The following is a 144,179-nucleotide window of genomic DNA, read 5'->3' as shown; positions in this document are numbered from 1 at the left end:
TATCCCCTTTTCTCAGGTGTGCCACACATGTTCAGCCATGGAAACACATCCCGTGTTCAGAACACACAGCACATGGAACTGTTTCTGCTATTTGTGGAAGTACGGGAACTGGCTCAAAAACAGAGATAGGAAATATAGAGGTTTGCTTTGTTCAAACATCCTCTAAAACTGTTATGGTCAAAAAAAAATTAAAGATTGCCACTGCCACCTCCCCTGCAAACTTCCAGTGACTCACCAGAGGCCCCATTGCTGGAGGCTCCCCTACCCCATGAGCCACCCCACCACGGGAGAGCTCCCTGCTGCATGAGCCACACAAGCTGCGACACTGCCAGAGGCCCCCAGCCATGCAAGCTGCTCCACCTCTGCCAGAGCTCCCCTCTCCCCTGATGGAGCCACTGCTTCACAAGCTGCTCTGCAGCTGGAGCTGGCACTGGGCTTGGGTTCGTGCTACCGGAGGAGCCGCCTCCGTCAAGACCACCACATTCTTGTTCCACCAAGTGCGGGGGCACATGCACAGAGCAGGTGGAGGGTGATGAATGTGTGTGGCTCTGATGAGCCACTTCACACCACGGTATCCAGTTCTCCACATGTGGCAGAAGAACAGCACATTGGACACTGCAGCTCTAAAAGACTTTGGGAATTTTATGCAAAATTTCACTTATAAACACACGGAAGTTCCACCACAACCCCATCCCCTTCCCAGTAGTCACAAGCCAGTCACTATCGTCATCCCTTCCACTTGGATAGAAGCATAGACCATCTATTTTTATTTCCTCCTACTGCAGGATCGTTCCCTACCATCCGTACATTTAAAAGTGTCATACCCGATTCGGTTTTAATTGTGCCAACTGCTAGATGTTCTGCCTCTTCCAGTGGGAGATTATTTTACATAGCAATTTTTTTCCTGGTAGCTTAGCCTAGGTGTTATCTTTCTTACTTTGACCCTGTTACCTTTATTTATACCCCTGTTAGTTACGCCAGTTCTTGTTTCTCGATGATATTTTCACCTTGCAGATATCTGTAGCCTCTTATCGGGCCCTTAAAATATTACAGTGGCAATGAAGTAGCTCATAGCTGTAAAAGATGGATGACTCAAGGAGGAGAAATATTCCAAAACACATTTTCCTTTGCTATATTCATGCCTCGTTTCTAGCTACTTTTCATGAACGGTCACCTGAGCTAAGATTTGTTTAAATGAGCTGACCTAGACATAGAAATAGAAATTATTTTGGAGCTTATGAGTCAGACTCTTTTCAGGTGGCTAAGGTTGCCAGATAACCATTTTAGCATTTAGTTTGTGGGACTGGTATCAGAGGAACATAAGCAGCAGTTCAGAAAGAGGGGAAAGAGAGAGACACCATGAAGGATAATAAATAAAAAAGAAGGTGGCGTAAGAGGAGAGGAGACAGAGATGGGCCGATGACACTCAACTAGGTGAGTTCACAAAGGCTGCTGAGGCAAATCACCCTCTGTAGGCCTCCTCTAAGCCTCATCTGCCCTGCCAATATGCCAACGAAGAGAGATTGGGTCCATGAGCACCCTAGACTTACTATTGTCTTTCACCCGTTTTTCTATTTCACAGCGAGGGAGTTGGCAGACAGCATAAATCACAGAACACGGCCACAACCATATATGGCATTGGTACCACCACATCTGCACAGACTTGTTGCCAGGGCTCCATTTACTTTCTAGTGAGTGAGGATGGCATACCAACATCAATGAACTCCCTACTCCCAACCACTTTGCTCAATCGAGGCTAGAAAACAGATTTGCTGGTCCATTGCATGTCTCCCCAGTCTCTGATGGCAGCTTGGAGAGGCACCAGCTAAGGACTTAGGAGAATGAAAAAGAGCCATTACCAATACTTGGAAGAAGGCAGAGAATGGGCAGCAAGGACAGGTGAGCTGATTGTGCCAGAAATTAAGGCTTTTTTCTGCCTGCCAGTGCTTCTTCTCCAAACTCCAGCTGGCACTTGGTCATTGGAAATTGCTTCCAGAACCATTGCCCCACCCTGCCACCCTGAGTGCAGAATGATGTCCAGAAGCCACAGTCTAGCACTTAATTAATAGCACATAACCCAGAAGGTCAAAAAAGGGACGCTATTTGCTTAATTTCAAGTTTTGTGGTATTGTCGAAAGGAAAAGAGCAATCCATCCAATAGAGAACCATAAGCTTAGCTAGTTTAGCAATCAGAAAAAATTAAATAAATGCTGAATTAACAAGTGCAAATGCCCATTCACTTTGAATTCATCTTGTTCTTAAATTTGGGAAGAAGAGACTGGAGGGAGTTAATCCAAGCCTATGACTTCACTAAAACTACCTCCCGTGTGAATGTCTAGGTTTTTACACAGACGTACCATCTAGGAAGCAAAAGTCTGCATTTGACTCTTAGAAAAAAATAATTCTGAACAGTGCAATGGAAAAGGGTTTCTGTGCAGAATGTGCAAGCCAAAGCACCTGCCTGGTGAGCTGATCCTTGCCCAAGAGAGAATTATGAGCCCTTTATTTGCTCCAGGCCTTTAATTAACGCACGGTTCTGGCTGAAAAGTAGAACTGAAAGCTAATTAAATGTCACCTTTAAACTGAGTTTACATTAAAAGCAGTGAGCAATATCAAGAGTAATGCAGTGTGTGTTACCCTTGCAGGATACTTAAGCTGTGGGTAAATGGGCAAAATGAACAACTTGGGTTCTGTTCACCTTGCAGAATAGCTCTTGCATCCTTACTACAGAAGGCCAGGGAAAGAGGAGCATTCAGGCTTAGGGGCAACCTTCACTATAAGCTTATTTCCCCCTCAGCTACATGCCCATGCAGCTTCTCATTCAGCTCCACACAGGGACTTGGCTGCAGCAGGAACTGATCTCTCTCTCGAACCCCTGAAGCTGCTGTAGTACCCAGAGGCACTGAGACCTCATCCTAGGGTGTGCGAAGTATCTGGCCTACAGCCTTAGCTGAGACCTAACTGGCCTTTAGCTCATGTGGTAGAGCACAGGGCTTTAGCCCCTATGATTGTTGGTTCAGTCCCTCATGTGGGCAACCTGGGTCTGTCAGCCAAAGGCAGCTGGAAGGAGATCACCCCTTCCTGCCCTGGCAGAGAGCTGCCATGGTCAGTAGAGGGAGCCCCTCCCTGCTGCCTTGGCTCAGAGAAAGAGGCCCCTGCTTGCTCTCTTCATGAGGGAGCTGCCCACATAAGCATGAGCCCCTCCAGCAACCCTGACCACCCTTCTGCACCACAGAGCTCTGATCCCTGTCCCCACCTCAGAGCCCCCAACCCAGAACCTGTTCCCCCTCCTGCACCCCAGCCCTGAGCCTCTCCTCAAAGTTGAAGACCCCAACCTGTACCCCAAATCCTTCTTTTCTAGCCCCTTTCTAGAGCTTGTACCTGCCCAGACAGAATCCTTTTGTCCCAGACCTGAGCTCTCTCCCACGCTCAGAACCCCTTGGCCCACTCCCACCACAGGCATTTCGTTATGTGTGTCAATACGAAACTGACACATCACACATTGGCTATGTCTACACTAGGCCATGAAGCACTGAAGTACATATTCAGCGCCTCATTAGAATGCAGGCGGCCATGGCACTTCGACATTGCCGCAGCTCGCCGCCGTGCGGCTCATCCAGACAAGGGTCCTTTTTGAAAGGACCCTGCCTACTTTGAAATCCCCTTATTCCCATCTGCAGATAGGAATCACATCCATGTTGCACATTAGCTCCGTGTTGGAGTACATCAGAACATTCATTCCACTCAGGATGGAAAAAATGACAGGGAGTACTGGTAATAAGCATGGCCCTGGTTTTATAATGAGATAGTAGCATGCTCCACCTGACTTGAGATTTTAACCATGGCTGAATTATATCTTCACAGCTGATTTTTTTAATGCACCTGTACATTGAGGGACAATTTGGGAGGCTATTTGTTACTGATCACATGGGGTTAAAAGTTGTAGCATAGCTCAGTCTCAGATCAGTCTGCTTCCCATTGCTTTTATCACTGCTTATTATTTGTATCACTGCAGGGCCTAGGAGCCGTAGTTATCGACCAGACCCCAGTGTGCAAGGTGCCGTACAAACACAGAACAAAAAGTACTTCCAGTTAGAAACACTGGGACCCAGAAAACTCTTTGGAAGTTCCTGGTAACGAAAGGTACCAGAGCTGTGGCAGCATCTGCATCTGAGGATTACAAGCTGAAGTGGTGGCATGTGTGTTTAGCTCTGGAGGATGGGCTCGGTGTTCGGGGTGTTGCAGGGCTGAAGAGGAAGGAGGAAAGGGGAAAAAGCACGGGCAAGAGCTTGAGCAGCTGTTGTGCAGGGGACATAGAGCTGCAATACGTTGGAGGAAGAGTGGAGGTAGGAAACTAACTTTCGCTGTCTGTCCCCAAGGAATAGAGGCTGCAGGCCTAGCACAGTGTCTTGGTGACAGAGGGTAAACATGACTCAGCTGTTATACATAAGAAGACAAGGCGCAACTGGTCAAGATCCTGCAGTCCTCTCTGTAGCTCATTAGCTAACTCCTCCCAATGCTACCTATTGGAACCTCACAGAGCCTCTCTGACTCCCAGCCTGAACCAGGTAGTCATAGAAGGTGCTACTGATTATGCTACACATAGAAGAGAAACAAATATTTTTCCTCTTCTCCAAAGGCAAAACAAGGAAGGGCTGATGGGACACTGCTTGAGCAGGAGCGCGTATCACAACCAGACTAGCTCTGTTCATTGCATTCTTGACAAACTTATAATTCAGTTCTGTCCTAGTTGAAGTCAATGGCAAAACACCAACCCATCTTCAATGGGAGGGGGATCAGGGCTTCAAGCAATCTCACGGTAACTGTTAGGGAAAGGAAAAGGAAACTGGAACACATGACAAAGACAGAAGGTCCAAATTGTAAAAGGTGAACATAGATAGCAACATGTAATAATGAACTTCAAAATACACAGGATATATTTGTCCAATAGGAAAAAAAATTCCAGATTGTTTCCCATGGTAACATATACAGACATTAGCACAAAGTTTTCCATGCATCGGATTGTTTTACTTCTAACTGGAAAAGTACCCCCTGGAATGAGATCTTTATTTGCAGCAATACACTTCCTGTAATAAGTATCTTAAGTCCTCACCAACAGAAAGCATTTTCGTTACATCATTTGCACGTTAAGATTGCTGGGTTTGGAGCTGTTTATTTCTCCAAAGCATTTACAGTGTTATGTGAAGCAATAGGATAACAACAGATGCAGACGTGTCGGTGATAACAGTCTCTATTACATGGCTGCAACTTCCACTCCACCCCTGGCACACAAGCACACCTTTTAAATCTTCTTGGAAAAATCTGGAGCTCTCATGCTTTGGGGTAGCAAATCTTCCAAAAATAATACTTTCCCAACACCCAAAGCTGGCTGGGGGATGACAATTCACTTTCATGACAACTGTCAAGGTTTCAAAATTTGTTTTCATTCCCCACTGGAATTAAACTAAAACCTTTCCAATGTTCTCATGAAATTGAACTGCGTCAAAACAGCAGATTTCTGAGCAGAGTTTTGATTCAGGTAGCTCTTGCATCTCTCTAGTCAGAAGGGATGGGAGAACCCAGGATCTCAGATACCTTTCCATCGAAAACTTCATCAAAATTGATACTTCTCCATAAAACATTTTGGGTTCAGTGAAACAGCACAATCTGCTGTCAACGTATTTTACTGAAAGTATTCCGACCAGCTCTCTAGCCAACATAAACAAGCAGAACAAAAAAGCAGTCGAGTAGCACTTTAAAGACTAACAAAATAATTTATTAGGTGGTGAGCTTTCACGGGATAGACCCACTTCTTCAGACCATAGCCAGACCAGAACAGACTCAATATTTAAGGCACAGAGAACCAAAAACAGTTATCAAGGTTGCCTTAAATATTGAGTCTGTTCTGGTCTGGCTATGGTCTGAAGAAGTGGATCTATCCCACGAAAGCTCATCACCGAATAAATTATTTTGTTAGTCTTCAAAGTGCTACTGGACTGCTTTTCTGTGTTAGTAGAATATAGACTAACACGGCTATCTCTGTTACAAACAAGCAGAAGAGACACTTTCATTCACACATAAGCAAGATATGCTTGGTCAATGATGTAAGATTAAGGAGATCTAAGCTGTGTCTACATGTGCACGCTACTTCGAAGTAGCGGCACTAACTTCGAAATAGCGCCCGTCGCGGCTACACGCGTCGGGCGCTATTTCGAAGTTAACTTCGACGTTAGGCAGCGAGACGTCGAAGTCGCTAACCTCATGAGGGGATCGGAATAGCGCCCTACTTCGACGTTCAACGTCGAAGTAGGGACCGTGTAGACGATCTGCGTCCCGCAACGTCGAAATTGCTGGGTCCTCCATGGCGGCCATCAGCTGGGGGGTTGAGAGACGCTGTCTCTCCAGCCCCTGCGGGGCTCTATGGTCACCGTGGGCAGCAGCCCTTAGCCCAGGGCTTCTGGCTGCTGCTGCGGCAGCTGGGGATCCATGCTGCAGTCACAGGGTCTGCAACCAGTTGTCGGCTCTGTGTATCTTGTGTTGTTTAGTGCAACTGTGTCTGGGAGGGGCCCTTTAAGGGAGCGGCTTGCTGTTGAGTCCGCCCTGTGACCCTGTCTGCAGCTGTGCCTGGCACCCTTATTTCGATGTGTGCTACTTTGGCGTGTAGACGTTCCCTCGCAGCGCCTATTTCGATGTGGTGCTGCGCAACGTCGAAGTTGAACGTCGACGTTGCCAGCCCTGGAGGACGTGTAGACGTTATTCATCGAAATAGCCTATTTCGATGTTGCTACATCGAAATAAGCTATTTCGATGTTGGCTTCACGTGTAGACGTAGCCCTGGTGTTCAACTTCCAACCTTGCTCCCAGACTTCTTATATGCCCTAGGCTCTGAGTTTTGAAAGGTACTTCATTGTTGTGCTATTTATTGTTGCCCACCATAAGACTATCCATGACCTTAGGCTCCTTGTTCATTTAAATCACTGAGGCCTTGCAGTCTTGAGGAAAGCAATGGCTAAATACATTTAAACATCTTTGCCTTGATTTGTCTGTGCCCGAATTCCTGATCTGTGAAATGGGAATATTAACACCTCTTCTTCTGCCTATTTAAACTCAAGCTCCTTGGGATAAGGGCTGTTTCTAACTATCTGTACACACAGCCTTAACACAAAGGTGCCATGATATTGGCTGGGCCTCTGGCACAGACAAAATACAAATAATATCCATCTGTTTTTTTTTTTGCCCACTCTTTCCCCATGCTCCCACACCACGTACTCTTCTCAGACACAGAGAAGGAGATGCTGCGTGGGACTGCAGCTATCAAAGCTTTCATGATTTCATACTGAGTGGCATAGAAGCCCTGTGAATCTCTTCTGGAAACACAGATGTATTGACAATGCATCTTTACCCAGCCACCCTGTTCCAATCACACTATAATATTTATTTATTTATAACAGTAGAACAGGGAAAATGTCAAGACATTATCTAATACACAGATGGTGCCGCAACAGCTTTTCATCTTGGCATGGGAACCATTAAGATAGTTTGCTACATAAATTACACAGTGGATTAAATATTTGCCTTGTATCAGCACCATATGTTAATAACCAATTTCTTTTTAATGTTTATTTTAATAGCTTAAAAAGGTGTGTTCTAATAGATAAGTTGTACATGAAAGAGTATTAGAAATACTTTAGAAACTTTATCAGAAGGGCCTTTAATATATGGGACACAACGTTGGTAAAAAATCCTCTTCAAAAAGTTATAAATAAAATATAACATCTCTAAAGCTTGGACATGCATAAAATGTATTTGAATGTCTAAATAATTTTACTGGGTATGTGAATTGATCGATCTCTCCAAAGATTAGGAATTGAATATCATTCTAAGACAAACAATAAATGCCAGACTGTATTATTATTCAGTGGTCTTCCATCATTAAATAAAAACCTTCTGTATTACAGTGAGCTGCAACTTGACATTTACAAGTTTCTGTATGATGAGTAAGGGAGGCCATAAATACACTTAATAATGGAAGTTGCTCTAACTGCAAATTAGACTAGTAAATCAAAAGTAAATATGCAAGCATTCATTTTGAGGAAAACCAGCAAATAAGCATGTTATTTATGCAACTTCACATTTCTCAGAGAGATGTGAAATTTAGATTAATTTCTTCTTGCTTTTCTGTATGATAGAAGTGTTTCTATGAGCATTAGTGATGATGGGTCATGAGATCATTAAGCAACTCATTGGGCATTTCTGAAACAGACATCAAAACAGGTCAATCGTACATTTATGTTCATTGTTTTCTTCAAAATAGTTCTCTGCATTAGATTTGATGGGTATTGAGTCATTTAGGGAAAGAATCTGAGGCCTTCAACATCTCAGAAAAATGATTTTGTGTCTGGACCCAGCATGTTCATCTACAGAAAAGTTGGCTGTGGGTGTGACAGGGACCTATTTTCAGGTGTTTTTTGTTTTGTTTTGTTTTGTTTTAAATGGGCTAGACATTAATAGAACCTAGAGAGTCAATTCATCTGACTTTTTGATTGAATGTAAACTAGAAAAGTGTAATAAGCTCTGACAAACAACCCCCTACCGGTAGTTACATAGTACTTGACATATCCAACCTTTTCCTTCTGCTCACCCCTTGCAGGATTTTGGGCCTTCTTGGTTGGCAACTTCCCCACCTGCTCTCATTTTTGGTCTGAATATTTAGTAAGATCTTTGAGTATGGCCTCTTGTTGGATGACCATTTAAAGTCCAAGTATTTGATTGGACATTTGTGGGTCAGTTCCTGAATTTTTTGAATCATGTGCAGCTTGCGGACTGCCACAATACGTTTTGTGGGCTTGTTCAATCACTGACTTTCAAGAAATGTCACTCAGAAGTATCTTCAATGATGGCAATTAAGTTTTACCAGTGTAAAACTAGACCAAATCAGAGGACACCCAGGCTAAGGTGACCATCCATCTCGTTTTCACTGGGACAGTTCCATGTTTTAGGCAGGTGTCTTGCCTTTTAACAAAAAAGCTAATTGTCCTGTATATTTTCGCCCTCTGCTGAGCTGCCTTTCCCGCAAGTCAGGGCAGCTGCAGGTAAAATCAATCAGGAACTGGCTGGACAGCAGGTGCAGCATGTATTAACTGACCAGTACAGGCAGCAGCTGGAAAGGGAGCCAGGGCCCCTGCCATAGACATAAGGCAGGGTATGGTGGGGAGGTAGGATAGTGTGTTTTGTCTCTCCTTCTAAGATTTTAAGGGGGATCTGGTGCCCCAGCAGTGCTGGGCAGCTTCTCCATGAGGCAGCTGCTCCTGCAGCTGGGGAGACCACTGCAGGGAGGTAGCTCAATCCCAGCTGTAGGACAGCCTCCCTCCTGTGTAGCTGCCTCCCCACCCCCTGTGAGGCAGCCGCCTCTGCCGTTAGGGAGCCCCGATAGCTGGGAAGCTCTCTTGTGGGGCGGCAGCACCACTGCCAGTGCCCCAAGGCAGGGGACAGCCATGGAGCTCTCCTGTGGGATGGCAGCCCCATTGCTGGAGCCTGGCAGCAGGGGGCAGCTGGGGACTCCCACCCTTCTGCGGGGCAACTGTCCCTGCAACGGGGGAGCTCACCCTTGGGGTGGCAGCCCTGTTCCGGAGCGCTGTGGCAGGGGACAGCCAGGGAGCTGCACTTGCTTGGCAGCCACAGCCAGGGAGTCACCCGCCGCTCTCGAAGGAATGGGGCACAGAAATCAAAACCTGAACCCCAGTCCTCTGTCAGGAAGATCATCCCCTTTCAAAACACTAAATCGAAAGAGCCCACATGTAGATGCTCCACGTCCCGCTCTTTTGAAGGAGAGGTCCCCCCCAGTGCAGAGAGCAGGGCTCTCTGATCCTTGCGTGTGGTCACCTTAAAGCAGCCCAGACACAGGACCCTACGGCAAGAAGCTGAGAGCATGCTAGGACCAGCCCCAGCATGAGCTCCAGCAGCACGCCCTCTGCACAGGCCAGGAGCAGCAGCAGGCAATGGTGGCCGGCAGCCAACCCCCATGAGAGCCCCAGGGTTCTGGGGGTGAGAAAAGTAAACGGGCCCCTCGTGGACTGAGAGGGAGCTGAGGGGCATCCCATGGTTGCGGAAGGAGGAGGAGGTCCTCCGTGAAATGGGCATTAAGTAGCAAAAGACAGGAGTATTTGCGCGCCTCGCCCAGGGCCTCCTGATGAGGGGCCACCCATAGCATACTGCAGAGCAAGTACACTTAAAAGTAAAAACTCCACCAGGGCTATGCCCAGACCTGGGAGCAGGCCGGCTGCTCTGGGACAGCCCCACCAACCTGCCCCTGCTACTGGAACCTCCAGGGCATCCTAGGGCCCCGGGATAGCTCCCCACCTCTGGTAATCCTTGACACCTTGATGCATGAGCTGCAGCTGGAGGTGGACGAGCAGCCTGGACCAGGGACCCAAGAGGGCTGAGGGCACCACCAAGTACTCAAGTGAGGGTGCCCCGGGGAAGGGGGGCAGTCCACATCCAGAACCCCCAGGCCATAGTACTTTACTGACATGCTGTCCCTTTTGCCATACAGCTGCACCATCCAGGGGCCGGGAGAGCCCTTGCACCATCCCCGGTCCCTCAGAGCTCCCCGGTAGATGTTGAGGGCAGCCAGGGCCCACCCCATGCAGCATACCTTCAAGGCCACACCTGGAGAGCCCCCTCCCCCCCCGCCCGCCCCAGGCAGGCAGACGACGATCCAACCAGCCTCTGCCAGGCCAAAGTATCTGAGCAGCACCTGCGGCTCATGGAGGCTGATGTGGAATGGCAGAGGTCAGTGTAGGATAGGCTGCTGACCACCCTGGAGGACGTCAGCACCACACTCCAGGAGCACGCAGCCAAAATGGCCTGCCTCCTGGCCTCCCCAGCTGTCCACCCCCAAGAACCCTCTCCCAGCCTTACCTTCCAGAGCTCCCTGCCCCACTGAGAACCCTGCACCTGGTGAATCACGGGAGGCCGGGGCCGATGGGGCTCACGACCCATCACCCGGGCCCTGGACTAAGCCCCCCCCCGGCTCCCTCCAGGTTAAGTTCTCCACCACACCATCTTTTCCCCCCATACACAGTTGTAAGCAGTGTTTAGTTGTTGAAAAATGTTTATTTGCCATACACCCCCATGTGTGCTGCCCCTTGGGGAGATGGCGGGTGGCAGATGTGTGGGGGTGGTGCTGGTGGCGGGGACAGCAGGTGGCAGATGTGCATGCAAGATGGGTGTGAGTCACAGATGGCCATCTGGGAAGGCCTGCCTGAGGCCCTCCCTAATGTGGAGGCCATCCTGGTGGGCCTGGCAGATGGGGCCAGCGCCCAGCTGCTCATACACGGCACCGACTCCGTTCCCCTCGCCCCGGACATAAGCATCTTCATTTCCCTCCACAATGTAGTGGAGGATACAACAGGAGCTGACCACCTGGGGCACGCTGAGGACCCTGACCTCCAACCTCATGTGGAGGCACCTCCACTGCCCCTTAAGGTGCCTGAAGCCCTGCTCCATGACATTGCAAGCTTGATTGAGGTGCTGTTGGACACCTCGCGGGTGGGGTGTTCCATGTACAGCCTCAGGATCCATGGCTGGAGGGGGTAGGCCACAGCTGCCACCATGCAGATCTGTATGGTGACATCCCCCGAACCACAGGGGAACAAATGTGCTGGCCCCCATGTGCCAGCCTAGCCCAGAGTTCCGGAAGACCCATGCATTGTGGGTGCAGCCAGCCCAGGCCAAGTAGATGTCCATGAACCAGCCCCTCATGTCCACCAGGGCCTGGAGTACCAACGACTGGGTATCTGTTTTGGTTCACATCTTGGCTGGCCCTGCGTGCCAGTGTGCAGATGGGGATGTGCATGTCAGCTGGGGTGCTGAAGCAGTTCAGGAAGCCCACATCCTCAAAACCTGTGACAGTGCCATCCGGATCTCCCAGGCGGACCACCTTGTGTGGCACCATCAAACTGATGGCTCTGATGACCTGCATGAGGGGGAGGGGGGCATGTGCTTCTGCTTGTGGAGGGAGGGGCCTTTAAGGTAGTGGCTGGCTGTGGCCACAGAAGGGCTTGTTGGCCACAGGACCCCGTCAGCAGTGTTTTCTGCCTCCTTTCTTTTGAAGGAGAGCTTGGAGCCATGTGAATGCACCTTTCCGAGAGACTGTGGTGGCCCTTTGAAAGGGCAGATCGACCTGTCAATCTACTTTTAGTGTGAGGTCGCTCCCTTTCGATGGCTGCTATTTCAGCCTCTCCGCATCTGTAATTATTGTGGGAATACAGGGAAGAATGATTGTGCTTAACCTGGTTTAAAGGAGAAAGACAGTCTTAGTCTGAAGAATAAACCTCTGGGGCTATGGCTACACTACAGCAGTCTGTCAACAGAAGGCACTGTCTAAAAATATCTTCCAGCAAAACTTCTATCCACAGACATGAAAGCAGAAAGCTCTGTCTACTTGCCCTGTCATCAGAGAGTGACCCAACTGGCTAGCTACTCTCTCGACAGAACAGCCAACTAGAAGCAGAGCAGATAGAGCTGCCTGGTGACCTGGAAACCCTGGCTGTTGACAGAGGGGCTGCAGACCATCCACATGGCTTTTCTGTCGACAGATTCTCTCAAGAAAGGCTATCTGCCTCATGGAGAGAGGCAGAGTTCTGTAGACAAAAGTGACAAGTTCTATTGACAGTTTGTCAACAGAACACATTTTTAGCATGGATGCACCATGCGTTTTTCAACAAAATACCAGTTTTGTTAACAAAACCCTCTAGTGTAGATACAGCCTGAGTGTATGCATATATGCTCCTGTTCACTTAGATTTGCGACATTTATCAGAATTTTCCAGCTCTGAAGAAGTGGGTCTGCCCCACAAAAGCTCATCATCTAATAAAGTATTTTGTTAGTCTTTAAGGTGTTACAGGTCTGATTCTTTGTTTTGTGAAGATACAGACTAACATGGGCACCTCTCTGTGACTTAGATTTGCTACATATTCAGCTGATGGAGTCATTTTTCACTCATTTTAATCAATTGGGTTGTTCTGGGGTTACACATTATGTGAATATTAAATGCAGAAGTTGTGAAATATGAACACCACTGCTTGCAATGACTGTGGGAATACACAAAAAACTAACTGTATTTAACCCCTCTCGAAAGGAAAGAGACACAGAAAAAAGGACTCAGGTAGACAAGAGCTCCATTTCCTCACCCCTGTGAGGGACAGGGGAGAGCAGGAATGTCAGTCAGTGGGCTATATGCCCTCCAGCATTGGCTGTAAGACTGGTCCAAACCTTTTTCCCCCAACTGTCTCAATGGTAGAGCTACAGTAGGTTTCATAAGGTCTCTCTTTTGTTATTTTAAATTATTCCAGCACCTGCTGAAATTTTTTACACACACACACACCCCTCACAGAGCTGGAAGGGACACTGGGAGGTTTGCTGTCTTGACAGGACTGAGCACCATTCTCCCCCCCCCGCCCCTTTTTTTTTTTTTTTTAAAAAGAATCTATTTGCCCCACTAAATTTCTTGTGGGGGGACTGTGCTTTGGGCCAAAAGCTGAACTCACTGGCTCACAGTCCTCTCAGGCTTAGAAATGACATTGGTCTTGTTTTCCATTACTTGATTTGGAAAATGGGACCATGTATATCCGACAGCTTAACAAACCACAAGAAGTCCTGGGCCACCTTATCGACTAACATGTTTTGGAGCATAAACTTTTGTGGGCACTCCTGCTTCTGATGAACTGGGTCTTTGCCCATGACATCTTATGTTCCAAAATATCTGTTAGCCTATAGATGCCACAGGACTTCTTGTTGTTTTTGACTAACTTGGCCACTCCTCTGATACTTGAACGCTTCATGAGACTGAAGCAAGTCCAAACTGTACCTGGGCAACTCCTTCGAAAGCCGAGTTTATTCTAATCCCAGCCATAAAATAGGCTAGATTAATATTTTCCCACTCTATGGTTGGAAGAGGAGTCACGCTGCCTGCCTCACGCAGCCTGCCACTTTTTAATCATCCACCGCAACGTGAGATATTTCTTTGATTAGTACAAAAAGGCACCCTGAAAACATTATTAACAAAACAGAATGTTACTTCACCCGAAGGGCTGCAATAATGGCCTCAGCTCGTAAATTTGAAAAGACAAAAGGGATGCAACTTTTTGCTTTTGAGTGCTTGCTTCGGTGTGCAAGGAATGGGCATTAGCAGGGCCGTCCCTTGGCATATGCAGAGTACACAGCTTTGTCCCAAATTAAGGAGTGCCCTATGCTGCACCTGTGTGTACCCAGTGCTGCCAACGGCCAGTGCTGCCACAAGCAGACCCAGTTGCCCATCCCCTCCCTCCCGCCTTTTAGCCCCTGCAGCTGGATAGCTCAGCCCCTAACACCATGCTCTGATGGCCCCTCAGTCTTTGGTTCCCTGCCCCACCTTCCAACTCACAGCACTAATCGGCAGCACTGCTTCCCCTTCCATCTGTTCCCTCAGCAGCTTCCCTGCCCTGCTTCTGACCCCATCGTCCTGAGCATGGCCCCCTCACCCTGCAGAGGTGCTGTTCAGCTCCCCAGTGGGGAGGGACGGTACAGGTGCTTGGGCTGCATAGGGCTTCTGAAGTCATAAAGAGATTACGTAGAATGAGGAACATGGTAGAGCAACAAACACAATGGATCTATGAACCGTCCAGTCTATGTTATGTGGAAATATTGAAAGATTAAATAATCTTCATTTGTTACTCTTCATAAAACCTACAGGACAATACTTCCTCCTCATAAATTCCTAGTTATCCGGACATTTTTCTTTAGTCCTTTTTCTCCCTCTCTTTTAAAATTCCTTTTTCCAGTAATTGTTGGTATTTGGTAACACACAAACTAGCAAATGACCTCGTCGCTTGATTTTGGCTTCCCTATGTATTCGTGCTTGAGACAAGAACCAAGTGAACAACCTGACTAATTTATCATCAAGTCACAGTAAAGTTAGGAGTTCGAAGAATAGGAAAAAAACCCTATCCAATGTCCTCTATTTTTCATGAAAGCAGTATGCTCCATTGGCTTGTTTCTTTTCTGCAGTTACAGACTAAAATATCTGACTTGCTCAGCCCCACTCTCAAGCTTCCCATTGCACCATAGACCTAATGGTATGGTGCTACTGCCCACATTTCTTCAGTAAAGTGTTAATAATTCCAGTAATTACAAGACGGATTAAAACATTCATTGTGGGTGACATAAGTTAATTCAACACTGAAATATTTTAATGTCTTAGAAAACTTTGCAACTACTTGAAAACCATCATCTCTCCAAAGAAATGGGGTAGGTATTTTCACCAAGAATACTGGCTTACTCTGTGAATTCTGGTTTTAAGGTTAAGTGAACCACCAATACTCCAAAATATTGCTTTTCATGACAGATTCCTTTACACAATTTCTTTCCAGCTTTCCCGTCCTCAGCAAAAGAAAAATCCTGACAATTAAAACGTGGACACAGGAAGTCTTTTTCGGTTGACATGAGAGAGGCAGAGCAGTAAAGATTTGTTGAAAAAGCTTATGGAACAGATTAACACCCTTTATGACAGAGGATAATATGTTCAACAGCATCCAAGTGATTTAGGGTCTTAAATACCATTGACTGTCACTTAGATTCAGGCTTCAAAGTGGCTTAGTTGCTTCTGAAAATGCAAATTAGAGATAAAATTTGAGAGAATCAAAGTGTTTTAGTAACTTAAATCCTACCAGTGACAGGTAAACCCCTTTTTCCCCACTCCTTCCTCCACCCCAACATCCTCCCCTCCATATAAACCCTGGATTCTATTTGTTTACTCTAATCATCTGAAGAGTTGGGCCTTCCCCATGAAAATTCAGGCTTTAGTAAATTTGTTAGTCTGTAAGGTGCTACAGGATGGGTTGATATTTGTTAAGTAATTTTGAAAAACAAATGATTTAGGTACCTGAATTCCTCAAATATTGAGGCTACATCTACATGACAGGAGCTACTTGAGGATACTGCGGTATCCCAAAACAGCTGCCTGCATCTACGCAACATGAAAACTGTTTCAAAACAATGGGCAAGGTAACGGGCCTGCTATTCTGGCATCCCTGTACCTCTCTTTGCAGGAGGAGTACAGGGATGTCTCGAAATAGCTCTTTATTTTGGTATGCGTGGGGCTTAGACAGCACCATATGTCAAAATAGACTACTTCAAAAGCTGCTCAAGATAAGCTACTCACTTTGCATGGAACAAATTGTGTAGCTTTAGTCGGAGGTTAAGGTGCTGTGTAGGCATAGTCTTACAGCAATTTTTTTCAACACTTATAGGGGCTAGAATCTTTTTAAATCCCAGCAGGGCCATCTTCATTTTTAGGTGCCTAAATCCTTTTAAAGACCTAGCCCTAGCAGCTCAGGAACTTTGGGTAGATTTTTCACAAGTGTCTAAATTCCTAAGCCACATAGGCATTCTGAAAATTTCACTCAGCTATTTAGGGAAGCCAATTGATTCAAATAAAAGTCTTATGTCGCACCTATCTGATGTGCGAAACATTAAAGGCAACATGAACTTTGAAAGCTCATTTAATTTATGCAGTTTCTTATAGGTCATAATATTGTATCATAACACTGACTTTTCCAAAATAGCCTGCATACATTATACCTAACAAATGTATTTTCAAGGGTCTTCACACAATTCTCACATGGTTAGAGTCAGATCTGTAGGCAGCGAAGGATACATGATTGAAGGTTGTGTGGGTTTTTAACTAGAAATGGAGAAGCCAATGTTGTGAATCAAGATTGCAGTGCTGTCCATGAACTAAATTAAACACAGATCTGTCAGATTGTGAGTTTTCATAATTTTGAAAAAGGCAAATATGAGAATTTTTCTTTCTTTCTTTCAATAACAAATTTTGGGGCTGTTCATATATATATTAGTGTTTCATTTTTGGTTTGGTTTTTAGGGAGAAGTAAGAAAATAGAGGTGATTTTTCTCCAAGGACAGACTCTCTCCTTTCCATTCCAGATGTCACCTTGTAGACCCTTACTCTGACTTTCCTTCCCCTTTTTAAAAAAAATGGGAACATATTGGCTATAAGTTAATAGAATGTTAAGCTATGAGTTAGGTCTTATTTTGTGCCTCCTCTTAGCTTGTGAAAAACAATGAAATTCTACCTACTGCTTTACAATGGCAGAAGCAGACATTTCATTCACAGACATGAAATAAAAGGCCTTTTGACTTATGGCTCATATTGTGGGAAACCTCCCAAAAATCAAACCTTTGTGGTCTCAGGGCATGTCTGCATTAGAAACTTATGTCAGCCTATGTTAGTTTCAGTTTATAAATGGAGATATGCATCTCCTAGAACTGGGGGGACCTCAGGAGATCATCTAGTCCAGTTCCCTACCCCCTTGGTAGAGACCAAGTACCATCCCGGATGCCTATTTTCCCCAAGTAGCTGCCACAAGGATTGAACTCACAACCCTGGGTCTAGCAGGCCAAACACTCAAGCCGTTGAGCTATCCCTCGCTCTCTTACCCTCAAAAAAAAGGTATTTACAAATTATCTCTAAGTGAATAACTAAACAGTGAAAATTTTTTTCATTTTTATATGCATTTATATTTTTGGGATGCAAAAAAAGGTACTGAAAACAAATGGGTCCCAACTGTATAAAGTTTGGGCCACTCTGCCTTATATATTTGCTGTTCATACTGTTATCATGGAGCATGGAGTACTAGCTTCCTGCATGCTGCATGAAAGCTTTGTAGTGATATGTTGAGTTCCTGGGAATGGAGATATCTCTTCATTCCTGGGAATGAAGGTTTTCTTACTACCCCATTGGTTCACATCCACATTATCCTCCTTTGGCTGGTGGTGCACATCCTCATGAGCAGCAGTGCTACTCACTTTAGAGGAGCAGGTGCAGGAGGCTGAGAACCCATGGTCTCAACACTGCTTGCAGCTCCCTGCTGCCGGAATCCCAGCTGCCATCCTGGACTCCTGGTGGGGACTCCATGCCTGGGTTCCAGGCAGTCCTAATTCTAGCAGGAAGCCAGGAGCATTGGTGCAACTACAGGACTCCTCACAGGTGATTCTCTGAGAAGTTGCCAAGCTCCCAGTGAGGAATCTGAAGCTCAGGACAGAGCATGGCTGGGAGTGGAGAGCAGGGAGCTAGAAAACTGCAGCCCAGCTCAGAGCTGGGACCAGGGAAACCAGGTAACACCCGAGCTGAGAGATCTGGAATCAGGTAGCAGCTGCGGTGGAGAGGGCTGGGAGTTGAGAGCCCAAGGGTCAGCTGGACAGTCACTGGAGTCCCCCACTCTGGGTGAACAGCACAGCTTTTAGGTCAGTTTCACAGCTCCAGTACAGAGCCATGAACTTGACAAGAATGACAGCCAGCAGCCAATGTGAGTAATGCATAGGGTAACGATCAGTCCATTTTTGGTGGGACATCCCCATTTCATGTGCCAGGAAGGCATCCTGACTTATTTTAACAAGGGGGCTAATTGCCCCAGATTTGGCCCCCTGCTGGCGTGCAGGCGCAGCTGGTGGCTGGACATCACGTGGAGCACATGTATGTAATCATGCACTCTGACCACACCAGAGGGAGCCAGCAGGGGGCCCTGCAGAAGGAGAGGAATATTGGGGCACAGGGGGTGGCTGCCTCATCCTTCCTGGTTTCCCAAGGTGTGGGGAAGCTGAAAGCCGACCCCTGTATAACTGTATAACCAATGTGGTTTCTCTATAGCCATATTAAGAGGCCTAAAGCTCTTATGCAGCCAGAATAAAGAGCAACAGCCATTAACTGTGAAGCTACAGGTCACATACAGTAGTCCCCCAAGATAAACAACAGTTACATTCCACCCAACCCTCATGTACCTGAGATTTCATGTAAGTTGGCAGGGGGGCTTGGGCATTGGTTTGGAGTGCAGGATGAGGACAAGGGGTTAGGGCTCCAGCGGGGGTAGGGGGGTGGAGTTGAGAGAGGATGTGGTGGGGTTGGAGCTGGGTTATGGGGAATTGGGCAGGGTGTTGAGCCAGCAGAGGGTTGGAGCAGGGTCCGGGGGATGTGGTGGGTATAGGAACTGAACCCCACACACTGGTTGGAGCTGCAGCCCCCAACACAGGAGAGAGTGAGCTGGGGCTTCCGGGGTGAGGTTGAGCCTGTTGGAGGGAAGGAAGGGGGTTTTAGCCCCCATAGCTGCCTGCAGCAGGGGGCAGCTAGGGGAGCTAAAAGCCTTCTCCCTACCTTCCCAGTGTGGTGCCACTCTCAGCTTGACAGCAATGCCATTCTAGGAAGGGGATTTTAGCCTCAGGTTTTAGCCCTCATGGCTGCCCACGGTGGAAGGCAGCTAGGCGAGCTAAAAGCCTCCCCCAGCTTCCCAGAGTGGCACCTACCGCCTCTTTCGGAAGGCATGGGGAAGAGGGTCTTAGCCTGCCTGGTTGCCCACTGCTGTGGAAAGCTAGGTAGGCTCACAACCCAGCAGCTTCACATTGTGTGAAACTCGCATTAAAGTGAGTTTCATGCACTGTGAAGATGCGTAAAGTGAGGGTTTACTGTACTCACATTCCATCTACATTTCAATACAACAGGGTCACATCGGGCTGTTAAGATGACAACCACATCCTAATGCCACTCTCTGTTACCAGATACAGAAACATATCTCAAGATGGGAAAAGAAAAAACTTAGTGAATATCATTTCATTTGGCAAGCAATGACTTATCAGTCGCTAAGATTGTGGAATCACCATTCTATGATGATTGTTCTCACTTTTCTACTGTTTTCTGTACAATCTGTCTCATTTGTAATTGTTCCCCTCTGCTGTATAATTAATTTTGCTAGATGTAAATCAGTTAAGCTGGCGGGTCATGATTGGTTAGGTAATTCTCTTAAAGTATGTTATGATTGGTTAGTAAAATTATACTAAAATAAATAATTGGTCAAGGCATAGCTAAGCAAGACTCAAGATTCACTACTTAAACTGAGGTCCAAGGAAGAAAAAGCAGGAAGGAAAGCACATCAAACAGGAAAGGAAGGGAAGAAGCAAGGCAGGAAGGGAAGAAGGAACACCTTAAGGAGGACTCACCCCCCAAGACCTGCACTGCTAGGCCCTGAGGTGCAACAACCAGCATCCACAGAGTGACTTTGTCTGTGCCCACAGAGGAAGTCTGCCTACCTGCCTGCCTTATCAGGATTGGTAAGCAGGATGCTGTGTGCTTAGCATGTATTCTGCTTGCATGACAGTTGTAAATAAACAGAAAATAAGGCTATTACTGTGCAAGGCTTTTTCAGTGGCACAGATCCTGCACACCCACAGGGAATTACACCCTGAGCCCTACGAAGTGGGAAAGGGGGATTGGTGGTGGGGAATACACACCGTGAGCCCTAGGGGTTGGGTAAAGGTGCGTGTGTGTCCCTGAAGGTGGAAGGGATAAAGAATTTGTGCAGGTAACACCATGACTGCCACCCAGTTCCCTGCATGTTAGGGAAGTTGAGAAGAGCACTGGAGCAGCAGCTGCCTCCTTCCTAGCTCCCTGAGGAGCACTGGAGCGGCTGCTGTTTCCTTCCGGGTTCCCCGAGGCGTTGAGAGTCAGGAGCCCACCCCTGTGACTGCTGCCCAGTTCCTGGCTCCCTGCACCTCGGGGGAACCAGGAGCAGCACTGGGGTAGTTGCCACCTCCTCCCTGGTGCCCCAAGGCTTGGAGCAGCTGGAGAGGTCAGCCAGGGCAGGAGTCCCTGGCAGCTGCAGCTGTCTCCACCCCTCAGATCTCCCTGTCTCATATTTGGGATAGGGAGAGATGGTCAACCTAGTCATGCAGTGACCACATGGACACTATGTTGCCCTAATGATGCTGACATAAGACATATGCCTCTCGTGGAGGTGGAGTTAATGAGTGAGCAGAGTAGGACACTCGTAACAGTGGGAACTAGGAGGCAGTATGTACACTGACATAATTACGTCAACATGAGGCCATTTATATTGACCTAACACTGTAATTTAGATCAAGCCTCAAGGTATGACTCCCACTCCAGATCACATCTTGGTGCTTGACTGGCAGGGTTACACTCCTAAAAGCAAACCAGATGGCTTCTTGTTGCTCTAGAAATTATACACTAAATTGTAGCCAGACTCAGGAAATCATCTGATGCATCCTTTCTGTCTGCATAGTAATTTGAAATCAGGTATTTCGGAATCAGCAAAGCTAATCTGCATGCAGAACAAGTGAAAAAATACTCTACTTGCAATCAGCCCTGTCTCAAGAAGCTGTCAACAACACCTATTCAAAAAGCTTAAAGTTTCTCACTGTTCTCAGTTTCTCATTTTACCTTATCCTGCCAGAAGAGTTGAGGCCATTTTAACACTACATCATTGCAACATATAGATTTGTATTTTATCAGAGTGCAATTCACCCCATGTGGAGCATCTGCAAAAGCCTTACCCCGCAAAGCATCATTTTATCCCAGTGGACAACCAATTCAGCCATGAAGAAAACACAGTACAGAAAATACAGATTCATAGCTGGCGTCCATTTCACGTGGAGTAAGGAACAATAATAGATGCTCTCTGTGATACTTAAGCTTCTGTGGAAAAGGCTGAAGAGGTTCAGATACATTTCTATTGGCCCTTTTCACAGGGTGAATATAGACATGTAGCTTCAGGCCATTTCAGGTGAACAAAAGCTGTGGGATTTCCAATTCCCCTCTCCCGTATACTTTCCGTAAGGGATTTGGTGGACTAATTGATAAGTCTAAAGGCAATACAGCTTTAACTACCAAAGCCCCAATTCAGGAAAGTACGTGTGACTGGAGTTCAAGCCTCTAATGGAGAGGTGGTATAAAGAGGGCAGTTGTGGTCCGAGTGCCAGGCCCTTTAAATCACTGCCAGAGGACAGCACCACACACTCTGCGGGGGCTCTGAGGGCTGGAGGGTGGGTGTCTGAAGTCTGGGAGGTACTAAGGGCTGGACAGCCTCAGCCTAGTCCTTTCCAGCCAAGGCCCCACCCTCAAACACCTTGCCCAGGAACTTGCAGGGGTGTTGGCTCCCCTGCAGAGCTCCTAGTGGAGAAGAGGGCAAACTAGGATTGCTTACTTAAGGCCAACTGTTAAGAACGGGGGTGGGGGAATCCCCCAAACTGGTGGTTATTCCAGTACTTGGGTTTACCGCACCAGCAAGCTAAACAGCTTCTGCAACAAAATATTGGTTATACAGAAGCCAAAACAGAGCTCCCTTAAAGCAACTCAGTCTTGGGTTCCCTCCCAGGCATCCACAGCAAACACAGTGAGGATTATGGAAAATCTTGTTCATCATATAAAAGAGACTATCAAACCCAAGGGACTGGACACAATATCCACCGTATCAATGAATATTTCAGATCTTACCCAAAATGTCCTCCCACCAAAAGTGGCAGAGATACTATCTAAACACACACACACACACCCCCTCTTCAAAAGCACCCACTGGCAAAAACAAAAGTAGCACCTGTACACAAAAGTGTTATTATTCTTGTGCTCTGATATATGTAGTGCCCAAGTCACTCTCCCAGTCAAACAGGCTCTTGAGAAGAATTTGTTTTATGTTGGTGGAGTATTCTGTGAAATTAACACATTGTGCGTGTCACAGTGCTGTTGTAACAGAAATCTATTTTTCTGACGTTACCCATGTATACAAAGTAAATCATTTCCCCTGGCTACCATTACTTTTGCGAGAATGAAGCCATGAGAAAAAGTTGTTATGGGGAAGACATTTGCTGGCAAAGATAAATTATAGTGCCATAAACAGAGTCAAAGAGCAAGTTTTATGCTGTTCCTAACAGTAAAAGGCAAAAAAAACAAAACAGCAGTCCTGTAGCACTTTAAAGATTAACAATAGAATTTACTAGGTGATGAGCTTCCGTAGGACAGAATTTTCCATATCTGAAGAAGTGGGTCTGTCCCATTAAAGCTCATCACCTAATAAATTATTTTGTTAGTCTTTAAAGTGTTGGACTGCTTTTTTGTTTTGTGAAGATACAGAGTAGCATGTCTACCTCTCTGGGACTAGTCTACTCAAAATTAAAATTAAGGAAACTCTGAAGAGCTGAAGGGCTGAGGCCTTTTACCATTCTCCCCTTTTATCAGTTGTCACCTGAAACCTGCTCTAAATTAAAACAGATACATGCCATATAATTAGTATATAATCTGTATAATATACAATAAAGCATCTCACAGTAATTAGTTTAATGTATTTTCTTCTTTCGCCATTGAAAATGTCTTATGCTGCTTCTGCATCCTTCCGTCATGAGCAGATTTAAAGTCCTAACCATATGTAGCAGATACAAAAGATGGACTAATATAGTTTATTAATATTCATAATTGCTTTAACATTATAAGCTGGAAGTTCTAAATTAACACTTTCATCCCTGTTAAAGAGAATACCATCCAATCAGATGTGAAGAGACAAATCCCTAACTCTAAATAGCTTACAATAAACAGGCAAGATAAAAAAAGTGAAAGCAAAGAAAGATTATTTCACACATTTTACAGAAGGGAAATGGAGGTACAGAGAGATTGTCAGATTTTCAACAACGTTATGCACAAAGTGCTTTTTGCTGAGAAACCAATACAAAAAGTCTTTAGCAACTTCTTGTCTTCTTTTTCTATCAATCTGGGATAATGTTCTCACTGTAGACTTTCTGTTTATCATAGGATTAAACTTTGATTATCTGAATCACAGTGATCCAAAAACTACTTTATCTGAAATAAGTTAATCTGCTCTGATTTGCATAATATTATCCAAGCCCTTATTTGTAAGAATTCATTGAAAATTGTTTAACTGTAGCTCAAAGGCAGACCCAGGAATTTTATAATAAAATGTATGATGTGGGATCATGTCATTTTTGCTTTACAATATTAGGAAAAGACAGAAGTCCCGCTATTCTTGCTCTCTTGTTCTTTGCCACATTGAACTCCTAGATGAAAAACACTGGTCGTTGTTCAATCATCTCTCTTCCTCTGTCTGACTGGTTATTTCCAAATGCCACCCATCTTACCTTGCACTTGGCATAAACAAGACAGAATGAGCAGACAAGTCGCCCAGCAGGGAGTGAAAAATGTAATTAAGAGTCCTCTTAGAGGCTTCAACCTCTTGAAGAAATTTAGCTGTCCTTGAAAAAACTGACTATAACCCATCGCTTGGAGATTACTTCAGATTACATGGATAAATTATCTCACATCACATGCATGCAGAATTTTTACTTGGGACATTTTAAAAACAATCCTCTCTCTCTGATTTCTGAAACTGGTACTGACCTACCTGAGCACCAAAACAATTGTTAAAAAAAAAAAAAAAAATCACACAGACCAGAGATACAGCGATCCAATAAGGTATTACTGTTGATGTAAAGGAAAATATTCTGTCGTTTAAAAAAAAAATCACAATTTGCCCAAACAGTGTGCTTTAGACCATTCCATGAGTTACACTCACACATACTCACATGCACAAAAAGGTTACATAGAGGGGAAAAGCTTGTACACAAATAACTATCCAAGCATTAGATCCAGATTCTGATCAGATCTGGACTGCTTGGACCCAGCTCTAATTCTAAACATTCTTTCCTTTTTAGACTTTTTTTTAATTTTTTTTTCTGAGAAGATTTAGAAAATCCCGTTGTTTTTTTCATCACTCTGCCTTAATAGCTGCTCATTTTTAACTTACCAATTTCCTTTATTTAAAGTCTTCTTAAAGTTACAAGTTTGGAGAACGATTAAAAGGGAGTTTTCCACCACCCTAGTTGCTATTTTTTTCCACACTCATGGCTCTTATTTTAATCACACTTCCTGTGGCAGTTAACATTCATATAAAAAGTAATTTTTCTAGAATTCTTATGAGATTAAATATGCCTGCTAAGTATATTAAACATCCTGATGGAACCCTCTTTACAATCTCTCTTTAAAGAGGTCATGCCCATCTTTGCACCTGTTACATTCAAGTGCCACCTTCATCAATGGAAGCAGGACTGAACCCCTGTTTAGCTTATAATTTTACCCAGAAAAAGACAAAATAAGAATTTTGCTTTTCACGTTTTTCCTTATATTGTCAGATAACATTCTTTCAAGGTGAATCAGAGTTACCATAAATAATCACTTTCTTTCCCGATTTCACCTGGTTCTAGCACACTGTTCTTACAGACCAAGTGTTAGCATGCACTACGTGAACTAGTGGAAGAAAACAGTCCTCATTCCAAAAAGCATCTCATTTTTCTCCTCAAATGTCTGGTTCTCTAACTCACACACTTTAATAATCCTCTGAAATCAATGGAATCACTGTTGTGACCATAAGTAAATAAAAGTTGAGGAATAAAGCCCTAAGTCGGAGAAACAGTAGAACTGTGGCACAATAGGCATCAGATAACTGCTGGATCTCACAATGATATTAATTTATGCACTTTTTGGTGGTGTCTCAAATGCATTTTAACAGACCAGTTGCTTGCTATATTAGGAAAAAGAGGGAATTGAAATATGAGAAGTGGTGAAAAGGAAAACCAATGCAGATGAACAGAGTAGGAGGATATAAAATGTGCATGAAGTGCCTGAGCAAACAATAAAAGAATATAGGATTGTACTGGGTTTTGCAGGTTTGTGTTCAAAGTCTGAACTTGATATAGAAGGCTAGAGGAATGCCACAAAAAACTCAAAGGAGGAAGTAACATGGTCAGACACGCCAGAGAAAATTATTTTAAAATAAAATTGTCAGTTCAGCAGGATGATGTAGTAAGACCCTTGGGAAAGAGTTGGTGGCAGTTGGCCAAGCAAAAGATGACAAAGTGGACAAGCCTTTTTTGTAGTAGGAGCAGTGAAGAAAAGACTGGAATTGAGCTATGTTGTAAAGGAAGAACCAGTAGGATTTGGTAGTTGCATGAATTCAATAGGACTACTAGCTTGAATAAAACCTACTACTGAGAACGTAGATTGCAGGATTGTGCCCATAATCAAAGGGTATACTCTCAAGATTGCCATGTATAAACTGCTTCTCCAAATCAGTCTTGCATTTATGTGGTCATGTTTGTTTTACAACAGCCATATGAATACTGCAGTCTAAGATGTCTCTGCAAATATATTATTGATGGCTTCTTTGCAGTATTATTCTAAGTGAGTCTCATTCTTTTGTTATACTGTATCTTTCTACTTATCTCAATTTCAATTTTCTGATTTATCCATGATATAAATTATGCCAATGAGTAGCAAAGCACACTGAAATTTCCATCTTTAGGCATCTTATTCAGCCACATGATCTTGTTATCTATTTTTAGAACGCATGTATTCCATACTAATGCTCTGATGTGTTTTAAAATCCTTGCTAAGTGAAATCATATTTCTTGAGTTTTTGTCACTTGTAAGTGAGGATCAGAAGTATCTTTTACACTCATAGCTCATTATAAAAAGAATTCAGGTTAAATTTCTTATTTAGTATTCAAACTGGGATTTTTAAGTGTAAAACCAAGCTAACATTTAAATAAAAGCTACTGTTATTAGCTGTACTGCTAATTGGGACATCCCTTTTCCTCAGCTGTGCAGATAAAAATCTGAAATATTTTGCTGGTACTTTCACTGAATGCACACCAGTGAATTAACCTACTGATGTAGATGCTCATGTCACAGTCACAAAGGGTGAACTCTAGAACATGAAAATACAGGTGAAGATTCCCATTGATTTCAATGGCTCCAGGATTTCAATGTTTTGAATAACTTTTTGGGGCGTGTGCAGTTTAGATGTGCTCCTAACATGACCACGGAGCTATATCAGTGTTAATAGGCGTCTCCTACCTACCTCATTATTCTATGATTATTTTGGCAAGCTGTAAGACTGGAAGGGACTTTTAGTGGTCACCAAGGCCAGCCCCCTGCACTCATGGCAGGATGAAGCAGCATCTAGGTCATCCCTGGCAGGTGTTTGTCTAACCTGCTCTTCAAAATCTTCTATTATGGAGATTCCACAACCTTGCTAGTCAATTTATTCCAGTGCTGAAGCACTCTGACAGGAAGTTTTTCCTAATGTTCAGTCTAAACAGTTCCCCTCCTCCACTGCAATTTAAGCCCATTACTTCTTGTTCTATCCTCAGAGGTTAAGGAGAATATTTTCTCTTCCTTCTCCTTGTAACAACCTCTCAGGTACTAGAAAGCTATGTCCCCTCTCAGCCTTTTCTTTCTCAGACTAAGCAAACCCAGTTCTTTCAATCTTCCCTTGTAGGTCATTTTATGTAGATTATACAATCATGACTTACATTTAAGTGAAAAACTCAAGACTATTAGCAAACTTTAGTTAATTACTCTTATACTAATCATTTAATTTAAACATCCACAAGTTTGCAGGTAAAACTCTCAAGATTTTATAGCATATTGAACTATGAATTGTGCAGTATAAAGAAATCTCACACTAAGCATCACAGAAATAGTTTGTCAACTGTTATCTTAAACCAAGCACAGCTACAATCTGCAGGAATTGGGATTTGAGATAAGCTTATAAAAACTGATTGCTCAGAAAAGATGATGATATAGACTTCTCCAAAAAGATCGTATCTAAAAAGTCCACTCTTGACTGAGATATGACTTATCTCGGAAGAAATGACAACTGATCAATTACCTAGGTTGAAAAAATAATTATGCATAGTACTTTTCAAACTTCAAAGTGATATTTAATAAAAATCCCACTACTAGTACTGGTCAGAAAATTATGAAAAGATTTCAAATGTTCATTTCTGCTTTTCATCACATTTTCATTTTAAGGAAATTTCCCAACCAGATCTATCCAATACGTCTAGTTTAAAGATTATTAGAGATGAGCAAAATGATTTGGTTAAAATATGAAGTGACCTACTTTTCTGCCTCAGGCATAAGCCAAACATGACCAGCATTGTGGAAAATGAGGTAGGGAAATCAGAAAGAGCAAATGTCCCCTTAGGATAAAAATAAACAAACAAATGTATGCATCCCTTATCTAAAATATGCATTTTAAAGTCAGCTAGTTATGACTTCATCCTCATCTAAATTGACCAGAACATCACCATCATCCTTTCCTGTAGCATCATAAAGTTAATTTACAAAACAAAACCATGATCTTTGCTCCAAAAACGTCACAATCTAATTTTAGAAAAGATAGAAAGAGAGAGATGTAACATTGGGGGGAACAGGTTGAGGAAAGACCAGCATTTATGGTAGCAAAAACAGTTTTTGTTCAATTTTATTGTGATTATTTATAGCATATTTACATCTCTGTAAGTTATTCCTTGTTGCTTGCAAGGAATTGTGTGTGTTTTTATTAGACGTGAGCCCTTTAAGAAGTGTTAAGCCATGAGCCATATTCATAGCTAATCTCAGTTCTTCGTAAACTTTTTCTTCCTATTGGTTAACCTGGAGGGGTGGAGAACCAATCAGAGATACCTTCTGATGGAAATGCCACATCAGAGAATTGCTGATTATTTTGTGCTCTCCTGTATGTGGAGAGAGACCAAGAGAAAAAGGAGCAGATAAGTATTCAAACTTTTGTACTTATCCAAGCCTCACTGGTCTGGAAGTAAGACTAGAAATAACTCAAACAGGATTTCTTGAAAGATATCCAGTACTTCTTGGTTTTGGCTGAAGGCAGTAATACAGCAAGAATAGCCTTTTGTGGGATATCTTGGTGTTGCTATTTCCTGTCAAAGACAACATCAGAATCTTCGGTCTTTTCTTTTCTTCTTTTTCCTTGTCTTCTCCTTATTTTAAGTGTATCAAAGTATGTTAAAGTTTCTGAAAAAGTTCAGGCTTAGTTCAGTTCAAGCTTAGGGCAAAGATTTGGTCAGAATGGAATCACAATATATATTGGATGAGCTGCAATTTTCGAAGCCATTCCTGAGAGACTAATATTTCCAAAATTCCATACAAGAATAAGAATGTTTGGTTCAATTTGGAAGTGGGAAGCTAAAGAACATTTGAGGCAGTCTTACATTTCTCTCTCCTCCTTATTACTACAACCACACACTCCGTCCTGTCCCCACGTACAGCCAAATTCTGCCCTCACACATGTCCTCATAGCTTCCACTGAGGTATGGAAGCCACACACACGCATCTGAGGGCAGAAAATGGACACAGCAACTGATTATTTTTAATAGAGACACTTAAATTACAAAGCTCTTTTGACCATGTACAACTGAGCTTCTGACCACATACAGCATAATATAGTTCTTGCTGCTATTCCTTTTCTGGCTAACCAGGCTGTAGACACTGTCAGAGCAGGAGAGAGAGAGTACAATGCCAGAGATGCTTATTCTTTCACTGCCTGCTAACATTGGCACCAGCTTTTCCCTTCCCCAGGACCTAATTATTACACTCCTGACCACACAGAATGAACCTGGCAGCTGAGGAGCTCATAAACCAAGCTCTTTAATCTCTTTTGCTGGTAACATTTAGCTCTCGGGTTATGACTGGGATGGTTCAGCTGCTGACTTGACTAGACTGTCTGTTTACATGTAAAAGTTTGTCTGCCCTATCTAGGCTGCCTCTTATTGCACTGCTCTAGTGGCCCAAAGGAGGCACAAATAGTCTGACAAATTAGAAAACTGAAAACAACCTACAGTTAAAAACTAATTGTTTCAAATGGGTAAAAGTGAAGGCACTTTGTTAATATTGGATAATAGCAAGACACGCTCACACGAAGTGTATGGGTCCATAACCACAGAAAGGCTTCTTTATTGTTTGCCTGCTCTGCAAGGCTTCAGTAAATGCTTGACTGGAAAATGAGGGATATTCTTGCGGGCAAACCAAAGACTCTGAAGTTGTATGTACACTGAATTCTGGCACTTCCTGCTGCTTCAGTGATTAACAACGACACAATACACCCACTCCAGGCTTACACTCACTGGCATTATACAAGTTCTAAATGTGTGGTGGGGGATGGTTGCAACTTTTACTACTTCCTTTGATGGAGCCACATTTCCAAAAGGGCGCTCTCCTTTGAAGTAGGTGCACCTTGGTGTGGTCATCTTCAATCTCCTGACAAGTGCTGAAAACCCATGTCTTGTCTACAGTAAATAATTCAGTCAACTCCAGAGACAATGATTGACTCAACTTTATTATACTTCACTTTCAGCCTCTGGATCTTTTCCTACCAGTAATCAGTGTCCCACATCACCTCAGTATAGATGTGCTACATTGCTTAATTCCTTCTAAAACTCTGAAATGGTGCAATGAAAATGGTATTGAAAATGAATACATATGACCACCTGAATGGCTAGTTCAATTCATAAGTCAAACCAATCTTGCTAAACTTCAGATATGAAACCAGACTTTGTTTCAGCATGTGTTGCTTTTGGCTCTCTAAGAAAGTGATGCACACAAATATTGGTTGTGAAGTGGATACGTAGCTGTCAACTCCTGTTAATTACCTTTTTTCCCCACTGATCATGAAGCAGATGCTTCTCTGACTGATTCACTTACACGGAGACTTTATAATGTTGTGCACGCACATATTATTAAACTGCAGACCTTGACTGAAGAGCCTGGCAAAAAAAATTAGTTCTTTCTCCTCACATGATATCTGAAGACTCATTTGTACAAAAAAGTATTTCACAGCCTCCCACTTTCCCAAAACTGAGAACTGCCATGGTTTGTAACCTAATTAGACTGATACTAGCACCTCAAAATTAGGAAAAGCTTTCAGGTTTGGGAAAAAACACTGCCACGGTGACATCCTTCTTTGAAATACCATCCAAGGAACATAGCTCTTCTGAGACTATGGTTTAAATAGTAACAGAGCCATGTTAATCTGTACTGCAACAAACAAAACAGCAAAAATGAAGCACTTTAAAGACTAACAAAATGATTTATTTGGTGATGAGCTTTCGTGGGACGGACCCACTTCATTAGATCAATCTCATTTCCAATACAGACTGACATCTATAAATATGGAGGACCCCCAAAAAATTGCAATAAAAACTGACAAATCAAATACATAGAAGGGGAGAGGAGGGGTTTTGGAATGTTAATTGTCCTGCCTGAGATAGTTATGAGCATCAAAGGAAGGGAAGCAGTCCTTCTATTGTGTGAGGTAACTGATGTCTCTATTCATACCATGTGTTAATGTGTTGAATTTGAATATGAATTCCAACTCACAAATTTCTTGCTCTAATCAGTTTTTAAATTTTTCTTTTTTTCCAGGACACAAATTCTCAGGTCGTTAACAGAACGGCCCACTGCACCGAAATGTTCACTGACCAGCTTACACGTACAGAGTTTCTTGATGTCCGCTCTGTGACCATTTATTCTGTGGCGAAGATTTTGCCAGTCTGTCCAATGTACATAGTGGCAGGGCATTGCTGGTATATAATAGCATATATAATGTTGCTGGAAGTGCACGAGAATGTGCCTTTGATCTAGTAACTAACATGATTAGCTTCAGTAACAGTATCCCCAGAATTTATATTTGGACAAAATTGACAGAGAGGTTTGTTGCAAGGAAAAGTTCCAGGATTAGTATTACTGTGGTGTAGCCTATGATTGCTGGTGAGAATCTCTTTGGTTAGGAGGCTGTCTATAGGAAAGGACAGGACTGTCACCTAGAGCCTTCTGGAATGTAGCATGATCCAGAATAGGTTGTAGGTTTTTAATGATGCATTGCAGGAGTTTGAGTTGAGGGCTATCTGTGATGACAAGTGGTGTTCTGTTATTGATCTCCTGGGGCCTATCTTGAAGTAGCTGGTTTCTGGATGCTTGTCTGGCCCTGTCAATTTGTTTTTTACTTCTCCCAGTGGGTAATTAAGTTTTATGAATGCTTGGTAGAGGTCTTGTAGTTTTCGTTCTCTGTCAGTAGAATCAGAGCAGATGTGATTGTATCTAAGGGCTTGACTATACATGATGGATCATGTGGTGTGTGCTGGATGGAAGCTGGAGGCATGTAGGTAAGTGTAGCAGTCAGTGGGTTTCCGGTGGAGAGGAGTGTCAATGTGGCCATCAGCAATTTGTCCTGTGGTATCCAGGTAGTGTATTTCTCGTGTTGAATAGTCCAGGCTGAGATAGATGGTGAAATACACGTTGTTAAAATTTCTGTGGAATTCTTCCAGAGTCTCTTTACCAGGGGCCCAAATGATAAAGATGCCATTGATGTAGCATAAGTAAAGGAGGGACTAACAGGGATGAGAGCTAAGGAGTCGCTGTTCTAAGTCAGCCATAAAAAATGTTAACATGCTGTGGGGCCATGCGAGTGCCCATAGCAGTGCTGCTAATCTGGAGATATAAATTGTCCCCGAATTGGAAATAATTGTGGTTGAGAACAAAGTTACATATGTCAGCCAACAGATTTGCTTTGGTAACATTAGGGATGGTATTGCTGATAGCTTGTAGTCCATCTTCACGTGGAATATTGGTGGAGAGGGCCTCTACACCCATAGTGGCAAGGATGGAATTAAGCCAGTTAGTGAACACTTCGGTGGAGTGGGCCATTCTGTTAAAGACATGAGAATGTGTGTCCTGGAGCAAAAAAATTTCGAAACAGATTAGAGTGAGAAATTTGTGAGCTGGAATTCATATTCAGGTTCAACACATTAACATATGGCATAAACAGAGACATCAATTATCTCATGCATTACAAGGACTGCTTCTCTTCCTTTGATGCTCGCAATTATCTCAAACAGGACAATTAACATTCCCCCACCCCATCCCCCTCCTAAGTATTTGATTTGTCAGTTTTTATTGCAGTTTTGGGTTTTGTTTTTTTTTTTTTGGGGTCCTCTGTACTTATTGATTGATCTGATGAAGTGGGTCTGTCCCACAAAAGCTCATCACCGAATAAATCACTGTTATTTTTTAAAGTGCTACATTTCTGCTATTTTATTTTGTGGTTTAAATAGTTTTTGGAGTAATGTGTCATCCCAGCTCTTCATCCAATACACATCAAAACATCAGAGCTACCTCTTTCCCATGGCTCATCCCCCTACAATTAACATCCCCTATGTATCATAATCCAACTATCACCCCAAGAAACTGCCAGTCACATGCCCACATGAGAGGACCAAAGGGAAGAATTAAAATGTGTTGACAATTTTTCATGGCACTCAGACACTGTGGTGATACACATAGAATAACTAACTAGATGGATGACTCAACTTTTTATACTTCATAGGCTAATTTTATGCCAACTTCTGCCAGTGTATTATGGGCCAATAGTGAAACTTTTCAAAGAGCATAGTGCCCTGGATCCTGGTAGGATGGAAGTTCCAAAGGAGAATAAATTCATGAGATTTAGTCTCTAAAAGGGACAACTGCCAGTCCAAAATGTATAATCCTCGTACCCAATAATACATGAAATAGCTCTTACTAATTCCTTAGACACTTTGTTTGCATACCTATGCCTGTAGCTTTTCCAACATATCCTACCACGCAACTTACTCTGATAAAAATTTTATGAAAGATTATAAAGGAATTGCAATCCCCAAAGTAATTTGCTGAAACTCTGATGGTTTCAGCACTACAAATCATGAGTATGAGATTTACCATAAGCAGGGATAAGAATGAAGAAAAGGTTTCATGTTTGCATTTGGGTGGGTATGTTGCTCATTACTGACAAAATTAGAGCTAGACTGTACAGCCAGAAAGCAGGAATACAACACAATGTATACCATAGCATATAATCAGAACTGCTTGCTCCCAAAACAAAACAGTATCAAAACAGAAGACCAAATAGTAAAACAAACAAACTGATTATGGAGTTTTTAATCTGAGTTATATCATACTATACAAAAGAAAATTTCAAACAAATTTCTATTTCAGGGATCTAATATCTCACAATATTTTTCAACATAGTGCTACCAAAAAACTCCTATAGCGTAACACTGCAGAGGAGGTATGTTCCAGGGGACTTCTTGCTCCAATTTACAACACAACCACCCTCCCCAAGTCATCTCTACTGGCAGTCTCACGTCCATGCCCCTTTCCCCTGACTGAGATGTGCACCTTGGGTTGGAGCTGAGGATGACTGGGAAAGTGCAGAAATAACCCAGCAGAGTTTGTCCAAAACGTAGCGGCCACTAGTGAGTATCTTGAGATGTTCATGAGGCAGAAGCTGACTGAACCTCAGAGCTGGGTGATATGAGGATAAAGGAACAGCAGACTTTACAGCAGCGACACGCTGCCTAAGGCCCTAGGTCAGAACATTTCACAAGGCCCACCACCTGCTTCAACACAATATACTGAGTGTTAATTCCTTAGTACTTTGTTGCCATGTTTACATCATTTTCATTTGAATACATGGGTAAACAGACAATGCAGTACATGGAAACAACCCATCTAAATACATAAAATAGAGGTGACTTTAAATCTTATTCAAATATGTAGAAATCTGTTTGGCCCATGCAAGGTTGTGCCTATGTTTGTGTGACCCTCTTGTGTAATAAGGTTGGTTACTACTGCATTACAACTCTGAATGCAAGTAGAGCACACAGTGAGACTTAACTAGCTATCTAATATATAGGTTACAATGGATCAAATTTCCTTCCCATCAAGCAAGAAAGTCTATTTGCAATGGAGTATGGAGATGCAAAATTGCAGATACAAAACTATCAGATGTAAACAGACATTTCAGACTTCAGCAGGGAATGGCAGAAGAACAAACATAGAAAGAATTTTGCTTCAAAACTAGAATCCCACCTACTACTGGATCTGTAGCGAGTAGACAACAGCTGAGAGAGATTCATCTGGGCAGGGTAGATCTGGGGAAGGGAGCTCACTTTACCTATAAACAGGTACTAAAAGTGATGACATGAACACCCAAACATTTCTGAGGAGTAAGCCCATTGACCACTTTTTTGGGAGATATTAGAGGGCCAGGGACAATGGAGCTTATCCTTTTCCAGAAATAAAGTAAACTGAGGCTTGGAGAAGATTTGAAGGTTAGCTGGTTTTGAATGTGGTTTCCTTTCATACATCTGCTCTTTTCCTATGCCCCCAAAATAGCACTTCATTCCTGTCTCTTCCATCCAAAAACCACTACTCTCCTCACAAAACTGGCTAGGAAATGGAGGATTTTCCCCAGCAAAGAATTTTTCCATTTTTCACCAATTTTGAAGAAACATTTCTTGTTTTCAACAAAAACCTGCATAAATTTGAACAAACTGACATTTTTATGAAAAGTTTCCATTTTCCATTGAAAAATGTTATGGAGAGTTTTCCAGCAAATGTATTCTATCATTACAGCCACTGCTCTTCTCCATGCCCCCTCCTTTATTTAGCACCCTCTTCCTTTTTGTGACCTGGCCCCTTTTGTGCACCTGAACCAGAAAGAACAGTAAAGCCAAAGTACAGGAACCTCACCCAGAAGAGATAACAAGCCAGGCTCTCATCTTTTTCATTCTAGGAATCACAATAGTTATTGCTATAGTAGAGTTATCACATCTCAAAGAATTTCCCATGTCAAAGCCAGGTTTGGAAAGTGTCAGGATTTACAGAAACAGGGCCAGACCTATCACCTGAAGGAGACACCAACCTGATGAATCTGTGAAAGTCAACAGCATGCCACCCAAGCAGGTTCATGCCGCGGGCTTATTCTTTACCTTGCCTGTCTGTTTGGTCCTCCTAGTCTTCCTTTTCCACCGCCAATCTCCAAACCTCCCAGTGAACCCACCATAGGAAATTATTTAAAAATCAGGTAGATATAGGAGTGATTCTGGGTTTTGCATCCAATGTTCATCTCTTTAAATTCTGTATTGGTATGTGCAGTCTGCTATCATGTTACTTATTTGCCTATATTGGTTAGATTCCTCAGAAATTCCTTGCAGCCATTCTGAATGTTATTAATCTACATGAGTCTGTAAGGACAGTGTGGGCCTTTGTCTAGGGCACTGGACAGAAATTAGGAAAACTGGATTTTTTTTCCCGCTTCATCCCAACTTGTGTGTGATCTTTTTGCCTGTGTAAAGAAAGGACATCATTCTTTCAAGCTGCCACAGTCTGCCACCTTTTGTGAACTCCAAATTCACTAAAACAGCAAGCTAGAGCAAAGAATGTTAACTTTTCTCAGTACAAATTGCACTTCAAGCTTTGTTCTACTAGATCAGCACTTGGCACATCCAAATCTTTACCATGATCATTAAAGACTTTTAGGTTGAAACCACGAACAAACAGAAGTCAATCAATAATTCTAACATATACCATCTTTTCCTGTTATCAGTTAAGTGTAAAACACAGGCTCAGCCATTGAACGTGGGGTTTAATTGAATCACAGATGTTTAAGTGCTCTCAAGAGGTGATAAATTAAAGAAGTGCTTTGCATGAAAGAAACAGGTATCAGAAGTTGGAAACGCAATATTGCATGAACTCAGTAATAAATTGCTGGTTATTCAACAAAACCATATTGCTATCAAAAGTATCTGTGTACAACTTAAGAAAGGAGGAAGAATATACAGAAGATTCTACCCTAAAGAGAAATTACTTCTACTTTCCTTGTCAAATTAACTGGAGATTAACTATAGAACTGGTCAAGTTATTTCCTAGAGACAATTGGCCCAATTAATCTCTCTTTTTTGCATGTTCAAGATTTGTCTACCAACAGACAAATCCTGGTCCCTCTGAAGCTAATGTCAAGAACTTTCATTGATTTCAGATGGGCCAAGATCTCACCCTAGGTGCCCAACACACAAATTAGAAATACGACTAAAGAGAAAACCAACAGCTAAATGATAATCAACTAGTAATCAAGATCAAACTCAAAACTATACACTCTTGAACCATGTCATTCTGCCTTCCTCCTCTTAAAAGCCAACATCAATACCTAGGACTTTCTTCAGCATACTCTACCATCAAGGTATTTGAAACCAAGTTGTGGGAGTGAATTCCACATCAGTGGCATTGCACGGAACGTTTTGGTACCAAGAAACCTCATGTTCCATTGCTGACAGCAAATGTAAAGGTATCACACAGTGAGAGGGGCAAGGTGTCTGGTAGGTATATCCCAACACTGCAGCTGAAGTTCTCCTCAGGCAGGTTGCTCTTCATGAATTTAGAATTCACATTTCCTTTCCACCTCTTGCTCTATTTACAGCACACAGAGAAATCTGATCTGGAAAGAATGGAGGCATGTAGGAAAGCACATATGTTTACATCCAGGAATATGTGTCAGACTTCCCAACCAGAAAAAACTACAACATGGAGATACCCAAGAAAATGAAGTGGGGAAGACTATGAATTTTCAGTTTTCTTGTTCCTTTTTCTCATTTCACTGTTGATTTACAGGACTGAAGTTGAGAACGCTGCTAGGCTTACATTCCTCCACAGAACTGTTTTTGGTCAGCCATGTATCGTTAAGTTTTTTTTGTTCAAGAATGCCTCTTAAATGGTAAGATCTAGGACTCCACATTTGGTGTACAGCTTCCTCTTACCATAACTTAAAGCAACATATGGGTTTGGATGTGCCAGGAAAACAGGATGTGCCTGGCATGGGATTGCTTCTATAATCAAACAGAAAAGAGACAGAATCAAATCAAGTACATTTCTCAAAACTGACATAACTGAGTGAATGCTGAAAGAGACCCAGCTGAGACGAGCCAGAAAAAATACAATGAATCTGGAATAGGATTTCTCCTCAATGAGCCTTACAGAAAAAGGGATAAAAATGGAGAAATTTGGAGCAGTGCTTTGTTTTGTCACAGCTATATTAATGCTTAAAACTAGAACAGTTATTGGAAACTAAACTGAAAATAGCTATTTTTGTTAAAAACAGTGAATGTCAATAGTTTATAGGGATGAAGAAAAAATACTCTCGATTGAATTCACATTTTAAAAAAACTACAATAATCAAATGAATTAATTTTAATATTTTTAAGAAATCCAAAGAAAAATTAACTTCACAAAAATAACACTATGTTTATAATATACAAATAATTTAAATAAAGCATGCACATTTTCTTTTTATTTTCCTAAAGAGCTCCCTCCACCACCTTAATTGAGTTCAGGACCCAAGCAATGCTAGGTATACCTGTTAGAAAGTAAATAAAAAGAGGGGAAACCAGGACCAAAAAAAAATGTTCAGGAACAACTATTCCCCTGTACTGTGAGTATTTGTCCAGGTATGGTTAAATAGCACATTTGTAACATGTAAGGCAAGCCCTTTTTATTGTAAGTAAATAACTCCTGACTCACCAGGACACCAGCAAATGAGATAATAATCTGTCTTTTAAAAAAGTTGTTACGAAATAAGGCCCCTTAAGATTTCACGGAATAGAAATTAAGCCCTTGGAAACATCCTGATCTTTGTCATTCTTAGTAGCTAAACTTTTTTTTAATAATTCCATTTTTTGCACTGTGCAATAGCCTAAAAATGTTACAGCTCAGTATTTTGGACTTTCCATTCACAGAGAGCAACGTTCATTGTGAAAGAAATGTTTGCCAATCTCTGTGCAGTCTCTATACTAATAAACACCTTATCTTATTTGTTTTTCTAGGTACAGTATAACATCATAACGGTTTCCAGCAGAACATAATTATCCCATTCAAATTCACAAAATACTTATAAAATGCTCCATTATGTAACATAATAAAACTGAATTAATTTCAATTGCACATCATGCTCTTTGGACTCTCCTTCCAAACTGCATAGCAGAAAGAAACATATTATGCCTTTGGGGGATATGCGAAAAACCATGCTTATTTTCATATTTGTATGCACAATTTTAGCCAGCTTTATAATGAAATTTGAGCTGTTTAGAACTCTGTATACAATAACATTCCTATATGGGCAAACAGTATTGTGAAAGAGTTTTCTGTCCATCGAGCCTGAGGTCAACAGAACAAACCTGAGACCTCAGTGGCAACTCCAACATTTCTCTGTACAAATTTGTTTTGAATATTTTGTCTTTGAGCTTCCGAGTTTTTCTTTCCTTCTGTTAAAACAGCATATAAAAGGTGTTGAAGACGTTTTGTTGAAATATATTTAATTCATTTAAATGCTTATTGTGAAAACTGAAGGTAATTGAAAGAAGTCTAATATTAAAAATCCATCATAAGAAACAAACAGTTAATTTGAGAGTTAGCCTGAGAAGACTGGAGGAAATCCAATCGCACAAAATCACAGCTAATGGGAAGAACACAATAAAATAAGCTAGCTAATGCAAAAAGCAACACGTAAATAGGTACCCAGGAACATCAGAAAGACAGTGATATTCACTACCATTGTCCTGTTACAGGGATCCACAGCAGGGGATCCTTGCCAAAGAATGAGCCACTGTTCTTTAGCCTTGACCTATACTTAGGATTCGGAACAGAGCTATTGGATTTATATAGAGGTACTTAAACATATATAATTCAGGGTGGGCTATAATTTTTGATAGGGGGCCCCTCCAACATTTTGGAAAGTAATCAAGGGCTGCACTTTTCTATGAAGGAGGGTGTGGAGTCTGGGGTGGATGATGAGCGCAAGAAAGGAGCTTGGGTTAGAGAGGGTGCAGGGTTGGGGTGTGAGGTAAGAGGAGGATTTTGGTTGAAGGAAGGAGTTTTGACCTGGGGGAGAGTATTGGGGTGCTGTATACAGGAGGGAGTATGGGTGCAAGAGAGCATTGTGACCTGGCTGAGGGATGTAGGAACCTGTGAAATGCCTGGGAAGCAGTTCTGATGAGGTGCCAGAACCAGGTACCCCCAGCCACAGCAAACTCTCTCAGTTCTTACTGGCCAGATACCAGCCAATGGGAGCTGAGAAACTGTGCTCCAATGCCCCCTCCTGAGCAAAATTTCTCAGTTCCCAGAGCCTGGCTTTGTGCACTGCTCCCACTTCCAGCAAAATCTCTCAGTTTTTATCTAGCGGAAAACAGTCAATGGAAGCTGAAAGATTTTGCTGCACTGTTCTCTCCCACCACTTTCTGGCCAATAGGAACCAAGAGATTTTGCTGGGGTTGAGGGCAGCACTTAAAGCTCTCCCCCCACCCCCTCCACACCCTAAGGGGCAGGCCACTGGCCAGATCAAGAAGCTTGGCAGGCAGGATCCAGCCCGCCTCAGGTATAAATACTTGAATACTATCACATGGTATTTAAATATATAATATTGAAGCCCAGTAATCCAGGGAATAAGCTTCTGGAAGGAGCCCCAGTAACAAAAATCATGGAAGAATAGTGAGGGATATTCCACCCCCACAAGACAATATTTTCAGAGAAGACAAGCTCTGTAAAGGAGTGGGGTCTCTCCCTGGCACATACAGCTATGTGTTGCAGACTGAGGGGAGGGATGTTCTTGACCAAGGCCAAGAGACAGGTGTCAGGTGTTTTCTAAAATACCTGAATGAGGCAATTTTCTTTGTTAGTAACCAGTTATCTTCTAGGGGAGAAAAATATCTTTGCTTTTTCCCTTTCCCCATATACAAGATTTCCTCTACAAAGCAAATATATTAAAATACAATTATATAATTAAAACATCTTAGCTAGTTCTACTCAATAGTGCACAAAGATTAACTTGTCAGTTAACATTTAGTTATGTCAGAGTGGTGTTCTTGGAAAGAGCAGAGTACATTTGGATTCCTGAGACAGAAAATTGCTGCAGTTGATTTATTTTGTTCAGCTGTCAGGTGTCAATGGGAGGTGAGTTTAAAAAGATAAAATTCAGATTTCAAGTGTTCCATACGAGTCTTATTGGCCTCTCCAAACAGACCTCTATCAAACTTGTAAAGTCCAAGTGAAATGGTGCTCCCACTGAAATTGATGGGAATTTTGCCATTAACTTCAATACAGCCAGGATTTCACCTGTTATGATCTTCTGACCCATCACAAACCACTACAGGACCTACTTGTCTCAGTTCATATCACTCAATCCTCTTCACAGCTAGTATTTCAACCGTTTCCCTATCCAGACCCTGCCACATGAAGAATTCTCCACGACTGTTTTACTAGTTATGGATTCTTTGAAAAACAGGGCTCTGAGTCACAGCCCATAACCACTCTAACATCCTATCCTTCCCCTGTTTACAATTAAGATTACTTCATTATTCAACATTAGTAAAGCACTTCACAGGAACCCTACTTGCTGTGCTACTCTCCTCACTGGAATTAGTTTGAGGTGGAGGGCCTCACAACCTGACTCAACCAGATAATTGCTAGTTGAGTTGCAACACTTCAGTGAGGTGAGTGGCTTCTTCTTTGGAAACCCACCAGGTAAACTCCCAAAAACATACCCCTAAATCTTCATGTTAAAAACCTTATGGTTTCCCATTTGAGTATGTCAGCTTCCTCATCATATGTACCCAGCTTTCAAATCAAAAACTACCTGCCAGCTATGGAGACTCATTGTGGATCTTGAAGAGAAGCAGGGTTCTCCCTTTTTCTCTCATCAAGCTCAGGAGTGACAAGGGAAAGGAGCAGCAAGAAAAATAATGCCCTCACTGATCCCTCAGCACCTTAGATGAGTTGGCACAGAAAGTTATGTAGACTAAAAAGAAACTAAAGAAACTAAAAAGGGTGGAACTGTCCAAGCTAAGAAAAGGTTAAAGTCAGGATATGATAGAGGTCTGTAAAATCATAAATTTTGTGGAAAAATTAATGAAATGTTATTTACTCTTTCCAACACTACAAAAACCTGGGATCACCTGATAAAAATTAGTAGGCAGGAGGTTTAATACAAACAATCAGAATATGTTTGCCACACAACACAAAATTAACCTGTGGAACCAACGGCCAAGGGACATTTTGATTACCAAAGTATAACTGGGTTTAAAAGAGTGCTAAAGAAGTTTATGGAGCAAAGGTCCATCAAAGAGTGGTAATAAAGGAAAACAAAACAAAACAAAACCCCACCTTTTCACTTGTGTGCAAGCACTTTTCACAAAGATTGTTCTATACCTGATCTGTCAGTCTTCATCCAGAAAGAAAAACTGTTCTTCAAAAATGAACTAGAGAACTTAAACTTAGGACTATGAATGGCTATTAGCCAAGATGGTCAGGGATACACACCCTATTCTTGGGGCAACCCTAAACTTCTGCCAGAAGCTGTGAGGACAGGTTCGGATCACTCCAATTGCTCATTCTACAAACTCCTCCAGAAACTCTGGTACAGGCCACTGCCACAGTTTTCATCTGGTACCAAATTTCACATCTGAAGTCAATCTCTAATTGCAATTTTGATTGCTAAAAAAGTTACAGATAAGTGATAATACAAAATCCACCAGCTGCTCACAATTCAAACTCCAACTCATTAGGTAGCAAGGAAAACAAAAAAGATTTTTCATAAATCCATTATTCTAGCCCCTCCTTGGCACTGAGATCCACACTGAGGAGTCTTTACCTCAGCACACAGATGCATTAAAATTAATGAGGGTATGCCTTCATCGAGCTAGCTAAAAGAAATGACCTTACACAGACACAAACGAGTGAACACAGAAGAATCCCTATCATTAACCAAAGTGATCCATGTTGGCACTACATTTTATTACCAATTGTATCCCTTGCCATGAGGAAGATGATTGCAGGCAATTGAAATGGTTATGCAATAGTTACTCAATATGTTTACATGAAGTTCAGCCAGGCTTAGCTTGTACCTATGCATCTCTATGAACAAATACAGTTTGCTTTGGTTTATACTGAATATTTTCTGTAAGACATTGCTGGCAAGTTTTTCTTTTTTGTTTTATTAAAGTGGCTGAATTAAATCATGGAACTGGTCAACCAGCTAGAGAACTCTTTGTGTGCTATTCCTAAATTTTATTTATGACTTATTCTCCACCTGTGCTGACATGGGCAGGAATTTACAACTGCACTGAAAATGTGAGACACAATACCTCAAAAATTCCACGTTTTACTGAGCCACATTATTATGGAACATTTGTCATGCCTCCAAACGCTATGTCAGTCCTGTAATTGATTTACTGCAACATCTGTAAGAATGGTGCAGGAAGCAAGAGAAACTTATGTCCACTTTAGACTCCACTGCTTCTGAACAGCATATGGCTGTGGAGGATTTACAGGGAATTGGAAATAAGCAGCACACTTAAAGATACAGATAAGATAAATGTTACAAAAAAACAAATTACTACTTTTCAGAAGAGAGACTAAAATATAGCTCTTTCAAGAATATTTGAATATAGCCATATCTAGCACCTGGCCCTTGAAAAGCAGACTATTTTTTTTCCTGAGGAAATTATGAAACTTAAGCAAGAAGCTCATGTAGACTCAAAGCACCTCCTTTGTGAAAGGCCTCATTAAAAGTAAATAAGTCTCACCAGGCTTGCACAGTAGTTTCTTTGTAATCTGAGTTTGTGGAAACATTTCTCGTTTCTATTTAGGAGCATTTTGTCAGTGAGGTCCAAGACCGTTTCATAAAGGGTGAAGATGGTATGTGTGTTGGGGGAGAGGGGTGCGGCAGGGGTGGTGGTGTGCAGAGCCTGAAGTGGGAGAGATGCCCTTGAATGTCTCTCTCATGAGCTTCATCATTTGATGTAAAAAAAATGGGGGAACAGGGAGGAGAAGAGATGCTGGGCTCCCAGAAGTTTAGTACAAAACAAAAACACCCAAAGCAATCCAGGTAGATCAAGGTCTATAGAATTCATGTAGTTTCTTCAGCTGGCCAGTTTGAGAGTGGACCACGTGACACAGCATTATTCTTACTTCAATTTGGCTCTTAGGCCAAACAGTCCATTTAAAACACATTTCCTGCAAGGCTGAAACAACTATAGTCACTGTATTTATTTAAAAACTAAGAATGTTATTATAGATTAAGTTTCTGGCAAATGTTCTGGGATAAGGATACACACAGGATTCAACTATATTTAAGGTGTATTAGAGCTTCATATGATCTGTGTTTTTTTCCTTGGGATTAATATTATTTCTTAATTAGTCACATTTTCCATCATTGGCAACATTTCACTTTTCCACCTCCTGTGTGGCCGCATTTATGTAGAATTAAACTCATTTTAAGTGCTACTTCACATCATTTGTCTTTCTGCCAAGGCAGAGCAGACCAAGGTTTTCCGCTTACAACAAATTCCTAGGAGACTGCTGGTGCTTTTGACACCTTTTATGCTTTAGCTTTCATAGCTCTGATGTTGAGGGCTACACTTCCTTTTTCCTGAGGGAAGTTTAATGGGAAAGGCAGTTTACACCAAAAGATAGCACTGGGATGTGGCAAAAGCCAGATTCTGGTACCAAGATTTATCAATGATGTTGGCATACAAGTACGCACAGCAGCCAGCTGAAAAAGTACACTTCATTTGATTAAGCCAGAGTAGTTTACTGCAATGGAGAGAGGTACATGACTTGTCTTCTGATTCTTCTGCCATTTAGAAGTTGTTACTGATCCACAGTTATTTGTAGTGCCATTCGACAAAACCTTAAAAGCCACAGCCCAAGAAATACAATTTATTTTTGTTACAAGGTACTGCCTGAAAAACAAATATCTCTTGTGCTAGACTAAGAATGTTCAAGAGAACCATTCTGTCAGCAATTGAGCAATAAGGAGGGGAGTTATTAAAAATCTTAACAGCAAAAGGCAGCTGGTAAAGGTATTTCTGGCTATCTGGAATGCCAGCAGCAAGGTGTGTTCCAGAAGTACCTCTCATACTGAAATTCTAACAAAGATTGAACCAAATCTCCTTAGTTGCACTCACAGCCCACACACTAGTTGCCTCCTGCCACCAAATCAGCATCACTTCTGTCTTATCCAGACAGAGCCTCAGGCACTCATTCTCATTGAAGATCTGCTTTCAGCCATTCCCTTCGTTCAGTGAAAAGGAGACAAATGCATCATTTGCAGATTGACGGCAGTGCATCCTCAGTGGCCTGTCACACACGCACACTGTCCAGGAAGAAGAGACAACAAGATTTGGCAAAAATTTGTAAGAGATTTCTCAGGGCAGATAAGCAATTACCCCAAATCAGCCTCTTTTCTTGCTGAGAAGGGGGAAAAAAACTACACAATCATCACTACCTTCCCTTCCTGGGACTGCAGGGAGGTCACCAAATAAATCAGGATACAATATTATCAAGGGCTGTTTAAGAATCTAGAAGGATCAGCAAGGACTTGTACCCTCTGCCCATCATTAAAATACAGAGGCCTCAAAGAACCTGTGTTCTACATCTTGAGAAAAAGCCACACCATCTGAAATCAGAGAACATTTTAACCACCACATCCTTCTCACCCTTTTAACTGTAGAAAATTAAGACTGCAGGTAGGATTGTAATTCTTAGGATTAGCTATAACCTATGTTCTTTTCAAATAAGCTAAAACACTGCCCTGAGTTGAGGCGCTATCTTTCTCAAAAGGCAATAAAAACCTCAATAGCTGAAGGATGTTTATTCTCGTGTCAGTGATATTTAAATTATGAATAAAAACTCACAGATACTGATATTTGTATCTTTAGGATATCATTTGAAGTATCTTTACATCACATGGGAAGCATTAAAAACATGGGCTTTGACCCATTAATAAGATACGTGTTATATTCCAAGGTTCAATTCATCAAAATATTTGGAAGTGGGAAAAAATGGGAAGGAAGACTGGCTATTTCCGATTTTGTACATACAAAAACCAAACAAAAACAAAAAACCCTGTGCTTCCAAAGACTGTTTACAGTATTTTAAGTGGGAGTTTTAAACATTTTATTTTTCAGTGCACTGCATAAATGTTTTTTTGTAAAAGCTTTCTCCAGATATATGTCTAGTTAGAGATCCAAGTTATGACAGAAAAACTAGAGGAGAGGGAAAACTGTAATGAGTAAATCTATTTAAGATTATAAGCATTATTGACTAAGAGATTTGTGCTGAACTCAGGAAAAATTAAACAACTGTGTTTTTAAATATATTATCAGCCAATGTCTGTTACCACATCGCCACATCTGGCTGCAAATGGAAGCAAATTAACAGTAAGATTCAGAAAATCTGGCAATATGATAAACTAAAGCATGCAAAATCCATTCTCTACATTCAGACCACCAGTGATTAAGGATGGATTAACTTCCTGTCTCTAATACTGGCGCCTAAATTAAAGAAAGGAAATTACTCTACAATCTGCATACCAGGTTTCTGGCTACAAACAACAAAAAGCCCTTAACTCAGCTACTTTAAGCAGGGAAACCTTTTGCTCCAGACTTATCCTCTGAAAACTATCTATGATGTGCTGTTCAAACAGCTGCTTTCAATTTAGTTTAAAAGTAAATATGACAACTATATAAATTTGCACCTTCCAAGTGAACAGATTTGAAAACGTAAGTCCTGCAATAGCAAAACTTGTGGAGGCACATTGTTTTAATACAATACTGGCAAGAGGATTCACAGCTTTTTACAACACTGGACATCTGTACCAAAGAAAACAAAAGGGAGAATTCTTATTTAGCTTAAGTACCACCACAGAGTAAATGGGTGTCTTTCTTTAGTATTAGGATGGTTAATAATAGTGGGCTCCTCAATTAAATTTTATCCACCAAGAATTTAAATTTCTAACTGCTTAACTTTAGCAAAGAAAGTCGATTTCACATTTGCCTATACTGAGAAGAGAGCAGACAAAAGGAACAGCAGCACTAGAAGTTAAATTGTGGAAGAATTATCTTATACATTGATTATGTTTTTATTCTGGATGTACAAGTAGTTGGGGGAGCAGGAAAGAGAATGAATATGGGTAAAAAACAAACTTAGATCTACACTGAATATTTTAGAAATATTTAACATTCGAGTCATTTACTTAGAAGAGAATGATACTGCCAGGCTAGTGTTTAGGGCCTATTTTGCTTATTTGTTAAGCTACGTTGCTTGCCTTGTATGTGTGTGTTCACCCTGCATCTCCACCAGCAGATGTGTACATTCAAGTTACTTGTATGCACACACCTAGACAGCTGACTACACAGCTAGCCTTGTGGGTATGTGGGACAGTTTGGGGAAGTTGTAGGATCAAACTCCTTCTCAGGGCAGCAGACATCTAACATGGTGAATCCCTATGTTCTACACTTCAGACAAACTGATGAGCCATGTACACAACGTGCAATTTCTATGAACATACCGCCACCTTGCATTCTTCATACACTAATGTGGTCCAAGACCACAAGGCAGCATATTTTATTAAAAGTGATGTGCAAATACGATGCATGTTATCTGCGAACAGCATGGAACGTCAATTCATTAAAAAGGTACAGGGACTGGTACAAGTTTAGGAGGGTTTAGTACTCATTTCAATAAAATGAAGCCTGACAGGAAATATACATAGTATTATTTACAACATTAATTTACAAGAGATACTGTTTGCATAAAACAAAGCTATAAAATAATTAGAAATATAGTACTTCTCTAAGGAACATATTTCCTGCATAAAATTTTATAACATTTTGGCAATTATGTATTAATTCTTTCTGATTTCATAGCTGCATTCAAAACAGATTCCCTCCCACCTCCCTACCCCCACCCCTTAAATAAAGCTCTACATTGAGGTAGTATGTCAAAATATTTCTTTGGTTCCATCAATCAATGGCAAATCCCAAAGCAGCTATGTGTCCAGGTCATACGACTGGAAAGTAGGAGTCCTAAAGTTTTCAAAGGCTTGTACGTAAGTACAAATGAGGTTTTCCTCTTGAGAGCCTATCCTGTCCCTTCCATCTTCCTCCGCCTCGGAGTCAAAGTCCAGTGAGGCTCGAGAATTATTATGATGAAAGGTTTTTGGTTGATATCTTGCTGGCTGCCTACTGCTCGAAAAAGAGTCCAGTTGAGGCCTCCATAAAGACTTTCCAAATGTTCCTGCAAGATAGAAAAGCATAAGAAAAAATGCTGGTGTTAACAGCTCTATGTCTTGCCAAGGGCTAAACACAAGAATACGAGCCAAGGACAGAGACATCTCAAGTTCTCTGAAATGAGATCTGGCTTTATGTCTAAGTCGTACTATTATTCCCCACCCAAAGAAAAAAAAAAGCTCTCTATAATCACATGCACCCATTTAAAACTCTTCGCTGAGATGTTAAAAGTGCTTCCAAAGTAAATAACTTGGTTGATAGCCATTCAGAACAATCCACCCCATTTAATTTCCTCATTTATGTTTTCATTAATTTCCTCTCTCTCAAACACAAAATACAAACAAAAAACCAGCAAACAAGTCACAATGTGTAACCAAGAAAAATCTTCTCAACATACTTTTTGGATTAGTGTACACTGAAAAGTGACTCAAAATATGCTTTGTTTAGCTAGACTGATATTAAGATCTGTTTATAATTTTTTTAGAAGGTACACACCCTGAAATCTGAATGCCAGACCGTGTTCTTTCTGGTTTGTATCACACACTGGCAACAAATAGCCTGCCAGTGAAATTCTGCCTTCATTTGTGCCCCTTTGTTCTCAGCTGGTTAGCACAAGAGTAACCCAAGTAAAATTTGTCATTCAACTGAATCTTAGTTAACAATTCTGTTGACACACTAGCCAGGAAAAAAAAAACAAAAACATTTTCTTCTCTCATTTTCCATGTGGGGACAATGACATTACATCAAAGGTCTTCAGACAGTGAATATAGTTAGCTATGATGGACACACGACACAGATCAAGATATCACACTTACACATCATAAACACCCCTACCAGGAAGTGGCTAGCACACATTGATTTTGAAACACTATGGGTGTGTCTACACTAGGAACTAACTTTGAAGTTAGGCACTACATTGAAGTAGCCAGCAGAGAGTCTACATACGTTTTTCCCTTACTTTAAAGTTAACTTCCAAGTACAGAGCCCAGCTCCGAAGTCCTTACTCCATTCCCGGGAATGCTTACTTCAATGTTATTTTTGGAGTGTAGACACAGCCTATGGCTACATCTACACTAACAGAGATCTTTCAAAAGAAGCCCTTCTGGAAGAAGAACTTCTTTTGAAAGAGAACATACGCACAGCCCCTGCTCTCCTTCGAAAGAACAGGACAGGGAGCGAAAAAATCAGGTGCCACGAGTGCTCTATTGAAAAAAGGGGCTGTGGAGTGTCTACATGTTTTCTTTTGAAAAAGAGATGCTCTTCCTGGAACAAGAAAGGAAGAGCAATTTTGAAAGGAGCACCGCATTCTTTCAATTTACTTTCAAAAGAATGCTTTTTGTGTGTAGATATCTGTGGGATCTTTCGAAACAGCCCCCTTCTTCCAAAAAATCTTTCGAAAGAAGTTGCTAGGGGAGATGCAGCCAGTATGCTAATAATTTGACACTAAAATTGTTAATTATACTATAAGAGTCATACTTCTCTAGCCTTAGATCCCTTGGCAAAACTGCCATAATCAAAAAGGAAATGGATTTAAAGGAAAAACTATTCAGAAAAAAAAGTATAAATGTATTTATAGGGCTGCATTTTTGCATCAGTGTGGAGATCGGTTCTGCTCACTCTAACACGAAAAATGTTCTCTATAGCATCACCCTGGCTTCTGGAAAAAAAAAAAAAAAACAGAAACCAAGCTGTAAACCTTCTGATTTATGCATCAACAATAATGCCAATGCCAACTGTCATGACTGGGCACAATCTTAAGACAAGAGTGCAGCAGAAGTGATTCTACAATTGGAAATGACAGAGAAAGCACCATGCCTGCCACCTCCCCAAGATCAGCTATAGTCCCTCTGACCAGTGACTGTCTCTTACTGTAGGTTTGGCAGTGCCTAGCACAAGGATGCTCCAGTCTGACTTGGGCCTTGAGCTATGAATCTATAATATGACCAAAAGCCATCAGAAGGGAAGATTTCAGCTCCCTCCATCACCCTCCCCAGCTTGCACCAACTCCTATGCCGAGTTCTTTGCCATGAAACTGTTCTCCCTTTAATGACAGACAGTGGCCAATTGGTGAAGCCTTATTTACCCATTTCCCCTACAGTGGTAATGGTGAAAACAAGAAGTCCTATGGCACCTTATAGGCTAACAAATTTATTGGAGCATAAGCTTTTGTTGGCAAAGACCCACTTTGTCAGGTGCATGCAGTGGGTCTTTGCCCACGAAAGCATATGCTCAATAAATTTGTTAGCCTATAAGGTGTCACAGGACTTCTCTTTTTCAGGTACAGACTAACACGGCTACCCCTCGGATACTTGTCAGTGGTAATGGTGGCATACACCTCTGCCCACGTCTTCTGTGAGCAGGAAGATTTAATAGTTTTGTACCCCTCCTTCTGCCAGGGGCAAACTCTAGCACCTTTAACCAGAAAAGGAAGACTGGGGGGGGACAGGAGGGGAGAGAGTCAAAGAACATAGATAGCAACATTCTTCAATCCTTTCTGCGAGTTTCCTCACAGGAGGGGGCAAGCTGGGCCTTACACATTCTGTTGATGCATAATCCAGGGTAGAACCCCCTCCCCTTACCTAAGAGCATTCATATACCACAGCAATGAAAGCAGTATGAAAAAGAAAAGCAGAGGGATTCCAAGTTAAAATAATCTTACAAAAAGTACCATGTAAAACATAGGGTCTGAACACTTTCGTCCCGCTTTATGAGTTAAATGTGGGAGCCCTAAAGGAGTTAAACCTGAAAAGCATTTGTTGTGGTTCAGTGAAGCAACAATTTCCACAGCACCAGGCAAGCTCTGACTGCTGTTTTTCTGTACTCACATATTTTCTAAAACTTGTGGGAATACATAAACTATATTTGGATAAAAAAGATAAATGCCACCAACACAAAAGGTGCACAAAAGAATAATAATTTGTACAAGTGAAGAGATTATTTTAGCTAGGCTAGTTGTAAGATATTTTGTCAATCAGAAAGAACAAGAAGTCCTGTGGCACCTGATTGACTAACAGATATTTTGGAGCATAAGCTTTCGTGGGCAAAGGCCCGCTTTATAATGTGTATTAGTCTACAAGGTGCCGCAGGACTTCTTGTTGTTCTCGAGGACACAGAGTAACATGGCTACCTCTCTGTCAAGCAGTAAGCTACATGTTCAATGGGACTGGCTGTTGTTGACTCAAAAAACTTATTTTCTCTAGAAAGACCTACTGAATGGAACACATAACCAATAAAGCCAGAGTCAGAAATGCAACAATTAAGTGGGCAGAAGGGGAGGTGGGAAGGGAGACCTTCCTAGTGACATCTGGATTGGATAATTTAGGATAGGTAGACCTTTTAAAATACACTCATCCCTCGCTAAACAAGCACAATTGGTTCCTAACTTTTTGCTTGTAGGCAAAAACTCGTAAGAGGGACACTGAATTCCTACTAAAATACTTGTAAGTCTCCGAATAGTTCCAAGTGCTCAGAGCAGCAGCAGGTGGTGCTGCTTTTGAAAGGTAAGTGAATCTGGAGTGGGGGTCGGAGGTTAAAGGCTGAGGGCACTTTGGGGACATGACTGGGAGACATGGTGGCGGGTTGCATCCGTGCGGGTGGGGGGGGGGGGGGGGGCTGCTGTTAAAGCTGCAGGGCCAGTGGTTCAGGCTGTTTGGTCCTGGGGTGTGGGGGCGGGGAGGTGGTATTAAGGCTGTGGGGCTGGTGGGATTACGCTGCAGCAGTTTAGGCGGGCAGGGGCCAGCGGGGGCAGGGTGCAAGTTTCAGTGGTTCAGGTGTGTGGGAGGCGGCAGGGGATTTAATTTTTTTGGCGGTTGGGGTGCACAGGGACTGGCAGAGGGGTTTAAGTTTCAATGGTTTAGATGCATGGGCTGGCGGGGGGGTTAAGTTGTGGTGGTTGGGGTGTGCAGGGGCTGGAGGTGGGGTTTAAGTTGCAGCGGTTTGGTGTCAGCAGTGCTGGCAGGGGGGTCAGGCTGTGGCAGGTTGGAGCCACGGGGAGGGGGGTAAGGCTTGTATTAGCAGGGGGAGTTCACTCGCTGAGTATACTAAGGGAGGAATGTGTGTCCCTTGTTTAAGCGAGTACTCGTAAATAAAGTACTCATTTAACGAGGGATGAGTGTATATGGTAGGTTTGAAGTGAGGTTGCAATCAGCTGCATTTTACTGAAGGAAGAGCTCTCTCAAGTCATTCCCAAACTCAGGTTTTCTGAGAGGCTACTGAGTGCTACTTGTGATCTAAAAGGATTAGCCTGAACTGACTTGTGTCTTCTTTCTAATGCAGCGAATGGACAAAAGGGAGGCCCTAATGGAAGGGATGGAAAGACATTCTTTAACATGGCCCCTGTGACAGGGTGTCTGCCCCGCACTAGCTTTGCAAAGTTTAAACTCAGCCCTGGGAGAAAATCTGCAGCTGTGGCAGATATCAGCCTATTAGGGCCCAATTTAGGGCTGTATAAATCAGGGCTCTTGGAGGGGAGGAGAAGACAATTCTTGGCTCCAGCTATGGAGCAGGAGGGACCTACCTGCCAGGGAAGCTACAGGAGCTTCCTAACATGGAGGAGGGGTAGCAGAAAGCCAGACAGAGCTGGAGGAGCTTTGGCCAGGCAAGCTCCCAGGCCACAGGGCCTGTGACAAGGTCCAAGGGTAGTAAGGCTGCAGGGAGGCAGCCAGGGCATGAGAAAGCAGCAGGTCCAAAACCCCCTTGACAAAGGTGAGTGGCCATTTCAGACTGCAGTTTGGCCCTGAGATAAGGGGCTAGATGACTGACAGTGGGTCACTAAGGCAAGCCAAGTATAAGAGGATGGGGATCCCCGGGAAGGGAGGACCCGAGAGGGTGGGGGCACCGGGAGAGGGCTGTAGCCTGAGGGCAGTTTGGGAAGGAAAAGGGTCCTGAGACTAAGTTATGAACAGACAAGTAATAGCAGGCGAGACACCAGCCAGATGACAGCACTCCAGAGACTGAAGAGCTAATTCTCTGAGCAACCAGCAGGAGGTGACACGGCAGTGAGACGCATTCAGTTACAGTCTTCATGAAACTGATGGGGATTCCTGGAATGCCAAGTGTGTGCTTGTATACATTGTGGCACTGTTTAATTTCTAATGTTTTTATCTTAAGTGTGTTTACTTACAAGAGCTGCGTGACAGGTTGTAACCTTTAGCAATACATTTGTGTTAGCCATTGGAAAGAAAGCAAAGACACAAGGCACAAACCTTCATGCTGACTGACTTGCTGGGAATATCATAGTGCAAGGCAGGGAGATGTGAAACCTTAAACTCCACTCAGGAGGCAGACACACGTGGGTCTTGGCCCAAGAGATGTGACAGCTGGGAGCAGAAAACCTTAAGGAGGTGTCCTTGAGGAGCCATGGAGGAGGCATACAAGTGCAGTTACCCAGAAATCATGATGCTACCAACTAAGTAATACATGTAGAAGTTATTCTCCTTGAATAGTAAAGGATGTTTTGTAATGTACTGAGTTTTGAAAATAACAATCCATTTAAAAAAAAAAATCAAGCAACTAAAGGTTTGTTCGTCACCATTTAGTCACACAGCTTTTAGTGTCTTCTTTCAGCCCCTCTGTGGTGGTGCACTGTCTATTCGTAGGCCTTTTCTGAATATCTGTATGAAGTGGCCCTACATGCACTTGGTGCTATACAAAAAAGGAGGAAGAAAAGGTAACACTGAAGTCTATTACTGTCAAAGTTTTCACAAATTATTTTACAAGTTGCAGTATCCCACTAAACTCAGTGGCCATTACATGTACTCAAGTTTCTCTGAAAGGAGAGTCAGGCTACTTTAGTGAAGAACTTTGATTTTGGTTTCTCAGCGTATGTAACAATCGTATTAGCAATCACTAAGTACAGCCCTCAACTACTCTTTTGACAAAAGGATGAACATATGGATTTCCACTGACTAGAAATTATACAAATGATGGTTGAAACTTAAGAAATACAATAACTGAAACATACCCATGAAAGTGCTACTAGTGGTAATAGAGGATGGTTCCTGGTTTCTGTTCAAATCAAAGATGTCAGAGTTTAGACTCAAGCTTTTCACTCCAATTCCTTCATTTGGTGTGTAAGTAGAGTTCAGCAATTTGCTACTTGTAGCCTGTATTCCAATGCCGCCAACATACTGATCAAAGGGATCTTCTCGTGAATGCGATAATGTTCCAAGTGAATATGGGTAGCGCTCCTTTTTCTTTAAGTAACTAGAGTCACATACATCCACGCACACAGTTCTTTGGTCAGGACTGCAACCTTAATAAAAAGAGAGAAAAATCAGCATTACCAGGAATTTTATAAGGCAAGACTGTGACAGGACTAAAGTAGTTACTTGACTTACCTGTGTGGTATGTTTCAAAAGTGTCAGAGCTACAAGCATTCCCTTTTAAACAAACAGGTCCTGAGGTTCCCAGATAGTGACATAAGAATGGATCCGTAGCAACCTCCAGGTCTGTTTCACTGCCATTATCTAGATGACAAATGCCTTAAAAATGGAGACATGATGGAGACAGTTAACAGACTCTCTCCCCCACCCCCCCGCCAAGGTTTTGTTCTACACATTGTTTGCAGAAGAATATAATTCTGCTAATAAAAAACAGTCTAAACTGTAGTTGCTCTATCTGAACAGAGATGAAATCCACACTGGAATTTTAAGCCCACTTTTCCTGGAGTGGCAGGAATTTGCAAGAGTTCAGTTAAACAGATTTATAAGGCTGCCGTAGCCTAACCCTCCCAAGAATAGTGAGGTCAAGCTCGCTCAACACATCAGCCCTCTATTGTCCTGTTTATCTTTTAAGAGTATAAAATAAATACCAAGAGAGACATGATTTCAAAAACATGCAGTGAGTTCATTTGCAACAAACACTCTGAATACTTTAGCCTTGCTCCAAACAATCAACAAGTCATCAAGTGTTAGAGTAGATTACTGCTCTAAAACACAATGACTATGTTGATGTGCTTTCACAAACTGAGGCTTTGCTTACTCTGGAAAGTTTCACTGGTTACGTCAACCAGGAAAACCAAAATAATGAATCCTATGGACCCTCTTATTCCTGACTAAAAGGAGTATGTGGATTTTCTTGTACATCTTAAATTACCTTCTCAATGTAACAAAAACAAAAAAGGTACTCTTACACTGATATAGTTCCCATGTAGACAATCAATCATGTTTTGGACTAAGTATAAAGTTTAATTTCACATCTGAGGTTATATTGAAGAAGCTTCCCTATGTAGACATGGCTGTACGTCAAGAGGATCAGTACAACTAAGTTTCTGTTAACAGTAGAAACATTTCTCTTTCTTGTATTGCATAGTAATATTTAAGCTGCTAAAATATTTTAATGTGCTGATGCACTCAGTAAGTCAGCCACAGGGCCTACCCAGCAATCAACATTTCTAGTCACCAAACCAGTGCCCAGTTTTATATTTAAAGTATTTACCGTTACTATCTCTCTGCTGTAAAAAATATCCTCCTATTGAAGAAGATATGAACTGATGTTGACTACCATTTTCTGATGACCCATATCCATCCTGCCTTTCAGCTAATGTTCCCTGGGATGACAGGTAGCTTGGAATGTCAGCAGGCAAGTTTGTCTCATCTGTGATTTAAAAGAGAAAAAAAAAAGAATAAAACCACCAGAATATTTCAGGTTTCTTTGAAATTTTTAAACCTGTCATCAAAACACTGAAGGCGACAGATGACTCACTCTTCTGAATCTGAGTCAAAACACACAAACGTTTGTGGAAGAAAGTTACTGCAGAACAACCACAAACACACTTGATGATTCCTTTGCACTGCCAAGCTTCAGTTTACACACCTGTATTGGTGATGCTGCAATCTTCATTTCTTCTCCTTGTGTGGTATATGATGACCACCCACACAAGGGAAGTGCCCACCACGCAGCAAACCACTGCTATGATCACTACGCCAACTGTGGCCCATCCATCATCATCCAAAGATGGAGCCATGTTTTGCGGAGAGTCACAAGTGGGAGTGGGAATTACATTTAGACGAATGTTGCCTCTCTCTGTTCCAAGAGTATTAGACATTTCGCAAGTGTATTTCCCAGCATCTTCAACGTCTGTATCCACAATAATCAGTAACTGGTTGCCAGCAGCGAAGAAATGCCTCTCTGTTACCACCAATGGGCTGTCATCCTTAGTCCAGTTCAACCGTGGTGGAGGGCTACCACCAGCAATACATTGTAAGACCGCAGTTTCACCTTTTGTTACTGTTCGATCTAGCAAGGGCCGCAAAAATGATGGTGTTTCTGAAAAGGAAAATAAAAACACCCTCTGAGTTAGCTTACAAGAAAATGCAGGTACCCTTCCCATCGCATCTCCCCAATCAATAGGAAAAAGAAAAACACCACAAAAATTAAGAGGGGTACTATCAAATCATAGAACTCCCAACATTTATGTTTTTCTCAACTTTAGCCCGTAGAAAGATGGCAAGTTCACAACAAATGACTATATAGTTGTGCATCAGCTATCTACACACGGTCTTTGAAGTCACCCAAAATGTTTAAAGACACAGTATCTTGGGTGTTGCCATGCACCATTCTAGACATGCACTCTTAAAGAAACACTGGGGTAGCTAGCAGTTTTGGGAAAAGCTGTAACTAAATTAGAAGCATCATTGAAGCCTAATGATACTTATTGTCATTTTACTAGGGGGAGACACATTCCAGTAGTCTGAGCTGAAAGACTCCAGTTAGCTCATCTACAGGTCAAAGCTAGATACGCACTTGCCCAATAAGGGGGAGGGGCGCCCTGGAAATAAGTATTTCCATATTATTCTCTAGAATAATTAGAGACAACTTTTTCCTAATAATAAACTTTTCAGGCAAAGCCCCTGCAACCTCCTCCTTTCTCTGTGCATACTTAATCATGTCCCTTATGCCTGTAACAGTTTTATTATGATTTATTGTAATAATGACAGTGTATTAAAGCATGTATTTATAACCAATGGCTATTGATCAAGGAAAGATGAATTCAGGAAATGAATTCTCACAGAACTCATCTGAAAAGATATTCTTCAGCTAAGAAGTGCTTCTGAAATAACCCAGTAGTAATGCATTGATAAATCTCTCAATTAAGACCTCCAAAACATTTTCTTAAGTAACATCAAAAAGTACGGCAAAACATGTCACATCACTTCAATAGAAAAGACTTCTGTCATTGCATTTCAATAGTGTCTCACCTAGTACTGTCAGTGTTGCGTTAGCTGAAATGCTCCCCGCAGTATTTTGAGCTGTACAACTATAAACTCCCGTGTCCTCAGTTTTTACATCAACAATAAAGAACACATCATCCTCTGGCATGACATGCATACGTCTCTTCCGTGCTGCAGGAAAGTCTGTGCCACCATCTTTCTGCCATGCAATCTGCGGTACTGGATGACCAACTGCAGCACATTCTAGTCGTGCCATTGCTCCAGCACGAATGGTTAGGTCCATGGGCATCTTTGTAAATGAAGGCAACACTAAAGCAAAACAAACAAGTAGTTAAAAGGAGATAAGCGGGTTTCCAATTTTGGGGCAAATTGTTTTTCCCTATTTTTGCAGTATTTTCTCAATTACAGTACATCCAACTCCAGTAAGCATGACACTTATATCAGTTTTCTCAACAGCCACGAGCAAGACTTTGAAGATAGAATCTGGTGCATGGTGATCTGAGGAAGGTGGAAAAAACCTTAAGACTAAACTTCTATATCTAGAGAGAAATTATTGTGTATTTAAATAATATGTGGTTTCAATCCGAATTCAGGAAGCCTAAAGCCTAGTTGAGCTCTCCTAAGTCATTGTACCTCAGTAGGAAAGGTCATCCTCTGTAGGAGGTGGTGTGTAGTTCCTCCCTTCTCCTACCCCATCCTTTGTTTACTTAGGTTGCAAGCTCTTCAGGACAGGTGTTGTTTTTCAACTGTTTGTATAGCAACTTGCACAACAGCAACAGATTCTGCCTGGGCCCTTTAGGTGCAATTTTAATAAACATACCTTGAAAACAGCATGCTTTCACAAGCTGAAATTAGGTTATAAAAGCACTTTCTAAAAACACTGCAATGGGAAAAGAAAACTGTACACTGTATTTTGCTTTACAGTGATTTCCTTTTCAGACAGGTAAGAACAGGATACTTACTGTTAACTGTAAGCTTGGCTTTGACAGAGTACGATGAACCAAAGTGATTTGAAATAACACACTGGTATTTTCCTTCATTGCTGAATTCAACATTGCGTAGACGTAGTATGGTAGTGTATTCCATCACTTCACCACCCTGTGCCCGTAGATGCGCATAATTCTCCATCTCAGCATCATGCATTAATTCATTGTCCTTCTTCCATGCAAAAATCATAGGAGAGTCACTGCTGCTGGCTGCCGAACATACAAAACTCAAATTGGAGCCTTTGATCGCTGACTGGGTTTCTGGCTGGACAGTGATCTGTGGTTTAGGAAAATCATCTGTGAAGATGGAAAAGGGGGAAAAAATGGAATACTGAGTAAGGAGGCAAATACAGCATCCTTGAGACTCCTTTTAGAAAATGATTTCGTAAGCCTTGTTTGAGACTGGATTCAGGCAAGTATTCTTAAAGCAGAGATACAGTGGTTTAATTTTAGATTTCATTTGTCTCGAAGCATACAAGGATGACATTTATGTGTTTACTGTGCTAAGTCATCTCTTAGTGAAGAGAAAGCACATCAACAAGCAGACTGTTCATGATGTTTATACATAAACAGAGGGGAGAACTACAGTTTAAAAATCTGTAAAAGCTATTCTGACTGTCAGTCATGACGCATGAATTTTTGTGCATGGGTTGGAGGGAAACCTAGATTCTGCCAGAAAAACTTCTGATGGCAGAAGGAACTACGTTTCAGTGAAGAAAAGGGTACCGTGTCTGTTAAGCGTAGAAGAAAGGAAGGCTTGGTTTCAGTGATTTCACTCCATTTTTCAAATGCCGAAGCACTGAAAAATCTGCTAAGTGTAGTACACAAAGATCCAGGTTTGGGAGTTTTTAAATGGTGGGGTGACCCAACAATTGCACTTTGTGGGATTCTATGCTTGTTGCCCTTCAATTATTTGTAAGTAACACTGCACTCCAGTTTACAAGTTGAAATGCATTCAACAGCCAGTAATGCAAACGCAACCTGGGATTTGAGAGTCTTGCTGAGTTACTGCCTTTATGTGAATCCTACCTATAATAAGTTTTACAAGCCAAATTATGTCCTTGGTGACATCTATGTCACCACACTTTGCACTGGTATAATTTATTGAACATACTAATTGTTTATGCTGATAATGTCAGAGGAGGAATAGGTCCCAGCTCGTAGGCTTGTGGCTGTGCTATCTGTGTTCTAACAGATGTTAAAAAATTTTAAAAGCATTTGTTTGGGGTTGGGAGGGGAGGAGGTGGCACTAAAACAAATGTGATGAAACATACAAAAAGAACCACTCTCTTGAGTAAGGTACTGCCGTTTTCACATAACCCATTTTTCAAAGCAAAACCATACTTTAAAATAAACTTGTGACATTTATTTTTCATCATCTTGTTCCAAGCCAGTAACTTCAGCATTTGACACGTAAGCAGTGGAAAAAAACAACACTGGACAATTCTCAACAACATAACTAGCCTTCCCCCTCCAACTTAAAATGTCATTTGTGTGCTTTCATATCACACTAGGGGATAGCAACATACTAAGAGATTCCTTTCTTTGTCATTGCATCTTTTTCTTGGTCCAACAGAAGCAAAGTTTGCTAACCTTACGGGCAAAGTAAAAAACCCTTCTGTTTAGCCAGACTCATCTGAAGTGTAGGAAGGCATCTTTTTTATATTCTTACTCTAAATAATCGCTTAGGAAGTTAAGATTGGCTATGTTAATATTTTGTCTTCTTATGAACACATATCTAGAGACATTGTGATTGCTGCATTTTAAAGATTTTTAATTAAAAATTATCTAAAGGATTATATCCATTCCTGGTTCACAATTTACTTTTATCATTAAAACTTATTCTAATGCTAATTTTCTTTTAGCTTTTCTCCTTTTAGGGGAAAGGGCCATCAGAGATAGTAGTTTACTGTGTGACGCTAAGTCACTGATAAAAATCACCTTTAGTTTAATATAGACTGTCATTTAAATTACCATCTGGACCAGATGAATGGAAGCTAGCTAATGTAATGCCAATTACTAAAACGGGCTCCAGAGGTGATCTTGGCAATTATAGGCCAGCAAGACTAACTTCAGTGCCTGACAGACTGGCTGAAACTACAGTAACTAATGGAATTATCAGAAACATTAAAAGAACATGAGGAAAAGTCAACATGATTTACATAAATGGAAACCATGCCTCACCAATCAGTTAGAATTCTTTGAGGATACCAACTAACATGGACATAGGTGAATCAGGATGTATAACGTACCTGGACTTTTAGGTTATATCTACACAGCAGCATTATTCCTGAATAAGCTAGTCTGGAAGGGGTATTCCAGAATAGCTTATTCCAAAATAGTGTAGCTACACACAAAATGCATTTCAAAACAGCACTCAGCTATTCTGAAATAGAGCATCTACACACAATATTTTGAAACACAGCCATTGGACACATTATAGCTTATTTCCTGTCTACACAGCCCCTATTTTGAAATACCTATTTCAAGAAAAGGTGTTGTTTCTCATATAATGATGTTTACCAATTTTGAAATAAGCCAATGACTACTCAAATTATTTTGAAATAGCATTTGTGTTATGTAGACGCTCGCATAGATATTTTGAAACAGTGGCTGCTATTTCAAAATAGCTTTGCTGCGTAGTCATACCCTCAGAAAGATTTTGACAAGTTACTGCACCAAAGGTTCTGAAGCAAAGAAAGGTATTGTGAGACAAAAGGCATGATCCTCCTATGGATCAGTATTAAAAGGTAAGAAACAGAAGACAGGAATAAAGGATTCATTTTCACCAAGGAGACAAATGCCAGTGACTCACAAGAACCTGTACTTGGGTCTGTGCTGTTCAAACCAGTCATAAATGATCTGGAAAAAAGGGGTGAATAGTAAAGTCGCAAAGGCTACACACAATAAAAAAGTAATTCAAGACAGTTTAGTCCACAGCTGAATTCAAAGATTTTTATATAAGACTCTCACTAGCCCGGGTGACTGGACAAAGATAAGGCAGATGAAATTCAGTGTGGATAAATGCAAAGCAATGCACATCGGTGCACATAATACCAAACATACATGTAAAATGATGAGGTCTAAATTAGCTGTTGCCACTCAAGATAGATCATGGAGTCATTGCAGACTGCTGTCTGAAAACAATTACTCAAGGTACAGTGGCAATCAGAAAAGCTTATAGCATGTTAACAGCCATTAGGGAAAGGATAAGACAGAAACAATAATAATGCCACTACATACGTGCAGATACGTGCACATCCTGAGTATTGCACATTAGTCTGGTTGTCCCATTTTTTAAGAAAATACAAAGAAGGACAACCAAAATGATCAGTGCTACAGAATAGCTTCCATATGTAGAGAGACTGAAGAGGCAGGGACTGTTCAATTTAGAGACAATTAATGGAGGGTATGCCAGAGGTTTATACATAACAGCACGAACGGTGTGATGAACGCACATAAGGAAGTGCTATTTACCCCTTCATATTATAAGAACCAGGGGTCATCCAATGAAATAAAGAGTTTTAAACAAAGTGTTCCCCCTCCCCCCCAAAAAACACACACACCTCAGGAAACTCATTGCCAGGGGTGTGGGAAAGCCAGAAGAAAAAAAAATAACTTCATGAAAGATAAATCCGATAACTTATTAACCAAGCTACTGAGTGACACAACCCTATGGTTTGGGCATCCTGTAAGAATCTGACTGCCATAAACTGGAACTGGACGATAAAATGATGGCTCGCTTGATAATTGACCCTATTTTGCTCATCCCCTCTGAAGCATCTGGCACTTGGAAGACAGGTTAGTGGGCTAAATGGTTGACTGTTTGCTTATTCATCAGAAATAGTGTTACATTCACTTACCAAATTCTTCATTTCAATTTCTTACTGGACTCATTTCCCCATAAATAAGGCATGTCCATCATTGGATGCCTATTAATTTGCTTATTTCCTGCCCTGTACACACCAGTATTAGCAGTTTATACATTTAAACACCCAATGGGCTGGTCTACACTAGCTCCCTTCTTCGAAGGGGGCATGATAATCAGCCTGAGTGGGAAATAGCAATGAGGTACTGCGCTGCATAGGCAGTACCTCATTAGGCTAATTCTTGCTGAGGGGAGGGCAGGGGACTTTGATGCTGCAAACTTCGAAGCACTGGCAAGCAGTGTAGAAGCGGGCTAGTGTAGAAAAGCCCAATGTGATTAGGGTAAGTTGAAAATATTGTTTAAAAATCCTAAAAATAAGAGCAGGAACAACCAAGATTAGCATAGGAACTGAACCTTGGTACTTACTTGACTTCAATTAATCTTACGTTAATTTAATAAAGCACTAATGCAATTTGCATATAATTATCAAAAGCAACATATGCGCCAGGTGAAATACACCAAGACTCATCGCATTTTTGAAATGGTGCTTATCTAAACAGTATACCTATGTTAACTTTTGAGTTACATAAATTTGCCACCACAGACCCCTGACCTTTCCTTTATACAAAACACAAGTATACACCTCACACTCAATTAAGTCAGAAACAGGTCACCCCAACTGGAATGAAACCACAAGTTCTGATTATCTGTACATCAAAGTTTGGGAAGAAGAGGACAAAAGATTAAAACAAAATATTAACCCAGCTCAGTCCAACCAGAGAAATTTAAAAAAAGATAAGCCAGTGTAAAATAAAATTACTAAAAATACCTTTGAAGATGAAAAGAAGGAGATATACTCACCACACACAAACTCATCTGGGCTAACTGCAAAGATACTTCTGCCTTTCAGCAGCTGGGGATGGGCACAACTGGCATTCACAAAACTCTGAAAGTTGTTCTCTGACACCCACTGTGGTAGCCATTTCAGCTGGCAGTCACACAATAAACTTGACGTATTTAAGTGCCTATAGAAAATAGTTACATCCATTTTTTTCTGTTTAAAGTGCAATTGCGCCCAAACACCACAAGTTAGTAGTTTCAAAACTTTCTTTTATAATAAATAATTTTAAATTAATGTTATCCAGTACTCCCATGACAACATTATTGGACTACAGGTCGACAAAGTGGACATTTATGTCCTCATCTCATGCCAGGATAAGGACAGTTACACACAATGGCAGACCAGTGATGTAAAGAGGGCACCTGAGACAGCACTCCAGAAGAGTTCCAAAAATTACATAATTCCAATACCCTCACAAAAGGTGTACATGTATACTCTCTCTCCCTCTCTCCACACCCCCCACTCTGCCCAACCTCAACCTGTACCCCAACTGAGTACTGACCTTGAGGGTGGTAAGCTATCTAAATAGCTGTACCAGAAATTATAGAAGAAAAAGTACAAGTATGTAATAGTACTATTTATGAAAATAATAAATATATACTAGCCCCTATAATGTGAGATGAACAGCAAAAATATTTATACCCATGTCCTCAAGAACCCCACTGCCAAGATAAAGACCAAATGAGACGTTTTACTGTAGACAAATTGAGTCAGTATCTTTTCAAATTATATTTTATGAGAACCACATGTAATATCCCTCCCCCCACCGAACTTAATGAAAATTTTACACACACACCCTTCTTCATTAAGCCCAGAAATTCACCTGTGATACCTGGCTTTCAACCAAATCTCCTGTGTTCTATGCTTAAGATATTGCTGAACATCTTAGATTATGAATCTTAACATTTATTGGCACCTGAACACCCTTTTTGTAAGTATTTGAGCTGCAGAAGCATTATCTGTTTGCTGACAGTACATGACAAAATTGTTTCACTTTCTCCCAGCTTCCAGGTCAAACAGCACTGAAAACTCACAGCTTCATGGCAGCCCGAACAGATAGAACCCTTAACTCTCAATTTACGTCATCTTTTCTCCTTAGGATTAGCAATAAAAGATAGCTTTCAAACCAACTGGAGTGATGGAAATTATAGCTCACTTCCGAAAGAAATTGAGAAGATATGTGAAGGACCACAAATGCAGATTTAAACCTCCACTGACAGTACTACCCAACCTAAGAGAATGGCCAATTCAAAAAGAAATGTGAAGAAACCAAACTAAAAGTTTCACAAAAACATTTTTGCAAGTGCCTGATCAATCAAGTTACATTTCCAAGTAGGAAGATTTCAAATTGTTGATGGAAGTAATTCAAAACATCTTAAAAATCTGGACCAAAAATAGTGAGAAGTCAAACTTCCTGGGGATAGGTATTTGGCTCCTTAGAGAATTAATAAGACAACTTAAATTACGAATTACTTTTTTCAAAAAAAGAAAAAAAAGGTAATTGTTTGTCCGAGGAGAAATATATGTACTTGCATCAAACAAAACATGCCCAGGTAACAGAATGAAGATTCTGTGTTAACTAGCTTCCAGAAGAAAAAGAGGGTATTACCAGCTCTGAACATTCCTGTCTAAATCAAGTTTTTCCACAGAAGTCCTCTGTGCTGAAAACCTAAAAATGTCACAGCACCAAACAGAACTGGGTCCAGAAGAAACAGGTATGGTCTTAATGGAAATTTGAAAAAAAGTAGTCTTATTGCTTTTCTTATGATGAAAGAAAACCACAGATTTCTTGGCCACCATTATGTAGTGACATCAGTCACACCATCGCCGTACTAGCCTTCTCTAGGGTCTGTTGAACGGGTGGAATTGATGGGAATGCATATTACCAGAAGTTAATTAAGGCAGGAAAATGCATCCTACCATCTGTCCAGGTGTTTACGAGAAAGAGAGAAACACTTACATTTGGGAACGAGCAGGGAAGACCCTATAAAAATATTTTCATAAAATAGATGGAATCGCCAAACCCTGATGTGCTTTAGCGGACACTATTGTCTAAAGGGTTATGACTGCTTTCTCTCTGAGGCGCATATGCTGGGGGAAAATGCTCTCAGACATGTGGAAGGAAGAAAAGAACCAGCCTCTAAAGCAGCTGAATCTGAACCAGAATAGCAATCCTGAGCCACGGTAGGCATATATATTTGTTCTCCAGCAAAGTTTCACGTAGTTTCTCCTCACTGAAAGAATGACTTTTTTTTTTTTTTTTTTTTTGCTTATCCAGCTTTGCCATGTTGCACAGTCGTGATGCCAGAAACTAGACTAGGCAGGGCAGAGACAAGAGAAACTAAAAGAATGAGATAGGAGCATGGAGATAAGAAATTAGCTGTGCCTCAAGGAAAGAAAATAAAAAAGGTCTTTTCCGCTTCAGCAAGACTTAGTTATAACAGCTGCTGCACTGCTCAAGAGAAAAAGAGAGCTTTTACAGCATTCCCTCAGCAGGAACTTTTTATGACTTCACTTTGCAACTGCTCCTTTGCTGCCTCAGGACAGAGGGGCCCCAATAAGAAAGATCTGCAGGTGGGTCTTTACAGAATTATGATATTGCATTTTACAGGTTCAGTCAGCAGTAGTTCAGTGATATCAGTGCTCTCTCTACAGTATATTAATAAATCTCTCTTACCTTGGGAATTAAGGATCAACTGATTTAAGAACTCAGCACTTTAGATACCAAATGGAGTAGTAAATGAAATCTGATTCTGACTCTGCCTAGCTTAAACGGAACTACCTCAGAGAAAAATCTGTTGCTGCACCATTTGTTACATGACATCAGAATTGTTGCAGTGAGAGGTTCATACTGAACGTGTCAGTATTCTATGTTTACACATTTTCTAATATGGAGATTTTGGGAGCAACAACTTACAATTCTTCAAGTTTCTTCATATGAGAAAATGCATTTCCTTGCACTGACATGATTGCATTGTTACTTAGATCTCTAGGAAAACAAATATCAGAAAAAAAAAAGTCAATTTATTAACTCAAGGAAGGTTAAAATAAAGATTCAAGCACTAATTCTCTACATTATCAGTGCAGAATAGCGCTACAAGTTTATTAACCAAAAGCACACTAACAAGGTTGTATGGCACACTGTGACATTCAATTAAAAATATAGCACTTTGAGCAGAATTCCTAGAAAGCTCTTGTTAAGCTCGTAGTACTGACCAACAAGGCAAAAGTGCTTCATTCAGACAGACAATCATGAGCTAAGTTTGATAGCTCTATGTTTGTTTTGGTTAAACTTATATTTTCTTTGGTCACTGTTGGGTTAAATAGGAATTTCAGCTACTTACAGGTGTTCAAGTGCATCCAAACCAGAAAATGCTTTCTTTGTAATGGATCTAATTCTGTTTCCTTGGAGTATCCTGGAAATAGAAATACTTAATGCAAAACAGATGCAGTAAATGGGGGCATTTTTGGAACTCTGAAGAAAACTCTCATACAATTGCTTTTTTAGGCACTTATTACTAAAGTGTGACTAACCCTCTCCATTCTGCTTTCCTTGCTGCAAGAAAAATACCTCATCTCTAAAATGTACTCATTTATTCTGCTCCAGTAACTATGTCAACTATTTTGGTAGTCTTTAAGTGCTACATGACTGCTTTTTCATTTTGTTAGGATACAGATTAACATGGCTACCTCTTTGTTACTATGTAGATCATGGTATGATTTTCAAACATGTTTAAGGTATATTCTTAAAAATCTAAAGAATGTAAGCACCTTTTCATTCCATAGCTGTGTATTTGCAATGAAATCTTTACATTATTGCGGAGCCATTGCCATTAGATGCCAGATTACTTTATCAAAAGACTTCCCTTGGGCACTATGCTTTTGTAATTTTTGAAAACATGCCTCCCTTCATTTCATATTTTGAGCAATCCGATTTGTGTGTGAAAGGTTTTTATCCAGCAACTGCATGAATCTGTATATTGATAAACATTCAAGAAGGATCATATTCTTCACATGTAGTTTGGGTAAAGAACTGGTGTTTTGTTTTCCAGAAAAGGAGGCTTCAATGAAAAGCAAAACAAAAGAAGTTACAAATTTAAGAGAGTAATAAAAGTCCCAACATTGGGCTCCCTCACAGTAAATGTTATCTGAACTCAGTCCAATATTATTTTTTTTAAGTAACTAAGAAAATTCAAAATCTGTTCAGTCATACTTACAGCATTCTAAGCTTGTCAAGTCCTGAGAATGCACCATTCATATCTTCAATAGTCCATGAGATTTCATTGTTCTTCAGATCCCTGGTTGAAGAGATAAGACCCAGTCAAAAAAGGAAAGTTCCACATTAAAAAAAAACCAAGATATATATTTCTTAAGTAGTACAGACTGAACCTCTCTAATCCAGAACACTCTTGTCTGGAAATATCCAAAATCTGGCACGATTTTAGTTAGCCAGATCAGCTCTTATTGATGTGGCCAAGTTTCCTGTGGTCCCATAAAGTTTGTTTCCAGCCACCAGTCCTGGCTCTCAGCATTCTGTTCTATTATTTAGCTATAATTCACTTCCAAATGTCTTCTAAAAGCCCAATAAAAGTGGAAGGCTTGGTAACGTGCTGGACAATATTGACCTCAGGTGGTCCAGCAAATTCTCTTGTTCAGTACCAGATGAGAGCACTTCAACCTGTACATGGTATTTAAAGCAATTTCTAGACTGGTCTGTGTTAGAAATACTGTGCAATATTAATATTCATTTAAAAAGATATTTGACCTAATTGTTTCCTTTTCTGTGAAGTCTGAACATAAGAGCCAGTTCCCCTTTCACCAATGCTTTAAAAGATGACAGGAACAAATTTATTAAAAGAAATTCAAGGGTATCCAAAAACAAGAAGGGGGGCGGGAAAGGAAAGTGGGGATGTTAAGAAATGAAAGGGCCAACAGTTGTCATATCAAAATAAAAACAAACCTAAGACAACTGCATTAAAGAGTCAGTTACATATGGGAAAAGACAGATTTCAAAAGAGAACAAGTTTCACACCCTGGGGCCATGACAGCAAAGGTCTGATCACCTTCCAGCTCAAGGTGGGCTGACCAGATATGTGAAAGAAGAGTGGTGTCTGAGCAGAGACCAGCAGGACAGAATTTGAGGAAAAACCCAGAATCTTGTCACAGGGGGAGACACATACAGGAAGTGTGAACCCTAAAAAGTAGATCTTACTGTCTATTTCCCCACCCTTGGAGTAAGTTCAATATGCATATAGCCAAGCTCTAACCTACTGTACTGGCTATTGAAAAGGACAGCAATACACTGGGGCAGAAGATGCTCCAAATTATTGCAGTTTTAATTCACCCACATACTTCTGTCAACAGCCCCTTCATCTCCAATTGACAATTTTAGCTGAACGTCACTATTTCAAACGGTGCTCAGACATACGATAAAGGATGACTAAACTGAATGAACCAAGGCCTTGATAATCAGCAATGCCTGATCTTTAATGATCCTTTGAATATATCTATGTCTGGGCTTAGGCTTCTGCCCTCATGACATCTACTATGAAGGAAGCTCTTACTTAATTAGTAGGAACCTATAATCGTGATGCCTAAGCTCTCAGTGCTAGGATCACCGCCATCTTAGCCTTTCTGCCACCCCCTCTTAGTTCCACTGGGATTTGCAAGAGTCTCTCTGGAATGGTAGGGGAGTGCTTCAAACACAAAGTAGGACAGTTCACAGTTAAAGTGTTCAACTCATTAGTTTTAAGAAAACTTTTTAAAAAGATAAGACACAACACAGAGGTATGGTCAGATTGCACAGTCAAGGGACATATGGTGTTCACAGAACAGCTCCTCATGAATCCTTCCTTTAAAAGGTATGAGGTAGTGGAAAAGGGACAGAGATTAGGAGCAATGTTGTCCTAGGTCCTGCTTTGCTGCCCTCAACATTCCTTTAAAAGCTGTGCCTAGGGAGGAATGTTTCTGGGGGGCAGTAAACGCTGGCTATGGAGGAGGGAGCAGGAAAGAGAGTCACCCTCCACCTCCCTGTTGCTAACCAACAGCCAATTATCGGGGTTTCCTAGGAATACATGGTTTGTTTGGGACGCATATGTAAAGCAGGTGCCAAGATGTCACTGCTAAGAGCTAGTATTGGGCTCCCTGTCAGAGCGGAAACAGCCATTAGGTTTCCTTTTCTCCTCTCAGAGATTCTCCTAATAGGCCTCTTTATGAAATCATCACGACAAGGAGGGCAGACTGGGGATATATAAAGTTGTACACAACTTGTATTACAAGAAAAAAAGAAAATACTACTATGCTGAATAACAATCTTACTAAAAAACGCACACTAAGGTCTAGGAAAGATTAAAACAAACGTTAGTATTTCTAGACCTCCTTAAAAACAAAATAAAACTAATTCCATGAAAATAAATGGATATAATTTATTACTTAGGCTTCTAACCTTAAAATAATTAAATCAACTTACAAAGTCCGTAAACTGGAAAGTCCCCGGAAGGCACAATCAGCAATGTAGCTTACTTTGTTGTTCCCAATATACAGTCCAACCAGTAGGCTTAAACCAGCGAAGCTTGAATCATCCAATCTTGCTAAGTGATTAAGTGTTAAATCTCTGCAAGTTCAAGATGGAAAAATTTGTTTTAATGGATCAGTATTTACTACTCGTTTCTCCCTACTCCCTTCATGTTTTAAACAATAAACCTTCTTAGGTGCAGCTATCACAAAGCCTCCTACACAATTTTTGGTTATTATACATCTTATGCATTATTTCCTGCTATTCACAAGTGGATTTCTGGCATTTGAAAATTGCTGTGTCAAATCCCTAGCACAAACTCCATGGAGAACTGAAGCAGTCATGGTTGGCTTCAATTTTTCACAACAAAATAGGACAGTCTTGCACACACAAAAAAAAGCTGTTGTCACTCTGGAAACTTTGTTATGAAAGATTCACAGACCAGTGGTAAGCAGCTCATGCTTTGGCATGTACCCTGCTCTCAGAACTGGAATAGAATAAAAGCTACTCACAGCTCACTGAGCTTCTGGCAAAATTCCCAGGCATCGGGGCTGATCCTGCTGATGGCGTTTTGGCCGAGATGGAGCTGCTGCAACATCAGCAAGCCATAAAGCCAGCCTTTGGTTATCTCGGTTAGATTGTTATGGTCCAGCTGCCTACAAGACACACAGAACAAAATGCAAAATTTAGGGTACAAAAAATAAACAAAGCGGATGCTTCATCATGGATCAGAACTCAATTTTGAGATATGTGACTGGTTTTCATAGAATGAACACAAAAATGAGGCAAGCAGAGTTTTGAGAACTGCATTTACAAATTAATGCTTTCTACTTGTCAAACAAAAACCTTTAAAATTTGAAGATATTTTCAAATTCACTCAAGTTATGTAATTCAGAATAATATCTCTTCAGAAAAAGACTGAAAGTGTATTCTTACAAGACTTCCATGTTGGTTAGTCCCCAGAAAGCTCCATCCATGAGTCTGTTTATCCCATTTCGCTGCATTTTTAATAATTTCAAAGCAGTAAGTCCTTGGAAAGTAAGGCCATCTATTTTTTTTATTTTGTTGCGATTCAACTCCCTGCATCAATAAATTTCACAGTTATAACACAGTAAGTTTACCAGGATGCCTATAACATTTCTTCATCAGATTTTAAACACCCATACTACACGTAAAACAAAATGAACAAGATAAATGAGACTTTTTACTGTAATGTGGAATTGTCTAGTACCGTTAATCTAAATGTATTTCAAGTAGAGAAGAACATATGTTTATTATTACGCTGATCTGTAAATGTAAAAGGTCAAACATGGTTTTGGAGATAATCAATCACCTTCTGAAGTTTACATTTATTTTTAAGTTCCTGACATTTAGTTAGCACCAATTAGTGTATAATCAGGGGGATTTAAATAAAGAAGGATCATTATAAATTGGGCCCTACCAAATGCACAGCCATGAAAAAAACCACATCATGGAGTTACAGGGAAGTCACCAAGTTATTTGAGGAGAGGTCATGATACTGCCACCCTTACTTTTGTGCTGCCTTCAGAGCTGGGTGATTACAGAGCAGTGGCTATTTGCAGCTCTGAAGGCAGCATCACACTAGGAGCAGCACAGAAATAAGGGTGACAATATCATCTCATGACATTCTTATTTCCCTGCTGCTCCTGGTGGCAGCTCTATCCTCAGAGCTACTCTCTCAGCCAACAACCACTGTTCTTCAGCTGTCCAGCTCAAAGCAGTGAAACCCTCAATAGCAGCACAGGAGTAAGGGTAGCAATACAGCACTCCCCCGTTACAATAACCTAGTGATTCTGCTCCCCTTGCCACAAAAATTCCTCCTTTTGGGGACAGAACACCTACCATTATAACACCATAAAAATTCATATAAAAAAGCAGAAATCATTACATTTATTATTTTTTAAATCCTATGACCACAAAATTGATCAAAATGGATCATGAATTTGGTAGAGATCTACTCATCGGGGACTAAGGTTGGTCCTTTGTTTTTCTGTTAAAACTACAGATCTGCCAAGCTTTATCCCCTCCTTAGGAGATCTCTGCCTCTGCACCAGCAGTAGGCAATAATATTTGATGGGTGTGCCACTCTAACAATTTAGTAAGTGATCAAGAGGCATACACTTCCATGAGGAGGTATAAAATCTGGGATGATGACTGGGGTACAGCAGGGGGTGTGACATCTGGGAAGGTGTTTCGGTGAAGGAGGAGGTTGACACAAAAGGATTGGCATTCAGGAGAGGATTTTGTCCTGGAAGAAGAGTGAAAGAGGGGGTGCAGAGTCTGGAGAGGGTTGTGATGTGGAACAGGGGTATGAGAGGGAGCAAAGGATTGGGGGAAGGGAAGGAGTGAGGAGGTTAGAGGTGCTTACCTAAGCAGGTCCTGACCAACAGCCCAGAGGGACCCTCAGGCAGGCTCCATGCCCCTCAAAGCAGCCAGCTATAAAGCCCATGTGTGCTACATACTCTGAACCCCTGGGCTTCTGGACAACAGAAGTGGCAAGATTGCCTGTTCTCTAAATCTTTGCCATTTATAATCATTTTAGATATTACTTAAAAGGAAAAATAGTTCTGACACAAGTGCATCATCAGTCAAGATGACAGCGTCTAACTTTAGGCTACTGGTCCCTGCCCTATCATTTTCTGAAAACAAATTATTTTCCTTCATCTATTTTTGCCAGGAAAATATGTAGAGGGTAATCTTCTCTCCAGATTACGTATATTTAGTTCACTTAGTATCTCCTCAGGTGTCTAATTACTGGAGCATTTTTGCTGACCTTGTGTATTTTTCATCAGACAAATCCAATTTTAGCACAAAAGCTATTCACATCTCACCCATACCTAAGACTAGTTTGCTCGCTGGAAGGCTGCACTTATTAGAGGATGTGGTACAGGGACTCTGTATCTGCATTCCTAGTGTATGGTTAAATTAAGTCTCTGCAAGACCTGAAAATAATCAGCTAACTTTGGTTGCACTTACAGGTGTTGCAGATGGGACAGCTTAAACATCTTTAGAGGGATGGCTGAAATTTTGTTCCTGTTAAGTTTCAATACTTGAAGTGTGCTAGATAAACTGTCAAAGGCACCTGGCTCCATGGAGGTTATTCGATTACCGTTAATGTACCTGTTGAGACAATGTTTAGGAGGTTAGATATGAAGTTGCTTAATAGAATTTTAATACTAAGCAGTAGGATATAATGATTAAACACTGCCTATCCTAAGGTAAACAACACACTTAAATAGATTAAATTATTGATCTGCCACAATCCCCACCAGTAGGTAAGGGGAGGGTCAAGATTATATTCCACTCTGTAAAAGTCTACTGCTGTCAGAAGATAGCACGTTGCTGCATATGTTATCAATATATGCCCCTAAGCTATGCTGACTAAATGCAGCTATGAATTAATTTAATCCTCAAATCAATGATACTGTAAGGATTCAAGAAATTATTAAAACTCCAAATATAACTCAACAAACAAACCCAAATGGGCATTTTCTTAAGTTTAACTTGGATTTTTAAGTCTCAGCAAGAGAAAATTTTGTTAAACAGTTTAGTCTTCGTACTCTGGCTTTTTACTTGCTATGAACTAAAAGCCCCATTGCAATAGTCTATCTAGCAGTAACCTATACCAATGAGCTACAACGTGAACACACAAAAATGGAACTAAATATTTGAAGTTAGTATCAAACTGAAAAAATACCACCTCAGCACGCAGGTAGGAAAACTATGGTTTGCATCAATGACCTAGATAAGTTGATGGCAATTCAACATTTTGAAAACATTTTGGAAAAAAATTAAGTGAAGTTTTGCTTACAGGTACTTAAGCTGCAAAGGAGGAAATGATGCAGTTTTCAATTCTGAAATATTATTGTTGCTCAGGTCCAAAGTTTCTAGAGAGTGAAACGGTTTCAGATGTTCAGGCAAGATGTTCCCAATCTTGTTACTGGTTCTGCAATTTTAGGATATTGGTCAAATACGCTGCCATTCTGATAAAACATTTGCAAACTAAACATTAACCTGGCAAAAACTATTTCTCCACTCTCCCATGTGGAAATTAAGTTTTTAAGAGCAGAGAAACCGTTCAGCAAGTTCCCTTTAGTAAAATGATTGGCTACCAACACGTAAGACGTTACAACTCCACATGTTCTGAAGAAACTTGTTTATCCACATTCCCTTAATCATACTGCCAGGAGACAAAAAGAATCCATGTTGTAATACAATCTGATTATGGAGATTCATAGGCATTAAGATGTAAAGGAACCAACTGTGATCATCCAAGCTGGCCTCCACAGTGCCAGCTACAGAATTTGCCCAGTAATTCCTCCATCAGTTCCAAAAGGCTTGTGGTTGACCAAAACCACATCTTTTTTAAATCTATACAGAACTGACACTGAGCAACAGGACTCTGAGTATTGCAGCTAAATTAGATCAAGGCTTTACCCAGTCACATCACATTGTTTTAATTAAATGTTACAATAAAGTTCATCCATCCAAATGGTTATAAAGGATTAGAAGCTAGATTGATCATTGTGCACCACCTGAAAGAGCAGCTATTTTGTAAGTGGAGGTGATATTTCAATTCATCTCAGGTAATGAGGAAAGAAACTAGCATTTATTACATAACACATCAGATGTGTCTCAGAATTTGTGTGGAGACATCACAACTGATGTTATTTCTTACCACCACTATGGAGTTGGGGTCTATGCACACGCCATTAAGAATTCAGGGTCCATGCACACTACAATAACTTTGCAAGTGGCTAGAGACATTGGCATCACAGCTTGTCACAAGAAACAAAGCTTTTCTTTCATTATCGTATTCCTACATCAGTACGTGCCATTCTCTCTAACCTTGTTTTCGAATTGGTGCATTCCAGGAAAATCTGAGCAGCAATCCTATATCCTTTCAGTGGGGGATACAGTGCCCAAGAGACATGAATAATAATAATAATAATAATCATCATCATCAACCACTACACAGGATGATATACTGAGAAAACTGTACAGAGAGTCAGAAGAATGGAGCTGAAGTGGTTAAAGGAATGTAACCATCCGGCACAGTCCGCTCTAATTATAACAGTACAAAAGTTGGGATCCCTTCCCCACCATCTAAAGATTGCACGCTGAATTAATCTCTTACGACACAAACATATAGTTTCTGAAGAGGACATTACACTGGCCTTATATCAAGTAGTAGGCCACATATTCCGCAGCCAGTGCTTATGTAACATGAGAAGGGATTTCTACTCATTAGGACAGAAAAAATCCAGACTTAAAAATGTAACCCGAAATTAGAGATTAATGGATCCTCCTATTAACAGTAAGTGATCCTGCAGCCCGCCCCCCAACGTTGCTCTTGTTCTGTATCATGTTTCATTCCTCAGGCTGTCTGGGAAAGGCACGCTGCATTTTCTTAAGAAACTCTTAGCTGGAAGTATTTATAATAAATGGTAACAAATTACTTTAATATAAAAACAACAACCACCACCACCATGATGTGTCATTTTCACTGGCCAAATACAGCTATGATTTAGATAACAGGTCATAGAGCCTTTCGTTTGTATATTAGTTTGTTTATAAGGTAATCACTAACTAGGTATTAAAACTGCCTATTACTTGAGTGACGAATAAAATTTTCCTTGCAGTAAAAGTGTGCTCCAGCAGAAGCCAGCAATTTCCTGAACTGCACGCCTCCTAAATTGCAGTGTGAAAGTGTTCAGTTATAGGCATGGCTTACACAGTGCTGCCTTTGTGTCAGTATTGCTCATAAAACAGAAATTCCTTACAACTGGCTGGATAATAGCCCCTATATCAGTGTTCAGTCAGTTCTAAGAGTACTGAATAAAACCCAAATGCTACCTTCAGATTACTGCTTTTACTAACTTGCACATTACCTGACATAAGCCAGTTACAGAAACACAGTGTGTTTACCCTTTTGGGGTGTGGGTGGAGTCACATGAGAGGGAGAGAAAGGAAACTAATTTGTTCCTGAAAACAGGGCTACACATCAGTGTTTTTATTACATTTCTAATTGTTGGTCAAAGACATGGTAATTAAGCCCTCACTTTGCATTCTGTTGCCTCCTTACTGTGGAATATACTTTAAGATATTTGGGCATTTTACTACTGACTGCCACCACTGCTTAATCCAACTCTCTCTCAAAAAACAAACAAAACCTCTTGGTAAAATCCCATTGTGAATTAAAAAAACTCCTTGACCCAATTACACAAAAGGGTCCAATTTAATTTAGTGTGTAGCATAATAAAAGAAAATGTCTTAAAATGCTATTTCAAATGGCATCTCAAATCACTCAGGTTATAGCTAGACATATAGGCTACATCTACATTAGCCCAAATCTTCGAAATGGCCATGCAAATGGCTATTTCGAAGATTTGGGCTAGCGTAGACATAGCCAGGGAGAGACTGAATGAGGACAAATTTGGGGGGAATCCTGGTCAAAGACCATTTTAGACATATATGGTGGACACATCCAGCTATTAAAGACTAATGTGATGTAGTTTGCAACCAAGTACGAACAAATTATCTTATTTATTAACAAATAATCCTTTGGTAATCCCTTCTGGGGCTTCCTAGCAGAACTAGGGACGTAAAATCCTGTATAACTGGAAAGCCAGTTAAATGCTAGGTTTAAATGATTAAACGGTGGGGAGGGGCCCTGCCATGGACAGGGGCTGCTCTAGCCAGGCTGGAGTGCCCCTGCTCGCAGTACACCAGGAACCAGGTCTGCTTCAGCCCAGCTGGAGCGACCTTGCCCACACCATGGCTGTGGGTGATGGGCACTCCAGCACAGTCGTAGCAGTCCCCATCTGAAGTGCTCTGGTCCCAGCGTGCTTCAGGCAGGGATGCTCCAGACAGTATGATGCAGCCCCTGTCCATGGCCTTCACATCTACCACTCCCCTGGGGAATGGAACAATTGTACAAAGGGAAATGAAGAACTGATCTACCATCTGGTCATAGCAGCTTCATTAACGCCACTCACTAAACAAAAAAACCAAAACCAAAACGAAACCTAGAGCAATGGCTTAAAAAAAATTATATATACGTGGCAACTTTGCCAATTACATACCAAGGGGAAAAAAACTTAGGTATATTCATCTACACGAGAAATCCCATACACATGGCCACTTTTTTTTTTTTTTTTTTTTTTTTTTTTTAAATACTAATGTTGTATAGGCACGCCTGAGCTGTGAAATGTGTAATCAGAGATTTCACTGTGTTTAATAAAAATCACTAGAAACTTGTAATGGGTAGAGTAAAGATGCTCACTCACACAGTAACACCTGTTCAATACTTAACAGGTCTCTCTAACCAAAGGTTCAGTGTAGTAATGAGTATCAGAGAGGTAGCTGTGTTAGTCTGTAGCTTCAAGAACAACAAGAAGTCTTGTGGCACCTTATAGACTAACAGATATTTTGGAGTATACGCTTTCGTGGGCAAAGACCCGCTTCAAAATATCTGTTAGTTTACAAAGTGCCACAAGACTTCTTGTTGTTACTCTTGTAATGTTTACTGTTTTGTTCTCTGCTATTAACCTATTACAACTTCTGAAATAAAGACCTGGAGTGGAGGAAAGAGACTAACTACATGGTGCTGAAAACCTGCTGAATCACTCTACTTCAAGACTAGTTTGACTTAAAAAAAAAAAAAAAGTAGGCTCACTTCTAATTTAATCTTCTGCTTATAAACATTGTAGCAAATTGCACAGTAAGTTATATCAAACTCCTGTCTTCAAAGTTGTTTTTTATATTAGTCACAAAGGATGCAAGACACACACGTGGCTAATATCTCATAGGGTACACCCAGAGAATATTCTCTATCTGGACAAGCAGCAATGAGAAAGTACAACTTTGATATATTTTGTGCAAAAAGACTGCTTTCTGGCAGTCCACTGTAAAGTGCTGGTTACTGTGCTTAGACAAAATAAGTCGTACACACTCTACCCTGGTTTCATTTTACAGAGCCTCAAGAGAAGATCATAACATCTAGAGTGTTTCTGGTAACAGCAAAACCAGAACTTCAGTTTCCCACAGATGTATAGCTGAACCAATCAGATTCCAACTTATGTATAATGATGGAGTAATCACAGTATAAAACTTCCCTCTGCCACAGCCTTTTCCTGTGGTCACTGGAGAGAAGGCAAAGCTACCAACATATGATCTACTCACAAATACACCAAAATAATTTGCACTGATGTATGAACTCATACCTTTAATTATTTACAGGCTGACACACAGGCTTGTACAAAAACAAAATATGAGAATTCAAAACATGAATGTGTCATGAATTAGGATCATAAAAAAGTACATTTGTGCACTCAGCATTCATGACTTTCACTATATCAGTAAAGTCCATGAAGTTTATAACAATCCAATTAATCATGAAGTCATGGGTCATCCCACACAAAACAGTGGCTATACCATATTCAACATATTGACTTGTTCAGTTTCCTTGCCTCTGGGGGCGGGGGAAAAAAAAAAAAGAAAAAAAAAAGGAACAGCAGCTTCCACGTCTGCCTGTAACACCATTAGAAAAAGTATTTAAAGAGTATATATCTACAACCCAGCTGGGATTTTTCCTTCCCATGGCACATAGCTAGCTTGTGCTAGCTCACCTTGCACTAGTGTGCTAAAAATAGTACTGTGGATGTTGAATCACTGGCAGGTAGAAGCACAAGTCAAGCCTATCTGAACCCATTTCAAAACTTAGACTGCTACCCCAAGTCATGTCCCATGCAATGTCTGCTCTGCTGTGTTTAGTGAGCCAGCTCACATTAAGGCAGATTCACACTATCTGCACTGCAAATCACTCCTCCTAATTGTTGTGTGGACACTCCCCAAACATAGTTGTAGGGAACCACTATGTTAGTATAAAAAGACTATGTCTAAATGCCAACTGGTAAATATTTTCAGCCTGTATGACATATGATAAAGAAACACCCATGGGATTTGAAGCCCTGCTGAATGGAAGTTGGCATTTGCTACAAACAGGGACAGAATGGGTCTCTCTCCCTCCCCAACTCTATGCGCAACTCTAGCTCAAGTCCCTTTACTGTTCCCGCTTCTGTCAGTGAAATTTCCTTTGAAATCTGCTCTTGGTCCTTGTATTTTGCTACACTCCCAGTCAGGCCTTATTTAATGGTCATAATAAAGTGTGGGATGTGGAGAGGGGAGAAACTTTAAAAAAAAAATCTAGTCACATTATACCTGACACAACCTCCACTCTTGGTCCTCCCTAGCTCCTTCTCCTCCTCTCCACCTTCAGTGGTGTTTGCTCCTTTCATTATTGCTGTCACCCTGTTTGATAGTTGTTTCTTCTTCCAACCCTCCCAGTGATGGCTTCTACCACTGTGTTATAAGAACTGGGACTAATGGTATAAAAGGGAATACTGGAAGGACAATAAAGAAAGGAAAAAATAAGTTGGAAAAAAAGAAGGGTGATTTCTGTGCAATAAACTCCCAAGGTAAGAGACAGAAGCCAGTATTCTGTGGCACACACAACTGGACAAAATTACTGCAGTGTTTACTATGGAAAATAATTCTGCAGTGGCCCTAGGCAGGAAGGAGAAGAATATGATGTAGGAGGTCTTCTTCAGGTCTTGCTAAAGTTACCAATAGTGCAAATAAAAATGTCATTTCAACCGCCATATTTAAAAGTAAACATACTTTTGCCATAAATGGGTCAGTGCACCTCTCTCAGTGATACAGTGCATTTGACTGAAGACTCAGACATGGATAGTTAGAAGTCTCATTGCAGTCATTAAACCATTATGTCTGTCCTCAAGAGAAACCCATACCCCCAAAAAGCTGATGCCAAAGTAGACCCACTTCTGGGGTGCTGGTAAATCTACAGGGTGTGCTCTCTCTCTCTCTCTCTCTCTCTCTCTCTCACACACACACATTCACTCTTCACAACCCTTGGACCACACTACTGTTTTCCTTGTGTAGCTCTCTTCCAATGTCATATTCTGGGATGTTCTTGACAGGTTCTCACAGCAGACTTCACTGCAGTCCTGGCTGTGTGCATTATACCTTATTTTGCAGTATGTGGACACAAAAGTAAACAGCCCCAGGTCTTCCTAGAAAGGAAGGGACACAGAAGGGGTTGCGTGTCAGGTGAGTGGTCATCAGTTTCTGGAAGGGAAAGTTTTAGGGATGCCCAATTCAGGCATGGATGAGAAGAGGAAGGGAAAGGAGCTATAAAATGACACGCACCAGGAAAAGTGGTCAGAGAAGAAAGGATCAGGAGCAAAGAAAACACGCTCCTCCCCCCTCAACGTTATGAAGTTTTCCTAATGTCCAACCTAAACCTCCCTTGCTGCAATTAAGCCCATTGCTTCTTGTCCTATCCTTAGAGGTTACAGAGAATAATATTTCTTCCTTCTCCTTGTAACAACCTTTGTTAGGTACTTGAAAATTATCATCGTGTCCCCTCTGTCTTCTCTTTTCCAAAATAAAGATATCCAATTATTTCACCTATCCCTCACAGATCATCATTTGTATTGCTCTTCTCTCGACCATCTCCAAGTTCGCCACATTGTTCTTGAAATGTTGTGCCTAGAACCGAACACAATACTCTAGTTGACACCTAATCAGCACAGAATGGAGCAAAAGAATTACTTCTTATGTCTTGCTTAAGACACTCCTGTTAATGCATCCCAGAAGGATGTTTGCTCCCCCACCCCAACGGCACACAGCTGACTCATTTAGTTTATGGTCCACTGGGATGACCCCAAGATCCCTTTCCGTACTACTCCTTCCTAGACAGTAACTTCCCATTCTGTATGTCAAAATAAGTACCTATTTGATGTCCAATGTTATCTTTGCAAAAGCCCTTGTCCAGCCTCTATTTCACACCTTGGCCACAAAAAGTTGTCATCTTCCAGACATTTCTTCTCCTGCAAATGAGTTTACCCAAACTGCCACTTTAGACTTCTTTGTTTGCCATTCTGACCATGCCCAACTTTTCTTCAAATCTTTTATGCATTTCTTGTTCACACTGAATTGAAGTGACCTCCCAAAATCTAGCTCCTGTCTACCTCTTTGCCTGGAATCTTTGCCACATCATTCACTGTTAGTCAACACTCTCATTATCAGGAGTTGTTTCAAGTCACACCATGCCCCAAATCCCAGAATGGCATGGCTCTACCCTCTTCTCCTTGAATTCCTCTTCAAATCAGAGCTCTTCCTGACAGCCTGTATATCCTAATCCTCTGCTTTCATTTGGCGTTCTGGCTTTAAGAAAATGCCATTCTCTAGCAAATAACAGGAGGCTTAAAACATCTATTCCTACAGAATTTAAGGCCCAAAAAAAAAAAATTCTAGAATTCAGGCTTGTACAGATAATCTTTTGAATGTGAACTGATGTTGCTCCTACCCATGTCTTTCCTACTGCAAGACAGCAGAAGGCTAGACTTCTGCCAGGTGGGTGCTCTGAATCTTCCTCCAGACAAACATCTTTGATGATTTTGTCCTCTTGCTTGTAAGCATGCTTCCCTCAGTAAGGCACAGTCAAATGAGGCATCAGCTCACCACCCTGATTCTACCATTGTCCCTTACATCTGCTACATCTGAGCAAGTGTGGAGGTGCACAAACTACTTTGCACGTTTTCGTCTAATTGTGTAATTTCACTTACAATGAGACCTTGAAGCATAATGGCATCATCTCAAAAAATAACTCATTTCCATCTCTTTAAGAAATGGAGTAGCAGTCTAAGATCAACTTCAAAAGTTTGTAGGTGGTTACTTAGATTAAGGATATTGGTCAGCAAAGACCTTAAGCATGTGATCTACTTCAAGCACATTAGAAATTTACACTGAAATTAGTAAAACTAACAGTTAGTAGATCATGAGTATACAGAGTATTAGCCAAGCTTGGCTGCCCGCCAATTCTACTCAACCTCATAACATAACTTCACAAAAACATGAAAGCAACAATGCGATATGATAGACCTACATCAGAACGGCGTACAACAAACAGAGGAGTAAAACAAGGGTGTGTTCTTGCCCTTATCTCTTCAGCATATTCTCAGTTCTACTAAACTGTGCATTTGAAAACTCAGACAGCGATGTACTTCTCCACACAAGATTAGATGGCTCTCTCTACAAACTAGCAAGACTCAAGGCCAAAAACTAAGGTCAAGAAAGTCTTCATTAGGGACTTTCTCTTTGCAGATGATGCAGCTCTCATTGCTCATAATGAAGACACGCTACAGTCAATAACGGATTCTCTATCCAAAGCATGCAAGTTGTTTTCCCTTGACATAAGCACGAAGAAAACTGTTGTACTCACTCAAGGTATACCTCAGCAACCTAATATCATTCTGGATAACAGCCTATTAGATGTGGTTTAACAATTCTGTTACCTTGGATCTACTGTCACCACAAACCTATCCATGGACGAAGAACATCAGAATTGGGAAAGCAGTGACGACTTTTGGCAGACTTACAAAACGACCATGGAACAATCCTAAGCTGACAATGAAAACAAAGATACTACTCTGCCAGGCATGTGTATTGAGTACCTTGCTATATCATTCTGAGACATGGATCACCTACTCGAATCAGGAGAAAAAAAAAACTGAACAGCTTCCATCTTCGCTGCCTCTGCAGAATTACGAATATCAACTGGCAAGATAAAGTTTCAAATGCAAATGTCCTGTCAAGATCTGGCATGCCTAGCCTCATAGTGAGCCTCAACAGTGGAAGATTACGATGGATTGGTCATGTGAGAAGAATGGTTGACGAATGTCTTCCCAACGAAATCCTCTACAGTGAACTGTCATGTGAGTTGAGAACAAGAGGAAGACCAAGCTAAGGTTCAAGGATACATGCAAAAACACCATGAAAAAGTCCAACATCGATCCAAAATCCTGGGAATCTACATCAGATCAAAATACCTGGCAACGATTGCTACAACAGGGCACGTCATCCTTCGACAGTATATGTGCAAGACACACGAAAGAACCTCATCTTAAAAAGAAAAACTCTCAGACTCCAGAATTTGGAAACAGACTGGCATGCCGTTATTGTAATCAACCGTGCAAATCCAAAATTGGACAGACAAGCCACGAGGGAAGCTGCAGACTCAACCGCTGCCCATAGATCCTCAATGCTGCTGCTAACCACCATCTCTTAAGACAAAAAGGGGACATATATAGTAAAACTACCTACATAGTTAAGTTAGGCATGTGCTAAACTATGTTGTATGTCTATACATCAGGACCTGGATGAGACTGAGCAAGTTTTAAAACCTGAAGAATATTGCCTTGATGGAATACCTGAACAAACAATTACACATATACCTTAAAATAATGTGATGTCTTGTGTGTTTATCTCCACATGGTTTTTAACCATGAAAGCATGGATATGAACTGTGAGCAAATCGTCAGGTAATGGACAAAAATCATTTTTTTTCCTTTTTGTCCAGTAAGGGGAGCTGACCCATAAAACTTAATTTTAGCTAGAAGAATTAAATCAACATACACTGATCAAATGCATGCACTTTTAGACACATATCAGGCAATTTGTTCAACAGTTGTGAACAAGAAAATATTCTTATACATAATTAAGATTTTAAGAGTTTAAAAGTCTCATGAAAGGATTAATGCCTTTTTAGGCTAGATGGCTACTTTGATGGAAAGGAATCCAATTACTAAAACCCACAAACATACAGAAAGAACTGGAATAATGTTGTCCAGTGACATGTTCAAAACACTAAGGCTGCGTCTACACATGCACGCTACTTCGAAGTAGCGGCACCAACTTCGAAATAGCGCCCGTCACGTCTACACGCGTCGGGCGCTATTTCGAAGTTAACTTCGACGTTAGGCGGCGAGATGTCGAAGTCGCTAACCTCATGAGGAGATAGGAATAGCGCCCTACTTCGACGTTCAACGTCGAAGTAGGGACAGTGTAGACGATCCGCGTCCCGCAACGTCGAAATTGCCGGGTCCTCCATGGCGGCCATCAGCTGGGGGGTTGAGAGACGCTCTCTCCAGCCCCTCAGCTCACTGGTGGCCGCATGGAGCAGCCCCTTAAAGGTCCCCTCCCCAGCCCTGACTGCAGGAGGCTGAGGCAACGTGCAGGCTCCTGCCTGCACCCGCGGCGAGCCTGCACAGCCCTCAGCCCCTGACACCGACCATGGCTGCCCAGCAGCCCCCCCAGCGCCCCCAGGGGACCCCCCCCAAGGGCAGCCAGAGGGCCACGCAGTCTGGGAAGCGGCAGCGGGGCCCCTCTTGGACAGAGGCCGAGATGCGGGACCTGCTGGGGCTCTGGAGCGAGGAGGAGGTGCTCCAGGTAATGGGGAACAAGAGGCGGAACGCAGATGCGTTCACTCGGCTGGCCGACGGCCTGGCTGCCCGGGGTCACCCTGCCCGCACTCCTGACCACGTCTGCAGTAAGGTCAAGGAGCTGCGGCAGGGTTATGCCCGGGCCCGGGATGCGGCCAGCCGATCTGGGGCCGCCCCCGTCACTTGCCCCTTTTACAGGGAGCTCAGGGACATCCTGGGCTCCCGGCACACCTCCTCCCCTCCGGCCACCCTTGACACCTCGGCTGAGGAGCCCCAGCAGGCCCTGCAGACGGACTCCGCCCCGGAGGCAAGCCCCGCACCCCGGGGGCCCCCCCCGGAAGCCATCCCCGGGACATCGCGGCAGGAGGAGGAGGAGGGGGGCTCCTCCTCCACAGAATCCAGCCTGAAGATCCTCCTCCTGCCATCCCGGAGCAGCAGCAGGGCCTCCGACCCCCGGGGATCTCCGGACCGTGGGAGCGGACCCACAGGTAGGTACCCCTCTCTGGTGGACACCCCGGGGCTTGAGGGGCGGGGGGAACAGAGATGTGTCCAGGGCCCCCCACACGCTCACATGGCCATGGCCCTCACAGCACTGCAGCCATCAGCCCCTGCCCCCCGCCACCCTGCATGACAGTGCCATGCCCCATCCCCGGGCCAGGGGGGAGCGGAAACTCGAGGGGCCCCCGGGAGGAGGGGGTCGGACACCCCGCAGCAGCAGCATGTGATGGAGTGGGGGGAGTGCCAAAGGGAGACTCAGGCTACATATGAGCCACCAGAGCCGAGGAGCTCCCAAGGCCAAAGGAGGATCCTGGCGCTACAGCTGGCAGGTGACACCTCTGCCCTGAGCAAACAGGAGGGAGGAGCCAAGCTGGCTTGGAATTGGGGGGCGAGAGCGGGGGCCACAGGTAGAGGCTAGGGGAAGGGAGAGCTGGTAGGCAGCCAGCAAAAGGACAGGGAAAGCTGCATCCCAGAGGGGCCCCCCTTGGGGTCTTCTCCCCACGACGGGTTGGAAGGACTGTCTCTTCCGACAGCTGGTGCTGTCACTCCTTCCAGAAACTGGCCATCTGTGGCCTAAGAAAGCTCTCCTGCTCTCAGACCCTGCGGGGTGAAGTGAGAGTCGCTCCCACCAGGGGACGGGCTGCAGGGCAGGGGGACCCCTGAACCCCATCCATCACAGCAGCATCTCCCCGGGACGGGGATGGGGAACCTGCAGCACAGGGCGGGGGGGACAAAGGCCACGGCTCAGGGCCCACACTAACGCCGGTCTCCATTCTTCTTTCCCCCCTCCTCTCCTGTGTCCTGCACCTGCACCTGCACCTGCACCATCCGAAGGACCAGAAGAGAGCGCCGGCGAGGCCTCGGTTGTCCCGGAGAGCCCTCCAGGACCCTCGCTCCAGGGCAGCCCCTCGGCTGAGGAACGACCGGCCCCGCGGAGGGCCAGACGGCAGACCCCGCGCCTGCTACCGGCGGCGGCCACGGACCCCCAGCTGCTGGCCATCCTCCGACGGCAGCTGGAGGTGTCGGAGCAGCACCTCCGGCTGCAGGAGCAGGCGCTGGCCTGGCGCAGGGAGGCATGGGGGGCCTATATGGAGACCATCAACCGGCTGGTTGACTACCTGGCCCCCCATGCCGCGCCGGCCGAGCCACCGCCCGCGATGCCCGCTCCTGCAGCTCCACCACCAGCTGCTCCAGCCGTCGGCGGGCCGTCCGCCGCCGCCCCACCACCTCCCCGCGAGGGCCACCGCGCCGAGGGACTCCTGGAGCCACCCGAGACTCGCCGGCGCTGCTACCTTCCGGTGGAGCCCGCTCCCACCCAGCCGCGGACCAGACTGCAGGCCCGGCGGAGCTCCCGGCGGGGCACACCCAGTGCTGGGCTGTAGGGGCGAGGGGCCCAGGACGTGGCCCCCCCCGTTGTTGGACAGACTTTGGGGACTGCTTTATGTTACTGCCCCTGTTTGCCCCGTCCCCCCCTGTAAATAGTTCTCCCCGTTCTCCTCCCTGCTTTTCTTTTTTGTTGATGGCACACAGTTCTCTGCTTTGTTGTTGTATATTGTTTTATTTGTGCACATCTTGCTTTTGTTGAACGTTTGTCCCTCCTTTTTGGTTTCTGTTTCACATATTTATTTATTTACAAAAAAAAAAAAAAATTCATTAAGACAAAAAAAACATTTACGTTCACCCACAAGTTCGTGCTGTCATTTCTCCTGGACAAGTGGGGGGGGGCGGTGGGGTGCTCCATGGTGTGGGCGTTGGGGCAGGAGTGTGGGTGAGGAAGGGGCGGGCAGTAGGGGGCCTGGGCAGAGTTCACCCCACGGCCTCATCATCGAAGTGGGCCCGCAGGGCCTCCCAGACCCGGGTCTCCTCTGGGTCCACCTGCCGACTGGGGGCAGCAGGTGGCTGCACGTGTGCCCTGCCGGCCTCGGCGGCCCAGCCCTGAAGAAAGCTCTCCCCCTTGCTCTCCACAAGGTTGTGCAGGGCGCAGCAGGCACCCACAATCTGGGGGATGTTGTTGCGGCCCGCATCCAGGCGGGTCAGGAGACATCGCCAGCGTCCCTTGAGGCGGCCAAATGAGCGCTCCACCACCTGGCGCGCACGGTTCAGGCGCTCGTTGAAGCGCTCCTGGCTGGCGGAGAGGTGGCCCGTGTAGGGGCGTATGAGCCACGGCCGGAGGGGGTAAGCCGCATCCGCGAGGATGCAGAAGGGCATGGTGGTGTCCCCCAGAGGGATCTCCCGCTGGGGGATGTAGGTCCCCGCCTACAGCCGGCGGCACAGGCCCGAGTTCCGGAAAACCCGGGCGTCGTGGGTGCTGCCAGGCCAGCCCACGTAAATGTCCTGGAACCGTCCCCGGCTGTCCACCAAGGCCTGCAGGACGACTGAATGGTAGCCCTTCCGATTGAGGTATCGGCCTCCACTGTGGTCCGGGACACGGATGGGGATGTGAGTCCCATCCAGAGCCCTGAAGCAGTTGGGGAAGCCCAGAGTGGCAAAGGCGGCGACAGTGGCATGTGGGTCCCCCAGCCTCACGAGCCTGTGCAGGAGCATGGAGTTGATGGCACGCACAACCTGCAGAGAAAGCACATGGGACAGCCCCAATGAGGGGTGAGCAGGGTGTGCGTGGACCTGCCCTGCCCTGCCCTGGCCCCCCTGCCCTGCCCTGGCCTGCTCTGGGCCCCCTGCCCTGGCCTGGCCTCCCCCTGTGGGTTCTCTTACCTCCATGAAGACAGCCCCGACGGTGGCCTTTCCGACACCAAACTGCTGCCCCACGGATCGGTAGCTGTCCGGAGTGGCCAGCTTCCAGACAGCGATGCAGACCCGTTTCTCCACAGGGAGGGCACGCCGCATGGCAGTGTCCCGGTGCCTGAGTGCGGGGGTGAGCCACTGGCACAGCTCCAGGAATGTCTGGCGGGTCATCCTGAAGTTCCGGAGCCAGTGGTCGTCGTCCCACTCCCCAAGCACCAGCCGCTCCCACCAGTCGGTGCTGGTGGGGTAGCTCCACAGCCGCCGGCGTGTGAGGCGGAGGGGGGGCCGGGGTGCTGCAGGAGTAGGGGCTGAGCCCCGCTGCCCTGGGGGCATCTCCTCCCCTGGCGCAAGAAGGTGCTCAGCTGCCCCCAACATGGCATGAGCCAGGGCAAGCCCTGCTCCTGCTGGGAGGGCTGGGTGGACCTCTAGCTGCTGCTGCTGCTGGGGGTCCGTGACTGCGGCGCTCGGGGTCTGTGTGCCTATATGGCTCCTCAGACCGCGTGCTGTGCAGGCTGAGTGTATGTGGGAGGGGCCCTTTAAGGGAGCGGCTAGCTGTTGCCCCGGAAGCGCTAGTCCGCCCGTTGACCCTGTCTGCAGCTGTGCCTGGCATCCCTATTTCGATGTGTGCTACTTTGACGTGTAGACGTTCCCTCGCTGCGCCTATTTCGATGTTGGGCTGAGCAACGTCGAAGTTGAACATCGACGTTGCCGGCCCTGGAGGACGTGTAGACGTTATTCATCGAAACAGACTATTTCGATGTTGGCTGCACGTGTAGACGTAGCCTAAAAATGGCAAAATTCCGATTGTCAAGATTTAGTTAAACCCCGTCTACATTACATAATGGGGCAATTGTGTCAACCACCTCAAGAAACAAAAGCAATCAAGTTGTAGTGATTCTTGTCATCTAATCACGTAATCAAGAAAGGACTTGAGTACACTGCCCAATGAGGAGACTTCAGTGATTGGACAATCCAGGAAACTATAGACCTGTCAGCCTTACCTCAATCCCTGGGGAAATAATGGAGGGGATCCTCAAGGAATTCATTTTGGAGCACTTGGAAAAAAGGAAAGTGATCAAAAGTAGCCAACATGGATTCACCAAGGGCAAATTATGCCTGACCAATCTGATTAGCTTCTATGATGAGTTAACAGGCTCTGTGGATATGGGGAAGTCAGCAGATGTGATATACCTTGACTTCAGCCAAGTTTTTGATACAGTCTCCCAAAACACTCTCGCCAATAAGTTAAGGAAGTATGGATTGGATCCATAGCCTATAAGATGGATAGAAAGCTAGCTAGACAGTCAGGCTCAACGGTAGTGGTCAATGGCTCAATATCTGGATGGCAGTCAGTTTCAAGAAGAGTGCTGCAAGGCTCGATTCTTGGGCCAGTGTTGTTCAACATCTTTATTAATGACCTGGATTGCACACTCAGCAAGTTTGCAGGTGACACAAAGCTAGGAGAAGAGGTAGATATGCTGGAGGGTAGAGAAAGTATCCAGAGTGACCAGGATAAATTGGAGGACTGGGCCAAAAGAAATCTGATGTGGTTCAACAAGGAGAGGTGTAGAGTCCTGCACTTGGGATGGAAGAATCCCAAGCAGTGTTATAGACTGGGGACTGACTGGCTAAGCAGCAGTGCAGTGGAAAGGGACCTAAGCATTATGGTGGATGAAAGGCTGCATATGGAGTAATCAGTGTGCCCTTGTAGCCAAGAAGGCTAACAGCATATTAGGGTGCATTAGGAGGAGCATTCTGAGCAGATCTAGAGAAGTAGTTGTTCCCCTCTATTCGGCACTGGTGAGGCCACACCTAGAATATTGTGTCCAGTCCCCCCTGCCCCTGTATAAAAAGGATGTGGATGTGCTGGAGCAGGTTCAGCGGAGGGCAACAAAAATGATTAAGGGGCTGGAGCACATGACCTGTGAAGATAGGCTGAGGGATTTGGGCTTGTTGAGTTTACAGAAGAGAAGACTGAGGGGTGATTTAATAGCGGCCTTCAACTTCCTGAAGGGGATCTCTAAAGAGGATGGTGAGAAACTATTTTCAGTGGTGACAGATACCAAAACAAGGAGTAATGGTCTGAAGCTAAAGAGGGAGAGGTATAGGTTGGATATTAGGAAAAAACTACTTCACCAGGAGGGTGGTGAAGCACTGGAATGCATTGCCTAGTGAGGTGGTGGATTCTCCATCTCTAGAGGTTTTAAGTCCTGGCTGGGATGACTTAAGTTGGGGTTGATCTTGCTTGAAGCAGGTGACTAGCCTAGATGAACTCCTGAAGTCCCTTCCAGCCCCATGATTCTGTGATTAATCCTGACTTCAGCTAGGAGGCAAGATAGCAGAAAAATCTGTTGGAGTGCAAAGATTGACCTTGGTACCTGCTAGTCAAAAAACTTAGTTTGCATGCCGATGTCAACATTTTTAAATATCACAAAAAATTCTATCACAAGGCATGATAAAGACTGAAATATGAAGTCCCCTTTGAAAGTACACAGGCTGGGTATGTAATGAGAGAAAACTACATATAACAAAACTCAATTTGATCCATCGTGGGTTCCTTAATTTCCCCTCCCCCATATGTAAATATCTTTATTATATATGTGAGCAATTGAGACAATAGGTTAAAAAAATATCAATGGCTACACCATTTTTATTACAATCAAAAGAGAGTAATTTTACATTTTTCTCAACACTGTAATTGATTTTAGGTTTTAGGTTAACTTCACAATTACTAAACACACATGAACCTTCTGATTAATATTCAGAAGAGTTTTAGAACAGCTGACAAGAAAGTATAACTTTCAAGTTGATTTGAACCAAGTGCTGTCAGCCAGCTTAAATTTAAACTAACCAATAGCGATAATTGAAATGATGAAAAATAACGTGCCCTCAATAGTACAAATTGATCTAAAGGTCTTATTTTAACAATACTATCTGGAATGCACTTGATTTGTTTTAATACTGACCAATGTAAAAAGGCAGTCTGTGGATGCACAATATTTCAATTCTGGATCATGTATTCAAACTCATTACAGTCTGAAGGCTGTCTAACGACCTTCAGAAAAATGACCATATGGCTTCAGTCTAGTGCCTAGTAAAAACAAGTCACCACATCTCAGGAACAATACAGTAGTCCCTCGAGTTATGTGAGGGTTGCTTTCCCACGCATCCACACACAACTCAAATTTTGCATAAGTCAAGGTGCGGAGCTGGAGCTCCTTTTGAAAGCAAGTGTTGGGGTTGGGGGGGGCAGTCGGGGTGGGTTAAGCCTGGAGGCGAGTTGGAGCCATGGGAGAAGGGCAGAGGGGTTAAGCCTGGGGTGGGTTGGGGCTGCAGGGGAAGCAGGGAAGCTGCGCTGGAGCTGCGCATGGCAGAGGGTGAACCAGGGCGGGTGGGTCACCTGGAGCTGTGCATAGGGGTGGTGAGCCAGGCCGTGAGGTGGGGCTGAACCAGGGCTGGTGGGGGGAGGCTGGAGCCAGAGCCATGCTGGGGTGGGGGTGGGGAGTTTGAGGCAGGGCCAGGGGGAGCAGGATTTTGAGTTGCACTCGACCTGTGTTAATGAAAGCTAAGCACAACTTGAAATCGTGCATTTCAAGGGTTTACTGTACTGACACTCTATTGGGCAATCACAAAGCTCAGAACTGAATACCTTCTTCTAAAGGTCATCTGCCCAGAATACGGTTGAATAATATTTTTAACAGACGAGTTTAACAACCTGCATAGCTGATGCAGTCCATGCTGAACCTATTTTATAATACAAACAGAAGATTTCAATCTATCCAGATTTGTCACTATACTTTTCACAAATTCTATATTAACAAATATTATTCCACTTGAGTCAAGTATTTTCTTGTTACTGTCAACACTATAGAGACATTAAAGATCTAGACAAGTCCCCTAATTACTTTACATATTTTTTCAGAGCTTTTTATTTTCCAGTCTAGCTTGACCCAAACTTATTTTTTGTTCTTGAGTGGTATGGGTCACTGATTTACAATGGTAGTAACAAGAACGTTCCCATCTGCTCTGTACAAAAACAAAACAAAAAGTCTAAGCATATTAAAGAATTTCACTAAAATTTGACATTTCATTTTTTTAAAGATTTTAGTTGTAGTGTTTCAAGCTATATGTAATTCACAGGGTGTGGTTTCCTTATCACAAGGAGGAGGGAGTACAGATAGACATTATATAGTACAAAAAATGGCCCATGAGTCCCTTAAACACCTGTTATATTTTGGGTGTCAGCATATATAAGCTCTATCCATAAGTTTAAGTACTGTTCTGAAAATAGGTTTAAAGGAAAAAAATAAATAACCAATAGCCCAACACAGTAATGGCTTTTCAGGGTCTCCAAAGCCATGGATTACTACCTTTCATTTTCTGAGGCACTGAAGGATACCACACACTAATGGCATCACATATTCAGCATCTATAGCAGGGGTGGGCAATCAGCAGCCTGGACATGGTTCACCAAGGTTAGCCTTTGGTGGTCCTCCAACGACTAACTCTCGCAAAACTCGACCAGCCCACAGGCTGCTCATTGCCAAATCCTGGAGTTATAGACTGTATTTTATATGCTCCCACAAAGAGGACTCCAGTTTGGACAATATTCTGGACCTCTTCAAAGAAAACAGATGTTGAAGAAATGTTTGTAATTCACTGATGGCCTCTTCCCTATGAGGAATTACTAACATCAACTAAATTAATTTTTCCAGGCATTAAATATATTAAGAGGCTTCAAACCTCCTGTGGTAATTAAATATCACAAATATACTGTTTTTCAAACACAGAAATTTTTCACCCTGGACAAATTATACACTACATGCCTAAAGTTTCCCTACTATATAGCATACACTGCGATGGATATGGTACACCTCCCTTCCCACTCCACCTGAACTGTTTTATAATGCTGTTATGCAGTGAAACAATTAACTATCACCCCAGAAGTAGCTGAAGATGAAGCTAAGAATACCTGAAGCAGTTTTTCATGACTTGGAATTAAAGTTTTACCAATCTAAGTAATTATTATGAACCATAAAGCTCTTCTAAAGCAGACGTCAGCTACCTTTGGCATATGGCCCACCAAGGTAACTGGCTGACGGGCCACAAACACTGTATTTGTGCTGTTTTTAATTTCAGAAGTTTCACACTACAAATAGGTACAGAATTGATAATTAAAAATATAGCAAAATCATGCAAGACTGGCTACATCATTACTGCAGAGTTAGCTCAGGTTATCAATGCTCATATCACTTCTCTTCAGTTAGCTTAAGCCAGTCACATGAGAAATAAACACAAATTCCTTATTGCAGTAAGCTGAGCTATTATATGGAGCCTTACCCAGTGAACTGCAAGGAAATTTATCTTCTTTTTCTGCGTACAAGGGGCATGTAACTGTGGGAAGACACTGGAGGACAAGCACCTGAAAGTCGCTAGGATGAATCCACACTACTAAGTGGTTGTATTAGCTGGAACATTGTGCTCCCTTTAATTTTAACCAACATACTCACTCAGGCCGACCAATACAAGTTGAAAGCACCACCATACTGCAGTTAAGGGATTTTATGTGTGGCCTGAACTTAAGTTATGTATAACACTTGAAGCTATTGCTCAAGTAAGTTTTGCAATGAAAACAAGCCCAAGAAATTTGCCAGATTCCTCCTTCATCACTAATTAGATTAATTGAATACTGCCATTAATATGACACTGCCTATTAGTCCATTTTAGTGTGCCACATAGAGCAAGAACAAACAGGACAGGATTTTGGGGACTGGGAGTAAAAAAACTGTTTATATTATATTCAAATACGTCCCTTACTGTCAGGGCATTTAGCATTCACTTCTAAATTTGACAGAACAGTGAATAAGTAATCAACACAGCCAACATTAAAATATAACTTGCTTTTCTCCCAGAATTGCAAAATTTTGTAACATGAAACTATAAAAAATTTTAAAAACAGCCCTGCTAGTAGTTGTTAGCTTTACAACCATTTGAGGAAGGCAAATAAGGAAACATCTAAAGTATTTGAGTTCTAGGATAGTAATATAGCCTCATTTATCTATGTACAGCCAGAGTAAATATTTGTGGTAATTTAGTTGTTAAATCCAGTTTACCCAAAAGTGTTCACATTGTATTGTGTTAACATTACATATTTAATAATTAAATACCAATGACTAGCAGTAGGTGTTAGTTTTGGATTACCTAACTTAGCAGGAAGCTAGGGACTGAACTAATTTTTTCTCCTGAAGAAAACACTCTATTGTACTGTGTAATCTGAAGAGTCAGAAATGAGGAAGCGTGAGTAAATCAGAGACGTCAATTCATTTTTGGTTTAAACCACGCTTATTTTTTTCACAAATCAAACCTGCAATAGCTGAGTTAAAGGGGTGGTACTGCTGATAAAAGGTCACCTCAGGGACTTCTCCAGGAACAGCACAGTGTGCCAAGAAACATCCCATTATACCACACAAGGGAATTTAATAGATATTTTACATACATTCTTCAACAGTTACATAACTGAGTGTTAGTTAAGTCACACCTTACATTGCCTTTCCAGCCTTTTAACTGTATCTGTCTTGCAAATTAAGGAGCACGTGCTACTCAGACTATGTCAGGAAAACTCATATTGCTAAAGGCAGGACCTCTGAATGGGGAGGGGGAGAGGCGGGAAAGAGGGTCAGTAGTGGGCAGCTGCCCAGGGAGTGATTCAAAAGGTCAAGGGCTCCGAATCACCTCTGCCCAGGACCCTTGAAATCACTTGAAACCCCCTGGTCAAACAGGCCAGGCAGTGCCACCCATGGAGACGTGGGGCTCAGCAGGCCGTGAGGGTGGAGTGCAGTACAGCAGGTGTCCGTTCACACTGCCCACATGGTAAGCGGGGTGGGGGGAGGAAGGGGAAGCAACCCCCTCCTGCCACTGTGCCCTGTCCCACATAATCTGTGGCCCAGCTGGTTGGGGATGGGATGAGTGGCCACGGTGGGGGCTAAGTGGGGGAGAGATAAGGCTTGCGCAATGGGAAGGGGGTTGCCTCAAGCTCCACCCTCCTCCCCCACCCAGGACAGCCCTGGCTGAAGGGCTGGTTGGGGGAGGCTACCCCCCAGACATGCCCCTTTCACCTGAGGCCCTGCCCATTCCAGGGTCCGGAAGTGCACCTCACCAACCTTTTCCAGGGGCCTGGCAATCCTGTCAAGAACATTGCAAGTCAGGGATGTGCCTATCCCACTCCCCAAGAGACATAAATTACAGCAACCTAAGCACTTGTGTGCACAGCGCTATGCCATTTGGAGAGCTACTGCCACGTGGAGAAGTGCGGTTCTTTTTATGCCAAAAGAAGTTTTTTCTCTCTCCAGCATACAGCATCTTCCCCAGATGCACTACAACAGCACCACTGCAGAACTGTACATACAGAAAAATCCTCTGTGGTATTCATCCTGTAGGATTTTATGGCTCTAGCACAGAATTCACAATTGGTATGGAGATGTCTTCACTGCTCAAAAGAGAAATCCTGGCCAATTCAAGACTGGCAAGGAAAGTAGACTACATCAGAGCACCTTTCACAGAAAAGCTGAATAAGATACCTCATGTTTGTGGGCATCTTGTGAGAAATGTAATCAAATCACGTTTCAGAAGGGTAACACCCATTTAGCTAAGTTCAAACATCCTTTTTTCTGCTATTCTGAGTCAGACTCAAGAGATTTCATCATCTCCTTTTTCCTTGAAAACTAAGGCTTTACAAAATTCATCAGAATTTTGCATTTTCTGAAAGTCATCTCTAAAAAGCTACATCATTTTTCTGTATTGTATTATTCTCCACTGACTTATACACAATTGAATTAGCTCAGTTTACAAGTCAGGGTAGGAAAAAAAAAAAAAAAAAAAAAAAAAAAAAAAAAAACCCTTGCAAGCTGCAAAGTAAGTTCAGGATCTGGAGAAAAAAAGTCAAGCAGTATTCTGTTTATCTTTACCTGATGTGCACTAATCATATATTGCACATCCTTTTATAGCATTACCAACCAACTACAGTCATCCATTGCTGTTTTCTGTTTTGACCACCCGTTTGAACTGAGCACTCCATAATATGCTCTAACAATTAGCATTACCCTGATAGCAGAATGCAATAGATGGCTTCCTTTTCTAAATCCATTGATTCTCCACAGTGACCATAGTAAACATTAGTAACTTTAACCAAGCTCCGTTGAGCATACTCAGGAGTTTTCTTCCTGACCTCAAACATAGACTTTGTATGGGCTTCAAAGCAAAATGGCAACAAGCCAACTCCAGAGCAATACCTTCCGTGCATGGCAGCTGGAACACTTTTTAAGAGGTACTTAAAAATATTAGAGAACAGTGCACAAATCAAATCTAATGAAGTTTTCTCCATGTTTGGCCAGCTGGGTAAATTAAACTAAGCTCCTTGTCCATAGGTGTGGGGCAAATAATCCAGCAGCAGAGGAGTTAATTCATTTTCTCAAAAGTTCTTTTCACAGCTGTTGAGCACAATTTTACATGCCTCTGAACTAGAGTTTAACGTCTATGGGAAAGGGTTGAGAAAGCTTTAGGATGAATTCTCAACTTTGTGTTTGAAACAAGACAAGGGAGATTTCTAATGCTTTATTACGCAAATATTTCTAATTCTCACAGTACACAGACCCTTAAGAACAACACTTAAATGTACGTCTGAGACACAATACAATGACTCAACTATAGAATGATATGTCACTATAAAAAAAGTGTCAACACTAATGTAATATAAAAGTACTGTGTTTAAATTCAGTAGTTATTTGTCAGACACCATCTGCTTTTTCTTTTATTCTTTTCTGATTTTGATCTGTAGCAAAACCACATCAGTATCAAATGTAACCTAATTCTTACTCAAACAGATCAGTGCAGACACAGCGGCTGCACCAGCTGATTTAGCTGACCTTGGATCAGAGTAAAAACAAACCCCCTATAAATCACCAGATGTAAGCAATTGAATAGTGATCAATTTAGTTAATTGAACAGCTTCCCAAAATTTACTGAATTGTTTTAACTCTTCAAGAGCCTCTTTTTGCCAGGCAGATTGCAATTTGTATTAAGAGTATGGTTAAATAATACTACCTTTAACATTAAAAAGAATCCTGTTAGTAAAACCTGCAGCTGAAAAATGTTTTTGTGCATAACAGTTGAAAAAATTTAAAATGAAGTTAGACATTACTATTTTTGAGTAACCTCATACATGCATGTTTTATGAAAACTGATCAAAAGCCACGAACAGAAAAGGAAACATAAGTGCTATGCAAGTTTGCAATCAAAATTAAGTTCTCAGTTTTGAGTCCTTTCATTTTAACCTGATATCTCTCATCTGCTTCTCCTGAATGTACAAATTCTGCCTTTGATCACAGGTGACATACTTTTAGTAATATGATGGTTCATTATAAACATACTTCAAGCAAACCAAACCAAAGAATCTTGTGTAACACCTGCAATAACAGAAAATAAATATCCTCCCTCACATATGACAAATTAATAAATTCTAGTAAAGTTACTGGCACATGATTTATTCTGAATTCCAGTCTACATATAAGTGTCCTAAAATTAAGGAGCAAAATCCTTGTTCAACTAAGTCAATGGGAATTTTACCGCTAACTTCAAAAGACAGCATAATTTCACCCAGGATACGCAAGCTTTTGTTTTGCAGGGTCTGCATCACACAGGTCTCCATGTTAATTACTAGTGTTTGTTCAGTGCCTAGCACAACAGGGGCCTGATTGGCATTGGGGTCTGGAGGCAGTACCACAATACAAATCAATACTAATACTGTTTGTCCAGTGAGGTGGCAAAGTTTGCAGATGACACCAAGTTGTTCAGGACAGTCAAAACCAAAACAGATTGTGAAGAACTACAAAAAGATCTCAGCAAACTGAGTGACTGGGCAGCAAAATGGCAAATGAAATTTAATGGGGGTAAGTGTAAGGTAATGCATGTAGGAAAAAATAACCCAAATTACACGTACTACATGATGGGGTCAAATTTAGCTACAACAGATCAGGAAAGGGATCTTGGAGTTATAGTGGATAGTTCTCTGAAGACATCCACGCAGTGTGCAGCGGCAGTTAGTAAGGCAAATAGGATGTTAGGAATTATTAAAAAAGGGATCGATAATAAGACAAAAGATATCATACTTCCCCTATATAAAACTATGGTACGCCCACATCTTGAGTACTGCGTGCAGATGTGGTCTCCTCACCTCAAAAAAGATATATTGGGATTAGAAAAGGTTCAGAAAAGGGCAACTAAGATGATTAGGGGCTTGGAACGGGTCCCATATGGGGAGAGGCTAGAGAGACTGGGACTTTTCAGTCTGGAAAAGAGGCGATTGAGGGGCGATATGATAGAGGTATATAAAATCATGAATGGTGTGGAGAAAGTGAATATAGAAAAATTATTTACCTTTTCCCTTAATACAAGAACTAGGGGACACCAAATGAAATTGATGGGTAGTAGGTTCAAAACTAATAAAAGGAAATTTTTCTTCACACAGCACACAGTCAACCTGTGGAACTCCTTGCCCGAGGAGGCTGTGAAGGCCAGGACTCTATTAGGGTTTAAAAAAGAGCTTGATAAATTTTTGCAGGTTAGGTCCATAAATGGCTATTAGCCAGGGATAAAGTATGGTGCCCTAGCCTTCAGAACAAGGGCAGGAGATAGATGGCAGGAGACAAGTCACTTGATCATTGTCTTCTGTTCCCCTTCTCTGGGGCACCTGGCTTTGGCCACCGTCGGCAGATGGGATGCTGGGCTGGATGGACCTTTGGTCTGACCCAGTATGGCCATTCTTATGTTCTTATATCTCAAAGAAGCAACAAAAACTCCTAGGATTCATTATTTTGCATGTGTGTACCTACATACACCTATTTTTAAACAACCTGATGCAACAAATCCCATAAGAAACTTCCTAGCCACAATTTGATAAACTTCCAATTTTGTTAACTTCAATATCAATAACCTTTATATACAAATGTCCCCTTTCCCCCTCTGCCCACCTGTGGAGTTAAAGTGCCATCTAAATCTACTTACAAGGACAGAAGAGTAATATTTGCAGAGACTGGTCCCAGATTAGGTATGGTGTCCAATTCATTGTTACTCAGTTTTCTATCAGGAGCAAAAAAAGTCAATTGTAGTATCAACAAAAGCGAATAAACTATATGTTAAATGTTGAGCACACCCTAAAATTCAAAGTAAATTATAAACTCACTTACTGCAAGATGTAGTGATAAGAACACAACATCTTTTTTTCACCCCTTTCAAACAGCTAGCCATTTAGAAAGAACACTATTTTTACATCCAGAAACACATATCACTTACATTTCACGGAGACTATGAAGGTGACTCAAGGAACTGGCCTTGATTGAAGATAATCTGTTGTGACTTAAATCCCTATGAGATGACAAACATAAATGAGATGACAGTTTTGAAATATCAGGTGTATTTTTACTAGCTCTCATAAATATGTTTAGCCAGAACTACAATCTAATATCTCACTACATATATAAAAAGTCTACCTTATATAATCTGTTGGTAATAAAATTGCATTAGTACTTACATATTGTCTTCTGAAAACAAAGAAGATGATTTTAAATACTTTGACCACTGCTATTAACCAGAAAGGCTTTCAGTTTGTATGGTATTTTGTGACTGAATAATTTTTTTTTTCCAAAAAAAAGGACAGAAGCACTAAAAAAAGTCTCAACATCTATGGGATGCTTCATGAGCACATATTGTGAAGGAAACTGTCTCCTCCCCCTCTCCTGGGCAGGGGAGGGGCAGGAGGAGGGAAGGGAAGGTAAAGTAACCTTGTGGTTACTACAAGAGAAATTCACAGACAAAAACATAAGGCCAGGCCTACATTGAAAGAAATTATATAGCTGGAGTCACTGTACCTTAATTCAAGCTTCCATGCCATCTCCACTGTCAGAAGCTGACAGTAGCAAATGTTCCCATCGACTTCCCTTACTCCTCTTAAGGAGCAGGAGTACCAGCATGAACAGAGGTGCCCAGTGAGTTCAATTTAGTACACACCTACAAGACATGCTAAATTGAACTTCTGGAAGAGTGCAGCAGCAGTGATCTTCTCCATAATGAAGATGTGCCCTAAGACTTAAGTGCAACTCTAATATAGGTTCAAAAATATGGGATGTGTTAGTTTCTTTTAGACTGTGGCCACACTAGTCCCTCCTTTCGGAGGGGCTATGGTAACATGGCACTTTGGGATATACTAATGAGGTGCTGCTGTGAACATGCAGCACCTCATTAGCATATTGGCTCCGCACGCACTTCAAAACTGCCAATTTCGAAACACAGCTGCCATATAGCTAGGGACGTTTCGAAATGGACCCCCGATTTTGAAATCCCCTTACGCCCAAAACCAGATGGAAACAAGGGACTTTCAAAATCAAGGGGTCGTTTTTAAAGGTCGCCCGGCTACATGGGCGGCTGTGTTTCGAAACCAGCAGTTTCAAAGTGTGCACAGCTCTCATTATGCTAATGAGGCACTGCACATTCACGGCAGCACCTCATAAGTATATCCCAAAGTGCCACGTCAACATAGCCCCGCCGAAAGGAGGGCCTAGTGCAACACAGCCTTATAGTTTTTAAGCTAATATTCTAAAACAACTTGCAAAGACTAGACACAGTGGGCAAGGATGCATGAAAATGGAGTTTGGGATTCCAAATCAAACAAAATCCTCATTTCATGTACACAAAGTTAATACAAATCATATTTAGTATCAGCAGCAGCAAACTGAGAAATAGGCCTGAAAGCAGCCTACACTTACAAGCCAGTTTATATCCTACTCAGAACTTGCATCTAAGAGAGAAAGAACTTAAAGCATAAAAACTTGTGTTTAAGGAAAAATCTTGTGCCATAAAGTTCAGTTCTTTTCCATGTCAAACCAAGAGCCCCAGTGGGCTACGTGTTAGCATGGTTTATTAATCAGAATGTGCAAATGATGTCAGTGAAGTTCTACATGTGTCCTCTTGGAGTGAGCAGTGGAGTTCCAGACACAGCAAACAGACTAAGCACCTAAGAAGCTTCATCAAGAAGAGAGCGGAAACCAGTTGAGTTCTAACATCTGCCGGTTTTTGAAAGTGTTAGTTTGATTAGTATGACTAAATTCTTCTGTAAATGATATCAGTGTCGCTTAAATAGGAAGCATAATTCCCTCACTGTTAAAAATCGAGTGTTACCATCCATCAGATCCAAGTACACAAGTATATTTAATTTAACAACTTCACCCCTACGTTCACAAACAAATCTTGAAGTCTACTACTACAAAGAAATTGATTTTAAAAGTAATCCAAATTAAACTTCTACTTTAAAAGAGTTAGTAAAGATGCCCCACCATCACCTTTAATTCAATATTTAGCTTTGGTCTGTCTGTACAGATTATGAGAAGTATGCAAAACAAACAGCAAAATTCCATGAAGTCATTGCTTTTACAGCCTAATATGTAACTCTTGGTCATCATTAGAAAATTATGAATCAGCAGCTATTTCAAAGAGCTTTCAATATCAATGCTAAAAACCTGCATTTCTTCATTTCATCTAAAAACCCTGAGAAGGTTTATTTAAAACATTTTTGCCTAAGGACCCACCAGACAGTAAGAGACGTGAGCAGATTTGTTCTGCTGGAGTTATAACATGTTAAAAAAAATTGGCAGAGTCCTTAAACTATAAAAATCCTGCAATTACAACCACTGCTGTGCATGATCACCACACTGGAGCCAGACACTTTCACTCATAGCTCAAGCTCACATCCATCTGGAGTCTATCAAGGCAAGCGTGAGTGTAACAACTTACGTTTCAAACAAAATCTGTGTTTTTTAATGCTGCAGACACCCACAAATTTCCCATGCAGCACCTTACTTTTAAAAACACATGCACCCAGAAACACCACACGACTTCACTGACAACAGTTTTTCAAATAGGAGAAAAAAAGTAAAGAGTCAATTTTAAGGCTTCTCTCTCAAACACACATTCTTGTGTGTTTTTTCTGTTTAAATTATATACAATAGAAATAAATAAAAAGCACTTAAGGCCACACTTTCAATGTTAAAAAGTTGAGATATTAAAGGGAAATTTGTTCCCTGTAAGTGAAGGCAGAACTTCTGAATGTGAACTACAGTTAAAATATGTCTTGCACCAATTTTCTAAGTGAAATTTAAACCCATAGTTTCTCCTGAGCCCTAGGTGTAAAAATTTAAGCTACAGATTTTTTTTAGAGTCTAACTACCACCCTTGAATTAAGACCACTTATGAAAAATTGATTTGGAAGTGGATGGTTGTCTGCCTTTCCTCATAGGAGTGTGCAACACTAAACACTAAGGTTCCAAAACAATTTCCATTTTTGATTCACCCTGTGCTTTTTTAAATTTTCCCTCTCCAATCTAACACCTCCACTCTAAAACCATTATTAAACAGAGAAAGAAAATCTCTTCTGTGGTTTCTTTTACTTCTGGAGAGTCATGAAAAATGTAATGGGGATTACATTCTCAGACTTTACAAATACAAGATTTACATTTAAGAAAATCTTACTACATAGAAGAAAGCATATATTCCTACTTTTTACTTAAATATTTATGCTCTAACAGAACAGTGATACTTGTAATGTTTTGCAGTGTTTCAAGCCTCACTAACCCTGCTCTTTAGGAATCTATTTTATGAAACAGCTGAAAGAAAAGTATTCACACCCAGTCACTTCTTCATGAACTATTTGATGCTTCTTGACTTGAAAATTGACCTGCAACTTTAAAGTTTTAATATTTACATGATGAAAAACCAAAGGGAAGGCCTAATATAAAGGAGGTACCACCTCTCCATTTTCACACTACACAATTTTTTAGACCCTAACTTAATTTAAAACACTTAGTTGCAATTATCATCTTCTACCTTAGAGAACTCAGAAACCTGAGCCTCAAGTGCAATTTTAAAATGCAAATCCAGCAACAGCTTCTTAATCAATCCCACTGGGGCCTTTAGAGCTGCTAATTCAGCAGAAATCAGGAAAGCTGAAAAACAAAAAGCCAGGCTGTAGCTGTTTTAAGACACTGATCCAAAGTGACTCATAAATCAGCTTGCTATGTTAAAGTTTTAGTCTGGAAAATATTGAAAAACAGCTGTGAAAACCATAAGGGGTTTTGTTTCTGGCAATTCTTTTAAAGAACTAGAGGATTTATAAAATGTAAGAACTAAAGATGCAGTACAAACAAACTGAAACCTTCTTTTAGATGTTCCCTTCTGACTCACTGACAGCTTTGGCATTTCTATGTGAACCAGGTAAGATATAGTCTAAAATTCCAATGAGAATTTAAAAATACTGAAAGCAGCAAAAAGCATTTGCTTTCCCTCCCCCCAATTCTGGCTCTGAATTATTAATTCTAACAAAGCAACATTCTTTCCAGCTCAGAGCACATATGCCAGAAGTAAACTGAAATCTAACTTTAAAGATATTTGTATATAAATACATTACAAATATTTATCAGTTTTCAATGGACTTCCATTACATTATGCGAAGAAAGCACAAAGGAAGATGATGGACTTTATTCTAAACTCCTAATAAAGCAGAGTAAAGTCTCCTATTTACACTATATGTCATGAGGCTTTTGAAGTATTAATGGAGTAACTACAACTTTGACAGCACAGGAACAGAATGCAAGCACTCGAGTTTCAAACTATGAAGCTCATTTTCTTTGTCTCCTTCTTCATGGTCACACTTTTCACACACCCAGGACATTTTATTAACTTTGTGAGAGTTCTGAATGAGACAGGACCAAGCCATCACTTCACTTCACACTGGTATACTACTTCATACCAGTGGACCTTTTTGGAGGTATTGGCGGGGAGAGAGGACAGGAAAACATTCAAAAATACGCTTATTCTTGAAGTTCTAAATCAGGCAAGAACCCTTCAATCCAACCATAAGAGAGTTCTAGCTTTAGTAAGGGCTTGAGAATTGGGTCTTATAGACATTACAATATCTTCCAATGAGGGCTGGCAGTTTTTCAACCTAAATTACAGACTTTGGAGATTATAGTCTTCTAATTGTCAACAAAATTCACAAAATCTGTTGCTATTTGTAAGTAAACTTGTTTTGGTGTAACAGTGATCACATTAACTCAAACTCTACTGGCTACCTGAAACAGAAAAGCATTGTTGTCTTGAAACTTGAGCAGTCAAAATTCCACTCACTAAATAGGAGGTAACAGACAATGTCACATGTTTCGGCCCTTTCTTATTAAGTGGAAGAGAAAAAAAAAAGAAAACAAAGGTACTTCTAAGGCATTTGACACAAACAAAAGAAACAGTTCCACCAAGGCAGCCAAACCACATGGTTTGGTGACACCTACAAAGACGTACTCCTGAGAGTTTCAGACCAAATGACACAGCTGTCCAATGAGTGATCACAGCAGGATGCTTTACAACAGGCCCAGTATTTATTTACACAAATGGAACTTATTTTCTCTCACTTCTTTGAAGGAATGTGAACTTACATAAAGACAATTTACATGACCAGTTGTGCTAACCATAAAAACACCCTTTAATTTATTTTAGGGCCTCTCACTAACATAATTACAAAAAGCAACACATTTAAGTACTTAGGTTAACACAGCCCGTACATTAAAGACAAGTTTCAGAAATAAGTTCCTGTTAAAGGGTCTGTGCTTTCCTCTTGGTTTTAATTTGTCATAATGATAAATCTAAATATTACCTTAAAGGTAAATCAAATGTTAATTTTTAACACCTCTAACAAGCTTTGTGAAGAGATTTATTTTATTTGTTTTACTCAGACAACTCAGTAGGCTCAAATGAGGATCAACATTCAGTAGGAAACACAATGAATTGTTGAACATGTATTTATTGGAAACATCTTAATCGTATCAACCAGAAGGAAAAGTTAAGTTTCTTTTTTTCTCCCAGATACCTTCCTATACTACTCATGGAAATATCTGCCTCCCAAAGACATTTATATGTTCAGTTCCATATGTTGTCAATACAGCCATCCATGTTTCATAAACAGACAAGCATGACCTCCAGATGAGGCAATTGAACAGAATTAGTCACAACTAATTGACATCCTTCCTGTTTATGTTAGTCTTTATCCCTATCTGTTTTTGAAATTTAATAGACCATAAGAAATATGGGGAAAAATGAGTGAAAAAAATTGAGACTCTGTACAGGAAAAAGTTCCAGCATTATTTTTCCTTTTAGGAAATTTCAATATCTTATGATTTCTCCAAAAATGTTTGTTATTAAAATTAAATATTCTAAACACGACATTTTAATATTCATTACTAAGTAATCATAAAGTTTTTCTGATATAAAAGTTATTTTCTTAACACATTTCTTAAAAGCACTAGTAGGGAAAAACAAAAGATCAACAAGAAAAACCATATAAATGCCACACTAGCTAATACGCAAATTCGTACTACCTACAAAAATAGTTACCCTATTATCTGCAAAAAAAGTGTAAAAAATATTCATTAGTTAACACTGCCAGAATGCACATTTCTCCTAACAACAGTGTGCAACTTCTCTGGGCCCAATTACTCTCAATGTTTATCAACCATCAAGTTTCTCACAGAGGTTCCCCCACCCCCCTTGGTAACTTTAAAACAGAAACAGACCTTCAGTCTTAGCATCTCTTCTTTCCCAGGCCTCCCTCCAAAATAACCCCCCTAGGTTTCAGTATCAATTTTAGTTCAGCCCTTTGGCAGGATACCAGAGTGCCTCAACTTGCGAAAGAACAAGGCACTTCCAACAGTTTCCAGTTCCCGCATTAGTCGCCTGTACACAAAACTTTCTCCCTCGCTCACAGGGTCAGCCCCGCAACAGAGAAACGGCCCTGGCACCCCTTCCCCCCCGGGCACTGCTGGGAGCGGAGCCGTGCACCTCTTCCGAGTCCTGGCCCCCTCAAGGGGAGGCGGCAGCCGGAGGAGGTCACAGGTGCGGGGGAGCCCTGCCCGGCTGAGCCCCGGCGGGCACAGGTAGGAGGTGCAGAGAAGGTGCCCTTCGCTCCGGACCGGCGGCAGTTCCCCTCCCGCCGCAGCCGGACCCTCGGCATCCAGCCCGGCAGCAGGTCCCGGAGCGGGCTGGGGTCCCCGGCCATGCCCCGCCACGCCCCGCGACACTCACAGCTGCACCACCCCGGGCGGGAGCCGCTCGGGCACCCGGCTCAGCTCGCGGCGGCTGCAGTCCAGCAGGTCCCCGAGGCAGCGGCACGGAGCCGGGCACGGGGCGGCCGAGCTCCCCGCCAGGCGGCCAAGCAACAGCAGCAGCAGCAAGGCCAGCGCAGCGGCTGGCGCAGCGCGGCACGGGCAGCTCATGGCCGGGCTCCCCGGGCCGCAGGGAGAAGCAGACAGCACCCAGCCCGCGGCAATCACCGCCAGCCCCAGCCCCAGCCGCGCCGCAAACTTTCCGCCTCCGCCTCCTCCAGAGCCTATCCCGCTCCGCCCCGCCCGCAGCCCCCTCCCCCGGCCACGTGACGACAACAAGCCGCCAGCGATGGGCTAGGCTGGGGCCCGGTCGCCCCACAGGCCTCCGGCGCGGCGGAGGGCACCGCCAACAGGGGGCGCAGGCGCGCAGGGCGCCCCTCGGGCCAGTCCCCGCCCCTCGCCGGAGGCCACCGGAGCCCCGGCGCAGCCCGTGCCCGGGCTCGCCTGTCCCTGGGCCGACTGCGGGACACCTGGTGAGATGCCGCCTGTGCCGTGCAGCGCCCCCGCCAGCTGCTGCTGCCGGAGCGCGCGGAGCAGACCAGCCGCCCCTGGTGTGCAGAGGCGGTGCCCTGCCCCGCAGGTCTTCGGTGCGCTGGGGCACGGACAGCCCCCCCCCCCCGCCCCGAGCGGAGGGCCGTGGACTTGGCCGAGTGGCGCGACCACAGCGAAGGGCCCCTCCAGGCTCCTGGCTGAGGCGCGCCCCTTGCCAAGGTTGCAGTGGCGCACACATCCCCCTTTCCCTCGCCGGCGCAGGGATGGGGGTGACCAACCTGACGCCCAGTGCTCCAGGCCTGGCCAGCCCCCCAGCATGCACCCACCGCTCCTGACATGTGTCTCGTGGCGTTCACCCCAGAGTATAGCCACAGCAACAGCCTTTCACGCTTATGCAGAATGAAGGGTTGGGAGCTGATCCTAGCAGCAAGGGGGTGGAAGTGGGAGCAGAGGTCGTCTCAGTGGTTTGATCGTTGGCCTGGTAAACCTGGGCTTCTGAGCTCAATCCGTGAGGGGGCCATTTAAGGATCTGGGGCAAATAGATTTTAAAAAAAGGAAGGTGCTTGGTCCTGCCAAGAGGGCAGGGGACTGGGCTCGATGCCCTCCCGAGGTCCCTTCCAGCTCTATGAGATGTGTGGGTGTGTTTATCTCTTCCCTTCTCCTCCACTACCATCCGTGCTCCCCTGGAAGCAGCTCGTCTGTTTCTGTTTACGCAGTGTGGAAAGGCAGCTAACATCTCCATTTGGGTGCTGGACACAGATATAAGCCAGCCACCCACTGGCTAAAGCGCAGGCAGAAAGTACTTAAGCCTTGAAGATGCATTCCGTGCCAGGGCTCAGAGAATCTGTCAGTTGGGGCTTTAGGGAACCCAGCGAGACAGGTGACTGAGTTGTGGGTGTTGTCTAAGGGACAGAGCAGTACCACATGCCTTAGGGAGTTTGGGTATAGGGCAGAGGCAATCTACAAACTGACTGAGTGTCCTTGCAGGTGTTAGGGGACAGTTGCTGTGGAGCCTGCAAGGCTGGGACACAAACAGGATGGAAATAGTCTCCTCCCTGCTATTGCAGCGCTTAAAGGAAGGATGGAGAATCTTCCCTGTGCCCATGCTGTTTGGGACTTTGGTACATGTAGGGCTTGGCTTCTCCTGGTCAATGCCCAGGGCCATAGGATTTTGAGCTTTCTGCAGCTGTGAGCCCAGCCAGAGGCAGTGGGGGAGGATGAAGCCTGCTAGTTGGGGTGTTGGTTACCTGAATGATCTCACCAGGGACTGGTTCTCTGTGGGTGATATGGAAGAGCAGCAGGATTGGTGGGATGAATGGGCAGAGCAAAAAGTCATTGAGAGGGGAAGCATTTAAAGGGCCAATGGGTGCACAGAGATGATACGTAACCTGCCACTGCCAGCCAACACTTACCAGCCACTACAGTAAGCAACCACCATTGGGTGGAAAAAGGGGTGAGGTACGATGAGGCTCTGCTAACCAGGAGCCCACATGAAGCAGGGGCTTCACTGATGGACTAACGGGGAAACAATCAGTCCTGCACATTGCAGCTTTGCCCAGCTACCAGCCTCGTTCTTCCACCTCCCATCATCAACCATTGGAGCCCCACCACTCACTAGTGGTATGTGGGCAGCTGGCAAGTAACGGTAGCCGTACTGTTTGGAAAGGAAAGAGAAAACATATGGGACAATTGTCCCATTTAAAAAAATAATTGGGGATTACCTACAGGAGGATATTGATATGGGACTATTCTTTTAAAAATGAGACATAAGGGCCGTGTCTACATTAGCCAAAAACTTCGAAATGGCCATGCAAAAGGCCATTTTGAAGTTTACTAATGAAGCGCTAAAATACATATTCAGCGCTTCATTAGCATGCGGGCGGCCGCGGCACTTTGAAATTGACGTAGCTCACCGCCGCACGGCTCATCCCGACAGGGCTCCTTTTCAAAAGGACCCCACCTACTTCGAAGTCCGCTTATTCCCATCTGCTCATAGGAATAAGGGGACTTTGAAGTAGCCGGGGTCCTTTCAAAAAGGAGCCCCATCTGGACGAGCCACGCGGCGACGAGCCGCATCAATTTCGAAGTGCCGCGGCCGCCCGCATGCTAATGAAGTGCTGAATATGTATGCCAGCGCTTCATTAGTAAACTTCAGAATGGCCATTTGCATGGCCATTTCAAAGTTTTTGGCTAGTGTAGACACGGACAAGGTCACCTTTCCTCTCCCCTCCCCATTTTCAGCTACAAAGACAAGAATCCCTAGGGTACCAACCTTGCCCTAGCCATGGGCGAAATGTACTACCATATTTTTTACTAGCACCTACAGGCCTCCACAGATACTGAGAAAATTAAGATTGCCCCATAATGCAGATGAAGGATATGATGAGGTAAGGGGGACAGATACTAGTCGCTGATAAGACCCCTCTGCATTCTTCCAGGGCCTGAACCCTTGAGAGTTCTCAGAGGCAAGGAGAATTCCTGGTATCCAACCCTTTCAAGCATCAGCAGTGGGGGAACATGAAAATTGTGTAGGAGCATGAACAGGCATATTGCTGTGCTTCCAGGACATACGGACGTTCTGGGTTAGACCAGAGGTCCACCTAACCCAATATCAAGATAGTGGCCAATGCCAGGTGCTCCGGAGGGAATGAACAGCAAAGGTAAAACCATCAAGTAATCCAACCTGTCATCCATTCCCAGCTTCTGGCAGGCAGGGGATGGGACATCATCCTTGCCCATCCTGGTTGTATCATCCCTGAACTTATCATGCTCTTTTTGAATCCAGTTTGTAGTTTTGGCCTCCACAACATCCTGTGGCCAGAAGTTCCAGAGGTTGACTGTGTGTTGTGAAAAAATGCTTCATTTTTTTGTTTGTTTTAAACCTCCAGACATTGCACCTACTGGCACAGTTAGCACAACTCTGGGTCTGCTCCATCTTATTCCTGAGTCTAAACCATCTCTCAGTTCTAGCATCGAAAAAACTTGAAAGGAGGTAATGGCAGATCTTTGTCCCATCCAAAACCTGCATAGCTGGTCCTTATACAATCAGTTCTCCGATTTCTTTCTCTTTATTCATTGTGCTGGTTGGATGGCACATGGGAATGAGACAGGGACAATATTTTTCCTACCTCTTTCCCAAGACTGAGGTAGCCTATAGATGATATAGCAATATTAGTGATTGTTGAAAAACAAGAAATCCTGTGGCACCTTATAGACTAACAGATAATTTGGAGCATAAGCTTTCATGGGCAAAGACCCACTTTGTCAGATGATTGTTGATAAGTCCCACATGTCCTGATCCTACAGTGGAATCTACCTTACCCCATTCCTACTCCCGGGAAGCAGAGTCCAAACAACCGCAGATTGGAATCTCATGTAAATTATATGCTTCCTCTAGCACTCACCTGACCAATAACATTTACCTGAACATAAAATTGCTACATGAGGCCACGAGTACACTTTCAGGTAGATCAATGCTGCCACGGTTGATCTTCAGGTGTTTGATTGAAAATGAAAAGTCAAAACCTTTGTATTCGGCATAATAGATGGTTTGAATAGGGGAGACAGACACCACAGAGAATGAGTAGTTGATGTAGATTGTTGCAGAGCTCATCTACAAAAACTAAGCCACTGCACACTGGACAGGGAAGGATGGAAGGAAGGAAATAGTGAGGGAGACATCAGACACCAATGCGCACTTAATCCATGCTTGTTGATGATGATGATGATGATGATAGTGACATGCTAGGTCAAACTTACAGGATCCCTGCATTAGCACAAATACTTCTGGCCCTCATTAGGAGTTAGGGAAGTTGACAGGCGTGAACACTCCCATTGGCCTCCTTTAGTGGAAAAGTCATGGTAGCCGGAATTAAGGTATATTAATTCCAGCTCATAGGAAGAAAACCGAGTAGGTCTTTTATGCTTAATGGCTCCTCTGCACATTCAGGTAGGTCCAAGATTTGGTTCATTGTCTTTATTAGTTTCCCCCTCTCTATTGATCTGACAAGAAGCATGCAAGGAAGCCATTTTAGTCTCATTTGGAAAAAATATTTTCTGATGACATTAGTTTGATGTCATTGTTAATGGAGCATAAATGTGTTAAAATGGCTATGAAGAAAGATTTTCTAATACCTAATACTACCCAAATCAGCACTTAAATCATATAGGCTGACAATATTTCAAATACAAGTTACTGTGCAGACAGCTGTTTTGAAGTGCACCTGTTGTAATAATGGCCAGCTGAGTCAGTGGGCAAAGGCTGACAGAGGTGAAAGTAGGCCAGTGTGGCACATGGGTAAGAACCAGCTGCCAAACTGGCCTGCACATGGCTGACTTTTTGCTCCACACCCCTGTCCCCACTTCCTTCATTGTCCCTGCTAGATCCTACCAATGGCCAGGAACTCCATGCCCTTCAAATTGCCCCGAGAGCCCCGGGGCTCCTGGCTTCCCCAACCGCTGGCCATGAAGGAGTGGCAAGGGGAGTTCCTGTTCCTAGCCCTGACCCTTCTGCCCAAGGCCCCGCCCCTTCTGGGGCCCAAATCTGCCTCCTTGCTAAGCTTGCCTAGCACAGAGCGAGATGCACCAATAAAGTAAACAGGTAATTTTTTTAAAAGTACTCACTGTTGGCCTGATTCTTCTCCCATTGAGGTCAATGCTAAAATTTCCATTGATTTAATGGGAACAGATGTCTGACACTGGTAAATGTAAATACATTCAAACATTCCAAGGCTAACTACATAGTTTAATATGTGGTTTCTCTTTAGATTATATACATTTTTTGCCTTTTGCTTCTTGAAAGTGATCTAGTTAAAGAGGAAAATCTTTGTCTCCATTGCAGTTAATTATCAAATGCATGTTTTAAAAATAAAATTGAATATGAACAATTTGGTAGCATACTTTACTACAATTCCCAGAATGCACAGCAAGTGCCTCTTTGTTTGGAATATGCCAGCTTGTCTTATCTTGAGTGTTGGCAAGGGCAGTGACTCAGAGATAAGTAGTAACAGAGGTGTTAAGCTGTCAGTTTTAACATCCAAGAGGATATATAAAAGCATTCTGCACTTATTTTATCATATCAGTGAATGACATATTTTATGTAAATGTGAACTGTGAGGAAGGAAAAGAGCTGAACAGAGAAAGTAAAGCACAAAAGCAGCTTCAAATACTTCAGGGGGAATAGTAACAGAAAGGTATCCGTGTTAGTCTGTATTCTATCAAAACAGAAAAGCAGTTATGTAGCACTTTAAAGACTAACAAAATAATTAATTAGGTGATGAGCTTTCATGGGACAGACCCACTTCTTCAGATCTACAGCCTTACCAGAACAGACTCAATATATAAAGCAAAGAGGTTCAAAATTATTATCAAGGTTGACAAATCAGAAAAATTGTTATCATTGTTGGCAAATAAGATAGAAGAGCCAAGGGTGGGGGTGAGGGGTAATGGTGAAAGTGGGTAATAGTGAGGACAATAATAACAGAGAGGTAGCCGTGTTAGTCTGTATTCTACTGTCTGTTACTGTTTTATGTAACACTGCATGGTGCCTTTTCAGCGTTGTTAAGCATAACTTAAAGAAACCACTATTTCAAGGCACAGTCTTAAGAAAACTTTATACAGCTGAGGTGCTAATAATGCGTGAAATGTCTTTAATTTTCCTAAGTTTCTACCGTATTTTAATTTATTAATTGGATTTTTTGTGAACTCTACTTTTTCCTTACTGCTCAGTAAATCATTTTAAAATTCAGCATATCATGTATTTCCTTGCCAGTGATGCTATAGCTGTGTTTGTCTCTCTTCTATGAATTGTAAAATAAAGTATTAATATCTATCTTTTATTGGTTCATTAGTATATCTCAGAGCCCTGGCATTTATTAATACAGAATTTAGTACTGCAAATCTTTGTTCACATAAGTTGTTCCTAGTCTTCAGTAGTCCCCAGAGCCATTTTAGACAGTGCTATCAAACCTGCAATAGCCTTGGACTCTACCAGTAAGGACATGGGTTTCTCTAACCAGTGTTAATTTCATGTTTACTGCTTAGACTACAATAAATAAGAGAAGTGGGGTCTTGGTAAGTGTAGACCATCCAAGGCCTGAGCCTCCTGTTCCTGTATAACAAGATACACCTATTGCTGAGCTTCAGTTTTAGGCACTATGCCCTTCCCAATTAGATATGGCACAGGAGTCTGGCTTAGGTGGTAGCAGAGGAAAGAAAATTGCATAATGAATCTTGTACCTGGGAACTGAACTGGCTTTGCCAGGGACCCCAAGTTTCTCAATACAGGCCCAGATAATTTATTTAAGTCATCTGCACAAGGGCTTGAATTTGTATTTCTTTCAAGGTGCATTAACTTGTAGGCAAACTAACATCTACAAAGTGTCTAAGTAAAATTTTATAGCTAGCATTAACTAATTTAAATCAAAATATTACTTTAACATACCTCTCTGATGACAGTTTATGTCAGACGTCAGATATTTCCATCTTACTAATACAAAATGAAAACAAAATGCAGCACAGTTGTTTAACTGAACAGGGGCTATTGTCTGTTGCGATTGACATATGTTTTACATAATTACATAGTAATATGTGATATGCATTTAAATGAAACTGTTCAGTCCATTTTCAGAGGATGTATCTGTACCATCAGATGCATCTATGGCATATGTGAGGCTATGTCTAAACTTGCAGTTGATCAACAAAACTTTTCTCATTCACATGTGCGTAACCCAGCTCTTCCCATCCCCCACCCCAAACAACAAAAATTTTGCAATAGCAAGTGGAAGTGTGACTGCTGCTTGATGGGCAGCAGTGCTCACCTGTGGAAGCTGTCCAGGGAGGATGCAAGTATTTGTGTCCAAAAAAGCGTTACCCAGCTTTGTCATTAAAACCTCTGTAGTGCAGGCATACCTCCAGAATTTCAAAAATAATTGCTCATTACCCCCATCAACATTATGTCTTGTTTGGGACTGTAGGAAATAAGACTTCTCCCAACCATTTGTATTGACAGACAATCTCTACACTAATCTAATATTTCAGATTTTCCACTCCCAAATGCTTGATAAAATGATTTAGTAAATTACTGACACTATTGATTATAAGAGAACATGACTTCCTTTTCTAGTATATCATGTGTGTGCGTGTGTGTAAATTCAGGGCACAAAACCCCTAGGATGTATATGTTTGTTGACTGCACATATGTCCAACCTATTCAAAAGAAGGTTGGCCCAACACAAGAGCTGTGTCTACACATGCATGAAACATTGAAATATGTGGCTGTCTTTCGAAAGAATGGGAAGGGCGTCTACACGTGCAACACCTTCTTTTGAAAGAAAATCAAAAGAACGGGGCGCAGATGTCGAAATCCGAACCCTGATCTTGCGTCAGGAAGATCGTCCCGTTTCAAAAAGCTAAATCGAAAGAGTGCATGTGTAGATGCTCCACATCCTGCTTTTTCGAAAGAGGGGTCTGCCATGGTGCCTGTCAGCTGAAGCCCGAGGCCGCTCTAGCCGGCAGCAGTGGGGCTCTGTGATCCCCACGTCTGGCTGCCTTAAAGCAGCATGCATGTAGGAACTCCGTGGCAGGAAGCTGAGTGCATGCTAGGAGCAGCCCCATCATGAGCTCCAGTTGCATGCTCTGAGTGAAGCCCGGGAGCAGTAGTATGCCATGATGGCCAGCACACAGCCCCCCTGTGAGCCCCAGGGCCCTCAGGGTTCTGGGGGGAGAAAACACAATGCTCGCCTCCTGGATGGAGCGGGAGCTCAGGGACCTCCTGGGCCTCTGGAAAGAGGAGGAGGTCCTCCATGAAATGGATGTTAAGTTGTGGAACACCACAGCAGTTGCCCACCTGGCCCAGGGCCTCCTCGTGAGGAGCCATCCAGAGCATATGCTGCAAAGTAAAGGAACTCCACCAGGGCTGTGCCCATGCCTGGGACCAGGCCAGCTGCTCCGGGGTAGCCCCAGCAACCTGCTCCTACTACCAGGAGCTGAATGCCCTGCAACAGCTCCCCACCCCAAGTGGTGCTTGATACATCGTTGGACAGGCCACAGCTGGAGGCAGAGGAACACCACTGAGTGGTCGAATGAGGAGGGGGACCTTGCGATCTATGTCCCCTCCCGGTCATCCCTCCAGTATGTCCATGGCGGGGCTCACACCCACTCCATGGGGCAGGGGTGACACACTGGGCTCACACAAGACCAATGGTCCCGGGCCTCACACATGTGGTACACAGCACCCTGTGGTGGCCCACCGGCGATAGTCAGCACCTGCTCCCCGCAGACAGCGTCATGAGTTGCATGTGGGGCGGCAGCCGCTCAGGACTGGAGGGCACCGGGGGACCACACACCATGGGCTGGGAAGAACAACCCAGCTGAGAAGCCCCTCAGCCACTGCACTGTTGTATGGGATGCTCAGCCTATGGAGGGGAAGGTGGGTGCCCTGCGGCAGGGCAGCCCACAGCCAGAGCCCCCCAGGCAATAGTATGTTACCAACACTCTCTCCATCTCTCCATACTGCTGCACCATCTGTGGGCCAGCAGAGCCCAGCACTGTCCCTGGTCCCTGAGAGCCCCCTGGCAGATGTTGAGGGTGAGCAGGCCCCACTCTGTGCCGCGCATTGCCGGGACCACAGACGGAGAGCCCCCCACTGGGCAGAGGACTACTCAGCCAACCACCACCAGGCCGAGGTGACCGAGTGGCACCTGCGCCTCATGGAAGCCGAGCTGGACTGACAGAGGGCGGAGTGGGAGAGGCAGCTGAACACCCTGGAGGACATCGGCACAATGCTCCAGGAGCATGAGGCCAATATTGCCCACCTTCTGGCCCCCACGGCTGCTCCCCTCACCGAGCCTGCTCCCACACTTCCAGCCAAGCTGCTCCCGCTCCCCCACACAAAGCCCAGCCAGGCCTTACCTGCCGGTGCTCCCTGCCCCTTCCCCGCCTCATTGGGAACCCCGCGACCAGGGAGGCAGTGGATCCTGGGGCCAACGGGGCTCGTGGCCCACCAACACGGCCCTGGAGTAAGATCCCTGCCCGCTTCCAGGTTCAGAACTCCTCCAACCCCCCTCTACGCCATCTGTTCCTGCCCCCTGTACATAGTTGCACATTCTGTCCAGTTGTTTATAAATATTTATCTTCCATATGCCTCTTCATGCTGTGCTCCTCAGAGAGGGATGATGGGTGGTGGATGTGCAGGTGTGGTTCTGGTGGAGGCCATGGTGGGGTTGGGGTGGCAGATGTGCCTGGGGAGGGGTGTGGGTGCAGGTCATAGGGGGCCATCCTCAAAAGCCTGCCTGAGGGCATGTCTAATGCGGATGCCATTCTGGTGGGCCTGGTGGTTGGGGCAGCGCCTGGCTGCTCTTAGCCAACACAGTCAGCATTGCCCTCCCTCACACATATGCGTCCCCCTTACCCTCCACAATGTTGTGGAAGATGCAACATGTGCCCATCACCTGGGGCACATTAAGGACCCCACCCTCCAACCTTGTGTGGAGGCACCTACACCATCCCTTAAGGTATGCGAAGGCCTGCTCCACAATGTTGCAGGCATGGTTGAGGCACTGGCTGAGCACCTTCCAGGAGGGGTCAAGGTGTCCCGTGTATGGCTGCAGGAGCCATAGATGGAGGGGGTAGGCCACATCTGCCACCATGCAGAGAGGCATGGTGATGTTCCCCCCAGCCAATGGGATCTCCCACTAGGGGACAAATGTGCCAGCCTCCAGGAGCCGGCAGAACCCAGAGTTCCGGAAGACCCAGGTATCGTGGGTATGGCTGGCCCAGCACACAGATGTCTGTGAACGGGCCCCTAATGCCCACCGAGGCCTGGAGGACCACCAAATGGCAGCCCTTTCTGCTGCCATACTGGCCGGCGCTGTGCGCCAGGGTCCGGATGAGGACGTACGTGCTGTCCAATGCACTGAAGCAGTTCAGGAAGCCCAGGTCCTTGAAGCCTGTGATGGTGGCATCCGGATCCCTCAGGAGGATGACCCTGTGCAGCAGCATTGCATTGATGGCTCTGATGATCTGCATGGTGGGGAGAGGGACGTGTGCTCCCATGAGGGTATAGCAGGCCATCCCTGCCCATCCCCAGCTCCAGCCTGCCCCCTGCCCCCTTTTGGCCTGCCCCCTTCCAGCCTGCCCCTGCCCACCTGGCCCCTGCAGCCAGGGGTTCCCCTTTCCCCAGACCCCCGCCCCCATAGTGGGGCGTGTGGCCGTGGCCTGCCTTACCTCCATAAGTATGGCCCCAACGGTGGCCATGCCCACCCCAAACTGTTGTCCCATGGAGCAGTAGGAGTCTGGATGGCCAGTTTCCAGATGGCGATCATGACCCGTTTCTCCAGGGTGAGTGGGCTGCCTGCAGGTGTCCTGGTGCCAGCATGCAGGGGTGAGCCAGTGATGGATCTTCTCGGAGGTCTGCCATGACATGCGGAAGTTCCGCAGCCTCCTCTCGTTATTCTACTCCCCCAGCACCAGGCGCTCCCACCAGTCGGTGCTGCTGGGTGGCTCAAAGGTGCCAGGGCACCCGGGCGGGGGGGAGCCCAGCTGTGCCCTGAGCAGGGGAGGGGCCATGTTCCCAGGGGTACTGCTCAGCCACCCGAGTAGATGGGAGGTGGCTGCAGCAACAGTGGAAGGGCTTGTCAGCCATGGGACCCATCTGTGAGATTTTCTACCTGCCTTCTTTCGAAGTAGAGCTTGAAGCAGTGTGGACGCTCCCTTTTGAAAGACTGTTGTGGCCCTTCGAAAGGGCGGATTGACCCATCAATCTGCCATTAGCGTGCGGTCACTCCATTTCAACAGCTGCTATTTCAACCTCCATGTATCAATTTTTTCCTTTTTTGAAGGACTGAGACTGAGCTAAGGAATGAAAAAGCCAACTTACTCCTCCATGCAGAAGTACCACTACAGCACTGGACTTAGTCTCCTCCCTTCCTCCCCGACCCCACCTGCAGTGCCAGAACTGCAGAGGGGGATGATAGAGAATGATGCACTTTGTTATTCCTAAAGCACTGTGGATCTTAGTCAAAACCCATGGGTGGTAGGCCATGGGGTCAAGGGAAGGCACTGCCGTCCCAAAAAGACAGGGGTGGCCCTGCGTACACTCTGCCGCAGACCACTTCCTACCTTTATGCAGCCGGCTGCTCTTGGCCCATAGGTGGCAGGCAGACGGAAGGGGAGAGGTGGCCAAATGGGCTGGCCAGGGAGTCTGAGGCCATGGGGGTGCCTGGCTGGCTGGGAAGGTTGGAGCCCCACAGCCTACTGGGAGGGGCTGGGGGACCTGGATCACTCCCAGGCTGCGGGCAATAGCTTGGGGTTGGGGCTGGCCACTGTGGTGGGGAGGGGGCTGGGCTTGTCTCCACAGGGTGTGTATGGAAGGGGCAGCGCCTCAGGCAGAAGGGGCAGGACTTGGGGATTGGCTTCCCACAGCTGTGGGTTCACCCAACAACCATGCAAAAACCCTCATCTACCCACAGTTGCATTAATTTTTCATGTATGCCCCAGCTTTCAGAGCCTCCACAGCCTGGGATTGGAGTATTTGGAATCCCAGGGGAGCTATGCTGGCGGGGAGTGTAAGAGTGTGTGGCTGGAGTGGACTACCACATGGCTAGACCTGGCCTCTCAAAAAGCCTGAGAGATCGGTCATCTCTTGGGATGAATTTTGCGAAGGGAGTAAACACTGTATTAGGTATGGGAAACCTATGGCTTGTGTGCCAGATCTGTCCCCTGGCTTTCCTGGATCCAGCCTGCAAGCCTGAGGCAATCCCTGCCTCACAGTGGGTTGAGCTCCAGTGCTGGCTCACCCCACTGCAAGGGGTAGGAGCCCCAAGCTTCATGGGCTGGATCAAGGCATGCCACAGGCCTCATCTAGCCCACGGACTCTTCCTGGAAGGAGGAGGAAGAAGCTCTGTATGCTATTGTTCCGTCTGAGGGAACGGCAGCTCAGGGGAACTTTGACCCTGTGCTTGCTTGCAGGGTCCACCCCCTTCCCTCTCATTTGGCCAGGAATTCCAGACAGTGAGAGTGGTGGGGGAACTGCCTGCGAGCCCCTGGCACCATGGAGCTACCTATGCCCCACATGGGAGCTCTGCCCCAATCCCCTGCCCCTTCTTGCACCCCTCTTCCTGTGCAGCCACCTCCCAGCTCCCTCCCATGAACTGAAACCCTCAGGTTTGTCCCTCCCCAGAGCCTAAGGAGCCCTTCAAAATCTACTAGTCCCGGGCCCCCAGAAGAGTTAATACAGCGCTGGGGTAAGCCCTGAGCCTCAGAGTCCCCTCTACCCCACCCCCCAGCCTGTTAGTTGAAGGGAGTGAGGTGAGGGTCTCTTTTGCTTTCTGCTCCTTGGTTGAGGGCCAGGTCAGTGAGGGTTGGGTGGTTTTTTTTTTTGGGGGGGGGCAGGTCTTTTTTTTTTTTTCTGTGGGTCAGTGGCACCCAACCAGTATATATATCCTTAACATAATCATGCTGGGGATCTTTGTGATGAAATTCTCATTGTGGTTTCTTTGCAGCAAGTGCTTTCTGGTGGCTTTCGAAGCAGAAAGGACAGCTTAGGGCTGGTAAGTAGCGCTGTTTGGGATACAGAGCAGAGAACTCGCACCCTAAACAGTGCTCGTGTTTATCTGGAGTTTCCCTTTCTCCTGGCTGCTCTTATGTTCAGAACCATCTCATTCATAGGACTGATTGGGGTGGCAGCCCCAAGCCTCCTATTTTGGATGGGACGATCTTGGGACAATTCCCCATATTGCTGTTAGCTTGCAGATCCCAGAGCAGCCTGGGGAGTCTTGGTGCAGGGCAGCAGCAGGCAGAGGGAAGCAGAGCGACGTAGGCTTGTGGGAGTGGACCGGGCCAGGGCTGGGTCGAGTCTGGCCTAAGCCCCCACTTCCCACCACCATGGTGAAACAAAGTGACCGGAGTGGGCAATGTGTGAGGGCAGGGGGAGGAGGGTGTGGAGGAGGCTGCTGTATTGTTCCATTTCCCATGGCTCCTGCTGCTGTGGTGAGTGTTTATGGGGGGGACGGGGGAGCTCCCTGCTGCTGCCTTATGTCAGCCCCCCCAGTAATCTCCCATGTCATGATGCTCAGGGGAGGAGGTCTTGTGGAAGGGCGGAATGGGGGCAGGAGGCAATGGAGCAGTGGCAAGAAGGGGCAGGGTACAGCTTGGGGGGAACAGGTGGAGCGGGAGTAGGGTGGGGTGGAGCAGGGGCAAGAAGAAGTGGAGCAGGGAGTGGAAACTGAAGCAGATGGGTGGTCGTCCTGGGCCAGGCACCCTCCTAGGAATGGCCAGGCTTAAGCTGTTTGTAAAAGAATCCAGTTCATCCAGCCCTAGAGCTAAAGTAACTCTGTGGCCACAACTGGGGAAGTCCAAAAAAGTCTGCTTCTGTTTAAACACAAAATCATACATTTATTCTTGTGGGTGAGGATGGAGGGAGATCTTTCACATACACAAGACAGCTTGCAGCAGACGGTGGAGAGTTTGCCCCAGGCACCTGTCTGGAACTAGAGGCTCCCAATAGAATGCCTTGTTGAGTACAGAAGACTTCTCCTTCCCCTACTCCCATCCCTGCTGGGGCTGTCAAGATTCCTACCTTACAGAATCTTACCGTGGAAAATGACTGGGTTTAACAGGGAGAGTCTCCCCCTTGGAGATACAAATATTGGCTGATTCCAGTTTTTGTTTATAATAGCATTAAAACCTGATGACCATGTACTGCAGTTCCTGCGAATACTCATTGCAATTTCACATGCCTTTGAGGGAAAACAATAACTGTTCTTAAATAATTTCCTAGTACAGTAACTGTGAATCTCCTTTTAGTGTGTTTTAAGTCCATGGTTAATGTCCCAAAGCGCATGTAGAAGTCTCCTTTTTGGCAGTAATTATACTTGACTTTATGTATTCCAAAACACAAACTATGAAAACTGAAGTATGCATAATTTGAGTGCATATTACAACCAGCAAAAAGCTGGAAAGCTTTGCTTTGAGCAGAAAATGTTCAGCTTTTCTAGAATTCATCCAAATGCAGAGTATTTAGCTCCTCTACAAGTAAATTTGAATCCTAAGGGAATCCACATGTAGTAATGATTGTTAATGTTTTCAAGTCTTGTCCTGCATGTGGTTAAGTGAGAAGTTACGTGCATGAATGGAAGGTCAATTAAACAATCAACTTCAAAGCAGAAGAAGGTTTCACTTTAGAAATTTTTGAAGGAATACTCAAATGGAAATCTAGTTAATATAAATAAAAAGTAGTTTCAGGTAGGTGCTCCCACAATACCTGTGTACAATAAATAAATAAATAAATAAACCTCTCCAACAAATTTCTTTTTTATGATTTTTAGTATTTTCTAAATGTGTTGTTAGGTGAAAGTCCATAAAAACAATAGGAGAAATAGACTGAGTTTATACCTCTTTCTCTAATCACTAAGGCTACGTCTACACGACAGCCCTATTTTGAAGCAAGGAATTTTCAAAATAGCACAACCAAACACAAAGGCTATGGCTACACTTGAATCCTCTTTCAAAAGAGGAATGCAAATGAGAGGAATCAAAAATGCAAATGATGCACTGATTTACATATCTTGCACTTTATTTGCATAATCTTTTTTCAGAAGAGAGTCTTTCGAAAGAAAAAAAGCATTGTAGACAGGGCTCTTTCTAAAGTAAACCCCATCTTCCATTTTATTTTCCAAAAAGCCCCATTTAAACTGCTTTTTTCTTTTGAAAGAATCTCTTCTGAAAAGATATTATGGAAATGAAGTGCAAGATATGTAAATTAGTGTCTCATTTGCATTTTCAGTTTCCCTCATTTGCGTTCCTCTTTCAAAAGAGGAATACAAGTGTAGATGTAGCCAAAATGCATTTCAAAATATCACTTAACTATTTTGAAATAGTACTTCCGGTCCATGGCACTGTTTCAGAATAATGCCATTGGAGCCCATTATGGCCTATTTCAAAATAGACATTATTAGTCAGGGAACGAGGTTTACCTCAAATGAAATAACACACCCATTATTTTGAATTTATTTTGAAATAGCATGTGCATCATTTAGACCGTGTCTACACTAGCCCCAAACTTCGAAATGGCCATGTAAATGGCCATTTCGAAGTTTACTAATGAAGCGCTGAAATACATATTCAGCGCTTCATTAGTATGCGGGCAGCAGCGGCACTTCGAAATTGACGCAGCTCACCACCACACGGCTCGTCCCAACGGGGCTCCTTTCCGAAAGGACCCTGCCTATTTTGAAGTCCCCTTATTCCCATCCGCTCACAGGAATAAGGGGACTTCGAAGTAGGTGGGGTCCTTTCGAAAAGGAGCCCCGTCGGGACGAGCCGCGTGGCGGCTAGCTGCATCAATTTCGAAGTGCCGTGGCCGCCCGCATGCTAATGAAGTGCTGAATATGTATGTCAGTGCTTCATTAGTAAACTTCAAAATGGCCATTTACATGGCCATTTCGAAGTTTGGGGCTAGTGTAGACATAGCCTTAGACAATGCTAAAGTTATTTCAAAATAACTGCTGCTATAACTTGGCTGTGTAGACATAGCCTAAGAGTTAACAATAGTCGTAGTGCTCACAGTAACAGGTAAAAGTCGATTTGTGATCTATCCTAAATCAACAATGTTCTTTAACCTGGTAGTTTTGTTGCTTAGTGTTTACAACAATAACAAACTCCATAAGGGTTACTTATTAAATATACTATAAAATTAAGTAAGATGCCAAATTATCTGCTTTTACTTGTATGTATGTATATATGTACAGTATAACATACACAAATAGTAAAACATGATGTATAGCTAGATATACTCTGTATCTACCAGTTAGTGGTGCGTGTTGATAATGCACTTCTGGCTGCCTCACATGTACAATAATCTATCTTCCTAGACACTTGTTCTACTATTTCCGATACCTGCAGCTTGAAACCCTTGAACTATTTTATTTTATCAAAGTAAACCTGCCTCCATAGAATATTTTCTACTTTAAACTCAATTTTTTTAAATTTCTCTGCTAAGTTCACACTACCTTAAGCACTAGAAATGGAAATACTTAGTCCTATCTATACCATTGCTTAGTTTGAGGTCCTGTATTTCAAAATTTATTCTGACTGTAGTGGGAATTCCTATCTTTAGAGACAGAAAGCCTACTTGTTTGTTAGTAGCCTGGAAAGTCCAGAGACATTTTGAAGTATTGGATTTTGACGTATTAATTCACTACTGCACACTGAAGTTATTTTAAATCATTTTTTTACGCTCTTTGAAAGCTGGTCTGGTCTCATCATACTGCTTGATTCTCCACTGCCTTGCACCTTGTGTGGTTATTTACACCCTGAAAAGCATTTAATACCTAGATCCAGACCACAAGAGGACTTTGGCACTTAACTACCCTTTTTGGCCACATCTACACAAGAAGCCTCTGCCGACAGAAGTGAGTGTCAGAAGGGATTTCCCAGCAAAACTTCTGTTGACAGATCACATCTACACATAAAAGCAGATCAACAGAGTCGATTGCAGACAGCAGCCAGACTGCCCAGCCCTCTCTTAACAGAATGGCTGACCGGAAGCTCTGCAAACAGGGCTATCTGGTGAACCAGAAGCCCCATCTGTCAACAGATGGGCCCTGGAGCATCTACCTGGCTGTTTTGTTGAGAGAAAACTGTTGAGAGAGGCATTATACCTGAATAGGGAGAGGTATAATGCTGCTGGCGGAAGTACCAAGTTTTGTTGACAAACTGTTGATACGTAGATGCTCTGCATTTTTTTCTGGCAGAAGCCCCGTTTTGCCAGGAAAAGCTGCTCGTATAGACATGGCCTATGTGTGTAAGCCCAAAACTTAGGTATCCTGGGCTCCTCAACCCTACCACCAGCTGCCACCACCTAACCATATAGATGCCTATACCCTTAGTATCTAATTTTCACTGGCAGTGGACAGGACATTCTGGATTCTAACTGAGTGGGTCACGACCCACCCACACTCATTTGAGGCTAGGCCAGTAAAATAAGCCCCTGTATCTGAGATGTGTCAGAGAGGTAGCCGTGTTATTCTGTATCTTTAAAAACAACAAGAAGTCCTGTGGTACCTTACAGACTAACAGATATTTTGGACGAAGCGGGTCTTTCCCCACAGAAGCTTGTGCTCCAAAATATGTGTTAGTCTATAAGGTGCCACAGGATTTCTTGTTGTTTTTATATCTGAGATATACACTGCACACCACTGGCAGTGGGGAGCAGTGTATGGGTAGCTACATGCTGCAGTGAAAAACTGGCTGCATCCACATTGTTTAGCTACACAGTGCACATCTTTGAAAGGCTCTGGTGGAGGCGGGAATCAGGGAATGGTTCCCAGGTTAAGAGCTGCCCTAACCTTTTCCTACTGTGGGAGCCTTTTACCTTTAATGGAGTGTTTCTCTGCAGTGGGGAAGGGTTCTAACAGGCCCATGTGGAGAGGAAAAGATCCAGCAGTCAGACTCATCACTGTAAAAAACAGCAGTGCAGACAAAGTAGACAATTCTTGACACATGGACAAATACAGATAAGCAGACAGAGCTTGGGTGTGAATTTACTTGCCTAAGCTGTACCTCACCATCTACAGAGGTCTTTATATCCACAATAGTGTGGCCTCCACACACCACAAAAGGTGTGGGCAGTGTAGATTTACCCTTATGTGGCTACTTCTGCAGATTATGGTCTTTAAAACTTTTGAAAGATTTTGTATATAAAATATAAGCAACCTCATCCAACCATTTTTCATACTGAGCTTTTTTAAAAAAAAACTTAATGATAAACACTAAGTAATTCTTTCTGAGTTATTTTTACAAGTTTTCCTTTGAATTACTTATTTTGATAATTTCACATATACAGTCACTGCGTTCCTCATGTGAGTAATATTCCAGCTACCCTAGTAATGTCACTGAGATGAAATTAAAAGTGCAGAAATTTTCAGTGATGGATTTTTCACTACCACTGTGAACAATGTGTTCCACGGAGATTGTAATTCTGCCAAGGGTCATGGTAAGCCCTGAGACCTGTATCTTTTTAGTTATAAAATAGAATTGTGAAATAAAATCACAAAGTGTTTAGTCTACAAAGTGAGCCTTTCCTATACAGGTTGAATCTCTCTAGTCTGGCACCCTTGAGAACTGATTGGTGCTGAACCAAAGAATATGCTGTACCAAGGGAGGTCAATTAGCACACTGCCAACACTCCCACTGCTTAATGGGCTCTTAGAAGACATTTAGGGGTAAATTAGAGTTAAATAATAACACAGAATACTGAGAGCCAGGAGTGGTGGCTGTAAATAAACTTTATGAGACCACGGGAAACTCATCCATACCCATGATAAGCTAACTAAAGTCATGCCAGCTTACGGATTTTGATTGATGAGTGCATTCCAGCCTACACAGGTTCTACCTGTATTTCAGATAATATTGGAAATATAGGAAATAACCTATTATAAAATTAAACCATAGAAACAAGATAGAATAAGGGTGTGACTAAAACCAACAAATCAAGGGCATTCAGAGTTAAAGCTAAAAATGTAGGCTCTGACTCTGCCTTTGAACTTACGGTGTTGCTTAAGAAAGAGGGGAAAATGGCACAAGGTGAGGATGAAGTGGTGGTTAATACTTCTAAATATTGCTGCCTGAGTCTATTTTATATTTTTCTTTTTTGTTTTTAAACAGATGCTTCTTAAAGTGTGTTATTCTTTTTACTTTGTAATCCATTGTTAGAAAGGTGCACAGAGGTGACAAACTGAACAGAAGCCATTATTGACTATTGTGCACATGCAAACAAGGACCATTTAACAATGCCTGGTGCAAGACTCAGCAGTGATCTAGAAGAACTTCAGCATGCTGCAGGAGATGCCATTGTTTGATTAGATGACTAGGTGGATGCTAAATAAAATAGTAACAGAGAGGTGGCTGTGTTAGTCTGTACTCCAACAAAATAAAGCAGCAGAAATGTAGCACTTTAAAGACTAATAAAATGATGTATTCGGTGATGAGCTTTCATGGATCAGACCCACTTCAACAGGTCAATCTCATTTCCAATACAGACTGACATTTGCTAAATAAAATAAATAGTGATCTATTGTAGCTCTGAGGGAATCATTATAGACTGTGATACAAAGTGCTGATTGAGAAAAGCACTTCTGTACTTTAACGAGAACATTTAGGCACCTGATGTAGGTCTACTCAGCTCAGTGGAACTTCAGCACATGCTTAAAGTTAAGCCTCTTTTCTGAATAAGGATGTTTTCCTGAACTGATTGTTAACAGTGCTTACCAGCCAAGTTAGATGTGTCTGGAGAGTACAATAATCCATGCATTCCCTTCAAGGTTGTCTGATGTTTGTTCAGTTCACATTTGGCTCACAGTGCTCAAATGCAGTAAAATTTGTATGGAAATCTCTGAATATTGAAAACCATTTCATCCAGCTATGTTGATTTGCAGTACAGGTTGAACCTCTTTAATCTGGCTCTCTTGGGACCTGACAGGTGCCGAATGAGAGAATTTGCTGAACCCCAGGAGGTCAGTATTGTCTAGCAGCATTGCCAACACTTCCATTGCTTTCTGGGCTCTTAGAGTACGTTTAGGGGTAAATTACAACTAAATAACAGCAGAGAACACTGAGAGCCAGGACTGGTGGCCATAAACAAACTTTATGGGACCACGGGAGACTTGGCCATGCCCATGATAAGTGGTCATCTTGCTAACTAAAATCATGCCGGATTATGCATGTTGCTGGACCAGAGATTGCCAGACTAGCAAGGTTCAAGCTATATATGAATGATTAATAGATTCATAGCTTACGTTGTCAGAGAGGACCCATGTGGGTATCTTGTCTGAACTCTTACATAGGCCACAGACTTTGCCTGAATTAATTCCTGTTGGAACTACAGCATATCTTTTAGGAAAACATCCAACCTTGATTTTAATTTTTTCCATTGATGGAAAATTTCTCTTACCATTTGTAGGTTTTTCTAATGGTTAATTCCCATCACTGGAGGTGAGGGGGGCACGAGTCAGCATTCATGTTACATTTCCCATCAATACACAGCCTATGCTGGGGTAGCTAATATTCCTAGTGGCCGATCAACTTTGTTTAGGAATCGTGGTTCCATGCCACCTGAAGCACATTGTGCATAGACTAAGAAGAAGATTATCCTCACTGTTAAAAAGTGTTATTTGTAATCTGAATTTACTTAACTTCAACTTCCAGCCATTGATCCTTGTTATGCCTTGGTCTGCTAGATAGAAGAGTCTATTCTCAAATTTTTGATCCCCTTGCCATTCCTTATAGAATGTGTTCAAGTCTCTCCTTTACTTTCTTATTGTTAAAGTAAACAGATTAACTAGCTGGAGTCTATCACTGCAAGTCATGTTTTCAAATCTTCTAATTATTCTCATGGCTCTTCTCCGGACCCTCTCCAATTGACCAGCATCCTTCTCAAATTGTGGACATCAGAACTGGGCACAGTATTACAACAGTGATTGCATCAATTCCAAACACAGAGGTAACATAATCTCCCTACTCTTACTTGAGATCTTCCTGATTTTTCATCCAAAGATCAGCCCCTGGTGTCAGTTTTCATTGCTCACTTGTTAAATTTTCAAATACGTTCATTCTTTCTCTCATGTTGCCCTTCACGCCTGGCAGATGCTCTCCATAAATATCCATAAAACTAACTTATCATCCTTCAGAAACCCCTTTAACACTCTTCTTTGCTGTAACGTCTAAGAAAACTTGATGAGAGTTACACTGCTGGGGTGCTGACAGCACAGCCTATAATGCTGATCCATAGAGTCGTGAGCTATGTCTACACTTGACATAGCAGTCGACTGCTGATATGCAATTTTAGCTACACAATTGACGTAGCTAAAATGGACTTATCAGAGGTCAACTGCTATGGCTGTCTACATGGAATCATGTCTTTAGCTGTGTCTACACGTGCACGCTACTTCGAAGTAGCGGCACTAGCTTTGAAATAGCGCCCGTCACGGCTACACGCGTTGGGCGCTATTTCGAAGTTAACTTCGACGTTAGGCGGCGAGACGTCGAAGTCGCTAACCTCATGAGGGGATCGGAATAGCGCCCTACTTCGACGTTCAACCTCGAAGTAGGGACCGTGTAGACGATCCGCGTCCTGCAACGTCGAAATTGCCGGGTCCTCCATGGCGGCCATCAGCTGGGGGGTTGAGAGATGCTCTCTCTCCAGCCCCTGCGGGGCTTTATGGTCACCGTGGGCAGCAGCCCTTAGCCCAGGGCTTCTGGCTGCTGCTGCAGCAGCTGGGGATCCATGCTGCAGGCACAGGGTCTGCAACCAGTTGTAGGCTCTGTGTATCTTGTGTTGTTTAGTGCAACTGTGTCTGGGAGGGGCCCTTTAAGGGAGCGGCTTGCTGTTGAGTCCATCCTGTGACCCTGTCTGCAGCTGTGCCTGGCACCCTTATTTCGATGTGTGCTACTTTGGCGTGTAGACATTCCCTTGCAGCGCCTATTTCAATGTGGTGCCGCGCAACGTCGAAATTGAACATCGACGTTGCCAGCCCTGGAGGACGTGTAGACGTTACTCATCGAAATAGCCTATTTCGATGTAGGCTTCACGTGTAGACGTAGCCATTGGGAGCTTTTCTCTCATTGACCTTCCTTAATCCTCACTGCTCGCAAGAAGTTCTGGGGTTGACATTGACCCCAGACAGTGCCACTTCGTGAATGTGTGAAACAACACCCTGGAAGGTTGACCCTGAGTAGATCAATCTTTCATGACAGTGTAGATTTCACCTCACTGTTTCCTTGTACTCCCATGTCAGTCTGTCTGTACGTAGCTGTTGTCTTCTGTCTTACACTTTTATTGTCAGCTCTTTGGGGGCAGGACAATCTTTTTGTATGATGTTTGTAAACTGCCCAGCAAAGTAGGGTCCTGGTCCAGAACTATATTCCTAAGCACTGTGGTCATACAAATAATTAATAATGCACTATTCCCTCACATATAAAAATTAAGCTTCATCTCAGAGGACAATGGGAGCTTTAAAAGATATGTCCCCATTGTTGCTAAATTATTTGCATTAGAAAAGGAACTTTAAAATAAGATTGTACTTAAAAATTAAGGGCCCAGGCATAATGTCTACACAGAATGGGCAGAAAATGGGCAGAAAGAGGGTGGGAATTACTCTGTAGAGTGTTGATCAGGGCAATCAACTAAAAGGTAGTGAATCCTTGTTGAAATATCTTCTCATTAGCTAGAGGGGTAAATTGAATTAGGGCCTCACACATCTTTGGTGAGTTCTCTCATCACTAGGCTAAAGGTTATAGGTAGGATTAATTTAATTTTTAATAATTTTAATTATAATATCTATTTAAACATTTTTTTTAGAGTTGTATCCATTTAAACTTTTGCAGTTGCAAGTAATTATGTGGGGACAGGTCAGACAATTATTTAATGACATGCTGAGATTAAAAAGGTTAAAGCTTTATAAGCCATTAAAACACAAATAGTCAACATCACATGTCAAAATACAGCATGCTGACTTTTGTGGAACCCATTCTAAGATGCTTTTCTTTCCCAGGCATTGCATAGGACATCTAGGCCCCTAACTCTGGCTTCATAACCCCCATTAGACTAATAGATATTTTGGAACATAAGCTTTCGTGGGCAAAGACCCGCCTCATCATCTTTGCCCACTGAAGCTTATGCTCCAAAATATCTGTTAGTCTATAAGGTACCACAGGACTTCTTGTTGTTTTTGAAGATACAGACTAACACGGCTACCTCTCTGATACAGGACCCCCATTGTTGTTCTAGTGACTTTCTTCAGCTTGGTCTGCACTAGAAAATTAGGTCAGGATAACTACGCCACCTCTGAAAAATTCACGCCTCTGAGTGGCATAGTTGAGTTGACCAAAGTCTTCATTTGGTCAGTACTAGCTTAACAATTTCTTCCTTTTATTGAGCTACCTGCCTTTGGGGAGGTGGATTAAGTACACTATGCCAAGAGGAGAATCCTCCCTTTGGCATAATCTGTATCTACACAGAAATACCAAATGTATAGCCTGGGCCACTGTAACATTTTAGGTGTGGCCAACCTTAAGTGCCTACGCTAAGCATTGCCCTCAGTGTTGCCTATAATGTGAGTGCTTGCCCACCCCAGAAGATATTCAAATGCCACATAGCCTATTAGCAGACTGCTCACAACCAGCAGCATGCATTTCCACTGGTGGTGCACATCCAACCATGCCTAAATGCACATAACAAAATTTATTCTGCACAGGGATGGAAAAGAATTTTGGCAGGAACATTGATTGGAATGCTCAGTGTTGCAACACCTAAATCCCTTTGAGGATGCAGGAGAATGTTTCCTGTTCTCATGGGGGATAAGGGTGCTAGCAATTTGTATGGCCATTATTACCACTAGGATGGGATATGAGCATGCCAGTGTAAGTGCAAAGCATCTGCCAGCAGTTTCTGAAAATCTATTGGGTGTATAGGTTTGTATAGATGGGATGATAGGTGTGCATAGCTTGATGGGATGCCTCCCAGGAGGCCAATTATCCCATAATTAGCTCTGCTTTGTACACACTAATAGAACTGTGGAATTGAAAGGGAGGGAGTAGAAGGAAAGTCACTATTTTAGGTGGATTTACTATTCCGTGTTAAATGATCTGTTATTCCTGAATAACAGGCTCAGCTGTGTGGTTACAAGGTGTTTTCTTACAGAAGAAAGGGTTCCTATAGAAGAAAATCACCAGTATAGACAAGCCCTTAGAAGGGTAGCCTTGTTAGTCTGTAGCTTCACAAATAACAAGCAGTCTTCTTGCACCTTAAAGACTAACAAATTTATTAGGCCACAAGCTTTTCTGGGTGAGATCCGCTTGTTTAGATGTGTATACTTTGCAGACAATTGGCTCCTGTTTGTGCTTTCCTTGAGATCAATAGGAATTTTGTTTCTGAATTCAGTAAGAGTGAAATTAGATCCTAAATTAAATGTGCAGCTGGGCATCTCCAGGCTGTCGGTTTCTGTAGCTTTAGGCAGCACTTTCTTCCACCTGAAAATAAATTATATTTGTACATCTATGCACATAAAAGAACTTTGCATATCCAACACAACTGATTTTCAAATGCCTTTATCATAGATCAAATAGCAATGAAATGTGCTTCTTAATTTTCATTCACTTGGAAAGACCCACTCAAGGACATTTACTAGTTAAAAGCCAATTAATCAGCATGTTACAGGGTACTAATTCTTTTAAGTAGCCCCTTGATAATTATGTTTTCAGACTGTCTGCTGACAGCTTACAAGTCTGTTTACTCCTGAAGCTTGACATATTGAAAAGTATTTAGTGTATTGAAATGTTTGCACCTTTATTTTCATGGAACATGAAACATGGAACATGCTATAACTAGACATACAAGAAGCTGAGGAAGTGGATCTGTCCCACGAAAGCTCAAAATTATTTTGTTAATCTTTAAAGTGGTACATGACTGCTGTTTTATTTTTATACAAGAAGCTGGTTAAGGAGTTTCAAGATGCTTATTGCCTAGGGATAGCTTTTTCTTTAAATAGTTTTAGTAGAAGTAAATTATTTTTAGTGATTTTAGAATAAGTTTGTGTACAAAAATTGTCAGGAAAACACTGTGAAGAAATTAGGCATGGAAAAATGTTGAAATTGAAATCAAAGTAACGGTAATGAAAAGCATGCATGAAATGAGAATCTTAATATTTATCTGATTGACTTCTGACATTGTAAAACAGAAAATCTGACTTTTCCAGAAATAAGAAAGGGAAAAACTGGAGGGAACAAAACATTACCACCAGTTGAAAGAGAGAAATAGGCTGCTACAATTTGCGAAATGATCAGTTTAGGGTTTAGGTGATTGATTCTGCTAAATTTTGAGGAGAACAAGAAAAGACATACGAGAGGGGAGGGGGGAGTTTGTATAAAACAGCCATCTTACACCTGAGTGAGATAGTAACAGAGAGGGAGCCATGCTAGTCTATATACTATCAAAGCAAAAAAGCAGTCAAGTATCACTTTAAAGGCTAACAAAATAATTTATTAGGTGAGCTTTTGTGGGACAGACCCACTTCTTCAGACCATAGTCATACAATGTATGGCTCACCTAATAAATTATTTTGTTAGTCTTTAAAGTGATACTTGACTGCTTTTTTGTTCTGAGTGAGATAGGTTCAGAGGGCTAGCCATGTTAGCTTTACAAATAACAAGCATTCTGTGGCACCTTGAAGATGAATGTATTTATTTGGTCATGAACTTTTATGGGTAAAACCTATGAAATCTGTAATCTGAAGACCTGGGTCTTACTTACAAAAGCTTATGACTTAATACATTTGTTAGCCTTTAAAGTGCTACAAGACTGCTTAACTGAGGCTATGTCTAGACAGCAGGCTTCTGTCCGGAGACTGGCAGTCTCTTGGCAGAAGTCTGCAGCACAGGATCATTCTGCCAACATCCATGGCTTGGCAGAGGGGTTTTCCCAACATGTGGACCCATGTGGACAGGCCAAATGTTGGAAAAGCCTCACCCAACAGAATTGTCAGAAAGAGGTACATAAATGTGGCATTCAATTTGTGTATCTTTTGCCATTTTTGGCCAGCTAGACACAGCCTGAGTGAGATAGTAAGAAACCACCAAAGAACGGTTTTATTCAGTGTTATAATCATCACCACGACATCACAAAAATAGAAGAGAATTGGCACAATGAATATTTTAAGTTTAAATAATATGAAAAGAACATATGGAGTTTTGGCAATAGAAGCAGCTATAGGAAACCATCAAATGCTACTATAGATCTGAGTAAGGGATTTTCAGATACTTCAGTGCACTCGTCTCCTTATTTCATGAGTACAAGCCCTATTAATATGAAAGAAAAAAAGTATGTTCAAAAAATAGAGAATAAATTCTACAGTCCTCATTCCTGTGATGAGTTCTGTGTAGGCAGAGACCTGTTGACTTCCCCAGCAGTCTACGCCTGTGTAATGGTCCTTGTGAGTAGAGTTCATTACAAGATGGGGCTAAAGGAAGCCTTTTATTAACACAGATTGCACAGGAAATTGATTGGAACTACAGAATGTAACATTTTGTAACTAACAGCATCTCCTTCAAATACTTTTATTAATCGAATACATTGTTTGTCTCTTTTTATTAAAACTAGAAAAGTAATATCCAGTGATGCCCCTGAGCTGAAATTCAGTAAATTAAACATTTCTTTTGCCTTCAGAATAAATGGGGTAATTTTTAGACCATGCAAAAGGGAGCAAATAAAGATGTTGCAATGGTATTACACTTAATTATAGCATCTTTAAAATAAATACATAATAAAACGATACTTGATGAATAACTGATATTGTGGCTGACACCTCTGTATAACTAATGAGAGAGGTTTCTGACCAATACTGCTGTCTGGAAGTTTTTTAGACTGGTCATTTGGGAGTTCTCTTCTCTGAATTTCTTTTCCCCCCACAGCTGACTAAGTGTTACACTTTTTAAAATCAGTAAAAACCCAAGCAGGTAGTACAGGATCCATCACTGCACTACACAGAGTGGAGATATTACTTAATCTGGAGGATCAGCTCCTCACACAGCACAGCTAAGCCCCTCCAGACTAACAGCTCCATCTTTCACAAGCTGGCTGCCACATGCTGAGGTTCCAGTGGCAGCTATTCAGTAACAGTCATTTAGTGCCCCAGTAGGAGTTAATCTTGCCTAAAGCATCCACTTGAAGCAGCATTAACTCCTGCTTCCATATCCAATTGGGAAATGTGTGTGGTCTCAATGGGGGGAAGGTGCTACAGATAGTAGATCGTCCTCTTTCTTCCACCCCTAATATCCCATGCAACCCAGGGTCATCCAGGGCTCTTTGATAGTTTCAGGGCAAGAAAAGAGAATGCTATGGATGATGCATCTCTGCTACATGTACTAAGGAAGGTTCAGAGCACCGTGGTCTCCTCCAGTTATATATGTGTAGAGGATGATATCATCTTAAGCAAAAATGGGTTTAAGAGTCTATTTTCTAGAATAAACTTTTGTTCGTTAGAAGCTATATTTACAAAATTATTTAAAAGGAAAATCTCAGCAAAATATGCAGAAGCAGCAGTGCAAAAGTTTATACAACAGCATGTCATGGCCATGAAAAAGACAAATGGAGCCCACCTATGAGGCTAGCAAAGCCATGAACTGCAGAATGTCTGCGTTATAAATCACTTGGTACATCACTGCCTCTATTGAACTCTAGAACATAGCACTTCTTCCTTCAAAGAATGGCCGCGTGGTTAAAGAGCTGGACAGGAACTCAAAAGAGTTGTGCTTCAGCAGCAAGAGTCAATGTTTTTGGCTTTTCCAGACTTCCTGTGTGTGTGATTTTGAGCAAGTTTCTTAATCTCTGCACGCCCCAGTGTCCCATGGGAAAAAAGGGAGTAATAATTTGTCCCACCTTGTCTGTGTTTTGGGCTGTAAATGCTTTGAGGCAGGGCCTGTCTCTTATGTACATGTACTACACCTAGCCTTGATCTCAACTGGGGCAAGTAGAGGCTATGCTAATTCATATAATAAATCAGTGATAATAATACAGTTTCTTAAGTCATAAATATCATCTGCACCAGCTGTGGCTGTAAAAAAAGTTTCATATGTCACCAAAACCAATAAGTTGAATGCAAGACCAGAAATAAAACAGTCTCCTGCTAAGAATTTCACACAAGAAGTTTTCAAAACAATATGAATCCTCAGGGCTCACGCCCATGGTTCTGCCAACTGACTTTTGAGAATAGGAAAAGAGACAAAAAAAAAGTTGGAAGCATTACAAATTGGATGGCAAAGAATGAGAACGTGGCCTGTGGCAGAAATAATTTATATTGCTTTTCAAAATGTAGGTCAGGAACCTTCCTGTCCCCCAGATGAATGCTGCTATTTGGTAAAATCTTTCCCACTGTTTCAAGAGTGATCAGCAATACATTACCTCTTATATAATTATATATTTCTAAGGCATCCCTTGCTCATCTCTTTCTGAAAAATAAAGTGCTCCCACGAGCTGCTTCATCCAAACAGTGAGCGAAAACATTTTGCATATGAGATTAGCAGGTGTACCCCTGCTATGGAAGACGGAATTATAGTATGTAACACCTGTGGTTCCATTTTCTAAGCACTGCATCTTTGCGTTTCCTAGACAAGAGTGGCTGCTGCTTTGATACAATCTGTGCTTTCTAGGCATTATTTATTTAACTTGATTTGTTTTGCTTAATTTTTGTAGGATGATTTATTCTGACAAGGCATAATGTCCGTTGTCTTTTCTCTGGAAAGCAACACTTCTGAACAATTTTTTAAGTTTGGAAATGCTGAGATGTAATTTGAACTTGTTTAATAAAGGAGCAATTTCTGATCCCGGAAATATGTGGAATACCTTTCCCTATGAAGTAATCTCTAAGGATTTATACTGCCCACATTGTCTGGTTGTTTAAGTTTCCAGTACTGGTTTCACTTTTCAGATTTCTAAAGTCCACATGTGGGGGACAGGAGAAATGTTTTTTCTGGTCTTTCCTTTTGAGCAATTTTAATGTGACTTTGCTCCAATGCTGTGCTTTCAGTTCAGTTTCCTTATGAGTTGTTTCCAAAATGAAGCAGAACTGTTTGTGATAAAGATATGTCCCACCCCTGCTCAGAACCCTCCCACCGTGGTACTGGAAAACCGTTATGCTGTACTCGATATAGGAGACCAAGAATTACCCTGTACAGAAGAGGAGGAACCTCGTACCCGCAAGGCTGGGAAGTCTACTGCCACCCCTGCAAGAAGGAAACATAGAGTAGTGGTGGTTGGAGACTCTCTTCTGAGGGGGACGGAGGCGCCCATCTGTTGCCCTGACATTTCCACTCGGGAGGTCTGCTGCCTGCCTGGGGCCCGTATCCGAGACATTACACAGGCATTGTTGAGGATTATCCGGCCCTCTGACTACTATCCCATGCTTCTCATCCATGTGGGCACTAATGATACTGCGAGGTGTGACGCTGAGCAGGTCAAGAGTGACTTCAGGGCTCTGGGGGCACAGGTCAGGGAGTTTGGGGCACAGGTGGTATTCTCTTCAATCCTGCCTGTCAGAGGTAGGGTCCCAGGCAGAGACAGGTGTATCCTAGAGGTGAATGCTTGGTTGCGTAGATGGTGTCGCCAGGAAGGCTTTGGTTTCTTTGACCATGGGATCCTTTTCCCGGAAGGACTGCTAGGCAGAGATGGCGTTCACCTTTCGAGGAGGGGGAAGACCGTATTCAGACACAGGCTGGCTAACCTAGTGAGGAGGGCTTTAAACTAGGTTCGACGGGGGCAGGGGAGCAAAGCCTGCAGGTAAGTGGAGAGCATGGATACCTGGAAGATGAACTTGAAATGGGAGGGAGTATGGGCTACACTGGGAGAGTAAAAAGAGGGCCAGGGCAAAACTGGGAGGCAAGACCAAATCAATGTCTGAGATGCCTATATACAAATGCAAGAAGTATGGGAAATAAACAAGAAGAATTGGAAGTACTAATAAATGAATACAACTATGATGTTGTTGGCATCACAGAAACTTGGTGGGATAATACTCATGATTGGAATGTTGGTATTGAAGGGTACAGCCTGCTTAGGAAGGATAGACAGGGAAAGAAGGGAGGAGGTGTTGCCTTGTATATTAAAAATGTACACACTTGGACAGAAGTGGAGATGGACGTAGGAGATGGACGGGTTGAAAGTCTCTGGGTTAGACTCAGAGGAGTTAAAAAACAAGGATGAGGTCCTTCTAGGAGTCTACTACAGGCCCCCTAGCCAGGTGGAAGAGGTGGATGAGGCTTTCTTTAAACAGCTAACGAAATCATCCAGGGCCCAGAATTTGGTGGTAATGGGGGACTTCAACTATCCAGGTATATTGTGGGAAACTAATACAGCAGGGGACAGACTGTCCAATAAATTCTTGGATTGCATTGCAGACAACTTCTTATTTCAAAAGGTTGAAAAAGCTACCGGGGGGAAGCTGTTCTAGATTTAATTTTAACAAATAGGGGGGAAATTATTGAGAATCTGAACGTGGAAGGATGCTTGGGTGAAAGTGATCATGAAATCATAGAGTTCAGAATTCTAAGGAAGGGTAGAAGGGAAAACAGTACAATAGAGATAATGGATTTCAAGAAGGCAGATTTTGGTAAACTCAGACAGCTGGTAGGTAAGGTCCCGTGGGAAGCTAAACTGAGGGGGAAAACGGCTGAGAAGAGTTGGCAGTTTTTCAAAGGGACATTATTGAGGGCCCAAAAGCAAGCTATCCCGCTGCGTAGGAAAGATAGAAAACATGGCAAGAGACTGCCTTGGCTTAACCAGGAGATCCTGCATGATCTCAAACTAAAAAAGGAATCCTATAAGAATGGAAACTAGGACAAATTACAAAGGATGAATATAGGCAAACAACACGAGCATGCAGGAGCAAGATTAGAAAGGCTAAGGCACAAAATGAGCTCAAACTAGCTACAAGCGTAAAGGGAAACAAGAAGGCTTTTTACAAATAAATTGGTAACAAGAGGAAGACCAAGGAGAGGGTAGGGCCATTGGTCAGTGAGGAGGGAGAAACAGTAACAGGGAATTTGGAAATGGCAGAAATGTTTAATGAATTCTTTGTTTCGGTCTTCACTGAGAAATCTGAAGGAATGCCTGACATAGAGAATGCTAGTGAAAAAGGGGTAGGTTTAGAAGTTGAAATAAGAAAAGAACAAATTAAAATTTACTTAGAAAAATTAGATGTCTGCAAATCACCAGGGCCTGATGAAATGCATCCTAGGATCCTCAAGGAGCTGATAGAAGAGGTATCTGAGCCTTTAGCAATCATTTTTAGAAAATCATGGGAGACGGGAGAGATTCCAGAAGACTGGAAAAGGGCAAATATCATACCCATTTATAAAAGGGGGAACAAGAATAACCCGGGAAACTACAGGCCAGTCAGCTCAACTTCTGTGCCAGGAAAGATAATGGAGCAGGTCATTAAAGAAATCATCTGCAAGCAGTTGGAAGGTGGTAAGGTGCTAGGGAACAGCCAGCATGGCTTTGTTAAAAACAGATCATGTCAAACCAATCTAATAGCTTTCTTTGATAGTATAACGAGCCTTGTGGATAAGGGAGAAGTGGTGGATGTGATATACCTAGACTTCTGTAAAGCATTTGACACGGTCTCACATAATATACTTATGAATAAACTACTCAAATACAACTTAGATGTGGCTACTATAAGGTGGGTGAACAACTGGCTGGATAACCGTACCCAGCGAGTAGTTATTAATGGTTTTCAAACCTGCTGGAAAACTATAACTAGTGGGGTTCCGCAGGGGTCTGTTTTAGAACCGGTTCTGTTCAATATCTTCATTAACGATTTAGACATTGACATAGAAAGTACACTTTTTAAGTTTGCAGATGATACCAAGCTGGGAGGGGTTGCAACTTCTTTGGAGGATAGGGTCATAATTCAAAAGGATCTGGATAAACTGGAGAAATGGGCTGAGGTAAACAGTATGAAGTTTAATAAGGACAAATGCAAAGTGCTCCACTTAGGAAGGAACAATCAGTGTCACACATACAGAATGCGAAAGGACTGCCTAGGAATGAGTACAGCAGAAAGGGATCTAGGGGTTATAGTGGACCACAAGCTAAATATGAGTCAACAGTGTGATGCTGTTGCAAAAAAAGCAAACGTGATTCTAGGATGCATTAACAGGTGTGTTGTGAACAAAACACGAGAAGTCATTCTCCCACACTACTCTGCGCTGGTTAGGCCTCAGCTGGAGTATTGTGTCCAGTTCTCGGCACCGCAGTTCGGGAAGGATGTGGAGAAATTGGAGAGGGTCCAGAGGAGAGCAACGAGAATGATCAAAGGTCTAGAGAACATGACCTATGAAGAAAGGCTGAAAGAATTGGGCTTGTTTAGTTTGGGAAAGAGAAGATTGAGGGGGGACATGATAGCAGTTTTCAGGTATCTAAAAGGGTGTCATAAGGCAGAGGGAGGGAACTTGTTCTTCCTTGCCTCTGAGGATAGAACAAGAGGCAATGGACTTAAATTGCAGCAGGGGAATTTCAGGTTGGACATTAGGAAAAAGTTCCTAACTGTCAGGGTGATCAAACACTGGAACGAATTGCCAAGGGAGGTGGTAGAATCTCCATCACTGGAGATATTTAAGAAGAGGTTAGATAGATGGCTTTCAGGGATGGTCTAGAAAGTGCTTGGTCCTGCCATGAGGGCAGGGGGCTGGACTCGATGGCCTCTCGAGGTCCCTTCCAGTCCTACTCTTCTATGGTTCTATGATTCTATGTTTGTCAGAAGCCAGTGGCTCTGGTTGAAAGATTGTGCAGATTTTCCACATGTCCCTGTTCTTAGAAGCAGACCTAATTTGATTATGCTCCAGCTTAGGTAACTTCTCTTTTAGGCTATGTCTACACTAGAGTGATCTGTCAACAGAATTTAATGTTGGAAGATATCTTCTGACAAAACTTCCGTTGACACATCACAGCCACATATGAAAGTGAATCATTCTGTAGATCTGCTCTGTTGACAGAGAGTGGCCAGACTGCCCCGGCCTCTCTCCACAGAATGCCCAACCAGAAACACAGCAGACAGGGCTGCCCATTGACCTGGAAGCCTGGTCTGGTGACAGAGGGCTTCTCGGAGCATCCACACGGCTTTTTTGTTGACATGTTCTGTTGAGAAAGGCATTCTGCCTCATGGGAGAGAGGCTGAAGGCTGTCAACAAAAGTGCTGAGTTCCATCAACACTATATTACCAGAACACATTTTAAGTGTGGACAGTCTGCCGGTTTTGTTGTCAAAACCAGTGTAAGCAGTCTGCTGCCCCTGAGAACAGGTGTGACGGGGGCAGGGTGGGGGGAAAGAAAGTGGCTGTTCCAGAGGACAGATAGTAAAGTCTGGAGATACATCTTGTAAGGCTGATGAAACTGGGTCATCTACATGAGGGAATGAACGTGCAACCTTAGGAGCTTAAGCCCTGTGCTCTATCACATGACCTAAAGGCCAGCTGGCTCTCAGCCAAGGCTGTAGAGCAGAGACTTCACAATCCCTTGTCGGTTGTCTCAATGCCTCTGGGGTTACATATCCATTGGGGGATGGACGATGTGTCCAAGCATAGGCCAATGCTGACTCTAAATTTACACACATGAAGTACCCATGGAGAGGCATCAGCAAAATCCGGAGGACAGTGCCACAGAGGTGGCTGCCTCCTCTGACCTCTTCCTTATGGAAAATAATGTGTATAGCCAGTTCACGCTGTGTATGAGGCTGTGGAATATGATCTAAACCATATAGCGGGGCCAAATCTGCCCTCAGTTACACTGGTGTAAATCTATAGTAATTTCAGGTGGTGGAAGAGGGAAAGACTTAAATTCAATGTTCAGAGGGGTAGCTGAGTTAGTCTGTATCTTCAAAAACAGCCAGAATTCCTGTGGCACCTTGTAGACTAACAGATAATTTGGAGCATAAGCCTTTGTGGGCAGACCCACTTTGTCAGAGCAAAGTCAATGTTGTTTATTTTGTCTTAGTTACTCTTGTGTGAATCCAGACTTTTGTTTTCTTGTCCTCAGAATAGTGATATTAAAATGAATAATTTTCACCAACTACCATCTGAAAAAATCTGCTGTCTTATAGACTGTATGACATATAGTGCAAATAATGTTCTGCACATATCAAATACCCCATGTGGGCTAGTTAAGTCAAACTAATCAGCAACTTAAGCAACACATCAGTGAACACAAAAGAGCCATTGGTAGCAATGACAAAAGGCATCCTAAGGCACTCTAGTGAAATCATTTCTATCCAGAAACTTTTACTTTTCCCTTGATTAGAATGAAGAGGGTTAAATTACTGTTGAAGAGAAAGTGATTTAGAAAAAAATAGTATTACGAAGGAAACATATGAGGTACCTATTTAAAAGTGCATGAACAGCTTCCTTTTCATGAATTATTTGCTAGGTTTCTTGCTTTTCTTTTCTTTTTCTGTTTGTTTTCCCCTGACTGCAGCCGTCAAATGCACCCTGGGTGCTCCTACTGTTTTCAATTGAAATTATACATAAGCATCCAAAACAGATATAAGCACCATGTTCCTAATTTAATGTTTCACCTGAGTGTGCCATCCACTGTCCTGTATGGTCATTGAACAGGACTATATACACTATACACCCAGCTTACTCTGTAAATCCAAGTTTCTCAACTACACCAAAATCCTATTTTCACATAAATAAAGTGAATCATAACCTTCTTGCCACTCAGCTTAACACTGTATTTCAGGTCAGGTCCTTTTTTTTTTTAATTTCTCTCTGAATTTTCAATAATTTGTCAAATTTGTCCTTGATTCAGTTAGTAGCTTCAATAATCTATACTGGGTATATCTAGCAATCCAAATGTGTTTTTTAAGAGTAGTCCCAGGATGTCTGGGTAGGAGAGGCCAAGAGAATTGAGGAGACATCATTCTAAGCAGAGAGCATCTTGTATCACTCTCACATCAGTTACCCTAAGGCCAACACAAGGGAGCTGGCAGCAAAAATAAAATAAAAACAAAGGGTTCCCCACTAACCAGGCAAGGTTGGCCTGATTCTCAACACTGACCAGTCTGTGCTTGGTGCAAGATATGAAGAGAAGGCATACATGGCTTACGAGCAGCTTCACGCTCAACAGATCCTGAGATTAGTTAGCTCTATACTGGGTAGATCTAGATCAGGTAGAGCTAATTACAGTGCCAGGGCAATTTTCTGCTGTATGGAGACGGGACCAAGGATCTGAACCATTTTCAAAGGTTGCTATCCTGAAACAGCTCAAAACTGTCTTTATTAATGCTTTCATCAAACATCCAAGCCCACAGAACTCTCCCTGGGTGCATCTACACTAACATCAAAGTTAACTTCAAAGTTAGGCACTACTTCAAAGTAGCCAGCAGAGAGTCTACACACATTACTTGAAAGTTAATTTTGAAGTAGGGAGCCCAATTTCGAAGTCCTTACTCCATTCCCGGGAATGGAGTTGTGCCCTACTTCGAAGTTTAACTTTGAAGAAGGGTGTGTGTAGACGCTCAACTTTGAAGTTGCTTACGACAAAGTTGTACTTCAAAGTAAACAGAAGTTATTTTTGTAGGGTAGACACAGCCTTTCTGCTGTAGTCTTTTTCTGCATGTCATTAGTGTCACCCCTTTTGACCAGAGTGAAGAGTCAAAGTTTAGGAACTTGAAGATGTTCCAGATGGAAGTAGAAACAGATGCTGTACTCTCATATTTTCTTTGATGCAATCTTGTTTATTTATTGGGAGTGTACAATGTCAAGCTTCCGCAAACTCAGAAGGAACCTAAGCAAAAGGACCCAGAGGGTAGTCATGTTAGTCTGGAGTTTCACAAATCACAAGCAGTCCCATTGCACCTTAGAGGAGTAGTTCCTTAGCTTACAGCCTCAAGCCACATTAGCCAGCCCCATCCTAGATGCAAAAGCACCCTCTCAATCTTCTTTCAGTTTCACACCTTGCTTATAGGCTTTTGCTTGTTTCTTTAAAAGCATATTACATTGGGAGATGTGTGAACTGGGGTTCATACTCAGGTTTGATACATTAACACTTGGGATGAACAAAGACAATGACTATCTCACAAATTACAAGGACTGCTTCCCTTGCTTTGATGTTCATAATTATCTCAGGCAACACATTTAACATCTACCACACCTCACCCTCCTCCTTCAATCCTATGTATTTCATTTGTCAGCTTTTATTGCAATTTTTTTGGACCTCTGTGCCATATAACTGGGTCTGAACTGGACATTCTAGAGATCTGAAGAAGGGGGTCTGTTCCATGAAAGCTCATCACTCAATAAATCATTTTGTTAGTCTTTACACTGCTACATGATTGATGTTTTGTTCTGTGTAGTTGTGTATTCTGACCTCTGCTCTAAACAATACTGAACAAAAATGCCTCTACAACTTTTGGGTGAGTTCACATAACCTATTGTCTTAGGTGGATCCTTCTGATTAATTTACCCTAATGGTTATATTAACTGAAGAGGGTGTTTATACCCATTAATCTCAATTAATCACATTAATTTCAATTTACATTAAGGTTTCATGCAGCTCAAAAGATTATTGTACAATACAGAAATACCTTTTACTAAGAACATATCTGTCAAGGTTAACATTTGAAGATAAAGTCCATTAAGACACTGACAATAGGTATCTGTATTGCTTCTGGAATCACCTACACTTTCGTGTACATGGTAGAAGAGTTTTCCTTCAGAAAATTACAAAAATGGCTAATTCTTGCTATCCCTATGTAAGCAAAACTAATGAAGTCCTTTTGTGTTTGTCAATTAGTAGGGTGATATATTTTATACCAGGAGAATTTCTTTAGTTTCTGTGGATGCAGTCGCAATTAAGAACCAAGTAAGGATTTCAGGATTTGTCACGAACTCTTCAAAGGCCAAAGCCTGCTGTTCTTATTCACACAAAGAGTCAGTGGGGCTTCTTGTGTATAAGGCAAGCTGGATTTGTCCTTTGCACAACACTTTGTTTTTGTTTTGTTAGTTTTTAGTGTGTTCTAACATGAGGAAAAAGGTTTAACAATAATTAATTCACCCAGGCCAGTTTTTCACAACTGCTCCCATTGAGACATCTATTTGAATATCAAAGGGGTTCACCCTCTGGCAGTTTCTTTGGACAACCAGAACTGCTAAGTGCTGAGCACTCTTGAATACCTACCTACCACTTCATTGAGGAGCTAAGCCTTTTGAAAATCTAACTGGCCCCCTTTTTTTTTTAAACAAAAAGCAGTCAAGTAGCACTTTAAAGACTAGCAAAATGGTTTATTAGGCGAGCTTTCGTGGGACAGGCCCACTTGTCTGAAGAAGTGGGTCTGTCCCACGAAAGCTCACCTAATAAACCATTTTGCTAGTCTTTAAAGTGCTACTTGACTGCTTTTTGTTTTGATAGTGTATAGACTAGCACGGCTTCTTCTCTGTTACTATTTTTTTTTGAGTTCATTGAAACTTCCAAATAGGGTTAGGGTTTCTTGACAGGTGGCTCATCCTTTTTTTAAAAAAAGTAAGTGGGTAAACCATAGTTCTTAATTTAAAGATGATTGTCTTTCTGTTCATGGAGTACAGAATACAAACCAGAAGAGTTGTTGCTTGTTGATGCTTTCTCTGCTTGACACTAGTTCTGTAATAGTACACTAAGACCTCAAATACATCAGGTCTGCAGTAGCAATGAACTTCAAAATGAATATCAAAGTTAGGGTTTACTTCAAAATTAAGCACGGAGCATCAACATACATTATACATTACTTTGAAATAGCAGTCGAAGTAAGGGGACCCAACTTTGAAGTCCTTATTCCATTCCTAGTACGGGAGTAGCACCCTATTTCAAAGTGTAATCTCAGAATAGGATGTATGTAGATGCTCTGCATCCTTTTACTTCGAAGTAGCAGGTCAGCCATGGCAGCAGCCCACAGGAGCCTGGAGACACTTCAGCCAGCCCAGACAGGGCTCTATGGTCACTGCCATCTGTGTGTAAATATGTAGCTACCCAGCAACCCCAGGCAGGAAGCTGAGAGCGTGCTAGAACAGGGGGAGCATGAGCTCCCTGCAGCATGCCTGCTCCCCAACAACACCATGGTGACAGTCACCCCCAGCTAGCCATGTGAGCTAGCCAGGAGCTCCATGCCCCCCTGGAACCCACTAGTGAGCCCAGCCAAGGGTCCCAGCAGACCAGCCAGTGCCAGCACAAAAGGGGCTCCTCCTGGATGGAGGAGGAAGTCAAGGACCTCCTTGCACTATTCAGGGAGGAGGAGGTCCTGCTCCAAACTGCTGTGCGGCATTGGCCAGCTGGCCAGGGACTCACTGGCTGAAGGCATCCCACTAGGAGCAGTGAACACGTTCACACGAAGGTGAAAGAGTTCCAGCAGGCCTACTGCTGAGCCCGGGATGCTGCCTGACAGTTGGGATCACAGCCCACTGGGTGTCCCCCTTTATGAGGAGCTCCACCGCCTCCTGGGGCTTAAGGAAGTGCAGCCCCTGGAGCAACTCTTGGATACTGCTGCCCCCACCACAGAGACCAAGGAAGCGCCATAGGCAGCCAAAAAGGAGGAGATGGAACCCGCAGCCACCACCAGCAACCACCCACGGGACCAAGGGAGTGAGGCCAGGAGCCAGGATGAAGGTTCCAGCAATGGGACCCTTGTCATCGCTATCCCTTCTGGGACATCGAGCCGGGACACCTCCAGCCAGGTGTCACCTGAGTTCATGAAGGTACCAGCTGTAGGTACGGGGAGGACCCCGTCCCCTGCCACAGGCAGCAGGGGGCCATGGACCTGCATGACACTCGGTGCTTGCCCCTGCACAGCTCCACAATCCACATGCCTAAGGAAGACCCTCACTCTGAGGGAACCCTTCTGCACCAGGTATCCCAGGAAGCCCCCTGAGACATCCAACATCGGGGGGCAGAGTGAGGACCAGTAGAGTGAGGCTCCCAGCCCCCAGAGTCAGGATACAGGACTCATGGGCCATCCCCCACCTCCTTTTGTCTCCATAGCTGTGTCTACACGTGCACGCTACTTCGAAGTAGCGGCACTAACTTCGAAATAGCGCCCGTCGTGGCTACACGCGTCGAGTGCTATTTCGAAGTTAACTTCGACGTTAGGCGGAGAGACGTCGAAGTCGCTAACCTCATGAGGGGATTGGAATAGCGCCCTACTTCGATGTTCATCGTCGAAGTAGGGACCGTGTAGACGATCCGCGTCCCGCAACGTCGAAATTGGCAGGTCCTCCA

At 43.0% G+C, this 144,179-nt stretch overlaps 1 protein-coding gene across 2 annotated transcripts; it reads right to left on the bottom strand.

The window, feature by feature from the left end:
• Positions 1 to 42,560: 42,560 nt before the first annotated feature.
• LRIG3 (leucine rich repeats and immunoglobulin like domains 3) lies at positions 42,561 to 105,086 on the bottom strand. 2 transcript variants are annotated; one of them, XM_075013923.1, is made up of 19 exons: positions 104,821 to 105,086; positions 97,996 to 98,067; positions 97,708 to 97,782; positions 72,915 to 73,049; positions 72,080 to 72,223; positions 70,019 to 70,162; positions 69,595 to 69,738; positions 69,038 to 69,181; positions 66,786 to 66,866; positions 65,913 to 65,984; positions 65,486 to 65,557; positions 62,529 to 62,692; positions 57,776 to 58,096; positions 56,841 to 57,122; positions 55,456 to 55,908; positions 55,078 to 55,236; positions 53,979 to 54,122; positions 53,603 to 53,893; positions 42,561 to 47,647 (listed from the first exon to the last, which is right to left on the bottom strand). In XM_075013923.1, the coding sequence occupies exons 1-19, from the start codon at positions 105,009 to 105,011 to the stop codon at positions 47,400 to 47,402; spliced, it is 3,336 nt and encodes a 1,111-aa protein (XP_074870024.1). In that variant the 5' UTR covers positions 105,012 to 105,086; the 3' UTR covers positions 42,561 to 47,399. The 2 variants fall into 2 exon arrangements, with proteins under 2 accessions (XP_074870024.1, XP_074870031.1); XM_075013930.1 differs by lacking the exons at positions 97,708 to 97,782; positions 97,996 to 98,067.
• Positions 105,087 to 144,179: the final 39,093 nt, after the last annotated feature.

The sequence above is a fragment of the Carettochelys insculpta genome, chromosome 1 (genome assembly GCF_033958435.1).
Source record: "Carettochelys insculpta isolate YL-2023 chromosome 1, ASM3395843v1, whole genome shotgun sequence".
NCBI classification, from domain to species: domain Eukaryota; kingdom Metazoa; phylum Chordata; order Testudines; family Carettochelyidae; genus Carettochelys; species Carettochelys insculpta.
The sequence above is the reverse complement of the archived record's forward strand: the minus strand, read 5'-3'. Positions and strand labels throughout refer to the sequence as shown.

What these genes read in the sequence shown, in the direction of transcription:
- LRIG3 (XM_075013923.1), bottom strand. Translation starts at nt 105,011, where the DNA reads ATGAGCTGCCCGTGCCGCGCTGCGCCAGCCGCTGCGCTGGCCTTGCTG. An exon ending in ATGAAGAAACTTGAAGAATT is followed by an intron (nt 62,693 to 65,485) that starts GTAAGTTGTTGC and finishes TATTTTCTATAG; the next exon opens with GCACTTAAATACGTCAAGTT. An exon ending in ACAGCAGAGAGATAGTAACG is followed by an intron (nt 54,123 to 55,077) that starts GTAAATACTTTA and finishes TCCATTTTTAAG; the next exon opens with GCATTTGTCATCTAGATAAT.